This window comes from Drosophila ananassae, chromosome 2R (assembly GCF_017639315.1).
Source record: "Drosophila ananassae strain 14024-0371.13 chromosome 2R, ASM1763931v2, whole genome shotgun sequence".
Classification (NCBI taxonomy): Eukaryota; Metazoa; Arthropoda; class Insecta; order Diptera; family Drosophilidae; genus Drosophila; species Drosophila ananassae.
In genome coordinates, this window is record NC_057928.1 from 5,352,832 (window position 1) to 5,497,010 (window position 144,179).

General features: G+C 37.4%; 2 protein-coding genes, 2 long non-coding RNA genes and 1 pseudogene across 9 annotated transcripts; 2 read left to right on the forward strand and 3 right to left on the reverse strand.

Moving 5' to 3' along the window:
* Nucleotides 1-3,028: 3,028 nt before the first annotated feature.
* Nucleotides 3,029-114,389, reverse strand: LOC116655877. Its single transcript, XM_044715120.1, has 5 exons — nt 114,160-114,389; nt 74,375-74,475; nt 49,181-49,290; nt 3,216-3,285; nt 3,029-3,151 (listed from the first exon to the last, which is right to left on the reverse strand). The coding sequence occupies exons 2-5, from the start codon at nt 74,403-74,405 to the stop codon at nt 3,060-3,062; spliced, it is 303 nt and encodes a 100-aa protein (XP_044571055.1). The 5' UTR covers nt 74,406-74,475; nt 114,160-114,389; the 3' UTR covers nt 3,029-3,059.
* LOC116655878 lies at nt 44,751-45,019 on the forward strand. Its single transcript, XR_004310963.2, has 2 exons — nt 44,751-44,839; nt 44,903-45,019. It is a non-coding gene; the product is annotated as an uncharacterized LOC116655878 (long non-coding RNA).
* On the reverse strand, nt 68,903-72,111 carry LOC6493829 (mucin-2). Of its 6 annotated transcripts, none has more exons than XM_032454024.2 (3): nt 71,990-72,111; nt 70,032-71,927; nt 68,903-69,593 (listed from the first exon to the last, which is right to left on the reverse strand). In XM_032454024.2, exons 1-3 carry the CDS (start codon nt 71,997-71,999, stop codon nt 69,013-69,015), a joined length of 2,487 nt encoding a protein of 828 aa, XP_032309915.1. In that variant the 5' UTR covers nt 72,000-72,111; the 3' UTR covers nt 68,903-69,012. The 6 variants fall into 6 exon arrangements, with proteins under 6 accessions (XP_032309915.1, XP_032309916.1, XP_032309914.1 ...); XM_032454025.2 differs by having other exon boundaries at nt 68,903-69,567; nt 70,027-71,927; XM_032454023.2 differs by having other exon boundaries at nt 68,903-69,597; nt 70,027-71,927.
* Nucleotides 96,287-96,813, forward strand: LOC116655826. The gene is made up of 2 exons (XR_004310902.1): nt 96,287-96,623; nt 96,674-96,813. It is a non-coding gene; the product is annotated as an uncharacterized LOC116655826 (long non-coding RNA).
* A 22,933-nt stretch (nt 114,390-137,322) lies between the features above and the next one.
* On the reverse strand, nt 137,323-138,705 carry LOC26515205 (annotated as a pseudogene).
* Between the last annotated feature and the right edge of the window lie 5,474 nt (nt 138,706-144,179).

The following is a 144,179-nucleotide window of genomic DNA, read 5'->3' on the forward strand; positions in this document are numbered from 1 at the left end:
CATAATTATTTATTTGTCCCAGCCACCCGCCTCTCCACCATTCTCTTGTCTCTGTGGCCCCGAGTACACAATGCAGCTCATACACAGGATAAAACAAACAAACAACAAAATGGCGTCGCTGGCAGACGCCACAAGTAACAATAACAAACGCGGGTGGCCGATGCGGAGGCGGGCCGGGGCAGGGGCGCTGGGGTCGAATCCTGGAACAGCCTTCTTCCCGACTCGTCGACGTCGTTGTCTTGTTGATCAAGCGAAAATTTTAATAGAGTCGACGTCAACATTCATGTTGTTTACGTCTCGTCAACATCGTGATTGCTGTTTTGCTCGCTCTCCCACAGGCGTGGTCATTGTTGTGGTTCCTGCAGCTGCCTTAATTAAATTTTTAAATAATTTTCCCCTTTCGTTGTATCTGCCTTTTCTTGACCGACAATGGACACGCAAATTACAAACGCATAAAAATCGGGTTGAATTGCAAGCGATTCAATGGTATTTAATTGCGATTCAGGACAACAAATTGTTGATCAACAAAATATTATTTTGTGGGATAATAAGACTCTAGTATCCAAAATATAAGTCTCCTATAGTTTTATGGTAAATATTCGGGTAGGTACCTGCGGAACATCAACAAATTTTGATTGATAAATTTTTGGTTGTAGACCACACACTCTAGGTCGTATAAGGTTTGCGCTGTTCAACGGATACAGTCGACTCTCGATAATTAAAAGCTCGAGGGGACCTTTAAAATACTTTGAATTATCGAAAGTTTGAATTATAAAATGGTTATGCAACCTTTAAACATTTATAATTTCCAGGCCTCATAACTAACAAACATTTTGCAACTGCATACCGACGAAAGACCAATGGGCCAATTGATGAACTTGTAGAAAAATTTACTTATAATCATACACGTGTCTCCTTCACTGCGTTGCACACTTTTGACCAAAATTATAATACCCTCTGCAAGGGTATAAAAATGGTGTCTAGCAGTTACCATATCTTCGGAATACTCATCCAAAGTTGAAATCTCCTATTTTCTATATACATTTTTGGTCTTCTATGATTTTTCCCTAAACATTTTCCTATGGAAGATTGCACACTTTTAACCAAAATTATAATACCCTCTGCAAGGGTATAAAAACATGAGTTGTGTAAGTTGTTATATAAATCTTTATACTCTTGCAGAGGGTATTATAATTTTGGTCAAAAGTGTGCAACGCAGTGAAGGAGACATCTCCGACCCTATAAAGTATATATATTCTTGATCAGGATCACCTCCTGAGTCGATATGAGCATGTCCGTCTGTCTGTCTGTCGGTTTCTACGCAAACTAGTCTCTCAGTTTTAGAGCTATCGAGTTGAAACTTTGCACACATCCTTCTTTTCCTTGCAGGCCGGGATCGGTCGACTATATCCTATAGCTGCCATAGAACGATCGGAATTGGCATAAATTGGTGTTTTTTTAATTAGAAAGATGGGACCTGGTACAGATTACTCTTTGGGCAAAATAATTCAATATGCCAAATTTCATAAGGATAGGCCGACTATATACGCCCGAAGTTAGCTTTCCTTTTTTATTTTATTTAATATATTTATTTTTCATTCATATTTAAAAAGATAGTATGTGCCTAAACTGTTTCAAGTAGTTATTGGATTAAGTAAAATATTCGCATTGATGTTAAAAATGTGACATCTCCAGAATTTTGAGATTTTTGCACGTATATCCTAAAAGCACGAAATGTCAATTACTGAAGGGTTTACGTTAGGTTTGTGCACTTTAAAGGATATATGTTTGTATGTACCTTTTCATGTAAATTCATTAAAAATGATTGGAGGGGTACTCAAATTGGTTTCCTTTCGAAAAATGCTTTTATTGACGCCTACATGAGGCACACAGCTTCCATGAAGGACAGTGGCGGACAGTGTCTGCGACGCCTCTTTATTTATGTGGCCATATAGTATGGGCTGTGAGAAACGACATATTGGTCGGTCGACATAATTATGGGAATTTTTCGTAATTAAATATTCCTTGTAATTTGCATTCGCGGCCCTTGCGTTTTTATTATCCTCGACTCTTTCTGCTGCCTTCTCCCTCCCTTTCAGGCATCCACAAGGGCCTTTTGTTGTCAATTTTTAAAGGTAATTGAATAATTCAATAAAGTGGTTTCATAATTATATAGCAGAACGTTGCCCCTACGAAAAAAGTTCAACTTCAGCAGAAAACTTTCAGCCAAAGCAAGGCAAAAACATCCCAAAATTGTGCATTTTTTTCAATTTCCGGCTTAAGACAAACAAATGTACTCCGAAAGTGCGAGCGGAGCATCTCCGCCAACGGAAGTTGCTGATGCTGTTTAAAAAGCAAGGGAAGTGGAAGGGGCAGGACTAAAATTTATTTTTTATTTACACCGGATATTAATTTTATAGCAGGCAGGAGGCAGTAGGAGCTTGACAAAAGCGTCAAGTCAAGGACTTTAACTTTTGATCTCCAAAGCATACACACCCCTCACTATGGTAGGAGTGCGTTCTTCTTCAATAATTTTAGCCTGTCGCTTCCGGCTGTCCAGCTGTCACGGGGCAAGCCCGGCTCGTCGCTTGGCTAATAACATATACAACTTCCGATGGCGGAAGTGTGCAAGTGAGGCGGCCATTTTCAATATGTGGGTGCTGGTGTGAGACGAGTATAATGTCTGCGATAAAACGAAGCACGCTTTTCTGGAAGTAAAAACCTGTCCGAGACATAAGTTGAGCTTTGCTCCGTGGATTGTGGATTGTGTCACCACAGCAACAGGCAGTGAGGTGGAAGGCTTCAGTAAACAGCTCCTTCGACTTTTTTCCCAATACCGTAGGGCATTCAATTTTTTCACAGTAAAAGACGTCTCAAACCCTTTAAGATATCATCAGCTGCATTTTAATGTCACCTGGGCTTTCGTTGGCATAGCGCCAAGTTATTTTCTTTATCAGAGAAAACTAATAAAAATAATTTTCCAACCATTCCAATAATCAAAAAATATAGCATACACGGCATTCTTTGTATAGAAATTCTTTATTTTAAGAATACGTTTTTTATAAATAAGCTTTATTGAAAAAAATATTTTTGTAACAATGGAGGTCGAGAACTTTAGTAAAAATTTGAGAATTTTTTCGTCTGAGCGTATCTGCAAATACAAAACAAAAAGTGTTGAATATTTGTTAAAATTAATAATCTATGGTCTTAATTACTTAAAATTGAATTTTTAGAAGCAGTTTCCATTTTAAAACAACCAGCATCTGCCTTCTCTGACCATGAATGCTGAAAATAAGGAAAAATCGAAAACGTTAAACACTTTCGTTCAAATAAATGAGTCGTTAAACACATTTTATATCTTAAAACTTGTAAGTTAAAAGTATAATTTTAAAATTGGTTTACTTTTGACCCTCTATTACATAAATAAATAAAAATAAGACAAATTTGTAATATATAATTTTTTTTTTAACGGATAAGAATGAATTAATTTAAGGTATTAAATAATAAATATTTTCTTTCGCATATTTTGAGGAAGGAAAAAATCGAAAAGTTGGTATTTTTTAGTTAATCACGCGTGAAAGTTATACAGCGTTATCGGAATACCAAAAGTAAAGAATCATAAAGAACGCAAATGCGTTGATACGAATCTATTTTATGCGAAAGGTCGTTATTGCTTACGAATTGAAAATGGTCCAATAACAATTTCTTAAATTAAGTGTAAAGTACAAATAATTTGAATAAACTGTGATACGGGTAAAACAAAATTAATTTACATTTTTGAAAATCAATTTTCTTACCTTTTTTCCGCAAAATTGTAACAAATTTCACTATGAACGACTTTACATACACACCGTAGAAAAGTGGCGTTTCGAAGAAAAGAGTTTTGTTTTAGTTTGAGCTTACTAATATATGCAAAAAAAATTTACATAAATTTTGTTTCAAATAAGAGTGGAACAAATTATAGAAATATCTCAAATAAAAATGGTTTCTTATGCATTAGAGGGTTCAAAGCACAGTAGAGGGCAGCCTACAAATCTCTCCGTTTCATTTTCATTCTTGGTCAAAATTGTGCAAGGCAGTTAAAGAGACATTTCCGACCCTTTAAAGTAGTATATATTTTTGATCAGGATCACCTCCGGAGTCGATAATAGCAGCTTCGTCTGTTTGTTTCTTTGCACCAGTCGTTCTTTCGCAGTTTATAGCCGGGATCGGTCGACTATATCGTATATCTGTCGTATAATTGATTGAGAAATGGTATAACTTTAGTATTAGAAGATTGGGCCTTATCCAATTTACCAAACTTTTTCTACTTTTCCAAGATTTTTTTTGTAAAAAATTGATTTTATCGTAAAATTCTCATAAAGATCGTGTCACTATATCCGATCTTATAACGTTAAACTTAGCTGCAAGGGTATACCAACTTCGGCACCGCTCGAAGTTAGCTTTCCGTTCTTGATTCTATATCAAATATTAATTTATTTGCAATGGGCTGCTAATTTGAGGGACTCAGTTTTACCTAAAACTTAGCTTTTCTTCTGAGATCTGTTGTGAGTTAAGGTTTCACGTTATCTTTTCAATTTTCACCATGTTATAACGGTCGTCCGGATCAAAAGTGAACAATCGTAAGTGCTGGCGACCTAGCATCCATGTTTTTACAACATGGTTTATCCTAAGCCCAGGATTAAAATGAAAACTTTATAATTTATTCGGTAACATGATATTTTCAATGTCATAAATAATGTGGAAAATACCTTGACGCAACCGAGTCCCAGGCTGAGTATTTGTCGACATCAGCTGTTTATTCTTATTTGCCGCTGATGTCGCTTCATTAAATGGTAGAGTTATTAAATTACCGCAGCCATCGAACCAGCCAACAGTTGGCTGCAATTTGTACAATGTGAAATATGTAATTGTCGAAGCGTCGTCCCGGTCTAACCGTCTGTCCAGCCGTCCATCTGTCCGGCTGCTCGTCCCTTGGGCATCATGTTTAATCACACAAACCAACAACAGAGCAGCAGCGCGAAAAGAGGGCCGAGGAAGAAGCAACCCAAAAACCACATTCGGCAAAAGCCAGCAATGAAAATCGATGCCCGAAATGACAGTGACAATTTCATTTAATTGGTTTTAATTAAATTAATGAGTGAATTTTACAAATTGCAGCAAAATGATAAATAAGTAATTTAATATGTATTCTGAATGCCCACCCTTCTTTATTTTAATTTAATTTAATATTCGTCGAAACTGTCGCTAAAGCCTATATTTTGTTCTGAAATTTCATTACGTAAGCGCCATAAAATGTAGTTTATTTAAATGCATTATTCAGTGTAAAAAAAGTGATTTTAACTCGATGCTATTCTTCAGGGGATGTATTCGTTAAAACTCAACTCTCCGTGGTGAGCTAAAGCCAACCGGATTGCAGCTTGAACAGCTTCAGCCCGGAGACAACAAATTATTGACGGCTGAAAAATTGGATTCTAGTGCTGGCAGGAAAAATATGCTGATCTACTTTCCGCAAATAAGGGACTAGTTTAATCTACCTAAACAGCAAATCAGAGATGAAAGCAAAAAATATGAGCGGATGAAGTCCAAGAATTTGAAAGAAGCTACGGCAAAGTACATTTCCATTTGAACACATAAATTTTCACAACAAATTCAATTTCCTCTTTGATTTTTAGCAAACGAGCAGTGGGAAGGCTGTCGGAGCCAATGGTTGCGGCAAAGGCAGTGGCAGTGGCAGTGGCAATGCCAGTGGCAGCAGGGCAGGGAAAATAAAATAAATAACTTCCCCGAGAGCGCAACAGTTGCCAATAAAGCGAAACGAACGAGGGATGAGGCTCGTCTAACAAAACGGAAGCGGAAATGCAGCGTGTGTTTGTATACGTGCCAGTGGGTGAGGGTATGGGTATGGGTGTGTGCTAGAACAAATAGCAAATAAGTGCAAAGCAACCAATTGATAAAGTAAAAAACACTTCAAACTGCACCAGCCCCAAGCATCGCTCTTGTAACAAAAGCCCACCAACTGCGGCGATTCGGTTGCGAGTCGAGCCGAGTTGATTCGAGGTGTAGAGTGGGTGTAGAGCGGGCGTAGAGTGCTAAGTGTTCCACAACAACAACGGCAAAGGCAGTGGGACTACGTATCGCAGGCACCCGCAGTTGCCAGTTGGAGGAGAGAAAATCCAGAGCAAGGCAACCACTTCATAAATAATTCATTTCCCGCCTGCTAACTTAACTTGAACAGCCTTTTTTGAACGGGATATCCATTGCGCTAAAAATTGCTGAGGTGTGCTCGACGGCTAAGATAGGATAGGACAAAAGGCATGAGAATTGTACGATGACCGTGCATGGTATATTTTGAATTATTGTCCTCTATCGTCAATTTTATCCTATTAATCTATTTATTTATTTATGATGTTGATGAAAAATTAGTAACAGCTAACCTTCGTTTTCGTTGCAGGCTTTCTGTCGTCAAAAAACTACGATCTTGTATTGGCCAACCTATTGAAATTGAAATGGGTAGCTCCATGTCCAAAGAAGTAGACCTTGCCTGTTTTTTCATATGCACAGCATATGCAACAGTCAGGAGCATCCAGTGCCAGCGGGAATGAAAGAAGGGAGGAGAGTCGCCGCCGTAGACGCCAAACTAACGTGAAATAGACACGAACAAAGGCTTTTCATGCCTTTGCAAGCATAAAATTGCTTTTTTGCAACAAATATCCTGACAGGCGGAGGCAGGACGGCCAAGAGTCTCGGCATGTTTGTCTAGCATCCGACTCGCCCGTCCTCCAAGGCGAGTCCTCGCGGTCGGCTTCCCTGCGGCCCCCATTTGTTTGCAATTGCATGCGTATTTGATTCAATTTCTGCAATTTATTTGCAATTTGGCAGACGCCGGCGTCTTCTGCTTTTTATCTCTTTGATGATTGAAAGCACACGTACCAGGATCAGATGCCTGCACTCCCCTTCACCTATACCGCCAGTTGATTAAATGCTTCAAATGACAATGCCAGTTCCCACGAAACAAAAAGGCAATTCAGGTGCGACCCATGGTATCTGCGCCAATTCATAACCCGCACATATGAATATATGTACATTGTTTAAATTGTTGTATTGTCATCCATCCGAAATGCATAAATTTAACACCTAGTAAGCAATTCAGACCGCAACACTGACGGAACCTAAGCGCCACGCACACATGAACACATGGACGCTCACGGAACTCACCGCTGCCACAGCCACAGCCAACAATGTGCAACACCCACACTTCCGCTTCCCGAGCATCCGCCGTCGCCTCCCGCGCTGCTCCGGCCACCTACTTTAAGTTGCAGTTGCCTTTGCCGTCGGTGCGTCATGTGCATATATTAAGTGCACCTAAAGCAACACAAAGCCGCATTATAATTAAATGCAAGGGGGTTGGCACTTCCCATTAAATTCGAAGCGCTGCCTCCCAACCCAGAATGAGAGGACAACGCAAGATGGACTCGTCCGCCACCCGGACGAGCGCCATATACAAGCATACAAGTAAGATCCCAACCACTGAAATCGCAATCATTATAATACGCTCCGAGTTGCACATACAAATGAATGGAGCTTAAAAAAATATGGTTGTTTTCTGGCAGTGCAACCATTTTTCAGGCGCCACCGAAGAGGACAAGTTATTCGTTGACCGGAACTTCGACGACCTTAAGCCCCACAGCACCCTCTCCCCACCCACTCGCTCCGAGTGCGCCGGGGGCAAGTGCAGACCAGACGAGGCCAGAAGCCAGAAGCGTCGCCACCGAAGGGAGTAAACAAACCCAAAACCCAAAAGCAGCAGCATGGACTGCAAAAACAACAAAGGCTATGATAATGAAGGCATTCATTATTATTCCAATTGCTATCTCCACTCGCAGAGTCCCACACCCCTGCCCATGCTCCATGCTCCATCCTGCAGCATCCCTCCGGCCGGTTAAATCGCTGCCTGGCGCCAAAGAAGCGATTAAATGGAATTGTGTCACAAACAAAAATCGCTTAAAGACGACGCAAATAGAACCGAAATCTGGGAGTTACAAGATGGAAAGTGTTGGAATTTTAGTGCTACTCCATATTTTGTGAGACATAGAGCTAACGAGGAAAAGTTTCATGATACTGTTTAGGTTTCCCCGCGTTGCCTAAGTCTGTCAACCAAATTCAGCTGGCAATCAATTTTCGAGATATTAAGGTAACTAATGTTGCATGCGGCACCTCTGATAGTCTTGTGCGCCGCACGTGGAAAGCGGAATTGTAATTCTTGTTGTCTCATTCCAGATCCTGTGACACAACCGTCGCATAAATTGCTGCTACCCAATTACGAACAGCAACAATGAAGGTGGGCCAGCCATTCTCATATCGCCGCGCACCCGCACCCATTCCCTTGGTCAACACACCCAGGGCATTGTCTGAGCCGGGCGCGTTGTAGTTGCCAATTTTAGGCCAAAATGTTATCATGTCACTCGCAGTCGTCGTCATTGTGCCACTCCACTGGCATTAGCCACTCCTGGGCCACCCTCCTTCACCCTACAACCTGCAACTGCAAATGCAACTGGCAAGGCTCCAGGTCCAGTTGCGAGGCCCCCCGTTTTTGGAGTGCGAATTTGCGTAAATATAATTTATTTACGCAATGGCCAACGAGCCATGGCAGCCCTGGAAGGCTCACCCGGACGGAGGCAGTCATGATTATATAAGCTGGGATTGCAATTCAGTTGCAGTCTGTGGCCATTGTCTGTTTGGTGTAGGCGTGACGTTTAAGACTCTGTCACATTGGTCACACATCCTGCGACGTGTCTAGGCCCTAAGCCAGGGCGTTTAATTACAATGAGATTGGGACTTGGGTCCCGGACCTCCGGGTCTCGGGAGCGGGGAGGGACTTCCGTTTTGATCCTCCTGCGGGCTGCGTCAACTGCAGCATGTAGACTCATGAATTTCCTAAAGCATTTTATATTTTCACTGGCAACAAGCAATTGTTGTGTGGATCTCTCGATTGGATTTTGCTCCGCTAACTTCAATCAAAATCACAAAATTGAAGCGCACCTCATGTCTGGGGAATCCGCTCTGCTTACAAACAGCATGTCAACTGCGCTAATAGCAATTGCAATTGCAAAAGCATTTTCCTTTTCCACGTGTATTAACATAATCAAATTGGATTTGTGCACAGGATAATGATGAGCTTCATTATTGGTTGTATTCCTGTATCTGTATTCCTGTGGACGTTGTTATTGCCGCCGCTCTCATCCATGTGTCTGCTGGTGTATACATTTTGTCATTTCTGTCGTCCCTGTCATCGTCGTCGCTTATTATAAATTATAATGAATTTTCTCCTTCTTTCACCAGCCACTTGTTGTCAGTGGCAACTCCACTCCGGAGCAGCTTCCCCACCCAGTCCCCACCCCGGCGCAGTCCGCTGGAAAATGAAGCCACATGGGGACACAGTTAGTCAGCCATAATCGAAGAACTCGCCTGGCTTTGCCAGACTTCTTGCGAAAACCTGTACTGCTGCATGTGTCGCTATTGAGGAAATATTTTAGGTCGTTCGCTGCCTTCGCTGCCGTCGCATGCCTGATGCCTGGCAGCCAAATTTTCGGTGCCTGTGCTTATTATGCAAATTTCAGCAGCGCTTCAGCAGAAAAATACAAAACTGGCGATGATAGCCGAGGGACAATTTGCATCGTCTACAATTAAAATTTAAATCGCAAGTAATTTAATTGAGATAAACTCCTCCGGCCACTTCAATTTTGTAATGATTTCAGGGGGCTGGGCTGGCGGAGCGCAATTAACCAGCAATTTTCGCATAAACGTCTCTTTCATAATTGAGATCCCGCCCAACAAAGCCAAGCCGGGAGACTGCCCTTAAAAAGGCTAAGGATAAAGAAAAATATACAGAAGGAGACTTTTCAATTGGCAGCGTCCTAGTCGTCTGCTCCAGCTAAGAGCAGCATTATCTCCACCATCATTATCCTCATGATTGCCTTCATCAGCTGCCGCATTACCGTCGGTTCCACATTTTTTGTTCGCTTTTGTTGGCAGTCATTGCAATCATTGCAATTGTTACCGCCGGGTTGAAGACCCAGACCCAGTCAAATGTCAAGGTGGGTGGCAAACCACACAGGAATCCCAGAACATTCGAAGAAATTGTTGCCGTTTTGGCCTCCTCGGGAGTATCCAAAACTGTTTTTGACAGCCGGAACGGTCCTTAGGCCGTTTTCTAAAGCCCTTAAATGCACCAATTCTGGTAGGTAGCCAGTCGGAGAAGTAATAAAAGGGGCAATGCCTTCGAACACGCCACCACAGAACGAAGCATTCACAGTTATAAGTCCCGCGGGAAGGGAAAGGACCGTTGCCACGAAAAACAATGTCAGGGAGGTGGCCGAATTCGAATCCTTGGTGTAGCATTCCTAACGCCTTAAGGGCAATAAGCGTCGGGCGAATAAAAGGACCTCCACCCACTTTTTGGGACTTCTGAGGAAGACACTTGAGGTGGGATATTAAAAATACATGAGCATAGGATGCATGCCGGCCTTGAGCACCGTTTTGGGGTCAGGGGATGTGGTCGTTCGGGTTCGCCCAACATCTACTTGAGTTACAAGTGGCTCATATACCTTTCGATAAGTGCAGTCTGGAGTGCCATGTCTTGAGAACTCATCCTTATTTAATCTGCCTTCTTAAACAGCTACCTTCCTAAAATACCAATGAGATTTTTTCCCCGTTCACAATTTTGTTAATAGCAACACAATGCGTAAACTAAGAATACCATTTTTTAAGTTTTAATTGAGATATAATTAATAACGCCCAAAAACTGTCACTGAAGATGATAGACCAAACCTTTCCTCCTATATTTGATGCTACATTGACGATGAAATGCATTATCCCGAAACCAAGAATACCTTGAATACGATTCCTTTCCTATCCACCCACAGTAATGGGCCATCATCATTGATGATTTATGCCCTGAGTGCAGTGATAACTCAACCACAAGGCCCTGATAAAATGACAAAATGATGAAATGAAACAGCAAGGCTGCAACACTGAGGCAACATGGCGCCCGACTCAAATTAATGGACGTGGCTTGGCCACAGGATGTTTTTTGGAAAGCCAATTTGAGTATGGTTTTCAATTAAAACGTCACTCGAGCTGTAAAACAGGTTGACGTGGCTACATTCGAGGTCCATTTGAGACAGTAAAATGAGATATTGACGAAGAGGTCATCGATAAAATCTTATTTGTGCACTGTTACAAACTAGTCTTTTTAAAAATTAATTGTACAATTATATTACTTTATTTTAACAGCCAATGAGATCAATATCCACATTTTATATTCGCAGCCACTTAAGTTAAATATTAAAAATAAATCAATTTAATTTGGAAACCATGATTCTTAATATTAAACAAGAAAGGAAAGCTAACTTCGGGCGGAGCCGAAGTTTATATACCCTTGCAGTTCAGTCGCAGTCCGATAGGTGGCGCCACGCATCTATATTATTAGATATACAGCGGATCGTATATAGTCGGCCGATCCTTATGAAATTTGGCATATCGAATTATTTTGACCAAAGAAGCATACATTGAAAATCCCATCCTTCTAACTTGAAAAACAACGAAGTTATGCCATTTCCGATCAATCAGTTATATGGCAGCTATAGGATATAGTCAACCGATCTTTATGAAATTTGGCAGATCGTATAAGTTGGACCAAATAAGAATCCATAGAAAGTCCCAACCTTCTAACTTGAAAAACAACGAAGTTATGCCATTTCCGATCAATCAGTTATATGGCAGCTATAGGATATAGTCGACCGATCCCGGCCGTTCCGACTTATGTACTACCTGCAAAGGAAAGAAGGGTGTGTGCAAAGTTTCAACTCGATAGCTTTAAAACTGAGAGACTAGTTTGCGTAGAAACAGACAGACGGACAGACGGACAGACGGACAGACGGACCGACGGACAGACGGACAGACGGACAGACGGACAGACGGACATGCTTATATCGACTCAGGAGGTGATCCTGATCAAGAATATATATACTTTATAGGGTCGGAGATGTCTCCTTCACTGCGTTGCACACTTTTGACCAAAATTATAATACCCTCTGCAAGGGTATAAAAAAGGTCCTTTTAAATATTGGCACAAAACGGAATAATAATTGCTGCACTATTAACAGCATCTTATAAATTCAAATTAGGTCCTTTAAGATAAAATCTTAAATAAAAAAATATTAAAGATTTGAAATGAAGAATTTTTTAGAGTTGGTGAGCCACTGTGACGTACACGAATCTTAACTCTGGTATTTCGAGGCGAGTGTGTGCTACAAATGATCGATGGACACAATTTGAAAATTTATGCATTTTTATTTCAAAATTATTTAAAATTTTCTAAGGCACTTGTTTAACCTAGCGAGTTATTTTCTAGTAAGCCAATTAAAAAGGATTGTGTTCCAAATCTGTACATCGTACATACACTTACATATTCGGTGGACATGCATATCCACATATCTTCCTGATTGTCGACCAAAGGAAATCCGAATTCGAAGTCTTCGCTTGCAGGTTGGGTGGATGGCAGCTCTACAGGCTCCGCCAGGATCACATGCACACATATTATCCTCAATTAGCGCGCTCATTGTTGGCTCAATCCTCTCCGCCCGCTTCACAATACGATGCCATCCTGCTTTTAATTGAGAGGAGGCTTTGGTTTAAGCACCTAAAGTTGAGCTCTTGCCATGAAATACAAACTTTACATTTCGACTGCCACTATCCACAAGTTCATTAGGGCGGTCCCCATTTTCGACAACATTTTGGGGTCCTTTTAGTATTCAGTTTAGAAGTGCAGTTAAATCGAATGTTATGTATTAGATGGGATTCGGCTGCAATGTATCACTGACACGGAATGTTGCCACCACTTGTGTAGTGTATTTTCAAAAACTTTTGTTCGAAAAAAGATTTTAGCCAAATTGCTAGATTCCCAAAAGTTGAACTAAAAATGTAATCATTGTTTAGCTCAAAAATATTAGGTTCACCCTATGTTTTTATACATATATCATAATACTCCCGCTTATCTCCTACTCCCATTCTGCACACCCCATTCCCGGTCTCTCTGCGGTGGCTTGCGTGTTGTTGTTTTTATTTGTTATGCATTTTGCCCGGAAATTGGAGATAATAAGCATATTGTTGTGCGAAAACAATGGCAACGCTAATGATGTACATCTGTGTGGGTAGGCACATGCACACTCGCTTCGCCATGTTTGGGCATCTATGTATGTACGTTAATAACCCTGCACATGGGAAAATCATGGAGTTCAGCACAAAATCTGGAACCTCTGACTTCCATCTTCAAAAGAAACTTTAAAAACTGCATACATAAAACTTTAATAAATCATATTGCTAATAATCTTAAAAGTATTTAGTATTTTTTAAATTTTCATTCAACATTTGAACAGATACCTCTTCATCTCATAAGGTATGATGAAAAGCTTTACCTTACCACCTGACTTTTGAAGGCTAAAATGGACGGTTTATGAGAAACTATTGTTCAGTTTCCTTGGATTATAAGAACGAATTTATAAGATTTTATACTTATTTAGTTTGCATAGGGCTTCAAGCGTTTTGCATTTCCGTAGAGGCCTTTACATTGAGCAAACCTTTGTCCTTAAGGAAAAATACAACCGTACTAATTGAATTAAAACTAAATGCAACTTTTATCCATAGCAATTATGGAAGTGGAAGTGAATCGGTTTCTGATTTGGAATGCGAGAGTAGAAGCATCAAAACATTTATACGTACGTACATTTTCATTCCTATTTCATTACAATTTCATTTAAGTGAAGCTTAAAAGCTCAACAAATGGCAAATGGCTGCCACCCGCGCAATTATTTTTGTAGATTGTGCCCATTCCCAAGAAGTTTGCCACAATTTGTAAACAATGGGTAAAAGTACAAGGTAAAAGCACCTTAAAACAATAGGCAGAGAAGATTTTCAAGGATAAAAGAAAGTTGAATTTAAGAAATTCCACGGTAATGAAAAAACAAGTCAAGTGCAATAGAAAAGGCTGGATAGTGTCCACAGACATAATCTGTTAGGAGTTAAAACATGTATACTCCTGTAAAGGTTATTATGGTTTTAATCGATACGGTGCGATGCAGTAACGGTGACATCTCCGACCCCATAAAGTATATATAATATATGTATTCTTGATCATTCTGCCCTGATTGTTCCTACGCAAACTAGTCTCTCAGTTTTGAAGCTATCAACTTAAACCTTTGCACACATAATAAGGATTTCCGTTGCACGCAGTATATAAGTCGGAATGGAATTGGACCACTATATAACATACTATAGCTACTATACTATATAACTGAGCAATCAGCAATGACCCAACCTTGGGTATATAGAAAATTGGAACTTTGTACAATTTCTATTTTTAGTTAATTAATCCATTCTACATAACTAAAAAATTTATCATGAAGCTGCCTTATCGGAACGATCGGCAACGACACACAATTGGTGTTTTTGAAGACTATTTTCAAAATTCACGATATACTAAATTGATTTGATATGGAAATCCTTGAACAGATCGGCCACCTATATATAATATAAATCTTATAATATAAATATAAATGGCACTTATAAAGTGCCACTGAACAGCTAAGATATATTAACTTCGGCTCCGCCCGAAGTTAGCATTCCTTTCTTGTTAAACATAGTTTAAAATTTTTCTGCAGTTTCAAGTTTAAATAAAATTTTATAAAGAAGACCAATATTACTTATAATACAAATTAATTAAAAATATAGTCACTATTTTATATATAAGTTAAAATTCACGTTGACATATCCATTTTATTCCACTGTCAAACAAGAATTTTCAAAAAGTTTCACTCAAATCGGTTAAGGTTCCCCCTAACAAAAATATAATTTTCAATTAATTTAGCGATTTAATAATAATTTTTCCTTCGATTTTCTCCAAAATCTCTTTTTTTATTATTATTTCCTTGGTGAGAACAATAGACTTTTCGTATACGGCCATGAACAAATACGCAGTGTTGCACTGTTCTCTTGAAAATGCCAGTATGAATTGGACAGAAACTCAATGCACAAGATAAACAACTGCGGCAGAGGATGGGTCCATGGAAATTAAGCCAATGCCAGTGACTGGACTGCGGTTCCTGCTCGAATGAGCTCTGGAAACGTTAATTGCAACGCTTTGTGAAGTCATGTACTTCCTTCCATCAGTGGATTCATATGCACAAGCATAACATGCATACACATTTATCGGAATGCGGCTCTTACAGTCCGCTGTCATCCCGTTCTTTAGCTTTTGTATAGTAACCGAAAAGTGGCGAAATTAAGAGTTCATAAAGGCTCAACGTTTTCGTCCATTATCGAACAGTTGGGAAGGGATAATACACGTTTAAAATAAACATCAAATAAAAAAGCCACTTGACGAGGTAAAATACCGGTGACAGATCCGCATGCCACGCCGAATGCATCGACTATCAATTTTTTTTTGTCTACATACATACATAGGTCGATAATGATACAAGGACATTATTAAAAGAAAGTCTTACATATAATAAGAAAGGAAAGCTAACTTCGGGCGGAGCCGAAGTCGATATACCCTTGCAGTTGAGTCGCAGTCCGCTAGGTGGCGCCACGCATCTTATATTATTAGATATATAGCGGATCGTGTATAGTCGTCCCATCCTTATGCCATTTTCAAAGTTCCAACTCGATAGCTCTAAAACTGAGAGACTAGTTGGCGTAGAAACCGACAGACAGACGGACAGACGGACATGGTTATATCGACTCAGGAGGTGATCCTGATCAAGATCATATATAATCAACTTTGATTCGACAATTTGATTTTTTTTTTCAATTTTTTCCCAAATTTTGAATTTTTTCCAGAGATTGGAAATATACTATGTCAACTTTACGTGTGGACTGTAAGTTCTTATCTCCAAACTAGAGGTGGGCATGGGCTGAATTTTTCGACACGGCCCAACACGACACGACACGACAGCTTAGTTTTTTAGCACGCACGCACACGCACGGCCAAAAATTTTGCCAACACGGCCCAACACGAAAAATAATATTTACATAACAAAAAATTTTTTTTTCTCGAAATTTCTAGAAAATACAAAATTGTTAATGCTTTGTGTTTTGTCGTGTTTTGGAAGGTCGGCACGAAAACGCACGTACGCGTGTTAAATTTTAATTTTCAACACGAACACGCGTGGCCACGCGTGCGTACGCGTGCCACGACGAAAACACGAGCCCATGCCCACCTCTACTCCAAACACAAAATACAAAAATCGTTGGAGCCAATAATACAAAAAACAAGAAAGGAAAGCTAACTTCGGGCGGAGCCGAAGTTGATATACCCTTGCAGTTCAGTCGCAGTCCGCTAGGTGGCGCCACGCATCTTATATTATTAGATATGTAGCGGATCGTATATAGTTGGCCGATCCTTATGAAATTTGGCATATCGAATTATTTTGCCAAAAGAGTAATCTTTACCAAATCCCATCTTTCTAACTTAAAAAACACCAAAGTTATGCCAATTTCGATCGTTCTATGACAGCTATAGGATATAGTCGGCCGATCCTTATGAAATTTTGTACACAAGATATTTTGGTCAAATATAACATGTGTGGAAAGTCCCAACCCTCTAACTTAACCAAAGTTATGGCATTTCCGATCAATCAGTTATATGGCAGCTATAGGATATAGTCGACCGATCCCGGCCGTTCCGACTTATATACTACCTGCAAAGGCAAGAAGGGTGTGTGCAAAGTTTCAACTCGATAGCTCCAAAACTGAGAGACTAGTTTGCGTAGAAACCGACAGACAGACAGACGGACAGACGGACATGCTCATATCAACTCAGGAGGTGATCCTGATCAAGAATATATGTATATACTTTATAGGGTCGGAGATGTCTCCTTCACTGCGTTGCACACTTTTGACCAAAATTATAATACCCTCTGCAAGGGTATAAAAATTGTTGTTGAAAAACAAAATAAACCAAAACCCACAAAGCCCCAAACAGTTGGACAAACTAGACGATTGTAATACCCGGTACTCGTAGAGCTCAAAGGTACATACATATATGGTTTTCAAATGAATGTATATTTAAGGGAGAAGGAAACTCGCTTACTTCAATCTACCAAATTTAGTAAGGATAGGCCGACTATATCCTATAGCTCCCATATAACTGAACGGTCGGAAATGGCACAACCTTGCTATTTTTATACCCTTGCAGAGGGTATTATAATTTTGGTCAAAAGTGTGCAAAGCAGTGAAGGAGACATCTCCGACCCTATAAAGTATATATATTCTTGATCAGGATCACCTCCTGAGTCGATATGAGCATGTCCGTCTGTCCGTCTGTCCGTCGGTCCGTCTGTCCGTCTGTCCGTTTCTACGCAAACTAGTCTCTCAGTTTTAAAGCTATCGAGTTGAAACTTTGCACACACCCTTCTTTCCTTTGCAGGCAGTATATAAGTCGGAACGGCCGGGATCGGTCGACTATATCCTATAGCTGCCATATAACTGATTGATCGGAAATGCCATAACTTTGGTGTTTTTTAAGTTAGAGGGTTTGGACTTTCCACACATGTTATATTAGACCAAAATATCTTGTGTGCAAAATTTCATAAGGATCGGCCGACTATATCCTATAGCTGTCATAGAACGATCGAAATTGGCATAACTTTGGTGTTTTTTAAGTTAGAAAGATGGGATTTGGTACAGATTACTCTTTTGGCAAAATAATTCGATATGCCAAATTTCATAAGGATCGGCCAACTATATACGATCCGCTACATATCTAATAATATAAGATTCGTGGCGCCACCTAGCGGACTGCGACTGAACTGCAAGGGTATATAAACTTCGGCTCCGCTCGAAGTTAGCTTTCCTTTCTTGTTAAATATGATTGGGACTGTTTCCAACATTTTTATTAGAAAATTGATTTGATGGTAGAATTCTCCGATATATATAAAATAAAATATTTTGCAAGGGTATATCGCCTTCGGCTCCATCCAAAGTTAGCTTTACTTTAATTTCATGCAACTACTATAAAACTTTTTGAGAAACGAACTAAAAATTACTGATTACATTTTTTTCAACCCGCTCAGTAACAAGTAAGAAAGCCAGTACATTTTGGTTGGGCGTCAATTTATAAATTGTAGACTTCAGTCTTCTACAAACAAAGATAGAAATAAAGAGGCTGGGGAGATACAATTACATATCTTACATACTGGTGCTTATGTACATAAGTTTATCAAGGACATCAGTTTTAGACATAGCTAAAGATTATGACCAAATATAGATTTGATTCTGACACATCTTGAAAATTCTCAACAAAAAACCGTTTACATTGTTATTATCCATACTGATAATATGTACTCTTTATGTGCAGTATTCTATCCAGTCATCTTGGAAAAAATTGTAGAATCAATTAGGGAAGGAATCACTTCAGCCCGAATTATATGCCCACCTCTGCAGCAGTATTTCAGCTTTTAAACCACAAAAAGTCAGAGTGCTACAGAGCAGGGAAAACTTTGCCAATGCAAAACTGGACAAATATTTGCCATTCGACTTTGGCAAGAGAAACAGAAGTACGTGAAAGTCCAAAACTGAGCTCTATCTCCTCGCAGATCACAACCGCATTTACTTCAAGGTGCGCCAAGGCTGGTTCATGCAACCAGGAGGATGAAGGAGAAATCCGGGCACCAAACAAAAGGTAAAATTTCACTTGGCTTTTGTTATTAAAAAATACCTAAAATTACCAAAGATAAATATTAATAACAAGCCGCAGCTAACAGTTGCTACTTCATCCTGGAAATGGTCCTTGGTCTGGAGTTGTTGTTTTTACCAGCTATTTTTTAATTTGAATTGTGCGGCTAGAGGTACAACACGGGGAGTGGGCGTGCCGGGAAAGCAAACTCAAACAATTTGCGGTTTTCATTAAGTCATCTTTCGCCCTTCCCCCTCGGCCTCTCTCCTGGCCCTCCTCCCACAGACAACCCGGGAGTTTATTATACGAAATAAATTATCCGAGTCGAATGCCAGGGGCCCCGACCAAAGCAAGGCGAGCGACATGCAGGGACAGCTGTCATTAGGTGCAGGAGCAAGCATTTGAATAAACTTACTATATTCACGCTCTGGCCCGGAAGCGCCTTCATTTTAATGCTGCGATTCGCCCACGGATAATTGGAAGGCATTCCGCAGGAAGCAGTCTCTAAGGCGTCTGTTGTTTATGGAATTAAATAATTTTGGCAAGCCAAGTCCCAGGGAGGGTATTCTCAGTTCGTTGTCAGCGCATTCCTTCGCCATTTGGGCTGATGCATTAGGACGGGGTGACCCTACCTAGGGAGAATACCTGTCCAAAGGCGTAGTTGCGGGACTGTCTTTCAGGCCAGCTGAAAATCTGAACTCCAGTGCATTTAATAGTTTCCATTTTGTAGAAATTGTGCTACCTGCGGCTTTGACGTTGCCACATCCGTTTCCGCTTGAATTATCGCGCACAGCAGGCGATGGCAAAGTCGAGGGTTTGGGGCAACGGGAAATTGCATTAACTGTGGCAAAAGTCGCTGGCAGCCATTGGGCTGCTGTCTGCATTTAATATGCAACTTTTCACTCCACATACACACCACCAAGACACCTACACCTACACCCACCCTGACACCCCCGGCTGTCTTGAGTCATTTTAAAATATTCGTGGCATCAAATGCAGTCGTCAACTTGATTAAATGTCATACATAAAGCAGCAGCCAGCTGCAGTTGAAAATGGAGATGGCGATGGAATCTGCGGATGGGGCAGCTGCCTGGAGGAAAGAAGTCGCAAGGCGTTTGAGGCAAAAGGCAAGCAACGGTTAGAAGACTGTATAGTCATCTAAAAGCCACCGCCACATGATTTGAAATAAAGTATAACATGGGGTGTCCCCAACATGACACACATATTTCTGAGCCGTAAATGTTTTGTATTACCAGGGACTTCATAAAACACATTCTATTCAGTCAAAATTTAATTATACCGCAGCGGAAGGTCTGATGCATTAGGCACGTTTTTTTGTCATTTGATTTTCGGTCTTTAAATGGCATTAAATTTATTTATATTTTGTTCTGTTAAACCGGAATTGAAGCATATAAACAATAATATTATATTTATTATGGCAAAAACAAATATTTGAAACTGAATATTTTTATTCATTAATATTATAATCAAAATGATTAAAGCAGCGATGCAAATAATTTAGCGAATTATAGAAAAAAAACGAAAATAAAAAGATACGTGGGGGATGCAAACTTTTTTATGATTTCAATAAACTTTTTAACTTTATTAAAATTTTTGCTCAGCATGAGAAAAGTTGTCTAAAAGCCAGCCGACCATAGAATTACTGAGAGAAAATACTTTCGCCGACAAAGTCCATAAATTGACAATTTAAGTTCGAACGCAGACGAGGGTACACACAATCTGTGAGAAAGCAAGAGTAACTGGAGAAAAAGTTGCAGGGAAAGTGCGCATCAATGGAGCATTAATGCATAATGCCAAAGGCAAGTCGAACTAATAAATGTTCAACAATAAAAGGGCCAGAATTCAGCGGCAGGACAATCGCCTCCGCTCAAGCGCCATGGCCATCTTTACATGCTGAATTACACGCCAAATTGCGCACAACCAGCCAGCTTATTGGCTTATTGATTTCTAGTAAAATTCTGGCTGGCTCCGTCGCAAATCTAAATCGAAATGAGAACCCAAACGAAATCCAAGGCACTTGTGCCGTAAACAAATCATAACATACATATATGTATATATACATATTTCTAAGATTTTCACGCATAGTTGCATCAGCAAAGGATTGCGAGCCGTTTTTCGTTACTCCATTTGGTAGTTTCTGAGGGGTGGAGTTCACCTGAGCGGGGCCGGTCCTTTTTTCGAGTGAAAGTCGAACAAAATGCATAGTTAAAGTTTCTTTTCCCATGTCTTTGTTGCAAGTATTTTGGGCTGTACTCATAAATTTATCATTTAATCAGCCGAGGAGTGGGGAAAAGTCATCGAGCATCGAGAATCGTTTTACGGCTCACTAGCCAGCAGATTTATTGAGAGCGCTACTCTCGTTCCTCCTGTATCCTGAATTTGGCGCAAGGATTTTTTTGCCTCCACCAAAATGTGCTGATGTAAATTGAAAGCACTAGTAAGTGCAATGAACTAAGGAGTAGTGCCAGTGCCAGGGATATTACCTGCTCAACGAGAAAATAATTTTCTTTCGAATCCTTACTTGATTAGGGGAAGCCGTGTTTCCGTCTTAATTAGCAGGTAACTTGAATGCACACGGAGTTGCAATCCACTCGTCCATAAATTTAAGGCAAGTACCAGTACAATATTAAAATAAAAATGTATTAAAACTAATTTTTCCTCTATATTCACAATCACAGCATCCGATTGTTTTGGTTTTTACAAAAAGTCGAACCGAAATCGAGGCCCTGAGTTTGAGCAATCAACACAAAACGACCTCGTCAACAACTCTGGCTGAAAAGCAAAAACATCAAAAGTGGGTGGATAAATGGGTCTAGCAGCGGCGGCGTGGAGGCGGTGGCGGCGGGGGCGTGGCCAGCCTCACCATCAGCCGCATCGCCCATGGCAACTTTGTTGCCGCCAGCACAGTTGGCAGCATAAAAAGTTCTTTTCGGATAACTTTGCAGGAGTGGTGAACTGTGAATGAGGTGGAGGGGGCTTTTTTCCGATTGCTAAGCAACGCAACAGTTTGCCATGGCTATAATACGTTATAATTTGTTATTGAGTTCTGCTCAGAGCAACTACAAAAATGCAGCGATAGGGATGGAAAAGAGGAGCTGCCCGTGAAGAGCTGGGCCAGAAAAAGTAATCAGCCATTAGAAGACAAGTGTTTGCGGCCCTTTCTGAAGAACACTTACACTCCTAGATTTAGTTTTAAAAAGTATATACGAATTTTTATATCCAGCAACTGAGTTTTCCAACTGAATGGAAAATGCGATTTGCATTTTTATACCCTTGCAGAGGGTATTATAATTTTCGTCAAAAGTGTGCAATGCAATGAAGGAGACATCTCCGACCCTATAAAGTATATATATTCTTGATCAGGATCACCTCCTGAGTCGATATGAGCATGTCCGTCTGTTCGTTTCTACGCAAACTAGTCTCTCATTTTTAAAGCTATCGAGTTGAAACTTTGCACACACCCTTCTTTCCTTTGCAGGCAGTATATAAGTCGGAACGGGATCGGTCGACTATATCCTATAGCGTCCATATAACTGATTGATCGGAAATGCCATAACTTCGTTGTTTTTCAAGTAAGAAGGATGGGAGTTTCAATGGATTCCTCTTTGTGCAAACTAATTCGATATGAAAAATTTTTTAAGGATCGGCCAACTTTATACGATCCGCTATATATCTAATAATATATCTTTCTTTTTCTTACTTAAAAAACACCAAAGTTATGCCATTTCCGATCAATCAGTTATGGCAGCTATAGAATATAGTCGACCGATCCTGGACATTCCGACTTATATACTGCCTGCAAACAAAAGAAGGATGTGGGCAAAGTTTCAACTCGATAGCTCTAAAACCGAGAGACTAGTTTGCGTAGAAACCGACAGACAGACGGACAGACAAACATGCTTATATCGACTCAGGAGGTGATCCTGATCAAGAATATATATACTTTATAGGGTCGGAGATGTCTCCTTCACTGCGTTGCACACTTTTGACAAAAATTATAATACCCTATACAAGGGTATAACAAAGTAGTTATGCCAATTCCGATCGCTCAGTTATATGACAGCCATAGGATATAGGGCTGAATCGTAAGGGCGTTGTGTTCCTTCAGGACGACGCCCCATACATCTTTGGTGACGCGTCGCAAGCTACGGGAGCTTGGTTGGGAATGTTAATGCATTCACCTTATAGTCCAGACATTGCCCCAAGCAATGCCCCAAGCAAAATTTTTTCGATGGGAAAAAATTTAGTTCAAGAGAAGATTGTGAAAATCGAATCGCCAATTTTTTTGACAGTAGGGACTTAGACTTCTTTAGGAGAGGCATATACAAGTTACCATCAAAATGGCATAAAATCATCGAAGACAACGGTACATATAGCACTTAAATCGGAAAATGCTAACTATGTTAAAATCGTCGTCAAAAATCAATAAAGAAACCGGTATGTCATTACCAAACAACCTAATATAATATTATAATAGAAAAAACATTTTGTGATTTTATTATAGTAAGTGAAATTAAACTCTAAGCAACGTCTATGGCTGACAACATGCTTGTAAGTTAACCTGTTTTACTGTATATGTCACAATATGTCATTTTAAAGGACTACATTTACATTTTGGCTGGCGTAATATCGCCCTTTTTTTATATGCATTTTTTATGTAAAACCGAAAAACCAAAATTTTAAATGTGTCCTCTGTGAGCCTTGTGCCTGGTTCGCCTCTCTAAAGCAATTCAATTGCGGAAAAACTTCAGAAATTTGCACAAGTATTCGAAAAAAAATTTTTTAATTTAATAAAAGCTTATTTGATTCACCTATGCATATATTCAACATAGTTACAAAAGAATTCATAATTTGTCTTTAAGACTCAACTTAATTAACAATACAGAGTCCATATCGTGTGATTATTTGGCTCTGCTTGTCTGCACTTGACGCACTGAGTGTTTTTGATTGTTGGTCCAAGCGATAATTTAGTCTTAAATATAGGGATCTATTTTTAATTTCGACTTTATTTTGTTCAGACCACAGAACAAGCGCAAATTTGAATAGCGATTTTTTAATTTTAGCCGTATGAGACGCCAAAATTTATGGCGTGTATCTATCGAAGAAGAGTGGTTGCAATCTATTGTGCCTCGATAGTAATTAATGATCGATAGTGCTTCTCCATCTTCACTCTGTTCCGATTCCGGTTGAAATATATTATAAGAGTAATTTACAATCAAGTACTACTGAACAAATCAGCCGTAATAAAACGGTAATTTTTCCGTATAGTTGGTTCTTAGACTGGATATGTTATTAAGTCGATACCCTGTAGATACCCAAATTTGGCTAAAAGCTCTAGGTGAAGGGTGCATAAGCTTCTGAACTAAATAAGGGGTGTGCGCCTAGGATAAGGGTAGTCCTTGTAGAAAGCTCTCAAAAATGTATTGGGTAAAAGCTTCAGTCCTGCACACAAAATCTAAATTTTATTGTAAAGCTTAAATTATAAATGAGCTTTCACTGCACTAGTTTTTAAAATAGGAATAAGCTTTCCATTGTTCTAAAAACTCACTGTTATAGGTTATTTATTTAGTAAATATTTAAATACCTTCCGTGAAAAAATGTAATATATTTCAAATTTTTAATATATACATATAGCGTTTTAAATTATTTGTATTTAAAAAATTGTTTAAATTAATATAAAAAATTAATTTGTTTAATTTGGATGGTAGGTATTGTCTTTCTTTGAGTTTAATTAGTATTGACTTTGTATTTGGGTGCGTAAATTTATTTCTTTATTGCCGTATTTTTATTTCAATATTATGTATTTCACGAAAACCATGCGAGAAAATACATATTTAAGTATGTGTACAGCCGCACGAATGTACCATTTTTAAATTTTCAGCACGTTAGATAGTGAATTTGGTTTCATTAAACTATACAGGGTATACCACAGACAGCTCTTGTTGCAATTTGGAATTTGTTCAGCTCGCCATGAGCAGACGACGTCATCATCCACAAGAACCAATGTGCGTGGGTGTTTCCCTTCCAACTAAAGCGGATTTTTCCTAGCCTCCTAGACCCAATAGTGCAGGGGTGTCTGGGTACCTATGAAAACTGGCCTAGACGGCGGCAATTTGGCTAAAACGGTGAGTACACGCCTACCTGTGCCCGCAAAAACGCACTACCCAAATTGCTATTTATGTGAGTGTCCGACAGGATCCTTTCACTGCTACTCCCCCACCAGCCAAGCGGCCTTCAATTTAGACCACGTCGAAATGAGCAATTTGTATACGATTGCGGCAACCGCAAAAAGAGGCCAGAACATCACAGCCACCTAGTTTATAATTTGGGAATGGTAGTACATAATCAAATTTGGACTGCGTTGATGGCCTTGCAACTTGCCATAAATAAGTTGATAATTTAGTTGAACAAAAAATAGCACGAATAATTTAACTTACAAATAAGCAATTTCGAAAAATTATTAACACTGCATAATTTATTTATTTTTATTCTTTTAAAAAGGAATGAAAACTAAGTATACCTATGAAGTTTAAAATATTTGAAGCTATTGCTTAGGGAAATATGAATTCCAATCAATCAATATTAATTAAAAAACGGCACTAAAGGGTAAATAAAATATAGCTCATGTCGTAACAAAAACCTAAAAACTCCTGAAAAGCGCTCACACAATGGCAAACAAGTTAAAATGTTCGGATACAGCTCAGCAATTCCAAACCAATGTGTTGGATGCACAAATCCCTCAACTGAAATAGATTTACGTCACTGGCAGACATTGGAGCTTTCAGAGGGGAAGATTTTCAAGGGACGATATCCATACATATATGCAATTTGGGTTGGCTGACCATTTTCGGATGTTCCATTTCTCTTTCCCAGTTGACCTTTAAGGCTATATCTTTTCATATCTTTTAACATTTTCGAAATATGAATGTAAATATTTATGTGTTGCAATAAAGAATTTTGCAAACACAAATAATTTATAAATATAATAATAAATTTTTATTTTATAAAAAATTCGCCTATCCGGAACAGTTATTAATTTTCCAACAGGACAATGAGCCCAAACATTCCGCCAAAATAGTAAACGATTGGCTGAAAAATCAAAATTGTACACTTATGGATTGGCGTGCTCACAGTCCAGAACTTCATTCAATAGAAAACTTAGGGGCAATGGTGAAGCGACGGCTAGGGCGTTTCAAAAGAAATTTTTAAAAAATTAATAGAGAGAAATGGGGTCTTTGGATCAAATTTGGTTAAAAGTATGGAACGCATTAAACGCTTATAAATAATATATTCTTGTTCAGTATCTTGATGGATATAAACCTGCCCGTCTGCCTATTTCTACGCCAACTATGCTCTTAGTTTTAAATCTATCAGCTGAAAAATTTTCACACATCTATGGCTATGGGAGCAATAAACCTAAATTTTATGATTATGAAAATAAAAGCTTCGGCCTTCAAAATTCATATTACGAATTTGGTTAAAATTTCCATATTTGGCAAACTGTACCCGATATTTGCGATAAATATCCGACCGCTAAATTATAATTTTGTAAAATTATCCTACAACATACAAATTATTATTTTAATTAGGCATGTTTCAATATTTTTTGACGGTCCCGCCAAATGATGGGCACATACTAAAGTCAGGTGATTGTGCACATTGCAACTAGTTTGAAAACTGTGTAAAAAAAATTTAATGTTTAGAAATAGGAAGCAAAATCCTTTAAACTAATTTAGAAAGTTTTATTACATGTATCTTAGGTCAAAAGTGTGCAACGCAGTGAAGGAGACATCTCCGACCCTATAAAGTATTTTTGATCAGAATCACCTCCTGAGTCGATATAAGCCCACAAATTATTAATTAAATTATTTTAATTTAATTAAATTATTTTTAGCCAAAATATCTTATGTACAAAGTTTCATATGGATCGGCCGACTATATCCTATAGCTGTCATAGAACATAGAACGAACGGAAATGGCTTAACTTTGATGTTTTTTAGGTTACAAAGATGGGACTTGGTACAGATTCTATTTTGGGCAATATAATCCGATATAATTCAAAATAATCCGGCTTGCCAAATTTCATAAGGATCGGCCGCCTATATCATATAGCTGCCATATAACTAAACGATTAGCATAACTTTGGAATTAGCATAACTTTGGTGTTTTTTAAGCTAGAATGATGGGACTCTACGGATTCCATTTTGGGCAATATAATCCGATATGCCAAATTTCATAAGGATCGGCCGACTATATCCTATAGACGTCATATATCTGCACGATCGGAAATGGAACAACCTTAACTGCAAGGGTATATCAACTTCGGCTCTTCGGCAAGGGTATATCAACTTCGGCTCTGCCCGAAGTTAGCTTTCTTTTCTTGTTTTTTCTCTTATAATTCAAACCAATTAAAATCCTACAATATAATATCCAAAGTGTAACTTCACAAAACAACAAACAACTCCTGGAACTTTTTTTAATTAATAACAACATAGATATTGCCATTTTATCAGAAATTTTGGTGATTATTAATTACATGTGTAACCTAACTAATTATAACTTTGTTTGCAAACCTCGCTGTGACGGTTATGGTGGCGTAGGCATTTATAGGAAAAGTATTAAATACAAAATCCTAACCTTCGGTACCAACAACGATAGCTATTAGCCCATAGACCATAGCTATTACTACTAAAAACTTAAAGCGTAATTTTAATATTTTTAGCGTTTACTGCCCTCCCAATACGAATTTAAACGATTTTAAAGCAGGCTGCAAGGACATTCTGTCTACTCCCGCCAGACTCAAGGATCCCTCACTTGTAGGGGGCGATCTTAACGCCAAGTCCCCCATCTGGGGCAGTTCTACACAGGACAGTAAAGGACAAGCATTAGAGCAAATTCTTTTATCAACTGGTTTCTGCTGCATCAATAATGGATCCCACACATATTCCCCTAATCCTGCATGTAGCTCCGTACCCGAAGTAACTTTTATAAACAGAAATACCCTCTCCGCTAACTGGTCCGCGTCCAACTCCAAAATATCGAATAGCAACCACTTCCCCATAAAAATTGAGATTTCAAACTGGTCCGCTTCCACAAATGTCCTCAAAATCATACAACCCAAAGTTCTTGACGATTTCTCAAAAATTAATATTACCTCTATTGACAACCTTTGTAGCATAACTAAGGACATAATTAATAAAAATACAATACTTGACGAACGTAATAAATATATACCAAAAAAAAATTGGGACGAAACCTGTGAGAAACTTTTCAGACTGAGAAATGCCAGTAGGCAAAAATATAAAACAAAGCTAACTTCAGACGCTGAATCATTTCGAAAATATAACAAAAAACTAAACAATTATTTTTAGAAAGTACGCAAAATTAACATGAACATGTTAGCTGACTCATTATCTAACCCCCACTCCTCAAAGGAGCTCTGGCAAAAAATTAATTGTGATCTTGGATTTAACCATCGATACATCAATTTTATCATTGAATTCTTAAAGAAAAGGATACTTGTCATGGGTAAAACCGAAGTAACGGTTAGCAAAGGAGTCAGTCAATGAAGCTGTCTAAGTCCCATCCTCTTTAATCTCTACACTACTGTTCTTCATTCTATTAACGACCACCAAAGCCTCATTTTTCAGTACGCGGACGATTTTTTCCTTATCCCCATAGCAAAAACTTCTCAGACGCAAGGGACATCCTTGAACAAAAGGTCAATAACTTTAAAAATATCTGTGATACTATCAACCTTACTTTTAACCCGTTGAAATCGTCTGTGATACATTTTAACAATAAAAGACGTACACTAGGTATAATGTGTAATAATTTATTAATTAAGGAAGTTTGCTATTTAGGAAGGACTCTCTGTACAAATAACTCATCCATCAGACATATTAGACACACGCTTTCAAAAGCCAATCAAACTAACATGTTTTTAAATATGTTAAGTGGTTGCCGATTTGGCATTCATGCCGGCAAAGCCATTAACCTTTTCAAAGCTTTTGTTAGACCAAGATCCTGCTTATCTTTTGCTAATATTTCTAAGACTGTTGCATCTGCTGTTCAGGTACATGCAAATGTATATCTTAGAAAATCTCTTGGACTTATGAAATCAACTCCGGTTAACATTATTTATCACACCAACTCGAGCATACAGGATGAAGTTTGCGACAGCTAAAGAGCTAGAACAAATTTTTGCTTTTAACCTCACGGCTGCCTCCCTTCTACAAAACAATTTTTCCGCTGAGAACACTAGCTATATAAAGACCTACCTAGAATTTAAAGATATGATTCCCTAACACATGTTGACTCCTTCACTCATAAACCTAGGATGCTAACATTTGACATTGATTTTTTCAAAGGTGTATGTAGTAACAAGAATTTTTCTAACCCTGACTTGGTGAACAATTTAATGAAAGAAAAACTTCGAATTCTCTCTGACAAAAGTTATGACGTTATTTTTACCGACGTTTCTGTTAAAGATAATTTCACAGGTAGTGCTTTTTACCATATAAATACCAACACAAGGAAGAGTTATTATATGAATAAAAAATTATACCCACTCACTGCAGAGCTTACAGCCCTAGAGAAAGCCATTGAGTTTGCAACTGAACAACAACTTGTCAAGGTAGCTATCCTGACTGATAGCTTGGGTGCTTTACAAACCCTTAAGAATGGCCATTTTTCTAATCGCATAGGGTCTGAAATCTTAAAAAAAGTAAACTCCAATCAAAGTATGCTGTACCTTCAACTCCATCACGTTCCTAGTCATGTTAATATTAAGGGAAATGAAATAGCTGACAATGCTGCGAAAATCGCCAACAGCTCAGGCACATATATCAATTTTAAATATGAGATCAACGATGCAATTAACCATATTTATAATATAATTAAAATTGAATGGGAACGCGAATATAATGCCATCTGTTTAGAAAAGAATAGGGGTTATTGCATTCTATTTCCTTATGTCACACATAAGCCATGGTGTAGCTCCAAACACTGCAATCCCAATAGATTACAAGTTAAACAAATTAACAGGATCCTCAGTGGCCATTCTTTTGATAGATACACTCTACACAAACTAAAAGTGTATGACAGCGCCAACTGTGATTGCAATCTCAACACCATAGAAAACATCTCTCACATTCTCAGAAAAACTTCTGATAGAAATGTCGGATCGGGTCGGTTGAGGTACATTTATTTAATTAATTTTAATAATTTTATTGAATTTAATATAGGTGGTTAAACAATATTTTCTCCAATTAAATTGGAGTTTTTAATCTCATATTTCCAAAAAGTCATGGCTACCTAAAATTGTTTTTATGTTCAAAACGTATCTATTGCAGATTCAGCTAGTTTAGTAAAGCTTTACAGAAATTGTAGATAGCCATGACTTTTTGAAAATATGAGAGTAAAAACTCCAATTTAATTGTCGAAAATATTGTTTAACCACCTATAATAAATTCAATAAAATTATTTCAAGTTTTCCCTTAAATCCAAAATTAAAACATGGTATGATCTACTGATTTGAATAAGAAAATAAAAATCTTCCATAGAAAAATGTTTGGAGAAAAATCATAGAAGGCCAAAAATTCATAAAGAAAATCAGAGATTTCAACTTTTGGATGAGTATTTCAAAGATATGGTAACTGCTAGATGCCATTTTTAAATTTTAGTTGGTATACATACATTTCAAAAATGATATGTACTAAAAACAATGATGGTCATCGCCATTACACGGCCTACATAATTCAATATATGGTAAAATTTGATCAATTTCTTCTCTTAGGTGTACCGCGTAAACTGTGGGTGATAGAATCTACATATGTTTGTTCTGGACTTTGGTTCAGGGGCGCCTAAAGGTTATGGAGCAGGTAAAATTATGCGTGGAGATTTTTTGCTGTTGGCCTGTGTTATCTAATTAAAACAATAATTTTCGATTAGTGTAAATTTCATTCAGATCGGATGCCTACACAACATTTTTAATTCTTCGGCTATATATGGTCTACTATAGTCTACTCGCGCACGCAAAGGCATGCAGGTCGTCACCTCGTGGACTGCCGTTCACAGTGATTTGTAACGCCTGCAGCTTTTTGATTAAAAAACCAAACGGCCCATTTAAACAATTGAAGTCAATTTCAATTTCTTATTAAAGACTAAACTCAAATGCAATAAACAGGAGGTTGGGCGCAGAAGCTCTACCAAAGCTCCGAAAAGCGCATGCGGATCAAATAACAACAAAGTGCATGCGAAACTCTATGTATCACTATTTTAATCATTTCCCATTTTGCTGAAGGCCCCATGTCGATGTTATCTTTTATGGGAAACACTTCACAATATTGACACAAATTGACTTACCACCATTTTCTGGCTATAAATTGTTTATTTTGTAGGAGAATTCACTTTTACTTTATTCTTTGATGATGATACGGACACAATATATCGATGATGGAAAAAACAAACGATAGTCACCTAGAGCTCACATCATCGATAGTACCACTGCTGATAGCAACTATCATCAACAGTTTTTTAGCTCCATTCATTCAGACTCTGAATTTCAGAGTCAGAACATCGCTGCTCAAACGTGTTCTACGTAACGAATATAAAAAATTAAAAATTTTGACTCTGATACGATTCTGTGATTACGATTACGATTTACATAAAATATTTATATATATATATTTTTTGTTTTGATACAGAGGAGAAGAAAGACAGGAGAAATCAAATAATTTACTCGAATATTTTAATATGCATTGATCAAATAAACACAATTTAAAAACTATAAAACACAATTAATGAAAAACAAGAAAGGAAAGCTAACTTCGGGCGGAGCCGAAGTTTATATACCCTTGCAGTTTAGTCTCAGTCCGCAAGGTGGCGACACGCATCTTATATTATAAGATATATAGTGGATCGTATATAGTCGGCCGATCCTTATGAAATTTGGCATATCGAATTATTTTGCCCAAAGAGGAACAGGACTCCCATCCTTCTAACTTGAAAAACAACGAAGTAATGGCATTTCCGATCAATCAGTTATATGGCAGCTATAGGATGTAGTCGACCAATCCCGGCCGTTCCGACTTATGTACTGCCTGCAACAGAAAGTGCAAAGTTTCAACTCGATAGCTTTAAAACTGAGAAACTAGTTTGCGTAGAAACAGACAGACGGACAGACGGACATGCTCATATCGACTCAGGAGGTGATCCTGATCAAGAATATATATGGGTAATTTTCCTGAAAGGTCAACCGCGACCAAAAAATTCAAAGTCAATAAAAGAATGTTTTTTTCACTCATTTTTATAGGGAACATATTAAATTTAACTAATTTAATAATATTTAACATTTACTTATAACACATTTCGAAATATTTTAATCCAAAGTCTTAAATGTGCGAAAGTTTAGTTTTTAGCATTTCAGCGGCTCGATTTGTTTTAAATAATTTTCGCAAAGAGAGTTAAATTGCATTAATATTTACTATTTGTAATATTGGCTTATAACCAAAGATTACAACAATAATGTAAAAGAAACGATGCGATTGCTAATTACTGTCGATTTCTTATCAGATTATCAGTTTATTTCATTGTTGCGTGCGACATTGAAAAAGAACATTTGTTATCAGTGCGTCGAAGAAATTTGTCGAATGACCATCAAAACTTGGGTCCAAACATAAAATTGGATCTTTAAGTATTAAACAAAACAAGAAAGGAAAGCTAACTTCGGGCGGAGCCGAAGTTGATATACCCTTGCAGTTCAGTCGCAGTCCGCTAGGTGGCGCCACGCATTTTATATTATTAGATATATAGCGGATCGTATATAGTCGGCCGATCCTTACGAAAATTGGCAGATCAGAATGTTTTTCACAAAAAAAAATCTGTACCAAATCCCATCTTTTGAACTTAAAAAACACCAAAGTTATGCCAATTTCGATCGTTCTATGACAGCTATAGGATATAGTCGGCCGATCCTTATGAAATTGTACATAAGATATTTAGGTCAAATATAACATGTGTGGTAAGTCCCAACCCTCTAACTTAAAAAACACCAAAGTTATGGCATTTCCGATCAATCAGTTATATGGCAGCTATAGGATATAGTCGAAAAAAATATCTTATGTACAAAATTTCATAAGGATCGGCCGACTATATCCTATAGCTGTCATAGAACGATCGGAATTTGCATAACTTTGGTGTTTTTTAAGTTAGAAAGATGGGACTTGGTACAGATTACTCTTTGGAAAAAATAATTCAATATGCCAAATTTCATAAGGATCGGCCGACTATATACGATCCGCTATATATTTAATAATATAAGATGCGTGGCGCCACCTAGCGGACTCCGACTGAACTGCAAGGGTATATCAACTTCGGCTCCGCCCGAAGTTAGCTTTCCTTTCTTGTTTTTTATTTGCTTTTTATTAATGTAGATGAATGAAGAAAATAATAGGAAAAAACAAGTAGAGAATGCAGATTAATAGACAGAAGTGGAGAAGACAAGCTGACGGAAATAGGAAAATTATGGAGGAAAAACAAATATATATTCGGATTCGACAAAGGAAGAGACGCCAACATATTTTGGACATTTCACTTGAACGCCACAACCAAACCAAGCCTTACCGAACTAAGCAAACCTTGGCGAAAGCCGTTAAAAAGGTAGAGAGTGCGTTACCCAAAGATCTTGCCAAAAAGCTAAAAGTATTGGAAGTCCTAATAAAAAAATATACAAAAATTTAAGATGAGGTCCAACAAAAACCTAACAGAAAAATTTCTAAAACTTCAATTCAGACCATGATTGATTTTTATCAAAATGATAATATCAGTGTGCAAGCTGCAGGGAAAAAGGACACCCTGGTAATTGATGGTAAAGTTGTGGCAAAGCGCTTTATGTTGTTGACGGTCTCCGAAGCCTATGAGACATACAAAAATTATTTTCCAAGCGAGAAGATTGGATTATCCACATTTTTTAAAATGAAAATAGCCAATAAAATGCCGCACAACATGTGTGTTTGCATGTACCACGCCAATTTTGGATACATGTTGCAGAGTTGTGCAAAAATTATCCCATCCATTCCCAAAAATTTTGAAAAATTTCTTAAAGCTGTTTGCTGCGATATTCAAAATGAATATTGCATGACAAGCAGTTGCAAGAACTGCCTTAATGACATTAAGAATGATTTAATTCCTCTTGCATATTTTCCTAATATGGAAGAGGAAGTAAACTGGCAACAATGGCGAAAAATTGATAACCACTTAGTCCTCACAAATACGACTGCTACAGTAAATGATTCGCTACAAGATATGCAAGCAAAGCTTTCCTCCTTTAAAACACATTTTTTTGTTAAGCGTGCCCAACAAGGGTATTTCGAAGAAACTAAGATGAATTTAAAGCCATTTGAGCTCGTGTTACAAATTGATTTTGCAGAAATCTATAGATTAACCCACCAAAATGAGATCCAAAGTGCTCATTTTGGATACCAACAGGTAACTATTTTCACCTGTGTAGCTTGGATGGCTGGCACTTCAAAGTCGTTTGCGGTAATAAGTGATATACTTACGCATAATAAGCACGACGTATATATATTTTTATTACACATACTAAATGAGATCAAAAAAATTTATGGACTTTTTTGGAAAATAATTATATTTTCTGATGGCAGCTGCGCCCAATATAAAAATAAATATATTTTAACCAGTTTGGCAGATATTTTAGAATATTTATTGGATGTTTAAATGTCGAATGGAATTTTTTTGCTAGTTCTCATGGAAAGGGAGCTGTTGACGGAGTTGGCGCCGTAATAAAGAGAAAGGTGTGGCAAATTACAAAGTCACAAAACCTTACATTATCCGACGCAATTTCCTTTTATCGCTGCGCCGTAAATAACTTAAATGGAATTAAAATATATTATATTTTATCTGCACAAATTAATAATTTGTCATTGAATTATAATTTGGACAAAAAATGGAAGGATGCCCCAAGTTTTCCTGGTATATGCCAGATGCATTGGTTTAGTTGCAGTGGCCAACTGACAGAATTTGCTAGGACAGCATACTCAATTAAAACAAAAGTTTATGTCAATAATAAGATTATTTAAGTTATTTTGTTAAAGTTATTATATAAGATGAATATTTAAATTAATAATTATATTAGCGAATAATTTTCCCCCTTGTTTGTTAAGTTTGAAAACTACATTTATTTTGTTTAACTCTAAATTAATTCTTAATAAACTTAGAATCTTCAAATTCACGTTTTATTATTTTAAAAGTACAAAAAACTCTTAAAAAATATGATGGAAGGAAATGTCGCGTGCGACATTGAATAAAATTGAATTTAAGAAAAAACTTCCAAATAATTTTAAGTGAACCAAAAAGAATTATTAAGATCAAATAATAAATAACGTTTTGAAATTGATTGCAGACAAATTTTCCATCAGGTTTCGCTAATATCAGCGTTTGAAATGGATTTTGAAAAAGTAACTTCTGTTTTTTGTCGCGTGCGACAGACCTAGTTTTTTCTGAATATTCTAAAAACAAAAAGTCTTCCAAAATTAATATTTACACCAATTATACAACTTATCAAGACCTATTAGATTCACTTTTGTCAAAATTGCACATTGTTTTTTTCCAGTTGGAATGCGTACGAATGTCGCGTTCGACATTAGAGCATTACCCATATACTTTATAGGGTTGGAGATGTCTCATAAATGTCTTATGACATCTTAATTTTGTGCAACAGGGTAAGAGTTACTACTGTTGATTGTTAAAAAAAAACACAGGCCGATAAATTCCCATTTTAAATTACTAATTTCTTTAAATATTAAAAAACAACATTTTACTTAATTTCTTGTGTTTTGTTAGATATTAGAGTTCTTCCTAATAAGATTAGCCATTGCTTTCTCAGACGATATTATACGACATTTCCTTCTTACGCAGATCGACCATTGCTCAAAAAAGAACCCAATTTCTTTTTTTTTTGCTTCTTCCTACTGAGATCGGCCATTGCTTTCTCGGTGAACCTTGATTCTTCTTTTTTGGTTTCTTCCTTCTTAGATCGGCCGTTGCTTTCTTGTATGGTTTCTTCCTTCTTAGATCGGCCATTGCTTTCTCAAAAGAACCCCGTTTGTCGCACGTGTTTTTTTTAAAACATTAATTGGTAAATATTATACTGAGATCGGCCATTGCTTTGTCGGAATATCCCGAATTTTTCAGTTTGGTTTCTTCCTTCTTAGATCTTGTATGGATCATTGCTCCATTGCAATATGGGGAATTTAACCACTTTTTCTGGCCAAAACCCACTTTTTAAAAGCTAAAAATATTCCTTTTTTTTTAATTGGAACGTATAAAGAAATTACCAATCTTTAATGTTTCATAAATATAAATGTAATAGATGGCGCCACTAATTGACAATCAGCTGTTGAAGTCAGCTGTTTACCCTAATAAAAAAGCGAGTTGGAAAAATTTTCTTTCAGGTTCAAAGTGAAAAAGTTTGAAAATTAAAAGTTTAAGTGCTGTTTTTGGAATGGAGTCCAATAGTCGTGGCTTGTAATATGTGTTTCTGAGCGTTAACTGTGTAAATTGATTGTGATGTCCAAATAATCTTGTGTAAGTTGTAACCTAAAAAAACTAAAATCCGGTAGTGAAATGTAATTTTTAAATAGAGCAACAAAGTGATTGCAGCACTTTGCACCTCTAGAATTTGTTACATGTCGTAGAGCATTGTATTCTTCTTATACTCAGCTAAAATAAAAGTGCACTTTTGCGCACTTTCTCTGAAATTTAACTTTTTAGGTCTTAACTCATATTTGCAAACAGCAAGTTGTTTGAAATATGGATGTCGGAGACCAGAAAGAACGCCAAAGAGAGCGCGATATTTAATTGCTTTAGAGAGTCAGTGCCTGGATCTTGTTCTGAGCAAGATGAAAAAATTCTTCTTGAAAAAAGTAAATTTTTTTGTTACCGACTATCCAAGAACTGGAATAAATCCAATAGAAACTTGGTGCAATTCCAAAGGAATCACTCGCTTTGGCTCAGCAAAAATACTATTATAAGTCTGACGAAACGTTTAAGAGCAGTTGGGAGGCCGGCACTGTCAGATCTGTTCAAAAAATATGGAACCCAAAGAAAGGAAGCGGCAGATTTGTCATTACACATGGGAGGCAATGTGAAACTATTAATACAAGCTGCTAGCTCAGCTGCCCGAAAGCGCGCACAACCTGACCTTGCTTACGTTTTAAAATGTTAGTCTTGTGTCCAGAAAACGCTAAATTCAGTCGAAGGCTTTTAATTGAAACAGTTGCAAAGCCAACAAAGGTGTCTGCTGATGAGGCTTTAGCTCTCCTTTTGGACCAAGGATTAACAAAGCAGCCATATTGTGCCATCAGGAATTTAACCAAAAACGCAGCATATCCGTCATACAAGGAGGTAGCCGAACAAAAGAAAAATTCCCGACCGAAGTATTGTTGGACAGAAAAGATACAAGCAAGGATTTTTATCGGAACAGCAACAGAATAGTGATGCCATTTTCGCTACAACCGCTTAGACTCCTTGATGCTTCCAGCAATATTCTATGGAACAATAGGACATTCACAATAGGAGATCATAAAGGAATCTAAGGAGTATAATTAAAGAAAATGAGTACTTAAAAGATCAGATAAAGAACTTAAAACCATGTAAAATATTTTGAATCATGGAAAAATTATTAACGTTAGGTTTAAGTTATGTCTGACGGTTATCGATGGCAAGGTTATAAAGCATTTGGAGAAGAGGGTGCCGAATCGAGAAATAAATTATACAAGTCCGATCGCCTTCATCATGCAAGGAAGTGTAACCGGAAGGCAAATTTTACTGATGTCTTTCAAAGAGCTCTGGATACGTCAGATCAAGTAATTTCTTCTCTCAACCTAAAGAAGCGCATGACAAAAAGGCAAAATCTCCCAAAAGAGGTAATTCAATTATTATCTTGTGAATTTGACAGCACGGCTGATGTAGAGGATGAAGGAAATTATAATGACTTAATCGGACATTCGAGGAATGGCGTTGGAAAACGAAGACGAAGAACAATAGCTGGAAAATATTATTTTAGAAGTTATCCAGCGAACAAAAATGGTGGTACCACACCCATTTCTTTTGAATTATATTATTTTTCAGTAAAATTTATGATAAAAAAAAAATATTTTATTAAAAAAAAAAAAAAAAAATTTTAATTTATTAAAAAAAAGGCGAGACCACTCCTCTTTTTTTTAATATCTTCCTTTTATTATCATAAATTTAATTCCAAAAACAAAATTTTAAAATGTTGGTTACTTTTTATGTTATTAATTAATGCCACAAAAAGTGGTCAAATAGTGCATTGCTTTCTTGTATGGTTTCTTCCTCCTTAGATCGGCCATTGCTTTCTGGGAAGAATGCCGTTTGTCGAATGTATTTTTATTTTAAAATTTTTTTGTTAAATATTATACTGAGATCGGTCATTGCTTTCTTTATTTCCATTTGCCAGATCGGCTTCTACGTAGCTCAAATGAGCGATGACTAAAGAATGAGCGCATAAGCTCAGTAAACCAAAGAAATAGTTTTTACTCTTATTTCTCAACCCGCGTTACTGAAGTGGAAAAATCGTCGCTAAGGAGCACGACGGATCTACTGACCGCTGACAGCTTAAAGGCACGGACTTGCTCTTTCGGAAAGAGTCTTTCCGACTTTTGCGGAAAGACTCTTGCAAGTGTCTACAGCGCACCTAAAACTAATATCTAGTAGCCTAAACTGGATTATCAATTCTTGATCGCCTCTATGCTTGGACTTTCTAAAAAACAAAACAAGTGATCCAGTACAGTAAATATTGTTAAATATTACGAAATTAACTCAACATCTTGATTCAATTCGAAAACGCAGTTTATTTCAAGAATTCCTAATTGTTCTTTTTCAAACTTTTTAGAGTTTTAATAAAAATATTAAAAATGTTTTTTACATTTTTATAAAATAAATAACGTAAATAATGAATAAAATCAACAATGAATTGCCTTAAATTATTATTATTATTATTGCCCTTATTAAATTTTTTAAAACACTCATTTTCATATATTTTTCATAAATCTTATATTAAATGGTTTATTTTAGGTGACAATACTAAACAAACAATTACTTATATATTGCAGCAGTTTAATCATGAAATGAATGAAGAAAATCGTCATTGGCAGATTAGACAAGGACCAACAACACCTTTTCATATAACATATTCACCTTTTAAATAAAGATGAAAAGGCTTCCCAGAATTATGCATATTTTTAAGCAATTGCAATAAGTTGGTTAAAAATTAAAAAAAATCTTATAAAAAATCTAAACTTTACGTGACACTGAAAAAATTTTCCCAGACCATGTATCTTCAATAGCTAAACATGAATAGAAAAAAACATGGAATGTTATTACAAATATCTTAATGGAAAAAATCGAAGTTTTTTACTGAATAATCTTATTGTAGTCATTATTTGAATTGCAACAAATCACCAAGCCGTCTTTAGCGGCTGGATTCACGAGCTATGCTTGCTAGAGATCTGGCTCAACGGCAGTTGGATGCAATTCAAGCCTGTTTATCAAGCCTATGAAGGTTTATCAAGCCTGTCTGTGGCAACTGTGCTGGAGACCATGCCACAGATTCTAAATCATGCGAAGTTGTGCGTAAAAACCAACTTATGATATGTGTGCAAAATGTGGGGAAAATCATCCTGCCTGCTTTAAAGTATGCAAAGTAAGATTGGAGCTAAGTAGAAAACTGAAGCCCAGTGCGAGAATGTGTAACTGTACCAACAATAGATTGACCAGTCAAAGTCAACTTTTTTCTTCCATGTCAGCTATCAGAGATGGGGTTTCTTATGCTGATATGGAACTCTAGAGTCAGTTAAAGTGCTGAAACTATGCAGACCTTCATACATGTACCGCGGGAACAGTAGAACCCAAACGGAAATTGGTCTGCTCTTAAAAAAGCTATCTTCGATATCAATACTAGACTAGATAAACTGTTTAAACTAGTCATGGCTACAATTGAATCGAACAAGGCGTTTCGAGATCTGCTACAGATTCTAATCTGCCACAAATGACAGTCTCAAACATAAAAATCAGATTATGGAAAGTCAAAGGGCTAGTGAGAAAAAATGAAGAGCTCCGTCTCTTTCTTGGGGGTAACACAGTAGATATCATGCTCATTACCTAGACTCATATGCGCCCTGGCCTAAGATTTTACCTTCCTGGCTATGACCAATAAAACTAGTAGGACTACTAAAGGTGGTTTTGCAATTTTTATTAATACCACCACTCTTATGGTCCTCTTCACCACGAGTCTACGGTTGTAAGGGTAGGATTTTAAGCTAAGTAAAATAAATTCCGATAATGTAAACAAACATTATTCGATAAGTTAAGTTGCCAGACAGTTGCTGTAACAGCCCATTTAAAGCTGTTAAGACGAATTGTCTGGCAACCCCAAATCAACTGTCAAGGACTGGCGCGCCAAAAGCTCTTATGCGATCGAACTGTAATAGTGATCAGACATAAAGCCCAGATCCCCACAGCCAAATTCCACACGTGGAAAAACGGAATTTTATACAAACCCAGTGGGCAAAAACAAAATAGTGTAGTAGCGGAAAATATTGGCCGTGAGTGTGCGCAGCATTTCATCTGCACGTGTGTGTGAACTGCCTAAAATATTTACGCATTAGGTTAATAATACCAGTGTTTTTTGAGTGATTTAAACCCCTGAAATCATTGGCGGAGCGCCAACAAAAGCCTCCGACGAGAAAGTTGTGCCGTTCGACCCAGAAGTCCCCGGCGAAGCCACTTCGTGTCTTATAGGGCAACCGTGCAGGGAAAGCTTTCCTCGATCAGCACCTAAACGTGCGCGAAACTTGCCCATACTCAACCCTCCCTAGGCGACGAGTTGTGGGGTCACCGGAAACGTGTGCGTGATTGGGGCAGCATAGGATCAGAAGTGGAACCTCGCCAAATAGAAATCTAGAGGAAAACATAACCTCACTTTCTGCACCAAGCCACACGGTCTATCTTGACTATCTCTAAGAAACCGACCTCAGAAAACAACTACTATGAAATAAACGCAGCAAGCTGTACCAGTATCCACGTGTATACTTAAGTAGAAGTTAATACCTTTTGTTTGATTGTTTAACCCTCTAAGACTTAAGCATGCCTGAAGGCACGTATTTTTTTTGAGGTTAAAAAATAAAATTACAGCTTTTCAATTGTTTAAGAGCTTCGGAGCTCTTCAAAGATGAGACTAATAATTTTATGTGACTTTTACCAACCGCCAAAAATTATTTAAACGATTGAAAAGTTCTTAATTTATTTGTTACGGCCAAAAACGTGATACGTGCCTTCAGGCAACTTTGGCTTAGAGGGTTAAACCAATTTGGATCGAACCAATACTCATACTCTTTTTCTATAGAGCATTTATCATTTTTCGGCATCGAATCGACGTAATTAAATCTGAATTTACTCCCATTCCCCAAATCAAACAGCACTCCAGTCTACAGACCTGAGGACTTCCAGGGATTGGCTTCGTAACTAAACAAAAGTCTCGATCCTTTAAATTATACCGTTCAAACAAATCTTATGAATATTCGGTACATGACACAATGCATTCAATTTAGTTTACATTTCTTATTTAATTCTTAGTAACCCTTTATTTTCTTATATATATATGAATTTATTTTGATAAATTTTGTGACTAGACTTCTGCATGAATGTAGTATAACCGATCTTTACAGTAGTGTAGTGTAACAACTAATGATGGAGTTGTTAGATTTGCTGCAATGTATCGTCCTCCCAGCAAACCATGGCACGGTGGGGAAAAAAATCAATTTTTTTGGCATTAAATCAAATTATTTTTAAAAATAAAATATATTTTTTAATTTACATACCCTAATCAGCCAAGAACCGTTATCTAAGATTTTTTATTAACAACACTATAGAGTTGATAAACGAACAAAGTCAGCTGTTCGATTGATTTTGTTGTGTGCTTAAAATAGTGAAAAATCTTTGCAAACTTTCACTGTTTATTTTGTGGAGCAACAAATTGATTTATTATTTCTGATTATGGCAAATCGTAGCAAAGGTATTTATAAATGTAAATTAGATTACATGTTTTGATTATTATGTCTTCTTGTCCAACTGTGAACTGTTTTATATGTGTATCAGAGAACTGCAACGAGTATGATTGAGTATGATTTAATCACCTTTTGACAAAATCGGATCAAATCATATCATCATTTACAATATTTCAAAATAATTCATGTAAAACCCAACGGAGGCCGATTAAATAATCTTTGCTCTGTATGAATATTGCTAATTAGGCTGTGGGCAAGTGTCCCGGAAGCCTCCTCGTTTGCTTTTCTTGCTTTTCCTTGCTTTTCTTTGGATTTTCTAAATCCTTGATGAGATCAGAGTCCCCCGTTTCCTGCGATGTGTGCCACCGGAAGCTTGAAAAAAAGACCCCATAGTCGGCATTGATGTTACGTTGACAACTCCTGGCAGATAAGACACTTCAGTAGAAGTAATTTGAAAATCACTAGAGGATGTTGCAACAGAGTATGTTGTCATTATGGAATTATGAAATTTAGGACAAATATAACATGAGTGGAAATTCCCAACCCAATTTTTGAAGTAGATAAAAAATAAAAGAAAAATACAAACAAAAATTTTTATAATATATGTGTGCGTTTTAATAACATGACATTATAAATCATTTCTTTTTATGAAATTTAAAAAAATGATGCTGTCAACACCGACTGGCGCAATTCTATTACTTTTCTCTGAAATTATTTTCCCAGCTAATGAGCATGATCTCTCTGCTGCTGCACTGCTTGCTGGTATTGAATGTATTTGAAGTGCAACATTTTACAAATTTGTAAATACTTTTTTGTCTAGAATAGCGCATGACATCTTCGTTTGGATTTTCAATTTTTTTACGCTCAGTCTCTCAATTAAATCGGGAAAAAAAGGCATCACTTGATGAACTCGGTTCTGGATCGATATTATTGTCAACTTCGCTAAATATAATGTTGTACGAATCAAATGAAACTGTACTAGATGTAGGACTTTCTTACATAGTAATGTTCGTTTTCAATACGTTGGATTCGATTAACAGTACAATAAAATTAGTTATTTCATCCATATCTGATAGTTGCAAATTATTGGCTGGTGGGTACAAAAAAAAAAGCAACTTTATGGTGTATGGATAAATTTGCCAGCCAAATTGTGTCAAGATTTTTCGTTTCTTGTAATTTTTTTAAAACAATTTCCACATTTTCGCATATTTTCACCAAGGACTTGACAGTGGTCAAATTAATTTCGAGATTTTAGCCATTTCCTCATGGCTAAAATTTGGTTTATATCACCCCAATTTTCTAAAATGGATTTTAGCATTCTGTAATTTGAGTTCCATCTTGTCTGGCATTGGTTTTTCAATGTTGTGTTTAATAAATGCTGAAGATTTGCTTTTTTAAAAAAATTTTTGAGTTTTCTGCACGTTTCTAAATTTTCGGATAGATCGACAGCTTCTGAAAATGACCTTTCCAGTGCATTGGACAGTAGGTGGCTGTTACAATTTATTCTGGTGTTGTTTTCCAGAGCCTTTATAACATTCGCGCCTGGATCGGTGAAAAATTTAAATGGCTCAATGTTGTCGACCCCAAACTGGTCGAAAACCGATTTCACTTTAGTATAAACGTTTTGGCTAGTAGTTTTTTGGAAATCCATGGACTACATTATCCAAGATAATGTAGGGTTACGCCCAAAAAATTTCGGTGGACGTAGTTATCTGTCCATAAGTATATTGTCGCTGAAGCACCTCCACTGCGCACAATTTCTCCGATCTCCTCTCCAGCTCCATTTTTTTCTCTTGTGCTGCCTTCGTTACATTTCTTGATATTATCGTTGGGTCTGGAATCAGGTCATCCACGCCAATTTTCTCACCGTAAGTTGCTCCTATCTTTATAAAAAATTGAACCATCTTTAGAAATCCTCCTCCATTGACTGCAGAAAATGGCCGACAGTCTTCTGCCACCCAATTGGCACAGATTTTTGTAGTGCTTTATCTTCCGCAGATATTTGTGCAAATGTTGCAGTTTTTTTAAATCCTTGCAACACTTATGCCTGTTCAAATTTGATGTTTGACCGTTTTTATATTTAAGTACAGCTGCACAAGTACGGCAATATACAAACCCAGGCACAATTTCGTCGACTTCATTTACAGTTTCCGATAAAATGTTCCATAGGGAACTTCGTCCTTTTCTTTGCCCAAAAAGGGTACAGGTTCCGTTTGAAATTTTTTTCTCAATTATTTGGTTAGTTTCTTCCATTTTTATTTCGAGAATAATATTTGAAAGTAATGAGTGACAAGTAGTGATGGCACAAATTGTTATATGGTACAAAAAAATCGATTACTGTGTTTCAATTAATATATGTGTATCTAAATATGGTTTTAAATTAATTGAATAATAATGAAATAAGGAGGAATTAAAAATCAGCCCAACATACTGACGACATTTTCAAACTCGCATAGCTATGCATCAGGTTGCTTAAAACAGAGAAAGCTTAAAATCCAATTGTTGAAATTATTTTATCAATTATTATTTATTATTCTATTTAATTTATGACGCTGTTTTAAAACAAATTTCCACGTCACCTTATATATAAAGTCATATGGCTCCCGATACAGCTTCAAAAAGCACCCGATTCAAGCTCGTTAAGCTCAGCAGGCGGATCAGAATCAATCATATATGTATAATTTTGCATCATTTTCGGGTATTGCTTTGCTTCTAAAAAAATCAAAACAAATCATTCCCAATTGATGCGATAGTGATTCAAAATTGTTCCAAATCATTGACAAGAAGCGTACGGATCACTCTGTTCACATGAATCAAATTTTAGAATCAAACAGAGTAACCTATCATTACTCGAGTATGAACAAAAAAAAGTGATACGTGCAGTTCTCTGATGTGTATCTTTCTAGCTTAAAACTAACAAGTTTGTTTGTGTTCCGTGGTGTATAAGTTATAAATGGCACAAAGTCGAAAAACGGTAAGAACGCAAAGTTATTACCAAATGTATCCTTAATATCGCAAAACTAATCATTTTTGCAAGTTTGGGAGAAAAACAGCCGCTCGGAAGATGTTCTAAGAAGCTACATACAAACACAACTTTACGGCGAGCAATTTGATGAAACTTTAAATCAGCAAATATCAATCAAAATTAAATGTTTCATTGGTTATATTAAAAGTCATTTGCCAAAATGCTAACGTATAATGGACCAATTTAAGAAAAAACACTCTTTGTGGGTAGCCGGCAATATGGAATAAACGAGGTCACCCAAAAATGAATTATTGAGGATGCTGGCGTAAGGTTAAAAAGAAAATTAGCATCTGAACTTGCAGAAGAAAATAACAATTTAAGTTCTCTTTTACTCTTTTACTCCACTCCAGTTTAACTAAACATCAATATCAAAATATTATAAAACTAAATAAACAATAGGGCTGCGATATCTACCCACCATATTCGAAAATTCTGGAGGAGAAATTAAAATGTAGGCCTGATGGAATAGTTTGCAGCGAAAATTAAGCTCAAGACTCCTTACAAAACTTGTTGAACCATACCGCTTCCCGAATACTAATCATGCAAGAGGAAGTCTGTGAAACGCTTACAGATATAACTTAGTGCTTACTTATTTTCAGCTACGGTTTTGATGCATAACTGAATCTCCAACTTTAGATGACTCTCTTTTTGTAAAATAATAATACCTATTATTAATACTAATTCTTTATAACCTTAAATAATACCTATTAAAATTGTAGATCAAGCAGAAAAAGTTATTTGGCTGAATAAATCGCCGCAATCCACAAGATTGTTCCGTCCTCTGAAAATTTCGTATATTAAAGAATCAACATCTCTCATAATAAACGAAAAAGAAAACTCAGACACTCTAATTAAAAATCTGAATGTCTACATGCACTCTTATAAGAAAGCGAAATATCAGTGAAATTTGATGGTCACCTATTATATATATTATATTAACAATTATATTATCAGGAACGAAATCTTATCAGTCATATCGAATGTGTGGAGCAAAACCAACTAAAATTCTTGAAATAAAGAATTTCTATTCCAAAACATTTGATATGAAGCCAAATACGGATCAATATGGAATAAGCCCCCTTCATGCGTGGATTCGTTGCTTTAAATTTGTACTTAAATTATCATATAGAATCGAGCTAAAAAAGTGGCATGTCAAAGGTATAGACAAATACAAACTGGCGGCTCGGAAAGAGCAAATTCTAAATTCGTTTTGGAAAGATATGGGACTTCATGTAGACATCCGAAACAAAATGGTATGGGCAACAGTAATGAAGGAAACACGACGAGAAGAGCATTCTCTAATTCAAAACAATTGTCTTCGATTTTAGGAGTAGACCACCATTTGATTCATCGCCTTTACATTATTCTGATTGCTATAAATTGTAAAATCCTATAAATTCTGAAAAATTCAAATTATTTTGTTTTGAAACTTTCACCACATACATTATATGTCGAGCTATCCTTGGAACCCCATGTCTCCGACTGTACCCAAAACCCCCACACAGCGTTGGGGTGGACGGAGGCAATGGTCCGAAAAGTAACAAAAACCGAAATAACACATTAATCTTAATAGTGTATATAAAAAATTTCAAGTTTTTATTTTTAAAACTAGAGTTTATGCAAAAAAAAATATTTTTTCCCACAGTAAATGGTCTAAAAACGATTTTGATTAATTAATTCATTAAAATAGTTCACTGAACGGGAGCTACATAAATATGTCATTTTAGGAGGCGCTTGGCCAAAAATTTGATATTAAATTGATCTACGTGAATATCAAAAGTCTATTTGGCAAATCTGATAGTCCTATCTATAGTTCCTAAGATCCAGTGGTACAAAAAGCGGATAGAACAAGCCAGTATGTGAATCAGAATCAGAAGTGTCAATATCTCCTCTAAACTGCGGCTTATTGGCTAAAACGGTCGGAAAACAAAGGGGTTTTCTAGATAAAATTTAGTAATTTATCGTTTTGATCAATTAGTATATAGGATCAATTAGTATATTAAGTGGAGTCAATCGCGGAACTATGGACATAGTAAGGCCTAGAGGCACTCAAACAATATGTATACATAGTTCAAAATAAAAATATAGGGATACGTCTCCTTCATTGCGTTTTTAAATAGTCTAGCCCAAAAAAAATGTCCAAATAAGTCTCAACATATACAAATACAAGGCTTTATATGTACATACGTACGACCTCAGTTCAAAACAAGAAAGGAAAGCCAACTTCGGGCGGAGCCAAAGTTTATATACCCTTGCAGTTGAGTCGCAGTCCGCTAGGTGGCGGCACATATCTTATATTAGATATATAGCGGATCGTATATAGTTGGCCGATCCTTAAAAAGTTTGGCAATTGGAATTATTTTGCCAAAAGAGGAATCCATTGAAACTCCCATCCTTTTAACTTAAAAAACAACGAAGTTATAGCATTTCCGATCAATCAGTTATAAGGCAGCTATAGGATATAGTCGACCGATCTTGGCCGTTCCGTGAGACTGACAAACTGAGATACTAGTTTGCCTAGAAACAGACAGACGGACAGACGGACATGCTCATATCGACTCAGAAGGTGATCCTGATCAAGAATATATATACTATATAGGGTCGGAGATGTCTCCTTCACTGCGTTGCACACTTTTGACCAAAATTATAATACCCTCTGCAAGGGTAATATGTAAATTCATTCTGGTTTCTTTTTTTGTATTCGGGAAACGAAAAAAATTACGAGTTCCCACGGTTTTCTTCCTATAAATTGGCTAGGGCAACAAGAGTTGAGCCTAGTATTCATGCGAAGGTGGCTAAAAAAGTAATCATCCGTTCCCGAAACATTTGAATTTGAAAGTATACTGCAGAACACTATAATAGAATTGGGAATAAATAATAGTTTCTGGGACCAAAACATTCCAGTTTGGAGTTTAAACTTTGAATTGGGTGTTACATCTTTACAAAATGTTAAAACTTTTGGTCATTATTTTTGGTACCACTCAAATTTGTTTTCGACCATCCCTCGCTGGTGGAATGAATTCGTACCCGCTTTTGTGGCTTGATTGATATACCAATGAGGCAAGCGGCATGCTAAACTATACATGAAAAAATTCAAAAAAAACGTTCGTTAACTGATATGCAAAACGGTCCTAGGTACACTGCAGAGAGTAACCGGCCAAGTAAACAAATGCAGATGGAGGCCAGATAAATTGGCAAAGAGAAGCCAACCCTCAAAGCTGCTTTGCCCTCTTTTTTGTACTTCAGGGAATAATTAGGAACTTTTGGCTTAGTTAACCTTTACATGAAAAAAAATGTTTTACACCAAAGTTATTTTGAATTTTGGATTAAATCATGGAAGTCGTTTTTTCTGCAGGGGTATAAAAATAAATACAACATATTGGCATACGAACAATTTATCTAATTATACTTGAATACTCGTAGACTATAAGGATATGAGCAAAATAACAAGCCGAGTAGTTTTGAAAAGCGTTTTTCGTAGAGATTGGATTATATTATTATAAAACCTATATATTTGATATGTAATTTGTAAAGTTGGATATTATTCCTTCAGCCACTGGGTTGAATATGCACTGGCATATCTGGACAAAATTATCATACCCTGCAGGAGAATTAAATTATCTGTCGACCAATTTTGTCAAACCCTTCTATATTGTTTGACCTGCGCTTCATTTACAGAAGTTCTATTGTAAAATCTTGTAGATTTTTTTTCTTATAGTCTCCACGATCAACAAGTTCAAACGGACACACGGGCATGGCTATATCAACTCAGCTGTTGATCAAGAATATACAAGATAAGATTATAGTGGCAGCGTGTCTGCCTCCTATAATAAACTGGTAGCCGGGTCGTGGCTTCAGTTATTACTTTACGGTGATTGACGAAATAATACAATCGATTAGAAGAGGTGCCTTTATTCCTTGGCTGTCAGCTCAAAACTACTTAACATAAGAGAGGGGGAGCTTAATCATAACCCTAAGTCCTCGCACAGATCACGGACGTCGACCACACCCGTCGTAAGACTTCGTGCGCTGACCGTCGTAGTGCTCTTAGCTCAGATCACCGTTGCGTCAACTTACATAAATACTCTATATAAACTTTATGGGTTCGGAGATGATTCCTTCTCCCTATTACATACATACATTCAGAGGAATAAAATATACCCTTGTACTCTAAGAGTACCGGGTATAAAAACAAGACCGGGTACCGGGTATATAAGAATCAAAGAAAATAAAATTAAACTTTCTAAGATTTTCCAAAACGGAAAATTTAGGAACAAAATTTTGACTTACCCCAGATAAAAATTGCTTATCATCATAGAGGAATGTATGAGATGTTAACGTGGGAGACATTGCAGGAGTAACAGAACTTTCTGTACTAAAATAAGCAAGAAATGAATTACCTGAAAATATAAAATTTATTCCCTTATTAAAGTTATCAATCGCAATAATCGTATTGATAAAGTGCATTATATATACATAGTAATAGAAAGGGTTTATCTTTTTACTTTTTCTTTTTAATTTGTGGGTTTTTTTTTAAGCTTCTGCATGTATCTGTGCAATATACTTGGAAGTATGGAGTAAATCCTTTCAATTTTTACTTCATTTAAATAAATAAATTCGAATGTTTGGCGTAGGAATTTTTAGAAAGTTTATTTATATTTTTCCTCTGATTCCCATATTGACTTTTAGTATTTTTGAGATTTTGACATAGAGCTATCCGATTTGACACTTAGACTCCCATGTCATGTCCCATGTCCCATATCAAGGGCGTGGCAACAATTTTCCACAATTTATACTAGATTTTTTTTAAAGCATAAAAAAGCTTAAAATCTCTATATATATAAAAATGGTTTGCTGTTCGTTAGACTCGCTAAAACTCGAGAACGGCTGAACGGATTTATCTTCTCTTGGTCTTGAATTATTCGTGGAGGTCTAGGAAAGGTTTAAAAGGCGAGAAAAATTCGAATAATTGCCGGGAAAATCCTTAAACCGCATTTTTCTATTTCGCATACAAATGTTTTCTAAATAAAATGGAGACTACAATAATAGTAGGCGCCGGTACGTGATACATTGTTTGACAGCTACTCATTGTTCTCTGCTCAGTTAATTTTATGTGACAAACCGATATTGTGTTTACCGAAAAATTGTGAAAAAAGTTGGAAAACGATGCCGAGGAGAAGACGGCCTGACTTAGGTCGTCATAGTCAATTAAATGTGCGAAGAGCTACCTCACATGCTAACCGCACTGATGATCAGAGACAGACAGATCAAGAAAATAGTCTTATTGCTATGTCAGAATTTCGATCTTTAGTGAGTGACAATGTAGGAGATAGGCTTAGAATGATTTTTATTCACACTGTTAAAATACAGTCTATTAATTAATTTAAAGCTTTCTGATAAACTATATTTTTTGTTTTGTTTTGGGGTGCGTTAATAAACAAAGAATACGGTTTTCCGACGCGCGAAAACGCGACGTGTAATTGTCCATGCGCGAAACAGGGAAACTCCAAGTTGATTCCACAAACTTCTAACGATTTTCCTTGCGATTTATTTATGATCATCGCAAAGGCCAGACATACTGGAAATTGTAAGCGTTTAAAATCGAATGGTAAGTCCGTTGGAGTCATCGGAATCCGCGGGATCAAGACATCCTCTCCTTTGTATTTTCCTTTTATGATTGTCGCCTCAATGACGTTATTCATCAGTCTTTTCACAGGCAGTCTTGTTCTATGGCATAGTCGAGGTAGATTAATGTTACGCAGCATGATGACAACTGATCTTACTTTTAACTGAAAATTGTGAGGTGGTAATCCAGGCCATTCCAGTGAATTTAAAAACTCAGTGGGATAGTTGACTACGTTATCCTGGTTCATTACGGTGTCGACTGATTCGAAGGAAACCAATTGTCCTGAAAGAAAATTCTGAATGGTCGCATTAAGATCCTCGACATCTTTACTTTTCGCTGCTAATATTGCTCGTTCACCCAGCCAATTATGGTTATTGAACTTTTTCGCTATATCTGGGAAAACTCACTGAAAAAGCTCCACTTTTGAGTCTGTGATGTAATCCTGTCACATACTGTAGGTAATGTGATGAATCCGGTCGAGGTGTCCACTGCAACTTTATTATTTCCAATGTCTCACAACTGCTTCCGTTTCATCTTGTTGCAAAAATACCCGCATGTTAGTTTTTAAGTGGAGTGCCTTTACGTACTGCCACAAATTTGATGATTTTAGGCATGCATTTAGTTCATCAACAACAGTTGATCGGGGAATAACTGGAAGAGTCCGACGAAAATCACCTGACAACAGAATCATGGCCCCACCAAAAATATTTTGGTTGTCACGAAGATCTTTCTGTCCAGTGCCTCCAGTGACCTCTTATGGGCCATTGTGCATTATTTATATTTATTTTTGGCGATGTTGCAAATTGGTTTTTTGGTGATTTGCATGTTTAGTGGTAATTTCAAGGCAGAATGTGCAGTTCGCCCACCTTCTAGCAGAGTCGCAGCTATTCCAGATGAAGCCAACGCTAGAGCAACCGTCTTCTCCTCGGCATCGTAAATTGTAATTAATCAAAGTGAGAAAATTTCCCGCTCATAAAGTGTCACTATCACAATACACTTGTTGCTGGCTTACATGTCTTGTGCAGCGGCCGATGTTCACACGTCGTCCTTTAAGCATTTTGGACTATGGATAGAGTGGTGAACAGTTCAACCACCTTAAAACCACCTTACCACCTTAAAAACAAATCCTGCGGTTGAAATTGAAAAATAATTTCCACAATTCACGTGATTGATTTGATGGTTTCCAATTAAAATTTTTCCAATTTTTTTCACAATTTTTCAGTGAACACAATATCGGTTTGTCACTTAAAATTAACTGAGCAGAGAACAATGAGTAGCTGTCAAACAATGTATTACGTACCGGCGCCTACTATTATTGTAGTCTCCATTTTATTTAGAAAACTTTTGTATGGGAAATAGAAAAATGCTGTTTGAGGACTTTCCCGGCAATTATTCGAATTTTTCTCACCTTTTAAACCTTTCCTAGACCTCCACGAATAATTCAAGACCAAAAAAAGATAAATCCGTTCAGCCGTTTTCGAGTTTTAGCGAGACTAACGAACAGAAATTCATTTTTATATATATAGAGATATTTTATTAAATTATATATATATATATTTATAATTATTATATTTTTATATTATATTTATATTTTTTTATATTTATATTTTTATATTATATTTGTTATTATTTCAAAAAATGATTATTAAACAAGAAAGGAAAGCTAACTTCGGGCGGAGCCGAAGTTGATATACCCTTGCAGTTCAGTCGCAGTCCGCTAGGTGGCGCCACGCATCTTATATTATTAGATATGTAGCGGATCGTATATAGTCGGCCGATCCTTATGAAATTTGGCATATCGAATTATTTTGCCAAAAGAGTAATCTGTACCAAATCCCATCTTTCTAACTTAAAAAACACCAAAGTTATGCCAATTTCGATCGCTCTATGACAGCTATAGGATATAGTCGGCCGATCCTTATGAAATTTTGCACACAAGATATTTTGGTCAAATATAATATGTGTGGAAAGTCCCAACCCTCTAACTTAAAAAACACCAAAGTTATGGCATTTCCGATCAATCAGTTATATGGCAGCTATAGGATATAGTCGGCCGATCCCGGCCGTTCCGACTTATATACTGCCTGCAAAGGAAAGAAGGGTGTGTGCAAAGTTTCAACTCGATAGCTTTAAAACTGAGAGACTAGTTTGCGTAGAAACGGACAGACGGACATGCTCATATCGACTCAGGAGGTGATCCTGATCAAGAATATATATACTTTATAGGGTCGGAGATGTCTCCTTCACTGCGTTGCACACTTTTGACCAAAATTATACCCTCTGCAAGGGTATAAAAAAACATCATAAGGCGCGCGGTCCCTCAAAGGCGGCCAGTGGCCACCGTCAAAAAAGGCAAAACGCGCCTACCGTTTCCAGTACGATTTTAAATGGAAGGAGGTAGGCCACATTGATGCTAAAGGAAAGAAATGGGTGAACTGTATATTGCAGTGCCCTCTATGCTATTTACTATGTGTGTCCCACTGGCAGTATTCTGCACATTTTTCAAAATGTGCAGATATTCCAAAAATACATAATTGCCCAAACTGCCCATTCGCTAAGATGCTCCCCAACTTCGCACAACACAAAAAATTTCGGTGCAAGGGGAGCAGTGGCGTCATTTATGAGCAAGTTGGGGAGATGCTGCGGTTACGGCAGCGGTGGAATAAAATTAAAAATCCACCGACTCCCCAACCGGCCCAAAAAGAGGAATTACCAGCGCCCACGGAGGCTACGCAGAATATTTTTCAATTATCAGAGGAGATATTTGAGTATATTTCATTTCTATTTCTCTAATGAGACACATAAAATGAATGAAATTTATGTTAATATGAAATTTTTCTCAACAGAACACCGTGATTCAAATAAATATAGTGATATATAATCTGACCGATGATAATTAATTAATTATTTCGAAAAATTTGCAGAAACTGCCAAAACACACAATTGTCTTAACTGCTCATTTGGAAGATGCTGCGAAATTTTGCCCACCATAAAAATTTCGGTGCAAGGGGAGCAGTGATGTTATACATAAGCCAGTTGGAGAGATGCTGCAGTTACGGCAATGTAACTGCGGCAATGTAACTGGGAATGTTAGAAAAAAAAGTTGTATGGTTAGTGCTGACGCTAAGCGAGTTATTTATGAAAAATTGCTCAAAATATTGTAAAAATCTATCTTTTGTTTATATTTATAAACAATTCAACTATTTAAAAACTTTAAGAAAGGTAAATGAAAAAACGAATTAATATTAATTACACGGTGCGACAGTGAAAAAACACTTGTGAAACGAGATAGTGTAGGTTGTAAATCTGGTCGAAGAGAACTCAAAAATATTTTTTTTATATTTTTGGAACCCTCCAATTTTTATTTATTAAAAAAAAAACCGTTTTTTCGGGACTTTTTTGCGCTTAAAAATTCCTGAACGCGTTTTTTTCAACCGATTTCAAAATTTTCGGTGTTTTTCAATAGTTAAATGTTGTAGCTTTTGAAAAAAAACTATATATTCGATTTTGTTGAACAAAAAGGACAAAATTTTTACACCTGAAACTGAAGTTTTCGACTTTTATTCGTGTTTTTCGGATTTTGATGCCAGTTTTTCGGTACAACTTACAAAAATTCGGCCATTTTTGATACATATCAATGTTGGCTCATTCATTCAGAATAAAACGAGACAAATTTCATCAAAAAATTATGAAAATTGGTGAAGTTATAACGCTTTTCCCAAAAAAAGTCAACTCAACCTAGCGAGTTGACCATTACCATTACCTCCTTGTTACCATTATGAACAGAAAGTCCAACAAGAATTCGAGCGTTTGTCTTAGAATTTGAAAGACGCCATGGCCTTTGTGTTAACTTTTTACTTATATTTTTATTTTAATTAATTTCTTTTATTTATATTAACTTTCAGAGTATCGAATCAGAGTATATCGTCGCTTGCAGCATTATAAATCGTCGAGGCTAATATGAAAGTAAAAATTTTTTTTTATAAAAATTCAATTATTACGTGCTTTTTTTCAGCGTTTGGTCAAGCAATACGTGCCACAACGTGGATACGCAGGGGAGTTCTCCACTTTGCCGGCAACAGAAGAGCAGAAAACTGCCAATGTTATTGCCACATTCAAATTAGGCAATGCTGCATGGGAGGCGCCATGTGCCACGTTGGTATAAGCGAGCCGAGTCCACGTAACATTCGTCCAACAAGGTCCAATGCTCCAAATGCAGAACCCTTTATTGTTGCGCAGACGTCGCAGCAATATACTTAACGGCACCGCAGCCTAATCAGCCAGCAAATGCAGCACCTTCAGGAGCACCTTCAGGAACTTCGGGGGGTGCTTTAAATGATGTACAAATGGAGTGGGTGTTAGTGCCAAGGAATATTCTACCCGGTATTTCCCAAGAAGCACCTCAGAGAGCCCCGGATGCTGGAGAACCCGTCGAGGATACCCGTTCTCTGCTTCTGAATTGGTATCTATGCTATCTATGCTTCTATGCTATTGGTATGGTAAAAATTATAATAAGAATGTGAATAAAAACTTTGTAATTATAAACATGAATTAATGTAAATAAAATGGGATTCAATAAAAAATGGTGCGTTTTTATTTAAAGAATATGTTGTATTTGTTATGGGAACTTTAAGTTCTTGCACTAATATTTTCAAATTCTTCAGAAACAAACTGTACAATGGAATCATGGTAATTAAAAAAGACATGGCCGATCTCAGAAGAAAGAAACAAAAAAAAGGCCGAGCTGGCAAATGGAAATAAAGAAAGCTATGGCCGCTCTAAGGAGGAAGAAACCAAAAAAAAAATCTGGATATTCCAAGAGAGCAACCGACCGCTGTGGCTAGTTACACTGAGACAATTAATTAGTAATAATTACGACATTCGATGCTGGCACAAGTCCCAACATCCTCCCCCCGTTGAATTTCATCTTTCAACAAAATATCCTTAGGGGCATGGGGCAGCTTCATTATATAATATTGCTGATGATCGCAAGGTCTATAATTTTCGGTTGCAGGCTGCCGTGTCCATCCAGACCCAGAGAACGCGAGCCAGGCGTCAATAGAGTGGCGAGAAATTTCTTTCCGAGATTGCGCGGAGACAACTTTCGATTGCAGGATCGGGAGCCTTAACGGAGCGGGTGACCTCCCTTCATTGGAAAGGTGCGGGTTAAGGTCCAGAATGGAGTCAGACCTGGGCGCTGACTTAATCGGCAGCGGTGACAATAAAAAAAATCCCTGGCCCGATGAGGTATTAAGAACAGCAGCTTCCAAAAATCCATCTAAGGAGGAAGAAACCAATACGAAAAACCGGGCTATTCCGAGACGGCCGATCTGGTAAATGAAACTACAAAAGCAATTGCCGATCTCAGGAGATCTAATCTAATCTGAGAAAGCAATGGCCGATCTAAGAAGAAAGAAACCAAACAGAAAAATCGGGATGTTCCGAGAGAGCAATGACCGATCTCAGTATAATATTTAGCAAATAATATTTTAAATAAAAACACGTTCAAATACGAGAAAGCAATGGCCGATCTAAGAAGGAAGAAACCAAAAAAGACGAATCAAGGTTCACCGAGAAAGCAATGGCCGATCTCAGTAGAAAGAAACCAAAAAAAAAAGAAATCAGATTCTTTTTTGAGCAATGGTCGATCTGCGTAAGAAGAAAATGTATAATGTCGTCTGAGAAAGCCATAGATGATCTTATTAGGTTGTTTTTTAATATTTAAAGAAATTAGTAATTTAAACAGGGAATTTATCGGTCTGTGCTTTTTTTCCTTAATCAACAGTAGCAACTCTAACTCTTATCCTGTTGCACAAAATTATAAAGTCATGATCGCAAAACAGTTTTCTTCAGAGTCTGAATGAATGGACCTAAAAAACTGCTGATGATAGTTGGTGGTAGTTGCTATCAAAAGTGCTACTATCGATGATGTGGGCTCTGGGTGACTATCGTTTGTTTTTTCAATCATCGATATATCGTGTCCGTATCATCGTCAAAGAACAGAGTAAAAGGCAATTTACAGCCAGAAAATGGGGTAAGTCAGATAACTTCGACATGGGGTCTTCAGGAAAATGGGAAATGATTGAAATAGTGATAGAGAGGGTTGCGCATTCGCTTTTCGGAGCTTTGGTTGAGCTTCTACACTCAAGCTCATGTTTATTGCAATTGAGTTTTGACCGGCCGCTACGTTTATTTGGTAGTTAAGCTGAACCCATTAATTAGAAATTGAAATTGAGTTCAAATTGTTTAAATGGGTTGTTTGGTTTTTTAACCAAGGCTGCAGGCGTTGCAAATCACTGTGGGGGCAGTCCACAAGGTGAGGACCTGCATGCCTTTGCGTGCGCGAGGAGACTCCATCCATATATAGCCGAAGAATTAAAAATGTTCTGTAGGCATCCGATCTGAATAAAATTTACACCAATCGAAAATTATTGTTTTAATTAGATAATTTTTGTCAAAACATTTTCCAAAAGTCGTTTGGATTGGGAGAAATTAGTGTGAGAGTAAACAAATTTGGAATCACTAATTTGGAGCTGGTGGAGAAATTGTATTCCCCAGATAGAATATTTTTATATATTCGCAATTTACTTCTAATTACGCGATTGGTACCTCAACTGACCCAATCCAAGATTTCTTTCAGAAGTTTTTCAAGAAATTCGATTTTTACAGCTTTTTCCAAATGAAGGCAGTTTGTCCCTCTTTTTGTATAAGCAATTTTAGCATTTTTTGTCACCAAAATTAATATCTGATATTTTGGATATGCATATTTTGGACTGAGCATGTAGGTTCGTCACCAGTATATTACCTCAAGAGGTTTTTTTTTAAGATTTAAAAAAAATATATATGTATATATTTTTATCACCCATTTTTATATAAAAATATATATATATGAAAAAATATATATTAATAACTTTTTTGGTTTTGGAATTTTTTTGTTTTTTGATCATTTCAAGTGCCATGGAAAATTATTGGATCTCGTGGAGTCTATTTGTTTTTGTGTTCCATCGACTAGCACTTCCATAAATTACGAAGTAAAGCCTGTAGCCTAACTAGTGAATCTGAAGGTGGTTCAAGGGTAATCAGCGGTGCTCACCTGTGATTCATGAGTGAATCAAGGGTGCTTGTTGCTGTGGGGGAATTTCAGGATGACAGTTAAATAAAGAAAAAAAGAACAATATAAACTAATTTTCACTTTATGAACTGAAAATCTTTAATAAGGAATTTTGAATTGAGTAAAAATTTATTTTATGTATATCAGTAAATAATATGAAAAAATTAAATTTTTCCGACCCATATACTGCGTGCAATATAAGGAAGGATGCGTGCAAAGTTTGAATTCGATAGATTTAAAACTGAGGACTAGTTTTATTAGAAACAGGCACTCGGACACGCTTACATCGAATCAGGAAGCGATCCTGATCAAGATTATATATAATTTATAGAGTGTTCATATGTGTTAGATGTGTTCTTCACTGCGTGGCACACTTTGGCCAAAATTATAATACCCTCCGGCCGGGATCAGTCGATTATATCCTATAGCTGCTATAGAACTGATTGATCAGATATGCTATAACTTTTGTGATTTTTAAGCTAGATGGATGGAACTTTCTTCAGATTCCATTTTGGGCAACCTGATCTTCCAAATTTCAGAAGGATCGGCCGACTATATCCCATGGCTGCCATGATTGTGAAACTGTTGCTTCCTAACTGCAAGGGTTGAATACTTCGGGTATAAAACTCCGGCTCCGCTTTAAGATAGCTTTCCTTTCTTGTTCAACCAATTATTTGCCAAAAAAACATTCAATATGTACTTTAATGTATAACTTTATAATTCTATTCGAATACACAATTTATTAATATATTTTATTTTATCAGAAGCAAATGTTTTCGTTCAGGAAACTGCGAACAACTTTTTGTGCATGTTTTGTTTAAATGTGTTTCTACATGTTCAGCCTCAAGGCAACTTTGAACACCCCTGATTTATGTCTATTTATTTTACCAACACTTTCAAACTAAAATTCTCGGAGTCGCTTAACGAATCGATCTCAATGTAATGAAGGCAAAAAAGCATCATTTAACATTTAGCGACAAAGAATACATTCCTGAATAAGTTTGAAGGAACATTACTCGAACCCATTCTTTTCTGCGGCCCTTGGTTTGCCTCTTAAAATCCAGCAACACGTCATGTATCCAGCCAGTAACACGTCAAATGTAAAGGACAGGCGGGCTATGACAAGTGCAAAAGTACAAAAAACCGAACAACATGTTATGAGTCGACGTCAAACCCGTCTAGTTGCAAAGTGGGCAGACCACTGTTGAAATTTGGGAAATTATGTGGAGCCCCAGGGAGTAGAAAACAAAATGTGGCGGTGTGTCGACATAAAAGGTATTAGACGAATATACTTCTAAGCTAAAGTAAATAGGGTCAACTCTAGCTGTCCTGCTGGAGCTAGTATAGTTACCATTTTGCATGAGTACTGTTTTCCTTATGCATTGGAAGATAAAAATAAGATAAAATTGGATTGAACCAGAATGTCTTCGGACATACCCTGGCAGCTAAGTGGCAGTTTACATTATAGCATGTATATCGTAAGCGTGTTAAATAATTTCTTATAATGAAAATTTTCAAAAAAGTCTCGAGCTTCAATGAAAAAATGTTATGGCCTTCTCCATCATTTAGTTATGTGGCAACGCTACATATAAACAAGAAAGGAAAGGTAACTGTGGGCGAGTTTTATAAATGCAAGCCTAACAGCAATAATTAAATTTTAGTTAGGGTATAGATTTAAGATTTGTTAATCTATTTAAGTCCCCAAAGGAGAAAATTTATTTAGTTTTTCGTTTATATGATACCCAGTATTAATCTTTTCTACCCAAACTTTTAACTTTCAAAATATGGAACAGGGATGCCCAGTCCCATTGCACTCATTCCTCCTTTGTTGTTGGATTGCTTTGTCACATGGGAAGAGTCATATCATACGTGTGTAGCTCCCAGCTCAGGCAAGGCAAATTACAATTACAATTTTCATAGCTTAACAACACTTAATTTCAACACTTTTCGGCCTAGTGCGAAGGCATTTTTGTTGTTGGATTTGAAAATCTTAGCAAACCAGCGAACGTTGGGTGAAGAGTTGCGCAAATGATTCGCTTGCGAATACGAAAACGCAGCTCCGATGGAAACAAGTGAGTTAGCACGAAACTATTGTAAAAGATTCCCCTATAACATATTTCGCTAGTGAATTAAAAAACGGATCCATACTAGTAGAGATGTGAACTTGTGCGATGCTATGCAAAATCTTCACTTATGATTCCTTCACTTACGCAAATTCGAAAGCGACGCACAAATAAGGGAAAAGTGAACTCTCACGAAGGATACTTCGTAAAATGTTCACCTACATTTCAAAAATGGATCTCGGAGTAGTAGGCGGAAACAAGAAAAAAAAACGTGTTTGACACGTGCCGATTATTTGTAAAATACGATAGTTAGAAGTCGTGTAAAGTTCTTGTCGCTTCAACTTTCACTTTACTTTTTTTGTCACTTCTGTACCAAGCATCAATCAGAGTGGTCGCAAAGTTGTTAAATTAGGTTGAATTATTTAAGTAAAAAAATATTGAAGGTTCAGTGTTTAAATGAAGAAATGAAGAACACGACAGACACCCTTTCTTGTGTGCCGTGGTACATTCGTCCAAACAATGAATTTACATGCTCTAAGTACTTCTCCCATACCTGATGCTGAAGTACATTTGAAGAAATTTATGTTCACTGTCTGGGATCAGAGCGCAAGCTTTGTGATAGATTTGCCCTTTGATTTTGAAAATTGGCATGAATTGGTCAATTACAATTTAAGCACCAAATTACGTCATTTAGAAGCAAAAATTATATTTCCTAATGTTTGATATTCTGATGGCTACGATTCAGCAGTGGTTCCAGCAAGCAGAGTTCGCAGTGGCTCTGGTGGTGCTTCAAGGTTCCGCCAGAGGCCAAAAATCAAAAAACCAATCAGAAAATATTTAAACTCAATTTACACAGTTTGTCTCTAATATGTCCAAATTTTCAATTTGCAAACTGGTTTTCGCAGGAAACCTAACGGTACTTTCCAAAAATTAGAATCAAAAGCATGAACACGTGTTCATTTCAACAGCGGATCGCAGCTCTAATGCAATATTTCGGAGCAAAAGCGCACTTCAAATTGGGCTGGTAACTAATCAAGTTTATAAATTTATATTATTTAAAATGGATTTTGAAGCCCAGGGTATTTATTTTAATTTATGAAATTAATTTATACTAATTTGATATGAAATTAAAAAAACTTGATATGTGAAACCCAATTTGTTTTTACCTTTTTTGAGTGTCTTAAATGTGTTTACCTAAAGTTTTAGTTGTGTTCCCACACGATTCCACATTAGAATTATTATTTTTTTATCTTTTTCATAGTTTTAAGATTTTAAAATCGTTAAAGTTAGGTGCGGACAGTTGCGGATGTATTTGTAATTTCTAATATAATAATGGTAGACAAGCCCAGAGACGGAGGTAGAGGATCGTCGAACGATGGAAATGTGGCTGGGAAATTTTTCCCAAATCCCGAATTGGCTTCTGAAATTACAAGGCTTAATGAAAATCTTATCCATCGCTGTGCAACTACACTCCTAGCTATTGCTTCGGGGTACAAAATAAATTTGGACGAATTTAATGATTATGCCATCGATACTGCTATTTGCCAGCTACAGTCCACAAGGTGTTAGTTTATGGATCTTCAGTGATTGAGCGTGCACTCGTATCAATCGGAGAGCTTTCCGAGGAAGCACCTGAATCAAATAATAAAGAGCTAAAAATTGTAGACTGTATCACAGCCGAAAATGTCTCGGATAGCAACAAACACAGACATATTCAACACACTCATTTTACGGTCGGACCCATTTATAACTGGACAAAGAAAACATGAAAAGAAGGATAAATCAATGTTACTTGAATCTGTGTTCAACTTATTAGAAGAAACATAAAAACATAAGTATAATAAAACACAAAATAGTTAAATTTTCCTATGACAGCCATATGATTTAGTTATCCGATTCTAATAAAATTTTCTAAGCATGTGTAAAACTACACCTATCTTATAGTCTGAGAGTTTAGATAACATATCTTTAAAAATAAAAATTTTTTATACTCAATTTGTATTTTTAACCGATCATTTCTATAGCAGCTATATCATATAGACGGAAATATATTTGTAATATATTTGTATGGAGCCGCGGGTCCTCGGTTAGAGCCACTCTTTCTCGGCATTACCTTTCTAGTTCTTCTAATGGCGTTTCGGATGTATAGTTATTAGGGTGGACTAAATTTGAAAAAAATTTAGCTTAGAAGCAACTTAGGGGGGTGTAAGTCTCATTGGGTTATTGTTATTCAAAATGAAGCTTAAATTGGAATCCTGATCGTTTTCGGCGGTATTCATTTCCATTTGGTAAACGCTAAAAGATTTTATCTCAAGTAAATCTTGTTGTTGGATTATAGTAGCTTACTCGGATATCCAACAATGAATGATTGAAGTAAGAAAGTGTTACAAAATATGCGGATAATATTTTTGACAACCAATTTCGTCCCCAAAGTGAAACCATGGCAACAGATCAATCTGAAAACACCTAGGTGTTTCTGAAAACACTCAAGACTTTCATGTGTGTTTTTACTACTCATGTTTTTTGACACAATCATGATTTTTACTAATCTCTCATTTCAACACTTTTTTGTGTGGCAAGTATGATTAATACTTACGAGCGTAAAATACCTGAGTGTCTGAGTGTTTAAAGCACACATACACAAAGTGAACAAGTGCTAGAAAGGCAATACACTCATTACACTTATTGGAATTTGTGTGTGTCGCATCATGTAATTTTTCTGGTGAGTGGAGAGTGCCATCCATATACGAATTTTTATGAGTATGCATAGGGTGTCGAAAAGTGCCACCCGTGCCTTTCTCTATTAGAGATACCCTTGCAGAGGGTATTATAATTTTGGTCAAAAGTGTGCAACGCAGAAAAGGAGACATCTCCGACCCTATAAAGTATATATATTCTTGATCAGGATCACCTCTGTCCGTTTCTACCCAAACTAGTCTCTCAGTTTTAAAGCTATCGAGTTGAAACTTTGCACACCCACTTCTTTGCTTTGCAGGCAGTATATAAGTACATATATAAATAAGTCGGAACGGCCGGGATCGGTCGACTATATCCTATAGCTGCCTTATAACTGATTGATCGGAAATGCCATAACTTGGTTGTTTTTCAAGTTAGGAGGATGGGAGTTTCCATGTATTCCTCTTTGGGCAAAATAATTCGATATGCCAAATTTCATAAGGATCGGCCGACCATATACGATCCGCTATATATTTAATAATATAAGATGCGGGGCGCCACCTAGCGGACTGCGACTCAACTGCAAGGGTATATCAACTTCGGCTCCGCCCGAAGTTAGCTTTCCTTTCTTGTTTTATATATATTTTGCATATATGATGTTAAAAATGACTATTGACCACAAAAGTGTTCGTCTGGTGCCGTCAAGGACCCTAGTGCCGTCTAGGACCCTAGTGCCCTGGTATAGATTCTCAAGCGAAACTTTTTGTTGAAAACTATTGGAATATAAAACTCAAACAATCCAGTTTTTTTAATTTTTAAATTTTATTCTTAAGCAGTGCGCTACCCAATAGGCAGCTTAATCTTATCGGTTTTTACAATTAAATACAATACTTAGTCTAAACGCTACTTAGGGCCAGAAGTGATTTCGTGATATTGATTGAGGACGGTAATTGGATAAGGTTGGTAAATTTACTAGGTCAAGATCCCGTGCAAAGCGCGGTGAGTATCAAAGAAAAGCTGCAAAGTGGAATGTACACCTTAATAAAAAAGAGAGGCAGAAGCGACGTCTGGAGATTTTTCTGCAAAATTAAAAATGAAAATGGAGAACAAATTGACGACTTCGTAGCTTGTAAGATGTGCTATACTGTTTTAAAGTTTACAGGAAGCACATCTAACCTAGTCAAACATCGTAAATGCCAGCAAATTCCGCAACGCTGCTCTTATTGAAGTGAACAAAGCTACAAAAGACCAGGGCTTATCTGTTGTAACCAAATGGATTCTTAAGAACTACCGTCCTCTTAAAATTATTGACGACTCTGGCATTAAACAGTTTGCATCATTTTTAATTAATGTCGGAGCTAAATATGGTGCAAATGTCGACGTAAATAAGCTGTTACCACATCCAACAACCGTATCCCGAAACATAAAATCATATATTTGACCCACTTTGGCCCAATAAAAACGGAAATAGAAAAGTACAAAGCCCTTGGATATGCTATTACCAGTGACATATGGACTGATAACTTCCTAAAAACAGCATATTTGTCGTGCACTGTCCATTACATAAGGGAGGGAGTTTGGGTCGATCGCCTTATGGCCATGAAGTCAATGAAGAGCTCGCCCAGCACATGTTTGTTAACCCTCTCTTTATGTTACAAGTATAATTACAATTTTTTCTTTATAGAGGCGATTTTGAAGGACTTTGGATGTGACCTTGAAGTAGACAAACCTGTAATCGTAACTGATCGTGGGTCGAACAATTGCTTGAAACACTTGCTTAACAACTCTGTTGAAAAAGCTATTAACGCTATTCCCGAGGTGGAAAATATTGTCACAAGTTGCAGCAAGCTAGTCAGATATTTTAAAAAGTCAGGAAATAATTCATCGTTAGGGGTGTCTTTAAAAAGTTTTTTTCAGTGGAATACCGTCTACTATTTGCTTAAGTCCATTGAAATAAATTCGATAGAGCTAACAGCTATTTTAAAAGAAAAAAATCAGATCTGCAGAGTGGATAACATCAATATAAATCATTTAGGTGCAATTGTACGATTGCTTGAAGTTATTGAGAATGTGTCCAAAAAACTTTACGCTTCTGAACGCCCAACGATACATTTAATTTTGCCAAATTTAAACAAGCTAAAGAAAACCTATCGATTACTATGACACAAACATAATTAAAGCCGTATCGATTACTATGACACAAACATAATTAAAAGCCTTAAATTCCAACTCAATAGCCAAATTTTATCAACAGTTACTCCGAATTTGACAAAATACCATAACATAGCTTTGTTCCTTCTTCCCCCAACTAACAAACTAATTCAATTCACACAAACTGAGAAAGAGATTAGAGGTGGGCATGGGCTGAATTTTTCGACACGGCCCAACACGACACGACAGCGAAGTTTTTTTAGCACGCACGCACACGCACGGCCAAAAATTTTGGCAACACGGCCCAACACGGCCCAACACGAAATAAATTATTTACATTATTTATTTAAATAGGAATAGGTACATATATTTTTTTTATCAAATTAAAGTATCTTAATATATAATAGTATAATTGTATATGTAGGAAAATCTTATTAATATTTTACATATTTTTATTTAAAAACAATATTTTATCCAAGTTAGAGCTTGTAAGTCTAGTACGACGATCGTTTAAAATTTGCCCTGAACATGAAAAAACTCGCTCACTTGTAGCAGAGCTAACTGGAATATTCAGAATTTGTTTTGCCAACATTCGCAAAAGTTTTAAATGATGTGCATTTTCCCAAAATGTTAATATAGGTGTATCTGCACTGTATTCAATAGTCAAATAGTTGTCAATTTCTATATCTGTATCAGATTTCATTAATTTAATTTTTTTAGTCTGTCGATTATCAAAAAACTCTGCGAAGTTGTGATTGGTATTTTTTGGTGGGCTGTTTTCAGATTCAGATTCAAAATTAAAATCAAGATTTTTTTTTAATTCATCTATCATATTTTTTACTGTTAGAATTACATGGTTTTTTTTCTCTTCCCCTAAAAATTTTAATTCTTTAAATGGCGGATTTAAAAAGAGGCCAACAAAATTTATTGTTGCTGGCTGAAAGCGTTTTTGCAATGAATTTAACGTCATAGATCTTAGTTGACTTATAATATCTGCATCTACAAACTCATTAAGTGAATTGCAATGTTTTTTTAACTTTTCAAACCAGAGTACGTAAATATGCATCGTTGGTTGTTTCTCTGAACTCAGCTGCTCGGAGCATTCTTTAAAGGCTGCAAGAAAATTAATAAGATGTTTCATGAAAACAAAATCTATATTGGCTATTCGTTTAATTTCGTTTTTTTGCAAAAGTAGTTTTTCAATTTCCTCTTGCCCTTCAAGAATGCTCGAGAGCATGATATAAATGGAATTCCATCGAGTTCTTACATCTTGTTTCAGACTCTTAGTTAATTTATTGTTCAATTCGGAATGCTTAAAATATCCAACCAATTTTTTACAGTTATCCAAAAGAATTTCAAGTTCTTGATTACGATTCCTTTCTAAAACGTCCTCCATAACTAAATTTAAGTTATGGCAGGCGCATGAAATTCGTTTGTACTTGTTAAAAGCTGCGACAACATTTGCGCCATTGTCGGTTACAATTACAGATTTATGCAAACTTGATTTTAAATCGTACTCCTCTAAGATATTTTGAACGTGGGCTAAAATGTTAACGCCCGTTTTCTTTTCCGAGGTAAATTCTTTGATACCTAATATAGAAACTTTAAGCTCAAATGAGTTTGTTATATAATGAGCGCTTAATGATATAAAACTTCTTTGGGTGTAGGTATCTGTCCACATATCCGTAGTAAATGCTAGCTCATACAAATGTAGAGTTTTTTGTAGCTCCGACTTGATTCTGGTATACTCCGTCACCATAATATCTCGGGTTAAAGTTCTCCTCGACACTACCAAGTCCTTAAAATTTTGTTTGCCATAGGTAGAAACAACATTGATGACCTCTTGGACGTATTCTTGGAATCCTTCACCTACAAGTATTAGGTAATGTAATTGTAAGTTAAATATTTGTAAAGATACTAGTTGTGTATATTGAGAAAAAAAGGTAATTGAAAAAAAACTAATTTGTGTATGAATTGTTGTACCTTCAGTAGCATTCAGAGGCTGCAAGTCTTTGGCAACTAGTTTCAGCTGCTTGCATGCCAAATTGCGAAGCACGCTCCTGGGAACATCATGTTTCACAAATTCCTTCATTGATGGCTGATTGTTAAGTTGTGCTTTTACTACATCACATTTGTGTCGCAATAAAGTTCCAGTGCCTGTCTTGGCTGTATAGGCGAACACTATCTTGCATTTTGTGCAGCAAACAAAATTAATTTTTTCACCGCACTTCTCAATCAACGAAAATAATTGCCACACATCACTTTTAGAATTTTCCGGTTTCACAAGCTTGTAATCCGGATCATTTTCTTTTAAAGCCCGTTGAACTTTTGCTTTATCCATTTTTTCGCACATTCTATTGGTTTTACACAAAATATAGAGGTGGTCAACTATGTCATTGAGAAGCTTAAGCTGAAAATTATCGAAAGTCGCCACTATCGAATGAAAAAGTTGTAAAAAATATTTTTTTTTTGCCAATATCGAGTGGCATCACGGCACTTGGCATTTTGGCATTTTGGCACTTTGTCAAATGACAAAATCGAAATACAACGTTGCAAAAATTTTTTTTTCTCGAAATTTCCAGAAAATACAATTTTTAATGCTTCGTGTTTTGTCGTGTTTTGGAGGGTCGGCACGAAAACGCACGCACGCGTGTTAAATTTTTATTTTTGTTACGAACACGCGTGGCCACGCGTGCGCACGCGTGCCACGACGAAAACACGAGCCCATGCCCACCTCTAAAAGAGATCATAATTAAAGATTGCAAAATTATTATGAGTCAATTTCTTCAAGACAATTCTGACCTTACCAATAATGAATCCCAGTTAGTAGACGATGAATATTTCGATGTCCCCCAAATTGGGACAATACAGGACAAGGTGGAACAAGAAATTTCTGAATATTCTAATATTAATGTTGTATACTCTACTGATTTTAATGCTTTAGCTTGGTGGCATTTAAATAAGCAATATAATATAATAAATAAGCTGCAAAATAATTTGGCTTTCCAGCGAGCAGCGCTGCTTCGGAACCGACCATTTCAAACGCAAAAAATTTAATAACAGAGAAGCGTTGTCAAATAGCCACTAACTCAGAAAATATCAACAAAATAATTTTTTTGCATTCCAATTTAAATTAGAAATAAATAAAATAAAAAACCATAATTATAAAGCCTTTTCGGACTCGAAGAAAATGCATTGCATTTAATTTGTTTTTATTTCCTTTTATTTACATTTTCAACTCGAATCATTCGAATGAAACGTCTCTGTTTTCAACGTTCTCAATTCCCTCAATTCGTTACCTTCTACCTGCTCTTTGTGCAAATGAGTACGCATAAGAGGGCCAACCCTCTCACACCATGTTGGCCTTGCTCTCAAATTGACTCAACTCATTTTGAGCATTGTGCATTTGAATGTGTGTTTTTTGCCACTCATGCAGATGTCTACGGACTCCGTAGACTTGACGCTAATATGGACTTATATATTTGGACCTTACATCCAAGTACAAGCTTATTGCTTGGTGCGAGAAGCCAAGCCACATTTGTCTACATTTACTCGAATTTTTCGAAGTTCATGGCCCATTGATGAAATGCGTCCAGATACTCTTGCAATGCAAATGTGGCAGACAAAATACTACTGCTTTTGGTCAGGACAGCAGTGTCATTAGCGAAGGTCGCAATTAGAACGTCTTTCTCATTCACTTCAGTGATTGGAGTTTGTGTAGGCATATCTGAGATAGAGTATAGAGTAGGGCCGAGGACGCTACCTTGGGGAACTCCGGCAGAGATCGGTTTGGTGGACGACTTGTATCCATCAGCATATACGTGGAAAGTGGTTCTTCCAGGAAGCTTTTCACGAGCTGGAACAGTTGTGGCGTAAGTTGTGGCCACTCTGTCAAAAGCCTACTAGATATCAACAAAAGGCAGCAACTGCATACTCCTTCTTCTCTAAGGCTTCTAAAGCAAAGTTGACAACTCTGTGCAATTTCTCAGGAGTTACAAAACAATCCAGTAGGGAAGCAGAATCAATACTCGAAAAGTTACCGATTTTGGTAAAATATGTTTTTCAGATTTAAATTGGATATATGTATAAATAGTTCGGCACCAAGGTTTTTCAACAAAACCTTGTTTGGGAGCGTGGCTATAATTTGAAATAACCTGACCTGCGATTCCTCCAGCCTCTGAGATCCACGCGTTCATACGGACATACATGGCTATATCGACTCGACTGTTGATGCTATTCAAGAATGTAAGTACTTTATGGGATTGGAGATGAATCATCCTCCCAGTTATATACATTCGCACGAATAAAAAATACCCTTCTACTCTACGATTACCGGGGTATAATATATAATAGAATGCCAAAGCAATGTTTTATAAACAAATAAGTACTGCTGCGATTAATATGCTATTTATTGAGTGGTGGTTACTGTTGGTTAGGAATACAAGTTGCAGCGCAAGCTCTATCGTCAATCCAGGGGGTGGAGTTCGCTGGGGGTTTAGTTTCGCTGGGCCGGGCAGTTTAGTACAAGGCTGCGAGCACGGCACTCACCGGCCTCGGAGTCGAACCACAGACCGGCACGACACTTTCGGAGCAAGCGGCGACCCTCACGACACTCGTAGAACCGTCTGCAGTGATTTGGGTCCCGAACCAGACTGCCCTCAGCACGACCGGCGCACATGGCACTGCTGCCTACCGGACTGTTGCTGGCAAAGAGATTCCTCAACGGTTTGGGAATCAAATCAATTAGCCCCTCACTCGTTGACTTCTGGAATCGAGATGTCTCAGCGGTGCAAGGTGGTGTTGTGGGCTGACGACAGGCGGTAGTGGTGGTCTCGGTACAGGGAGGTGGTGGTGGTGGCGTTGGTGGAGCGGGGGTTGTGCCTTTGCATGGTGGACGAGGAGTTGTTTCATCATTTGGACCAGGTGTCGTAGACTTTGATTGACCATTGCAAGGAGGACGCGGAGTTGTTACATCATCACTACGGGGTGTAGAAGGCTTGGCTTCGGTTGATGGAATTAGAGGACCGCATGGTGTAGTTGTTGTCGTTGTGGTAGTTGTTGTTGTCGTTGTAGTTGTTGTGGTGGTCGTGGTGGTTGTGGTGGTTGTGGTGGTCGTAGTAGTGGTTGTTGTAGTCGTGGTTGTCGTTGTAGTGGTTGTTGATGTAGATGTTGGAGCGCAAGGTGTTGTTATTACATCATCAATAGAAGTAGTTGGTTTGTTTGACTCCGTGGATAATTCACCATTGCATGGAGGACGTGGAGTTGTTACATCATTTGGACCAGGTGTCGTAGACTTTGATTGACCATTGCATGGAGGACGTGGAGTTGGTACATCATTTGGACCAGGTGTCGTAGACTTTGATGGAGAAGGGGGAGTTGTTACATCATTTGGACCAGGTGTCGAGGACTTTGATTCCCCATTGCATGGAGGACGTGGAGTTGTTACATCACCACTGCGAGGTGTAGATGTCGTAGCTTCGGTTGATGCAATTATAGGACCACATGGTGTAGTTGTTGTGGTGGTCGTGGTAGTGGTGGTCGTGGTTGTGGTGGTCGTGGTTGTGGTGGTTGTGGTTGTGGTGGTTGTGGTGGTCGTGGTTGTGGTTGTTGTTGTAGTGGTTGTTGATGTAGTTGTGGGAGCGCAAGTTGTCGTTGTCGTGGTTGTGGTTGATGTAGTCGTGGTTGTTGTTGTAGTGGTTGTCGTTGTGGTGGTTGTCGTTGTAGTGGTTGTCGTTGTAGTGGTTGTCGTTGTAGTGGTTGTTGATGTTGTTGTTGGAGCGCATGGTGTTGTTAGTACATCATCAATAGAAGTAGTTGGTTTGTTTGACTCCGTGGATAATGATTGGTCTGGACCAGGTGTCGTAGACTTTGGTTCACCATTGCATGGAGGACGTGGAGTTGTTACATCATTTGGACCAGGTGTCGTAGACTTTGATTCACCATTGCATGGAGGGCGTGGAGTTGTTTCATCATTTGGACCAGGTGTCGTAGACTTTGATGGAGAAGGGAAAGTTGTTACATCATTTGGACCAGGTGTGGAGGACTTTGATTCCCCATTGCATGGAGGACGTGGAGTTGTTACATCATCACTGCGAGGTGTAGATGTAGCTTCGGTTGATGGAATTATAGGACCACATGGTGTAGTTGTTGTCGTTGTGGTAGTTGTTGTCGTTGTGGTTGTTGTGGTGGTCGTGGTTGTGGTTGTGGTGGTTGTGGTAGTCGTGGTTGTGGTGGTCGTGGTTGTGGTGGTTGTGGTGGTTGTGGTGGTCGTGGTTGTTGATGAAGTTGTGGGAGCGCAAGTTGTCGTTGTAGTGGTTGTGGTTGTTGTAGTCGTGGTTGTTGTTGTAGTGGTTGTCGTTGTAGTGGTTGTCGTTGTAGTGGTTGTCGTTGTAGTGGTTGTTGATGTTGTTGTTGGAGCGCATGGTGTTGTTAGTACATCATCAATAGAGGTAGTTGGTTTGTTTGACTCCGTGGATAATGATTGGTTTGGACCAGGTGTCGTAGACTTTGATTCCCCATTGCATGGAGGCCGTGGAGTTGTTTCATCATTTGGGCCAGGTGTCGTAGACTTTGATGGAGAAGGGGGAGTTGTTACATCATTTGTACCAGGTGTGGAGGACTTTGATTCCCCATTGCATGGAGGACGTGGAGTTGGTACATCATTTGGACCAGGTGTCGTAGACTTTGATGGAGAAGGTGGAGTTGTTACATCATTTGGACCAGGTGTCGTAGACTTTGATTCACCATTGCAAGGTGGACGTGGAGTTGTTAAATCATCACTACGAGGTGTAGATGTTGTGGATTCGGTTGATGGAATTATAGGACCGCATGGTGTAGTTGTTGTCGTGGTTGTCGTTGTGGTAGTTGTTGTTGTCGTTGTAGTGGTAGTTGTGGTTGTTGATGTTGTTGTGGGAGCGCAAGTTGTCGTTGTGGTTGTTGTGGTAGTGGTTGTGGTTGTCGTGGTTGTTGTGGTAGTGGTTGTGGTTGTCGTGGTTGTTGTGGTAGTGGTTGTTGTAGTGGTTGTTGTTGTAGTGGTTGTTGATGTAGTCGTAGGAGCGCAAGTTGTCGTTGTGGTAGTGGTTGTTGTAGTCGTGGTTGTTGTAGTCGTGGTTGTTGTAGTGGTTGTTGTTGTAGTGGTTGTTGATGTAGTTGTAGGAGCGCAAGTTGTAGTCGTAGTGGTTGGGGCACAAGGTGTTTCAATTGTTGTTGTAGTAACGATAACACAAGGTGGTTTAGTGGTAGTTTCACATGGTGGTGGTGGTGGTGGAGTGGTTGTCAGTTTACAGAGAGGTGACGGGGTTGTGGTGATACCTTTGCAGGACTCCTGTGGAAGCTTGGGCCTGGTGATTCTGTGGCCCGATCCGACGCATATAGCAGCAGAAGCCACAAGGGCCAGCAGAAGGAAATTTGCTGTAAGGAAATCTGTTAACCAAAGCCCACACTTATGGTACTTGCTATTTCACGGTACTTACACAGATTCATCGAAAACTTCGGGCGGCGCAAAAGGATAACTAACTGCAGTTGGTTACTTTACCGCTTTCGCTTCGGTGCTCTAAGATCTGACATTTGCACTTCACTTTTATAGTCGCGTGGTAGAAAATATTCCATGTTTTGGGCTACAAAGTTACAAGCAAGTTACGACTTTTTACCTGATAACTAAGGGCCAATTTACAAAGTGCAGAAGTCTGATAACGTGTTCCGTTTTTGCGAAACTTTTTTACTTCCTATTATATTAGTCCAATGCAAATTTCTTTATTAACAAATAAATTTTTAGCTAATAATGGAAAGTACCCAGCAAATTGCCAGTGCTTATATTGCTCAATCTTGGTGAATTTTGTCATTATTAAGTCATTACATCTATTTGTAGTCATTATTACATTTTCTGAAGTGCGGTCGGTTTGTTATCTGCAATCTACAAAATTATTGAAATCTGCAATTCTCGACTTTTAGGGAAAAACTTTAATTTGGTATTTTGAGTCTATTGATAGGTATGGCTTTATTCTTCAACCAAAGAAAAATGAAGCCTAAAATTAAATTATTGTCTGTGCAATAAATTTAATAAAATATAAAAATTTAATAATCATATAAATAAAACTTAATAATAAGTGTCATAATGAGATTTGTAAGTAAACAAATAAAACAACCTGTTGATGATGTTAAATACCGGTAGCAAACACGCATGCCACGCCCAAAATATATGGTATTTATTTTGTTGACGAAGCTATAAAAAAATTATTTAAGTAAGATTATTTTAATATCCTTGCAGAGGGTATATAATTTTGGAAGGAGGAATACATCTCTGACACTTTATATACAGTATAGGGAGGAAAATTTAGTACATGTTGAAAATTTTATGTTTAACTGCTCATAACATATAAACGCGAAAGTAAATGGTAACTCCTTTTTTTTCTAAGATTTTATATCTTATTCGTAACAAAATGGCATATTTATTTTGGCCATTAATGAAGCCGTTTACTAGATATAAATTGAAATCAGTAGCAACATGCATATACTCAGTCTAAGATGATATGACACAAAAAGGAAACAAGAAATTTTTAATACTTGGTCCAAAGACCCTTGATTTTTTAGCCAACCTTTAACGATTTTGGCAGTATGTTTCGGGTCATTGTCATGTTGAAAAATTAATTCCTGTTCGGGATAGGCGCATTTTTCTATAAAATGGGGTAGATTGTTTTTCAGGATTTGTAGGTAGTCTTCTTTATGCATTATGCCATCGATCTTGATAAGATTTCCTATGTTCCACCATGTAAAACACCCCTAAACAATAACATTTCCCCCACCAAGCTTCACACTTTCCCTGATATGGGATCTATTTAGCTTTTCCCCAGGTTTGCGCCAGCAATAGTGCTTTCCATCCGATTGCATTCGATTGAATTTTGATTCGTCGGACCATATCACACGTTTCCACTCTTCTGCAAATTTGAGGCGAGCCCTAGCATTTTTTTTGGAAATAGATGGTTTTTTTTTTTCTCACGGCTGCCTTATACCCTATTTGTTTTAAAGCCCTTCTGGTTGTCCATCGGCTGACATTTTGTTGGATTTCCGTCGAAGCCTCTTTCGGGGTTAAATTTCTATTTTTCCTCATTCTTTGCATCATGAGCCTAGGATCAGAGTCCTTTAAAAGGCGAGGGCGACCACTTAAATTTTTTGACTTAACATTTTTCCTTTTTTGGACTCTAACCACCACTGATTGGCTTATGTTAATTTTTTTTCCAATGGCACGCGTCGAGAAACCTCGATTTGTTAAAAACACAATGCTGTTCTCTTGATCTGCCGATGTTTTTTTCATTTTATCACCAAAACAAAACAAAATTTAAGATCAATGAAGAAACTTTCTTTGACGTGTCGCTCTCTGAGTTATGATGGTGAAAGGTGACTTATTATTACAGGGGTTTCTTTAATAAAAGCAACAATACAGTTCGAATCACGTAAGGTTCTAAACGGAGTATATGCATGTTGCTACTGATTTTAATTTATATCAAGTAAACGGCTTCTTTAATGGTTAAAATAAATATGCCATTTTGTTATGAATAAGATATATAATCTTAGAAATTATATCGGTCTGCCAATTTTAAAGCTATCGACATCAAACATTTTAATTTCCTATTATTCACACATTATTCTGTTTTTTGCCTGCAATATAATCCGGAAGGGTCTGTCGAATATATCCTGTCTTAGTAGTCATATAACTGATGGATCGGAAACGCCATAACATGGTATTTAAGCTAGAAGGATAGAAATTTTTATCTAGGAAGGGTATAATAATCCGCCTTTGGATCTGCCCGTCTTGCGATCCGCCCGAAATTAACATTGCTTTCTTTCTACTTTATACTTACTGCCAATATGTTCATTGTGAAAGGCCAACATTTTCGTAGTTGTTCTTTTTATTTCAACTTTTTAAGATACAACAATATTGGATTCTGTTTTTTTATATTGCCTGAAAGTATATAAATAGATCATTTTATTAATTATATTTTATTAATTTACTCAATCAATATAAAACGAAAAAGAAAAGGTAACTTAGACGCTTTTATACCATTCATTATACACTGCTGGTCTTGGGTTAGACGCACTCAGTTTTCCACACAAATTTAATTTATATATTTTATTTTAATTATTATTGAAAAAAAGTTAATGTGCAAAAATCTTGGTTATTTAATAATACTTCAATTATAATATTCAAATTTATATAAAACAAGAAAGGAAAGCTAACTTCGAGCGGAGCCAAAGTTTATATACCCTTGCAGTTCAGTCGCAGTCCGCTAGGTGGCGCCACGCATCTTATATTATTAGATATGTAGCGGATCGTATATAGTTGGCCGATCCTTATGAAATTTGGCATATCGCATTATTTTGCCAAAAGAGTAATCTGTACCAAATCCCATCTTTCTAACTTAAAAAACACCAAAGTTATGCCAATTTCGATCGTTCAATGACAGCTATAGGATATAGTCGGCCGATCCTTATGAAATTTTGCACACAAGATTTTTTGGTCAAATATAACATGTGTAGAAGGTCCCAACCCTCTAACTTAAAAAACACCAAAGTTATTGCATTTCCGATCAATCAGTTATATGGCAGCTATAGGATATAGTCGACCGATCCCGGCCGTTCCGACTTATATACTGCCTGCAAAGGAAAGAAGGGTGTGTGCAAAGTTTCAACTCGATAGCTTTAAAACTGAGAGACTAGTTTGCGTAGAAACGGACAGACGGACAGACGGACATGCTCATATCGACTCAGGAGGTGATCCTGATCAAGAATATACATATATACTTTATAGGGTCGGAGATGTCTCCTTCACTGCGTTGCACACTTTTGACCAAAATTATAATACCCTCTGCAAGGGTATAACAAGAAAGGAAAGCTAACTTCGGGCGGAGCCGAAGTCAATATACCCTTGCAGTTCAGTCGCATTCCGCTCGGTGGCGCCACGCATCTTATATTATTAGATATATAGCGGATCGTATATAGTCGGCCGATCCTTATGAAATTTGGCATATTGATTTATTTTGCCCAAAGAGTAATCTGTACCAAGTTCCATCTTTCTAATTAAAAAAAACACCAAAGTTATGCCAATTTCGATCGTTCTATGACAGCTATAGGATATAGTCGCCCGATCCTTATGAAATTTTGAACATAAGATATTTTGGTCAAATATAACATGTGTGGAAAGTCCCAACCCTCTAACTTAAAAAACACCAAAGTTATGGCATTTCCGATCAATCAGTTATATGGCAGCTATAGGATATAGTCGACCGATCCCGGCCGTTCCGACTTATTTATATAAAAAGTTTCAACTCGATAGCTTTAAAACTGAGAGACTAGTCTGGGTAGAAACGGACAGAGGTGATCCTGATCAAGAATATATATACTTTATAGGGTCGGAGATGTCTCCTTTACTGCGTTGCACACTTTTGACCAAAATTATAATAAATAATATAACAAAATTAAATAACGAAATCTCGCTCCAAGCACGTTTAATAGCTGCTGTTTCCTTATCTTCGTATTGCTTTCCTCCTTCGTATATCTTCCGTGTTAGCCAGCCCCAAACATTTTCAATTATGTTAAGATCTGGAGAATATGGTGGCCAGGTCATGATATTAACATTTTGATTTTCGAAATAAACGACTTTACTATTCGAGCGTTATGAATAGGAGCATTGTCTTGTTGAAAAATCTAAGGAATTGGTCCAAAGAGAGTATTTAATTTTGGAAATACGGACTCCAACAATGTTTTGAAGCGATCGCCGTTCATCTTCTGATCGATAAAAATCAAGTCAATTGTTCCATAAAACGTGAACGAAAACGGGGCACCCCACACCATTACAGTGGCGGCGCTAGCCTCGTTGGCGCTCGGGGAGAAAGACTCTTTTGCCGAATGGGGAAAAATCATAGAAGACCAAAAATTAATGTAGAAAATCTGAGATTTCAACTTTGGATGATTATTCCAAAGATATGGTAACTGCTAGATACCATTTTTTAATTTTAGTTGGTATACATACTTTTCAAAAATGATATGTACTAGAAACAATGATGGTCGTCGCAATTATACGGCCTACATAATTCAATATATGGTAAAATTTGATCGATTTCTTCTCTTAGGTGTACCGCGGAAACTGTAGGTGATAGAACCTATGTTTGTTCTGGACTTTGGTTCAGGGGAGCCTAAAGGTTATGGAGCAGGTAAAATTATGCGTGGAGGGAAAAAAAAGTTGGAAATTGTCGGCCTGTGTTATCTGTTCCAGTAGTGATTTGGTTCGACGTTCCTTCTATTGGAGTAGGTTTATTAGTAATAATATAGAGGGAGTCATCGAAGTTCGGGTACAAGTTTTTGAGTGCAAATATTAATTACTTGTTCATCTCTCAACAAATGCTTGATCTAAAGCAATGAGTGTTGCTTTTTTTAGTTCGTATCCTTATCAACAAAAATTGGAAGTCTGGAAATGTAACGTTTAAGTTTAACATAATTTTCTTTTCAACTTGCTTTAATAACTGACACCTTTTTTGTTTCACTTGAATAGCACATTTTAGATTTAGTGTCATGTCCGCAGCCAAGGAGATTGAATCATAAACGTTTTTGATTAATTTGGGAATTTTAAACATAGTTTTATCATTTTGTGCAGTTAGGAGTCGTAGAACTTAACTAAGTCACAAAGAACGGATCCAAATACAAAGCTACATATATTGATTGTGACCTTTCTTTAGCTAATATAGCTAAAAAATCTAGAAGAAGCAGAAAAGTCGTATACAATTCTATCAAGAACATATAAAATTATGAAAAAACAAGAAAGGAAAGCTAACTTCGGGCGGAGCCGAAGTTAATATACCCTTGCAGTTCAGTCGCAGTCCGCTAGGTGGCGCCACGCATCTTATATTATTAGATACATATATAGCGGATCGTACATAGTCGGCCGATCCTTATGAAAATTGGCAGATCAGATTGTTTTTCCCAAAATAGAATCTGTACCAAATCCCATCTTTCTAACTTAAAAAACACCAAAGTTATGTCAATTTCGATCGTTCTATGACAGCTATAGGATATAGTCGGCCGATCCTTATGAAATTTTGTACACAAGATATTTTGGTCAAATATAACACGTGTGGAAAGTCTCAACTCTCTAACTTAAAAAACACCAAAGTTATGGCATTTCCGATCAATCAGTTATATGGCAGCTATAGGATATAGTCGACCGATCCCGGCCGTTCCGACTTATATACTACCTGCAAGGAAAAGAAGTACTCGATAGCTCTAAAACTGAGAGACTAGTTTGCGTAGAAACCGACAGACAGACGGACAGACGGACATGCTTATATCGACTCAGGAGGTGATCCTGATCAAGAATATATACACTTTATAGGGTCGGAGATGTCTCCTTCACTGCGTTGCACACTTTTGACCAAAATTATAATACCCTCTGCAAGGGTATAAATATAAAAGTTCCCAAAAGTAGTGTTCTTAGCGACACAGATAAAAGTGCGATTCTGCAGGAAGCCTCAAATTCTCATGACTCTGTGAGCAAGATAAGGGCAAAAGCAGGTGTTGACCCGAGCAAAACTACTGTTTGGCGAGTTATTTCGAAAGCTTTCGATCTTAAGCGTTTAGAACTTAAAAAAAAAACCACCGCTTAACCCCAAACAAAAGGAAGCACGGTTGACCTTTTGCCGCGTCAATATGTCATGGTGTAACGAGTGGAAGCGCGTAGTTTTTTCTGATGAATTTGGAGGGGCCAGATGGCCACAATTATTATTTTCATGATCTGAGGAAAGGGACGCATCAATTGTAACTTTTACATAGTCGAGTAGGCGGAGTTTTGGTTTGGGGAGCCATATCTTACTATGGGACTTGTGAACTCCAATCCTTATCCTCAAACATCAACGCAAAAGCGTACCTAAACGTCCTGGGAAAAGCTTTTCCACCATTTGAAATTTTGTTTAATAATTTTCCTTAGACATTCCAGCAAAACAATGCCCCAATACATACTGCACGTGTTGTAAAATCTTTTTTAAAAGATAAAAATTTTAATACTCTGAATTGGCCACCATACTCGCCGGATCCGAATATATTTGAAAATGTTTGGGGATGGCTGGCCAGAAAAGTTTATGAGTCTGGCAAACAATTTTCAACCAAAGAAGATCTTATTGACGCCATTCAGATGGTCTGGGCTACAATATCCCTAGACTATATTAAAAAACCATATGATTCTCTGCCCAACCGGATCTACGACGTTATATTGAATAAGGGGGCTCAACCCATTATTAAATTAACAAATATATATATTATAATACTCACTATTAAATAAAAACACATTTCCTAATATTTAAGTTCGTTAAATATACTTTAAAAAAAAAATGTGCTATTCATGTGAAACAAAATTATTGTGAACTTTTTTAAGTTTTTAAGTTTTTTTTGGTAACATATATTAATAGTTTATTTAATTTATGTTTTGTTACTTTTCTTATATTTAAAATTGATTAAACTATAAGTTGAAACTTAAACACCAGTGAGTTTTCTTTTTGGTTAAAAGATTTAAAAGATTTGAAATTGCATATAAAAGTGTGCTATTCAAGTGAAACGCAGTGTATATGCGTGGAAGAAAAAAAAAGTTGGAAATTTTCGGCCTGTGATATTTGGAGTTTTAAATATGACACATTTGTACGCTGAGTTCATTCGGGAAAACCCTTTTTAAATTAACTATTGGTCACAAACAGCACACCCTCCGATGAATCCCATTGCAAACGCATCCACTTTGAGTATTTTTTTATTTCAACCAGCAGGACTGTTTTGGTTGAATGGCCCTGAAAGTTTTAGGCAACACAAACAGAAGCTGAAAAACAAAAAGCGTATAAAAGAAATTTACTGAGTTAAAAAAGTGAAGAGTAGAAACTTTTTTAAAGCAAACGTGCCTACCTTTTCTCTTTGAACGAGCCGTAATAGCAATATATAAAAATAAAAGTCTCGACCTTTTTATACCCTTGCAAAGGGAATTTTAATTTTGGTCAAATGTGTGCAACTAATAAAGTAAATATGTTTATTATTGATCAGTATCAAATCCTTACTCAATCTCTGCACGTTCGTTTGTTTCTACGCAAACCTGTCCGTTTTAAAGCTTTTAACTCCAAACTTTCTACCCCGTCCTTCTTTAGTTTTTTTCGCTGTATACAAGTCGGAACGATCGGGAACGGTCAATTATGTATATCTTATAGCTGTCATATAACTGAATAATCAAGAATGTCATACCTTTGGTGTTTTTTAGGATATATCAAAAAGACGCCAAATTTTAACTTTTGTCTTTTAAAATAGAAGCTTGGACTTTTATGGTCTTTTTTTATGCCTTTTGTTATGGAACCCTTACAAGGATGATTGTCAATATATATCCGGTATTTAACGAATATATAGGTTATCATATAAATGTACCTTTAAGTGTAAAAGTTAGCATACCTTTTCTGTTATATTAAAACTTATTCTGTTATAACCCATTCTGATGTCTACCCAAATTTAAAAGAAATAAGTATACTAGTTGCACATCCTAACCATAGGAAAACAATAAAATAATTTTAGTAATAATTTGAGTAAATATCAAAATAAAAAGGGCAAGATTTTATAAAGATTTTTTTAAGTGCTTCCACTTTTGCGCATACCGAAAGTTCTAACCCATATTCGTCCTCGTAGATGGGTCGAGTTGCTGTGGCGTTCTACTTGTGTGGGAATGTTTGTGCGAGTTCTGCAACTTAGCCTTTAGTTTCAAGAGCACGGCCTCATAGCTTGTCGCATCTCCTAGGTTCCCATCATCCACTTAACAGCCCCATAAGGCAGGTGCTCAAGTGAAGCCACCCACATAAATATATTTATTAATGTTTCTGTGTGAGAGTTCTCTGGCTTTTTTTTTGTTTGTTGCGTATCCTTCTCATACCCATTAGCCAGGCACCCATTGCATCGACATACTGGATCCCTGTCCGCAAACGTCCGCGAGGCGTAACTGACTTTCCATGCGTATTCCCCCCAAACTTGTTTCTTTGACTTAAAAAGTTGTTAAAAAGCGAGTAATTATGAAAATACTCAAAATGAGCTCTGGTACCGCAGGTGCGCGAGTAATTAAGGCTAGCACTACTCAATAGAGTAGAGTCTACTGCATTTCCAAGTCTATACCTGACCCTTATTTGACTAAAGTATCTGAATGAATCGGTCGGTCAATTTCGGAAATTCTTTCGATTGCTCTACTACTATGTACATATGTATGTACATATTTACACATGCCAGGTTTCCTTATTTGAGCTTCTTTGAAGCAGTCCCATTTGAATTCGACCTCATTAAATATTAAATAATGTTTCTATAAATAGTTTTATTGCTTATTTAATATTATAGTCTTTATATTATAGTTTATACTGTAAGATGTATGACGGATCGGATATACATGTATTGGAAATATCCGTACTATCCAACGAATCCATCTTGGGATGTATGAAACCAAGTAAATTAAAAGAATATTAAATCTATGTTCTTAATCGTCCTACCAATATTCTTATTATAAAAAAATTATAAAATATATTTTTAATTACACTAATATTTCCATGTTTAGATTACCAAATCAAATTATTTTTCATACTTTTGCATGTTTCAGGACTAACATTTTTTTATCTCGTATAAAAGTCATCCGTTTTGGCTGAAGTTTATGTTCTTTTTATCTGTTCATCCTCTGTAATACAGACTTCTGAAGGTGGAAGGCGGCATAGCGAAATTTTTAAACAAAGTTAAGGTATAATAGTATTTTTAAATGCCAAATCTCATAGCTCTATCTCTTATCGTCTACGATTTCGACGCATTCTTCCCCCTTATTTGGAAGAATTCTTTCATAATTCCCTTCTCTTTATTTAATTATTTTGCCCAAAGAGTAATCTGTATTAAGTCCCATCTTTCTAACTTAAAAAACACCAAAGTTATGCCAATTCCGATCGTTCTATGACAGCTATAGTCGGACATAGTCGGCCGATCTTTATGAAATTTTGTACATAAGACATTTTTTCAAATTTAACATGTGTGGAAAGTCCCAACCCTCTAACTTCCGATCAATCAGTTATATGGCAGCTATAGGATATAGTCGACCGATCCCGGCTGTTCCGACTTATGTACTGCCTGCAACAGAAAGAAGGGTGTGTGCAAAGTTTCAACTCGATAGCTTTAAAACTGAGAGACTAGTTTTCATAGAAACTGACAGAAAGACAGACAGACGGACAGACGGACATGCTCACATCGACTCAGTTTATCCTGAGTCGCCTGGCCTGAGGTGATCCTGATCAAGAATATATATACTTTATAGGGTCGGAGATGTCTCCTTCACTGCGTTGCACACTTTTGACCAAAATTATAATACCCTCTGCAAGGGTATAAAAAGTTCCTTTTCAATAGTATCGAGATTTTGAACCTCGATAGTATCCATTTTCACTCATCTTTGTAAGTGCGAGATTTTTTGGCAACAAACGACAAAATTTGCGCATATAACTTTTTCTGTTTTCAAAACTAGATAACTGTGAATGGACGGAGATTTGTAAGGAATCACTATTTAAAGACTGAACGAAGAGCTCAAGGACTGTTTTCTTAAGTTTTCTAAAGTACTTATGAAATTGGCAAAGAAAACAGTTGGCGTAAGTGTTTTGTATCTTTACCGGATAACATTGACGCGGCAACATAAATATTTATAAATAAATAAATATTTTTCTAAAATATACAAAGTCACCGGCAGAGGGTATTATAATTTTGGTCATAAGTGTACAACGCAGTGAAGGAGACATCTTCGACCCCATAAAGGATAAATATTCTTAATCAGGATCACCTCCTGAGTCGATATGAGCATGTCCGTCTGTCTGTCTGTTGCAGAAAGTCTTTCTCTTTGGTTTAAAGCTATCGACTTGAAACTTTGCACACATTCTGCTATTTGCAGGCAGTATATAAGTGGGACCGACTCCATTTTGGACCTAATCCGATATGCCAAATTTCATAAGAATCGGCAAACTATATCCTATTGCTGTCATGTAACCACAACATTTCCTACATTTCCTACAGTTTCCAACATTTTTATTAGAAAATTGAATTGATAGTGAAATTCTCAGGAAAGGATCGCCAACTATATACGGCAAAGGTGTATCAAGTTCGGCTCTGCCCGAAGTTAGCTCTCCTTTCTTATTTAATTTTAAACTCAAACGAAATACGTATTATATGGAAGGATCTTATAAGAGGTGCATTTTTTACTTTTTAATAGCCCATTTGCTTTCCAAAAATAGGAAAATCAAAACACATTTTTGGTTTCTCAATGACCTAAACAATTTAACAAATAAAAGTAGAAAGTAATTAGTTCAACTAGTGCTAACGGTGGAAGCTTATTTAAACTGTGTATGGACATCGAAAAGCGTTCAAAAACTGATAACTAATTGGTCATAGATACAAGTAAAAGATAAAACTAAGTTAGTGCAGCCACAATTGAAATAAACGTTAAGTGGCTGCAACCCTGACTGAACAAACATTTAAAATGTTACGAGAATCTGAAGATAACATTGCCCATCCAATCAAACATATGACGACCTGCATGCCTAGGCGTGCGTAACGACATTATATTAACTCACTCACTTTTTCACCCATCATGATTAGAAATCTAACTTAAATAAAATTTTAAAATTATGAAATACTGTACTTTTTTTAAGTTCATCCAAAATTATTAAGTTTGTTTAGATAAATCATCTATATGAATGATATAAATCTAGATTTTAATTGCAAGATATGACAGAAACCCTGTTATGGCTGCTGCTTATTCTTTTCGCCTACTATAATAGCGTGCATGATCTGGGGGTTACTTTTCATTTTACTTTAAAACGTGTGAATATAATGCCTAGAGTCATAACAAACATATTTATTGCTGAGAAGGTTTTCTGTTCTAAGTCTACATGTATAATGCATTAGGTAAAATGTCCTGCTAGAAAGAAATTAGGACCACAATTTATGTTTATTACATACCTATTACTTATGTCCATACGCCCACAGCCGGAATTTTTGGTTTTCATACTCGAAGGGTTCGTTTCATTGTTTGCAAGTATGTTTTATAAATTTATGCATTAATATAATTCAAATGGCTTCCACTACCTTCTTTCTTTATAAAATTATAATTCTAAATTCCGCAATTCGGGTAAGGTATATTTGTTCTGTTTTATTGAAGTTGGGGTATTTTCATTGGGGTTATCTTGAAACTAGCCAAGATGGGGAGAGTGGAAGTGCATGTTTGGATAAATCCTGCATTTGTCACGCCTTGGCCGCCCCATTCCCCATGCTCCCACTCGTTCGCGATATTATTTGCATGTAAAATGCGTGTGTGCGGTTTGGCCTCGTTGCAAATGCAAAACAAAAACTGAAAATGAGCAAGCGGCATAAATAAAAGGACAAAAAATTATCCTTGGGAGTAGGTGAATATGCAATACCCTTTAAAATTTAATCAAAAATGTTGACTTGAACTATAGGCTACCCAAAAATGTGTGTCCATTGAATGGTAAGTATAGGAAGACCAGAGAAAGTGAAGTATAAACTAGATTTTTTCTTACATGATAGAGTAAGACCATACAACTTCATAAAATGCGCACCGCTGAATAAAGCCAGTAAGCTTAACCTGTTAAAGTTTTGTCTCTCCGGAGAAACATCATACAAAACTACCAAGAAATAATAAATCTAAAGCTGCCATCAGCTATTGCAAAAATCAATAAATATACGAATCGAGTTTCCATTACTCAGATGTAAAAGGCAGTGTTTTCATGAACACAACATTCACGTCTGAATGCAACAGGTGGTGGAGTTGGAGACAAAGGATTCTCTTTTTGCTTCGCTTAAATATTACCAGGGCGTTTATTTGACATATATGTATTTGTCTGTACCAATGAAAACTACTGCATAAATCCCATCCCATCAATATTGGGATTACAGCTGCATAGTAGCTTAAGTATGAGAAAATGTGTGCAACAGTTGAATAATGAAACCCAATGACTTGGCTGAAAACTTGATATTTCCACTGCTTTAAGATTAAATTTTTCCTTGTATGGCTGGGCCGTCCCGTTCCATTTAGCGCTCCTCACATATACAGGATATTGAACTCTATGCCAGCTATGTGCCCGGAGACTGAGAAGGAGTGGGAGAAGGAAGAAGCTAAGAAAATATTCCTGTGGCTTTTCACACTTCCATAATGCCAGTGGGCAGTGGGTTGCGGGGGAGCGAACAATTACGACACATACATATCACACGATTCAGGGAAAGGTTTGAGGTACATGGGAGAGGTACCATATTTAGTGCACACCAGAATTGTGTGGGTGCACTTATAGGATGTCCTATTGCGACCTCCTGATTAACAGGTGGCATTTCCATCGCTACGAAAAGGTAACTGATTTTGACACAGTTTTCGGATAAAATTCCCTATAGAGCTATGCTTATTAAATCAATATTAACAGTAAGGACTTACAATTCTTATCATTAATTTAATATTTATCATATCAGATACAAATGGTGTCAAAATTTTCTTCATAAATATACATGTTTTCACAAATTCACGTTTCGGTGGTTACAATTAAATTTCAAAATACTTTTGCTTTCAAAAATATATTTGAGGCTTTTCGGGGCGCAACTTTCACTGAATTCACATGCACCTAGGGCCAATTCACTTCTCTTCGACTATCGTCAAAGTTGTGGGCCAAATATATCAACACTTCACTCTCCGGATGAGTGACGGGCGATGCCAAACTGGCGGACGCGTCGACGGCAGCGGTGGGCAGGAGTACGCAGGAGTACGCGGGCGATAAAAAATTCGTAATACCGACACCGGGTGAATAGAGAACGGCGCGCGTTGTGAAGAACAGGAATGTTCGCCAAGCGGCTACTGCCACACAACTGAAGGACCAGGATGCACTCGCTCGCAGTAGCGGACGACTAGGGAACGAATGGAAATGAAGCAGTCAAAACACGACTTCGGTTCCGAGCGACTGCTCTAGGGCAGGAGCAGGGTCTTGGGGGCCGGAGCCACTCGGCAGAAATCGAAAATACACGGCCGGGAATACGGAACGGGTTAGGCTATGGGCATGAGTGGGGGCGTGAATGTGGGTTCTGGTTCAGGAGAGGGGAAGCGAATTCGCCGTCAGAGCGATGGTGCTCGGGATTAGATTATCGCCATCAGAGGTCGGGGAGGTTGGATGGGGGGAGAGTATGGCTTGGGGGCCAATCTGCCCACCTCAAAATAGAACCTGCAACCTGACAGCTTTACGATGGCAAAATAGTCAAATAAACTATTCAAATCTACACGAAAATAGGCGCTTGCTGCTGACGCCTGCGCCCCACCCCGTTGCCGCTGAGCTGCCTTTTAGCGAGAGGCCCGGACTGGAAAACAGGCCTAAGCGAATGCGACTGCACATTAGGCCACACGGCCGAAAGCAGCCCTCACACACCGTTCGAGCCGTTGACAAAAAGACGAGAAGCGGCGAAACAAACGACTGGGCCGGGGCGGGATGTGTGGGCGGCCGCTGATGGGGCGAATGCGAAAATTCAAAGCATTGCACTGAATATGTAAAAACATCAGATGCAACCCAAGGAAAAAGCACAGTCACCGCTAAAACAAAATGACGCCTACCCTTTCGCCCTCCTTTATTGGCTTGCTCGGATATGTAAGTATACATGTTAACTTGCACGGAACCCAAACAATTGAACAATTTTATATTGTGTGAAATGGGAAAACTTATTCTTTAATAACCTCTAATGAGTGGCTGTATGATATAAGTTATGAGCTTTGTAGAAGGTTCGAGGATCCAAAAACAATTGAAAACATGCTATTTTTGTCACTCTGACTTATTAAAGCTAAATCAGGAGCTCCTTTTAAAAACTCATTGTTGACTTTGGTCGGACTAAAGGTTCCATATTCAGTTAGAATATTTCTTTTAGAATCGGCAAAGATTATATTATTCTTAAAAAGTTCTTGGAGATTATTTTTCAATGAATTTTTTAGGAAAACCATAAATTCCTTTGATAAATTAACTTGTTAAAAACTATTTGGCGTTCAAGCATTGAACACACGAAATAAATATAGTTTTAAAGATAGATTTTTAAATGATCGGACTCATGTAAAGAAGCAATTAAGAATAATGTTTATGACCCATCCGTTGAAGTCTAACATAAACATGCATAAGTGATGCACTTGGCGCACTCACGAAAGGGTAATTTAACATGTCACGTGCAATGCGTTGATAAGCAGTTTTAAATAGATTTAAAATGTTCATGTAACTTTCTTATAAGAGTTTTGTTTTAAATAAAATCAGTTTGGAAAAGGAATTTATTGGGGTAGCATTACTTTCAGTGGAGCTCCTCTTAAACACATCGATTTCTTTATTTGTTATTCTTTTTTTTTCATATCTATCAAGCCTTATTTATTTATTATCTTAAAAGATTGGGCCCCTGAAACTACGCAACTCTCATTGTTGTATTGTACACAATGACTTAGATTAAATTGTAAATAAACAATAGAACAGAAATCAAATGAATTACATTTTTTTATAACAATTTCGCTTTAAAATCTCCATTTTGGTAAAATTAAATAATCCTCGTTTACAGGCGAGCTATAGTATATACAGGTCCGTTCTGGATTCAGTTGTTGAAAAAAAGAATTTCAAAAAAGTTTACACTAGTATTATGAAAAATCCATTTGGATTTGGTATGAAATTATAGTTGGTATGACTTCATAATACCCGTATACCCTTTTACCTATAATAGCTTTCCTACAATCTTAAATTATAAACGGTGGGTAATCAAAGGTTTTGATTTGTGTAGATAGCAGTGGATTCTGGACCTAAATAGATATGTCACTGCTCCCAAAAATATAAGTCAACTACAGCTGTAGGCTCCTAAATCTGACCAGTTCGCTTCCGCTTTGATGGTTTCTGTATTTGACAGAAATGCTAACCCATAACTTTTGTCGAGTGCAGCGAAACTATCCAACCCTTTCCATCGCCTTTAAGCGTTTCCAGCATTTTGGCCAACCAACCACGAGTATTTTCTGTGCGGAACATTTAAATTTTCTTGTGACTGGCTCTTGTGCAACTCGTAGCCGGGGCTCCGGATTGCGGACAGCGGACTCCGGAGTGGCAGGGTTAAGAGTGCAAGAATGAAGAGACTCAGGACTGGAGGCGGCTTAACGTGTTGCAGCCACCACACGAAGCAGCCATGTTAGATGGCGGAGTAACGAAATTAAGAATTAGTATTCATGCTTCGCAGTGTCATTTCCGCGGATGCGTGCAAGCGCTGAAACCAAAAAAAAACTTTTGCACAACATTTTCCCAAGTTGCCTGCAGGGATCTGACAGTGAGGCAACGATTGATATGCATACCACCAATGAAATGAAAAAGATAGGGAAGCTGGAAGGAAAGTTCAAGCTGTGTGAACAGAATACCCCTTTATATAGAGCTTATTGCTCAACTTATCACATAAATTCATAATTATTGCTTCTTTGCATTATTCAAAGTTCTTACACGTTCTTAAGGGTCCTTCCATCGGGCAGATGAGAGGGTATTAATTGGCGCATGGGACGAACCTCCTTTCAAGCCGCCCCTGCCTTCTCAATCAGCCCGAAATATGGGCAATAAAGTCGGATGCCACATCGAATTTCGCACACCAGTTCTTCTGCTCGTGTTGCGAGTGTCAAGCGGACAGAATTAAGCCTCAAATGGAGGCAATCTGGGAACTGGGGGACGCAGGACTTTAGCACCAGCAGGGGAAACAGGTCGCCAATAGTCAGGCACTTTGAAATATTTTGTACATTATGCCACAAAAATTGTGTTCTGGCCAAGTGCCAAGTTTGCCACCAACGCTGCTACCAGCCTTCTGTGCACCAGCCCAGCTTCCAGCCTATTGGCGGCGGGGAAGGGATTTCCGATTTTGGGCTTAACATGGCCGAGCGCAGAGCTCAGTTTGCTGAACTACCAGCCTGAGTACTATCCTCGTCCTGGCTGACATTTAAACTGATGCAAATGTACGCTGCAGGACACCGCCGAGAGTGCTTGCTTTTGTTTCTCTGGCAGAGTTTATTTCGATGCTAGGTGTCGCAAATTTTACTCAACCAGTAGCTAAAAGCGATGTCGCCACAATGATTTTGAAACTAAAAACATTACTTAGTGATTAACAGTTATAAGACTAACGGATGAGTCGAAGAAATTTCTCCACTACATTCAGTCCTTTGGCTGCCATATAACTGAACGTTCGGACATGACACAAATTTTACGTGGGTTTATTTAAAAGCTTGGAACTTATTCCAAAACTCATATTATAAGTAATTCTTTTTATAATGAAATCGTCATATGGATGGGCCAACTGTATCCGATATTTCCATTAATTGCAGATCGAAGATAGGTGGATCTTTAATCATTATACTATATATAAAATTTAGAGCAAATTAATACGATTTACCGAATTTCATAAATTTGACATGGGATGACGAGGTATTTTAAATCTTTTAATGTCTTGGGACTTTTTCTACATTTTTTAGATAGTTGAGCAAGTTGATAAAATTACAATACTTAATTATCAATTTAATGTGTTGGCATACGTGTTTAGACAGGTATAATTTACTTGGAAATAAAGTTTAAAATGAAAGGAAGCTAATAAATCAAGCTTCATTTCAAGCTTTCATGTCATATGAACAAAAAAAGTCAATGAAAGTGATCTTTAAAACTGTGTCCTTCTGTTTCAACATGTAATTATTTTACATGTCTATTTTATTTGTATATAAATTAGAAACACATATTCGGTAGAATTTATGTTGCAAGTACCCCAAAACTAATTAACATTTTTTATAGAAAATTGTAGACTGGTATAGAAAAAATCATATTGGTTAGTAGGATCATATTGGTTTTTTTATATCTGAGGGAATTATAATTTTGGTTGTAACGCAGTGAGCTCTTTAAGGCACAAATCTTCTTGATCAGCATCACCTCCTAGGTTGATATAAGCATTTCTGTCGTTTTGTACGCGAATCAGTCTTTCAGATTTAAAGCTATCGATTTCACTACATTTGGATAATAGTTTTCGTTTACCAGGCCAAATAAATGGGTATATATGGGTCATATATATCCCTTGTCCACCGCTGAACAAGAGACAATTCTTTTAATCTCTTTTATTTAGCGAGCTCTTAATTCTTTTTTTCAGCTTTGCGGGCAATTTCAATCATGTATTTATAGCTTTAACGTAACGAAATAGAGAACCTTAAAAAAATTCTGCGGAAACGCTGGCAAAGCAATTGCACGGAGTTTATTGTTGCGCATTTGTAAGCGCAGCTGTTGCAGCAAAATTTCTCCACAGGCACCCGGTGGAGCTGGGTTTGTGGAGCAGCTGTTTCTGGAGGCGAAGACTTAAGGGGACGCTTTACATAAATCCATCTGGAACCTGGGTACCCTGGAGGAACTTTTAGCCCACTCCGAAGCGCATTTGTATTAAATCGAACGTTTCCTGCAGCCACCCGTTTCCATTTCTGCTCCAAGCATGGCTTTTTGAGGAAAAACTGCACAACTGTTTTATTTATTGACTGCACGTTTCACATATCCTTATAATTTTTGTATGTGAGCTCTACATATGTTTGTCTGGGAGAATGTCTTGAAAAGATAGGCGGTGGGTTTGTGTTCTTTTTTGCGCTCCACTGCACGTCCAAATATCACCAACAACTTCTTCATCTTCGGCCCGTGCCCCTCAAGCCCATCTACGTAAGCAATCTACTGAAATTGGACCTGCAACAAATGGCTATGTTTGCGTTGGCCGAGTCAGGCTGTTTCTACATCATTTGATTCCCCTTGCGTCCCATCCGCGCGGCGAATACCGTTTCGACATTTTAACGGCTTTTAAGCAAATAAACGATTTTTGCATTTTAAAATTTGAAGTCTCACTACTTTGCTAATGTCTGATACTCAACCAATTGGGTATCGATCGAAACGTATGTATACATATATCAAATCCATACAATCATGGTTGGATGTATCATAATATAATATAAGCGCTTGTTAAGAAGGGTATAGGTAATTTTCGGGTTCTTAATAAGAGTGTGTTCTAGTGTGTTTAGTTACAAATACATGAAAACAAGACAGGACGGCTATAGTCGAGTTCCCGACTTTATGATACTTTAATAAACCTTTTAAAGTATGGACTTCCAAAAAACCAAATTTTGTTGCACACACATATGTATATTTTGGAAAAAAAACTGGAACAACTTAGAGGGCATGCAGAATTACAAGTATTTTATGAATTACTCGTTTAAAATCCGCCGATTTGACTGAATTTTATATATTAGATATAAATTAGAAAAAAACATTTTATTGTTTTATTTATATTTCATTTATTTTTTTTATTTATTTTTTTTTCAAATACATTCCTTTGAGTTTTTGCACTAGAAAAAACTAAGTGAATAAATAGCAGCACGGAATCTGTATGAAGTCACGATCTTTTAACTTCAAAACCACCGAAGGTATGCTATTTCCGATCAATTAGTTATATGGCAGGTTTAAGAAATAGTCGACCGATCCGACTTACATATTACGTGCATGCTGCGTGCAGGTATAGTGAGAAAATAAGTGAGCTTTAAAACTGAGATACTGGGTCACGTAGATGGTGAACTGGCAAAAAATGAATTGGAGCAGGCTAATGCTTTTGGCCAGCATCTAGAGGATCGCTTCACTCCCTTTATCTTTGCATCGGTAGAACAGTCTAGAGAGACCCATCAGAGTTTGGAGACTCAATTGCAGATGTCAATGCCTTTAAAGTTTATAAGAGTTGAGGAAATATGTAATGTCATACAATCTTTTCCCAAAAACAAAGCTCCGGGTATTGATCGAATTTGTCACGCTACGATAAAGGCCTTGCCTACAAGAGCGATTCTTTTCTTAGCATTAATTTATAATGCAATTATTAGGATCCAAGTGTTCCCAAAACAGTGGAAATAGGCTGCGATTATGATGATCCACAAGCCAGGAAAACCAGAGGTTTATCCTGAGTCATATCGTTCAATTAGTCTCTTACCCTCTTTGTCTAAATTGTGGGAGAGACTTATTGCAAATCGAGTTAAAAGGATTATGACTGAAAACAATATCTTGCCAGATCATCAAATTGTCGTTCGAGGAGGACATGGCACCGTGGAACAGGTCCACAGACTGGTGCAAAATATCTTGCAGGCCTTTGAGGATCAGGAGTATCCCAACGTAGTTTTTTTTTATATGCAGCAATCCTTTATGCAAGATAAGGTGTGGCATGATGGGTTATTGCTCAAAATTAAAAATCTTTTACCTGCTTTGTACCATGAACTATTTAGATCATATTTGGAAGGACGAGAGTTCAAAGTAAAAGTAAAAAAATACGTACTCGGACAACTTCTTAATGAGAGCAGGAGTTCCACTGGGTAGTGTGCTTGGACCGTTGCTATATTCACTGTATACGGCAGATATATCTATCCCGAACAGCCAACATATAGTAGCTCCCTATAAAGCACTTATTGCGACCTATTCAGATGACATTGCAGTCATTTACAACTACAGATGTCACAGAGAAGCTTCCAATGGATTACAGGAGTATCTAGTCACTCTTGCAGCTTGGTGCACAAGATGGAACCTAAAGATTAATCCGCAGAAAACAACGAACGTCTGCTTTACACTGAAAACGCTCATAATTAATACCCCTCAAATCCAACTAGAGGGAGTTACCCTAGACCAGCAAAACGAAGCAAAATATCTTGGTATTACTCTGGATAAGCGACTTACTTTTGGGCCACATCTGAAGGCAACGACTGAAAAATGTAATATGAGAGTTCAGCAGCTGTGTTGGCTGATGAGTAAAAAAAGCAACATGCCGCTTAGATGCAAAAGGGCAGTATACATATGTTTATTGCACCCTGCCAATATGGCTTTATGGTATACAAATTTGGGGGATCGCAGCCAAATCGAACTATAAGCGCATCCAGGTGTTGCAGAACCGAATGCTAAGAACCATAACAGGCTGTCCCTGGTACGTGCGCGGCTCCACTCTTCATAGAGACCTTAATGTACATACTGTGGAAGAACAGATAAAAAGACACATAAGCCGTTACAGCGACAAACTTGTAAGACATCGCAGCCTACTAGCTAGAAATTTACTTTCAGCTAGACCACTTAATTAGAACATAAATTAGAAATTCATACTCCTTATATTATATTTTGGTTATTCTTACATTGTATATACATTTCAGGTGATGTTAAGCTACTTATTTGATGTACAGATTCTTCACTTAATAAAATAATACAAAAAAAAAATAACTGCGTTGCACAATTTTGACCAAAATTATAATACCCTCTGCAAGGGTATTCAAATTATGAAAATACAAATATGAAAACCATACCGTTAATTTGGTCAAATGACCACTCATCGTAGGTGACAAACTATAGCGCCACTATAAATCAAATTAGTCAGACTTTAAATAGGATACAAAGTTTTCAGGAAATATTCCTTCTGCCGGTAGAGAATTTAAGTTGGCCGGTAGTGGCCGCGTAATGTCATGGATGAAAATCTAACATACATGGGATTTTGACCGCACAGTTCATCGTAAATAATTAAAAATAATTATCCCAATGTATGCCACTCATATTTAAATAATACTATTTCTGAACTCGTTTACTTAACTTTTCTAATCTAGGTTATTGCCATAACCGGACTATGGGGCCAACGGAAACTTTTTGTGTCACAAATTTTAAATTTTATAAGTCCCTAAACTAATGATCTTATCAAAAAAAACCTCGTGACAAGGTAAAATACCGGTGACGAACGAAACTCAAAATATCTAATATCAATTTTTGTGACGAAAATATGCTATATAGGTTACAAAATTGCATAAAAAAATATTCTTATTCGGCACGTGCCTGATTTTTTGTTTGTTTTTCTTGCACGTGCTGAACAAGAATATTTTTTATAAATTAAAAAACTTTAACCAAATTCCAAAGAAATGTCGGATCGGATCGGTTGAGGTACCAATCGCGTATTTAGGAGTATAATGCGAATATATAAAAATATTCTATCTGTCGACTAAAATGTCTCCACCAGCCCCAATTTAGTGGTTCAAAATTTTTTTAGTTTTATCCTAATTTCTCCCAAACCAAACGACTTTTGGAAAATGTTTGGACAAAAATTATGTAATTAAAACAATAATTTTCGATTGGTGTAAATTTTATTCAGATCGGATGCCTACAGAACATTTTTAATTCTTCGGCTATATATGGAGTCTCCTCGCGCACGCAAAGGCATGCAGGTCGTCACCTCGTGGACTGCCGTTCACAGTGATTTGTAACGCCTGCAGCTTTTTGATTAGAAAACCATACGGCCCATTTAAACAATTTGAAGTCAATTTCAATTTCTTATTAAAGCCTAAACTCAATTGCAATAAACAGGAGCTTGGGCGCAGAAGCTCTACCAAAGCTTCGAAAAGCGCATGCGGAACAAATAACAACAAAGTGCATTCGAAACTGTATGTATCACTATTTCAATCATTTCCCATTTTGCTGAAGACCCCATGTCGATGATATCTTTTATGGGAAACACTTCACAATATTGACACAAATTGACTTACCACCATTTTCTGGCTATAAATTGATTATTTTGTAGGAGAATTCACTTTTACTTTATTCTTTGATGATGATACGGACACAATATATCGATGATGGAAACGATAGTCACCCAGAGCCCACATCATCGATAGTACCACTTTTGATAGCAACTACCACCAACTATCATCAGCAGTTGTTTAGGTCCATTCATTCAGACTCTGAATTTCAGAGTCAGAACATCGCTGCACAAACGTGTTCTACGTAGCGAATGTAAAAAATTAAAAAATTTTCACTTTGATACGATTCAGTTCCACACGAGTCAGAGCACGTTGACATGGCTTCAAGAAATTGGTTTCATACCAAAGCGTTTTTGGGAGACGCATATTTTATATTGTTATGTTATATGTATATTGTTTTTTTTGATAAAGAGGCTAATTTAGGAGAAGAAAGAAAGGAGAAAACAAATAAGACAATCGAATTTTTTAATATGCATTGATCAAATAAACAAAATTTGAAAACTATAAAACAAAATTAATTAAAAAACAATAATTTATTAAAAAAAAATTTATTGTTTATTGCATTGCATTTCCGGATCCGGAATTGTTTATTGCATTTCAATGCAGCCGATAAAGATTGATTCTGATCAAAAAAGTTCAACGGTGGTCGTATTACTAGTGTAATTGTCGGCTTCTGCTTGACTACTTTAATTCAGCAAAATATAGTATTTTGTCCAGTACATTTTTAAAGTTTCTATCCAAAAATGGCCCTCTGCTAGAGTATGCAAATGACCGAAAAAATAAGAATCGAAAAAATAACTTTCAATGCTGATATTTAAAAAAAAAGTAAATATTAAAATTTGAGTAACAGAATTGTAAACCTTGGAAATTTGTTGTGGGATGGGAATGTGAAAACTGTTTTGCGATCATGACTTTATAATTTTGTGCAACAGGATAAGAGATAGAGTTGCTACTGTTGATTAAGAAAAAAAAACACTTTCTTTCTACTGAGATCGGCCATTGCTTTCTCGGTGAACCTTGATTCTTCTTTTTTGGTTTCTTCCTTCTTAGATCGGCCATTGCTTTCTCGGAAGACCCCGTTTGTCGAACGGGGTTTTTATTTAAAACTTAATTTGTTAAATATACTGAGATCGGCCATTGCTTTCTTTATTTCCATTTGCCAGAACGGCAACTGTGGAAGGCCATGACTCTTCATTTTGGTTTCTTCCTCCTTAGATCAGCCATTGCTTTCTCGGAAGAATTTCGTTTTGAACGTGTTTTTATTTAAAACATTATTTGTTAAATATACTGAGATCGGCCATTCCTCTCTCGGAATATCCCGATTTTTTCTGTTTGGTTTCTTCCTTTTTAGATCGGCCATTGCTTTCTGGTATCAGATTAAATCTCTTGAGATCGGCAATTGCTTTTGTAGTTTCATTTACCAGATCGGCCGTCTCGGAATAGCCCGGTTTCTGAGTTGGTTTCTTCCTCATTAGATGGATTTTCGGAAGCTGCTGTTCTTAATACCTCATCGGGAAAGGGTTTTGTTTATTGTGACTGCTGCCATTTAAGTCAGCGCCCAGGTCTGACTCCATTCTGGTCCTTAACCCGCACCTTTCCAATGGAGGGAGGTCACCCGCTTCGTTGCTGCCGCCGTCTGTAGCTGCCAAGGTGGCTGCTGCTCCAGACGTTAAGGCTCCCGATCCTGCAATTGAAAGTTGTGCCTCCGCGCAATCTCGGAAAGAAATTTCCCTCCACTCTTGCCACTCTAATAACGCCTGGCTCGAGCGCTCTCTGGGTCTGGATGGACACGGCAGCCTGCAACCGAAAATTATAGACCTTACGATCATCAGCAATATTATATAATATTATTATTTATATCAAAAAATTTAATGAAATCTATTCAAGGAGAGTAATTGGTAAATATTTGAATGATTATTATTAATAGTTCTTTTTATTTAAAATAATTTGTGTTGCAGTAGATAATCATAATTTTTTTTAGAGAGCTACTTGAAAAGCTTTGGCGTTTATCACCAAAAACCATTTTATTCGCTGAAAAGCTTCTTTCAACATTGTGAGAGTACGAATATGATTTTTTTTATGAAAATAAACATAAGACAAACTCTAAAGGTAAGCAAACAGTAGTCGATAGTTAGTAGTCGAATAAAAATAAGTCGATAACAGATCGCTGTTACAGCCCTTTTAAAGCTGTTAAGGCAAACAATCTGGCAACCCCGCCTATCTGGCAATTTTGACAACCGAACTTCCGCTTGATTGGCTTGTTTTTTTCCGATCAAAATGCCAAAGTGAAAAGTTGTCTATAACGCAAAATAAATAGTGAATATCACCAACGTCGAAATTGGGATAGTACCGAACACGGTACACCCGTGAGACTGAGAGCAGCAGCCGAGCGTTGGCTGTGGATGAGCCCAGCCGTTCGCCGCTGCACGTGGGTTGTGGTTGTGGCGAAAAGACTCCAGGTGAGCCGAATAATATGTCGCTAAGTAGAGTAATAATAAAAGTGTTGTAGGAAGTGTTAGAAAACCCCCCCCACTCACTTTCCGGAGCAGAACCGCATGTTCGTTTGAGCCGACCGCATTTAACCTGATGGGCTCGCCGACGATCGCTGAGGCAGACATCTCGTCCATAGTGACGAATCAACAATAACAACAACATCCAGGAGAGAAACGCGACAAGCTGTGTGATTAGTGTATTATTAAGAAGAATTTAATTTTTATTATTTGTTTTGTAAATCATTTTGGATTGTACCTAGACTCATCTTCTTTTCCTGTAGAGCATTGATAAGATTTTGGCAACATGCATCAAAACTCCATAATTTAATTCGCATTTAACCTGATCACCCCAAAACATCCAGCGTTCTCGTCTACAGGCCTGCGGACTTCGAGGGATGGTTGCGTGAGTAAACATTGTGACTTGATCTAGAGGAAAACATATGAATAGTCAGTCCATATCCAAATGATTGGTTAGACGTTCTACCCACGGTTGCCATTCCAAAAAAATTTTTTGTACCAAAATTTTGAAAAAATGTACCAATTTGAGCAAAAATGTACCACAAATTTTTCTCGGTATTTTTTAAAACTAAAATTTCTTAAAGTTTTTTTTAAAATGATCTTTTATTATTTCACGTTTCATTTTTTACTTCAAATTATAGTAGTAGTATAGTATATAGCGTATAAAAAAAAACCTATCCATCACTATGTATAATCTTCAAAAACGGTTTAAACAATATATTTTTCAAATTCAAGTTCTCGAAAGATTTTATGTATTTCAAAATTTATAACTGTTTACGTAGTCATGGACCTTACTGATACAAAATTTGTGCTTGGTGGAACAGAGCCATTTGTTAAAATAATATGTGTGAACATAAAATTTTTTGAAAAAAAAACTAGACCAGGCATATTGAAAATGTACCAAAATGAAAAAAAGTGATCCAATGTACCAACGCATAAAAAATGTACCAGTTTTGGTACATTTGTACCAAAAATGGCAACCGTGGTTCTACCTTAACTCCTACTTTACATACGTACATATAATTCTTTATCTACACATTTTACATTACATTCCAATTTTTTAATTAAGCTATATTAAACTTATTTTGTAGGATTAGGACCAATTAGGAGTAAGGGTTTATGTTAAGCATGAGTCTGAAGAAGAAGCAATTATATTTTTGGTATTGAAGTTTGATTTTGAAATGAAGTAAATTTATAATTTTATGGGCACCTGAGCTGATCGATTTCAATGTAGATGGGTAAGGGCAGCAGCAATTCGATGTTGATTCTTTACAGGTAGGGCGGGCAAAGCAGAAGAACCTCACCACCGTAGTTCTTCCAACAGCAAGGTTTCCTGTCTCGACTTCGTATCCTTCCAGATGACTGTAGCCCCTTTCCTAACTGTGTCTACAAATTTTTATTGTGTGGCGGTGATGCTGATTAGGAAGTAACCGACCCCCTTGCCTCTTCCCTGAGCTAGGCCGTTCCCGTAGGCAGAGTATGCAACCAGTCGGTATCCACTACACCGTGTTCGTCACAACATCACAATATGTAGTTGGAGCATATTTATATTTAATTATATTTATACCCTTGCAGAGGGTATTATAATTTTGGTCAAAAGTATACAACGCAATGAAGAGGACATCTCCGACCCTATAAAGTGTATATATTCTTGATCAGGATCACCTCCTGAATTATGCATGTCCGTCTGTCCCGTCCGAACATTTTTTGTAAAAAACTGATTTGATGGTGAAACTTTCATAAGGATCAACTATATACGGTATATCAACTTCGGCTCCGCCCGAAGTTAGCTTTCTTTTCTTGTTTTATTTTGCACATTCCCAAGCTCAGAGAAATCAGCTATAAAATTTAAAATGCCGTTGATTTTTGAAATTATCTGAAAGTCTGGACTTCTGTTTAAAACAGCATCCAATTTTTTATTCAGCTCCTTTCCGAAATCGCCAGAAACGCTCTTTATAATAATATATATTGCTCTCGACAACGAAAGGCCCGTCGCTTTCAAGAAAGTTATTATTTCGGCAATTCTATTAAAATTCGATTTTATAAATATAAAATCCCGATGTAGTTGAAGATTTTTCATGAGCTCTTTTGCCTGCTCTATGGATTCAGCGTCTTCTGTGTTCAGTGTTAAGAACCTCTGCAATTAATTCCGCTTTCAACCACCTACCTCATCTGGTTATTATGGGTTCAGGGGGTAATTCTACGTCTAATTGAATTCGAAAAGGAGCTTTTTTGAATATTTTTTTAACGCAGCTAATAAACGCGTTTGCTTTAGGAAACGATATTCGAACTTTACATGATAATACAAATGAGTTTGAGTGACAAGTTCGCGACATAACGGCCTTGCTTATCGGTTGTTTCGTCGACCGATATCCAAACGTTTTCGACCTTAACCCAGATAAACCTATATCTCGCTCAGCGGAAAAATAATTTTAATTTTTGGACTATTTAGCTTTAAATGAAGTAAGAAAAACATCCATAAACTTAACTTTTACACTTTTTTGTTTTTTTCAGAATCATTTTGGCTATGACTCGCCTAAAACCTATCTGGTCGAGATTACCTCCTCGTTGCCCATGTAAATGCCAACTGTTTTGAAGGGCCATGTCAATACAATGTACCAAAAGCGGGCAGTACCATTTCTTTCCTCTGACTGACGATCTGTAGAAGCTTATATTTTGGTCCGATCTATCCACGCCTCCCATATACAGGTTAATAAGGTGTGGTTGCTCAACTTGCACGATCTTCATTTCTTTTCGAGAATAGCGTTGAACTGTGTGAACAGGCAAAACCCCTGCAGTGTTCGAAATAATGCAGGCCCCATTATTATCGTGCCATTTTACAAAGATAATATTATCATTGCTAATCTTGGCATAATCATAGCTTCCCCGAATTTTCTTTTTTATGACTTTTGAATTTATTAGAGGGGGTCCTTTCAACCGATTTTCTCTGATTTTTCCCGAGTTATCAGATGAACTATATTCTCAAGCTTCAAATCTTATTTCCGATAAAGTTTGTAACTGTTTCTTCGGTAAATTATTGATGTTAAGAACCGTTCATATCAGAGAACGGCTTCGGGTGAATGAAAAACTCAACAGCCGAATAATCGCACTGTTTGGATCATCCCATCAAACTTGCATGCGCTCACATTTTCGTTGTAGATTTTAATTCCACTCGAGTCCGATCAATTTTTTGTTTCACTCAACTCACAAAAATCAGCTCGTATGATTTTAGTCAAGCTCGCAGCAAGCGGTACTTTTTCTGCACAGATGAAATGTGCGAAAATGAAGGTGAAACACAACACAATAAAAATGATTTCATAACAAAGCGTTTATTTTCATTTTTCAATTTAATTTTAAAAGAAATTAAGAACATTTTCATTGGTTCGTCTGTAGCATCGCAGTTTGGTGTGTTTGGGCTAATTTGAGCAGAACAAATATTTGGAATTACCGTCTTATTACCGTCTTTTTTCAATTGACGGTATAACAAAACAAAGGCAGGAAGAACTACAGAATTGAAGCTTCTTAAAAATTGAATTGAAAATCACTACATAAGTCTACCAATTGTTTTAGCGTTGATATGTTTATTAGCAACAATCGTTGGCTTCCCTGTTTTTCTATCAGAATTTCATTAATGCTGAACCAATTTTCCTCAATAGACTGAAATTTGAATTCCATCTTGTAGGGCATTGGTTTTTTCGAGAGGTTTGTAGATGATGCTGTGAGTTAGCTTTCTTAAAACGAACTTCAACGAACTTCATTTGGTCCAAATTATATATGGGTAATTATCCCGAAAGGTCAACCGCGACAAAAAAAATTCAAAGTCAATAAAAGAATGTTTTTTTCACACATTTTTATAGGGAACATATAACATAACATACATTAAATTTACATTTTAATAAATTTGGTATAAGAGTATAATGTATCTTATATGTATGTAATGTAATAATTTGAAGTAATGTATTATTAATATTCATTTGGATATTATATTTCGCATATACCGAATTTATGCGGTATTTTATATTTGATTCAGTATATTTCAGTATATTTTGTGGGTTTTGTAAAATATATGAAACCTGGCCACACTTTTTTATTGGTAACAATTGGCGGTTCTTACGCTAAGAAAGTTTTTTAGAAAAAAAAGCTTCAAGTAGTGTTATAATCTTGTGATTGTGTTCTTGACGTTCTTCTTATTTAGTATTGGAAGAAAGATAAGTGAAAAAAGCGAAAAGAATATGAAAGTCAATCATATGAAAGTGTTTCCCCGAAATCCCCGAAATAATGTTGGATCGCAGTGTGCAACGCAGGGAAGGAGACATCTCCAACCCTGATCAGGATCACCTCCTGACTCATGAAAAGGTATATAAACTTCGGTTCCGCCCGAAGTTAGCTTTCCTTTCTTGTTTTAATAGTAACAAATAGTAAAACAGAAAGACAAACAAGAATTTGAGCGTTTTTTTTTAGAATTTAAGGGACGTCATGGTCTTTTTGTTAACTTTTTACTTATATTTTTATTCTAATTCATTTCTTTTATTTTTATTAACTTTCAGATTATCGAATCATAGTAAAAAATCATCGCTTCAGTATTATGAATCGACGAGGCCACTATACTACTATCCCCACAGGGGAGGGGCACCAATTAGTCGGAAACAGAAGAGCAGAAAACTGCCAATGTTACTGCCATATTCAGAATCGACAATGCTGCATGGGAGGGGCCATGGACTATGTTGGCATAAGTGAGCCGAATCCGCGTAGAAGTCGGCCAACAGGGTTTAATGTGCCAAATCTAATGTGCACAACCCTTTGTTGCGGAAACGTCGCAGCAAAATCCCCCGAGGAATGCACCGCCGCCAAATCCGCTCCCAAATGTAGCACCTTCAGGAGCACCCTTAGCAGCACCTTCAGGAGGTGCCCCTAATAATGTTCAAATGGAATGGGTCTTAGTGCCTCGGAACATTCTACCTGGCATTTCGCAAGCAGCACCTCCGAGAGCCCCGCATGTTGCAGAGCCCGTCGAAGATGACCCGTTTTATATTCCACCTGCTCAGCAGCCGCGTCAATAAATTATTAAAATTAAGTCTTGTCAATGAAGAATATGCTGTTATTCTTAATTACTATACATATAAAAAAACCTCTTGACGAGGTAAAGTACCGGTGACGAACCTGCATGCGAAACCCAAAATATCTGATTTCATTTTTAGTGACGAACAAGAATATTTTTTATATGCAATTTTGTAGTTTTTCTTTGTCTATACCTTTGACATGCCACTTTTTTAGCTCGATTCTATATGATAATTTAAGTACAAATTCAAAGCAACGTATCCACGCATAAAGGGGGCTTATTCCTTATTGATCCGTATTTGGCTTCATATCAAATGTTTTGGAATAGAAATCCTTTATTTCAAGAATTTGAGTTAGTTTTGCTCCACACATTTGATTATTCCATCAGGCCTACATTTTAATGTCTCCTCCAGTATTTTCGAATATGGTGGGTAGATATCGCAGCCCTGTTGTTTATTTAGTTTTTTAATATTTTGATATTGCTGTTTAGTTAAACTATTTTCCATAAAAAAGGATAGGGCTTTTTCAGAAGATATGGGACTGAAATCAGTTTTGCTAATTTTCTCTTTTAACTGACCAACAGATTCTGTTGAAGCCGCTTTTTTTAGAACAAAATGCATGTTATTTTCATTAGATTTTCTTGCCGAAATGGTGGCAGCATTATTTTTTTTGTTTCTTTCTACTGAGATCGGCCATTGCTTTCTTAATTTCCATTTGCCAGAGCGGCAATTACTCTCTTGGAAGACCCTGATTCTTCATTTTGGTTTCTTCCTTCTTAGATCAGTTATTGCTTTCTCGGAAGAACCCCGTTTGTCGAATGTGTTTTTGTTTATATGTTTATTTGTTAAATATTATACTGAGATCGGCCATTTCTCTCTCGGAACATCTATTTCTCTTTGGTTTCTTGGAGCAGAGAACGGGTGTCCTCGACGGATTCTCCAGCATCCGGGGCTCTCTGAGGTTCTCCTTGGGAAATACCAGGTAGAATATTCCTTGGCACTCACACCCACATCATTTGAAGCCCCTCCTGAAGGTGCTGCATTTGCTGGCTGATTAGGCTGCGGTGCATTCCGTTAAGGATTTTGCTACGACGTCTGCGCAACAATTAAGGGTTCTGCATTTTGCGCATTGGACCCTGTTGCCCGAATGTTACGTGGATTCGGCTCGCATTGCCTAATTTGAATGTGGCAATAACATTGGCAGTTTTCTGCTCTTCTGATGCCGGCGAATTGGAGCCCTTCCTGCGTAACCACGTTGTGGCACAAATTGCCTGACCAAACGCTGAAAAAAGAGCACGTAAAAAAATGCATTTTTATAAAATAAAAAAAAATTTCACTTTCATATTGGCCTCGACGATTTATAATGCTGCAAACGACGATTGCGACGATTCTATACTCTGGTTCAATACTCTGAGAGGCCATGGCGTTCCTCAAAATCTAAAACAAACGCTCGAATTCTTGTTTGACTTTCTGTTTATAATGGTAAAAAGAAAGGAAAGCTAACTTCGGGCGAAGCCGAAGCTTTAAAACATATGTTATGACTCCTTCAGGAGGTGTCCTGATCAAGAATATATACTTTATAGAGTTGGGGATGTTTCCTCTGACCCAACATTTTTTTGGGGAAACACAGGCTGGGAATTCATGGAAACACTTTCATATGATTTTACACCCAAAACTAATATTAATTCGCTTTTTCACTTACCTTTCTTCTTACCAAGTTTTTAAATAGTTAAAGTGTTTGTGAATATAACAAGAGAAACTCCACAATGAAAAGATTTGTAGAATATTTTGAGCTTTTTTTTTCTAAATAACTTGCTTAGCGTAAAAACAGCCAAATAACTCTGTTTGTTACCAATTGTTACCAATAAAAAGTTTGACCTGGTTTCATATATTTTATAAAACCCACAAATATATATATATACTGGATCAAATATAAAATACCGCATGAATTCGGTATAAGCGAATCGCATATGGGCTGTTATGGCCTCAAAACGGTGGTGGCTGTAACTTAAAAAAACAGTGTATTATTTATATGCATTATATTATATGCATTATAAGCATTATATGCTCAGTGGGGGCATATGCATATAAAGCGTTTTACTTGTTAAATTGTGCATATGTGAGTCTTCTCATTAAGACATGAGACACTAAAACACAAATATGAATGACATCAAAATTTGCCATCAAGGAGGTTAGCCGAATGGAGAGCCAATGTTTCTGTTTTACTTTTTAAGCCTTTTTTTTATTTGGATTTTATTTTTAAATAAATAAACTAAAAGCTAAAAAGATATACTCGACATTTTCTACTCCAAAAAGCAAAGTTACCAATCAAATACACACACATGTGTAAGTAACTGCAAGCTTCACAGGTGGCTACACAAAATTGGTAGCTGCACTTATAGGACTATGTCGTGAGGTAACGAATTTTGCCAGATATAAGCGATACATATATAAAAAGTTGCGTCATCTCAAAAGCTATCTCCACGTGCAATATAAATAAGATCAAGTGAGCAAATTTTAAAAAAATAATTTTTTTCTTTAAACAAAAAATTTGTTTTCAGGGTTTTTTTTATACCCTTGCAGAGGGTATTTTAATTTTGGTCAAAAGTGTGCAACGCAGTGAAGGAGACATCTCCGACCCTATAAATTATATATATTCTTGATCAGGATCACCTCCTGAGTCGGTATGAGCATGTCCGTCTGTCTGTCGGTTTCTACGCAAACTAGTCTCTCAGTTTTAGAGCTATCGAGTTGAAACTTTGCACACATCCTTCTTTTCTTTGCAGGTAGTACATAGGTCGGAACGGCCGGGATCTGTCGACTATATCCTATAGCTGCCATATAACTGATTGATCGGAAATGCCATAACTTTGGTGTTTTTTTAAGTTAGAGGGGCTTTCCAAACACGCTATTTTTAGCCAAAATATCTTATGTACAAAATTTCATGTGGATCGGCCGACTATATCCTATGGACGCCATATATCTGATCGATCGGAAATGGAACTGCAAGGGTGTATCAACTTCGGTTCCGCCCGAAGTTAGCTTTCCTTTCTTTTTTTGTCTACTATAAGGACATTTGCTCTTAAAGAAAGTGAAATAGATATTTCAAAAACCTTTTCAACGGTGTAAAGCACGTTTTAATATATTTAAATAAAAATATATGATTAGGTACCAATCGACGCGTATTTAAGAGTAGAATGTGAATATTCTGGGGACCAAAATGTCTTCACCAGCGCACTATGGGAAAAAAGCATAGCTTGCAAATAACTGTCGACCGTTTTTTTCCTGTGCTCTCGTTGCGAGCACAACCGAAAAAGTTCATACTCTATCGCTCTCGCTCTGACCAAGAGACTTTTGCTATCTTTGTTTCTGTTTCCTGTTGAGCGTTTTCGTTGAGCTCTTTTTATTTCGGTCGTTCAATGAGCAGTGCGTAAAGAGCGGAACGAGAAACGCTCGCACAAAGAGGTCAGCAAAAGACCGATTGACCGAAAAACAACGCAAACGGTCTTCACATTTACTTTCGTTGTTGTTGCAATTAATGTATTTCGTGTGCAAAACGAACGCTTGTGAATGTATACCAATACATATGCAAAGAAATTAATAGAACAATTTAATTTTATTTTCAAATATTTTTGTAACAAGTTTCGTTTAGATTCCATATTCCATATACAATAATGCAACCAAAAAGAAAACAAAAATTTCAGACAATGTTTTTAAATGTTTTTTTTTGTATTTTTATATAAATTATATATAAATTTTTTGTAACATTTTTTTACCTATTATGTGTTAAGCTTTATAACTAGTAAGGAGTTTAAAATTTCAGCACTAATCGAACTTCTTCGTTCACTTAATATAAAGTGTGGGGCTGAGAATGCCCGTTTGACGGACACTTGCGTTGCAGGTGTAGCCAGCACAACCTGCGCTAGTGCACTTATATGCGGAATCTTAAGTTGCAAATCATTAAAAAAATTCCAATATATTTGAATTTAATGGCAAGCGACCAAATGTTACGTCGAAGTTTTCGATGTCAGCGTAAATTTTGCCAAGTTTTGAAGAAACAGGATCTTTTTTGCTTTCTGAAACTGTCTGCAAATCGTCCAAAAAAGCCGAGAACAGCGTCTTCCCTTCAGATGAGGATGCGGTTGAAAGGAGGAGGAGGAGTCTCGAGCGCTGGAACATTTCGTGTTTGTGCCTTAAGGGGGCATGTGCACTTGGAGGGCCAAAAAATAGGCATTTTTTCCGAATTTTTTTCTCGTAAACTATTGATTTTTTTTGAAATGATTTTTTTTTTATCGTTTTATTATGTGAAAGTACATTATTTTAACTTAAATTTGAAAAAAAAAAAGTAGAAAATATTTAGGGGTTTCAAAGTTATGCCCCGTCGAAGTGAGGTCCATCCGAAAAAGGCGAGTTGCGGTGACCAACACTGTGAAAAACTGGATAGTCTGAAATCAAAAAATGAAACGGATTTACATTTATTAAAAGTAAATCTAGTACTTAATCGAAGGATATTAGTGACTTCCTCACTTTTTCTAAAGCGAACGGACGTGTTTTTTTTGTGCGCACTGCGTTTTGAAAAATCTTTATTTATTATAATAATTATAAACAATCCGGTGTTTATTTTTATTTATTTACATAAACCCGATTCTTTTCATCCCAAACATCCGATTCGCTTCGCGTGTGCAGTGATATATTTGGAGGTAAAATAATAAATTTATTAATATTCTTCCAAACATAGCACTGCTCTGCTTCTTCATCCTTTACGGTGTTGCTTCTTTTGTCTCACACTAGATTCTTATCTATATTCTTTGCTCTTATACTAACTCTCACTAATCGCCCTCTTTATTCTCCCTTTTTCGACTCTTTGGCACAGTGGTTCACGGTACGTCAATAATAAAAATAATATATTCATAATGGAATTTAAACTTGTCTGTGGTTTGAAGTCTTGTAATAAGACAATCTCTTCATCCCAGCCTACCATCCACTGCTGGCTATGTGAAAACGTTTTACACGCTAAGTGTGCCGGGTTCACGGCCTCAGTTTCGGATGCCATCTCACGTAGGTCTGGTCTCCACTTTTGCTGTGACGGTTGTCGTGCTGTTCAGGACGAAATGAGATCGTTCATGAGACAGACTAAAAGTGGATTTAAAGAGCTGGTTAGCGGTTTTCGTAAAATCAACGACCAACTCTGTGCGCTAGATACACAGTTTAGTAGTCTTCAACTACTAAATGAGTCTCCAAAGCGTAAGAAATCTGCTTTTAGTGATGTGCCCGTGGCGAAAAGTCTTCAGCCTATTCAGCCGACAACTATGCAGCCGCTCATATCTCTGGCCACCCCAAGGGCCGGACCTGGGAAAAATTCGGTTTCCGAATATCTCAGCATAAACGAGCAATTTTCCGATATGTCCTCTGTGGCATCGCTTCAAGTGATACCACCAGACCCAATAATTGAAACCCCCTTAAAAGTCACCGAACAGGGCAATCAAGCTTCCGGACCCCCGGTACGAACTGATGCTACCATACTCGTTACGGCGGCACCAAAACCCTTGCAGGTGATCCCACCATCGAAACACATATTTGTTTCCCGGCTTGCCCCTGATACTTCTGAGATTGATCTCTCGGCTTACATCAAAGCCAAATCAAAAGCCGACATAAAGGTGGCAGATATAACTAAATTTAAATATAACTACACCAGGCATACGTCATCTTTCAAAATACGTGTGCCCGCGCAGATGTTCAAGACGATTTGTTCCGCCAGTTTCTGGCCAGAGAACATTTTCGTCCAAGAACATCAGCCAAGTACGGTGAAGAAAAAAATGACCAAACCTGTGGGAGTGAAACTCCCACATGTTAGAGCCACTGACCAACCTTCCACGTCAGCTTCAAAAAACTAATGCCTTCACTAACACTTACCTATCAGAATACTAGAGGGTTACGAAGTAAGCTTCCCAAACTGTATTCTGATAGTTCTTTCTTTGCATCTCACATTATAGTCTTTACAGAAACTTGGTTAAAGCCGGAGATCTTAAGCTCCGAAGTTTTTCCAAGTAAGTACACCACTTTTAGACGTGATAGAACTCTGCGAAGGGGAGGAGGAGTGTTAATTTCTGTAGACTCCAATTTCGCTTCTGAAGAGATTAAATCACAAGAGTTTGGTGACATAGAATTTCTTTGCATTAAAATCATATTGTCCGATAAATCATTATACGTTACGTGCTCCTACGTACCCCCTTCGTCCGAACCGCCCACATACTGGCAACATTTAGACGCTATTAGGTTTGTTTTTGATCGTCTGTCTGATGGTGACCAGCTAGTAGCTCTGGGTGACTTCAATATCCCAGAACTCAGGTGGTCCAATGTTAAAAATTCACCGTCTTTATTGCTGAATTCGCACCATGACTTCCCGGCGGGCATGTTCGACATGTCACTCGGGCAAATTAACCACGTTAGAAATTCTTTAGGTCGGCTGCTGGACTTGTGTTTCGTTTCTGATCCTGATGGAATTACTCTTTCCAGAACTTTACCACTTTCCAACCCAGAGGATCCATATCATCCCACTCTTGAGGTTTTAATAGAAAACAATAACGTAATTGGCCTTAAGCCTACACTTAAATCTCATAAAGTTCGTTTCTTTCGTAAGGCTGACTTTATGAAATTAAATAAGTTAATTTTGGAATTTGATTGGTCCAATCTACTGGCATGTGAAGATGTAAACATTGCCTTAATTAAATTTTATTATACTTTGAATAAATTTTTCGACGTTTGCGTGCCATGGAAATATCCGTCCGTTTCAATTAATCCGCCTTGGTATACAAGGCACCTAGGAAATTTAAAGATCGTTATGAATAGACTTTTAAATAAACATAAAATATCTGGCTGTACAGTTAGTTATTCAAGATACTTAGTAGCTCGGTCCAATTTCACCGTGCATAACGCTGAATGTTATAGGAGTTATATACGCCGCTGCCGGATTCAGTTTACTCAGGATCCGAAGCAGTTTTATAACTTTGTAAACACTAAGCGCAAACATGTATCTTCTCCTCCTATGCTTATGTTTGAGAACTCATATGCGAACACTGATCAAGCAATGGCCGATCTCTTTGCACAGTTTTTTCAAACAACATACTCACCTAGCACCAGTACAGGTCAGCCTTACACTTATAATATCCAATCAGCCAACCTTATATTTTGGCCTTCTTTTGATCAAAGTGGTGTGTTATTGGGTCTTCTTAAAGTCAAGCCCGTGTATTCGCCAGGCCCCGATGGAGTACCAGGCTGTGTTCTGAAGAACTGCGCCGAGGCTCTGTGCAAACCGCTCCTTAAACTCTTTAATCTTTCGCTGGAGACTTCGATCTTTCCCCTTATGTGGAAGGAATCTTAGATTATTCATCTTCATAAAAAAGGGAAAAAATCCGACGCTGCCAATTATAGGGGCATTTCTAAATTGTCAGCAATTCCGAAGCTTTTTGAAAAACTTATCACTCCACATTTGCAACACCTATGTAGTTCAATAATATCTCCATGCCAGCATGGCTTCATGAAGCGCCGCTCCACCACTACCAACTTACTGGAGCTAACATCTTTTATCACGGATGGGTTCCGGAATGGCTTACAAACAGATGTCATTTACACTGACTTCAGTAAAGCATTTGACTCTGTCGACCATTCGCTTCTTATAAGTAAACTCAGTCTTTTGGGATTCCCAACTGACCTCCTTATCTGGATTTCGAGCTACTTATCTGGAAGAACCCAACGTGTCTTCTTTAAAGATGTTACCTCGCGTCTAGTCCGCGTCACATCTGGGGTGCCTCAAGGAAGCCATCTTGGACCCTTACTTTTTACACTTTTTATTAATGACTTGCCCCTTGCCTTAACTGATTCACTCGTACTTATGTACGCTGATGACGTTAAGCTTTGTCTTCAGTATAAATTCACTAGTGCCCAATCTAGACTTCAATCCGATTTGGATAAATTTCAAAATTGGTGTTTTGCAAATAACCTAAAGCTTAATGGATCGAAATGTAAACTCATGTCCTTTTATCGAACTAGTCCTCACCAGGCTATGTACTTTCTCTATGGGAACGCTTTAGAACGATTAACTCAGGTTAACGATCTGGGAGTCCTTTTAGATTTGAAACTTAAATTTACCGACCATATATCTACCATGGTTAATAAAGCTATGGGTGTGCTTGGCTTTATTAAAAGATGGTCAAAAGAATTTAATGACCCGTACATAACAAAAACGTTATATACATCATTGGTTCGTCCGATTCTTGAGTATGGATCGTGTGTCTGGAGTCCTCAATATGGAGTACACCGAGATCACATAGAATCTGTACAAAAAAACTTCCTGATTTTCGCCCTTAGGGGACTTAATTGGGATGCAAATCTTCACCTTCCCACTTATCATAGTAGACTTTTATTAATCAACTTACCATCATTAACAAATCGTAGAACGATGCTGGGTGTTATGTTTCTATATAATCTTATATATGGTAATGTAGACAGTCAGCATTTACTAGCACGCTTAAATTTTAACGTTCCTAGTAGAAGGACTAGAAACTTCCGTCCTCTACTCCTTAGCCATTGTAATTCGACATAAGCCCAACACGATCCGTTCAGGGTATTATGTTCGGACTACAATGGTCTCTACCACACCTTGCCACTTTGCTCCACTAACAATCTTAAATCCTTTATACTAAACGCCTTATCTATGCAACACTCTTCCTCGTAATATCTTACCCCTACTCTTCTCCTAAACGTTCTCGGATCTATCCCCGCGATTCGAGCCGTACGTTATGCGGCAGCGTCCCTCGGTCGGTTGGACGGGAGGTGGGCTGTACGTATGCAGTGGGAACCGCGCGATATTAAAAAAAAAAACATTTGACAAAATGGCGACCTTTCAAAGTTGAAAAATCGTTTTTCGTCAAAAAAATCGGTAGTTTTTCAGCTGTAAAAAAAAAAGTTTTGCATAAAAAAAAATCCTTCGATTAAGTACTAGCTTATTATGTAATAAAAGAGCATGCTAAATTTCAAGACAATCGGGTCACTAGTTTTCGAGTAAGAGTGGTCACCGACTTTGAAAACGTAGTTTTGAGAAAATCGTGTTTAAAGTTTCAACTCACCATTACGCTTACCGGACGCCCCTCCCTTTAAACATGTGTATCTCACTGAATTTTCACCGGATCATTTCAAAATTTTGTGGACACATTTCTAAATGTATATACTTTAAGAAAATGCAAAAAAAAAAATCGATTTTTTGAAATTTACAAGTGCGCATGCCCCCTTAAATAATAAAGCGATAATAAGTATGCAATGTTTTTTGGATTTTAGTTTAGTAAGTAAGTATTAGTTTTTGACGAAGACAATTTTTATTAGTTTCTGAAAACTACAACATAAACAAAACAGGACCCAAATTTCAAACATTCTACGACATACAGCTTTCTTCTTTCAACTCATATAAATGAAATGCTTTTTTTTTTAAATTAGCTTTTGCTAACGATTTCTGATTGTTCTTCAACATACATTTTAGCCGAGGATCCATGTAAATTCCAGATCCATTGCTGCCAACAATGCATCATTTTCTAACAATTTTGTCTCTCTTATTTTTATCTGAGCCGCTAGTTTTTTTTTAAATTAAATTGTAGCTATTCTCGCATTTTAATGTTAGTTCCATCCATTCTATGAAGAACTCACTATAAACTAAATCTTTATCTTGTAGCTTTAGGGTTGCCTGATATGTTTCACTAAAAGCGTCAATGTACGTCTCGATCCAATCCCAATCGGCCTCTACACAAATATTAGACTGCGTTGCCAAAAAATCCTTTAAGTCCAATAATTTCTTTAGCATTAAATACGTTGAATTCCACCTTGTAGCAATGTCGAATGATGGTATGTTTTTTTCATTCTCAAAAAAATCAACTATTTTAAAAATTGTATGTAATTCAATTCTCATAATAATTCATAATCATCTAAGATTTCTAGAATTTTGCTCTTTATATATATATATTCCAGTGTGAGATTGCACGATTTCAATCATGCCCATGGTCTTCACAACTATCTCGGTTTTTGCCAGGCTTGCGTGTATCATTTGCAAATTGATTCCTAAGATGGCTTTATCCATTCTGGTGGCAATATCGATTTTTAGCGACATTAGTTTTCCCTTCGCAAGTGCCCTTACATTTTCTTTAACAAACTGCTCTTTGACTGACACAAAATTCATAATATTTCTAGACGTTACAGGGTTCATGCCCAGTGCATTATATATTGGATCCATTATTTCCCTGAACCCTTCACTGTCTATAAACTTGAATGGTTTTCCGTCTGTGGTTACCATTTTGATCGTTTTCACTCGTTTCTTCGCATTGTGTTAACTTTGTATATTCAACATTATTCCACTCATAGAAAATGTCCTTATGCTTGGTTAAGTGCCGTCTTAAATTTGTGGAATGATTACCGGACAATTTCATACCGCAAACATTACAAATTGATTTGTTCTCGTCCAAATTAAACTTAAAGAATTGGTGCACATTTTTATTCATTTCTCTTCCCATTTTACAATACCAATTATTTTGCACCTTCACACACTCAATTCACGATTGCAATTAAACGTTTAACGATTTGCTTACCTATGCGTGTGAATGTAAACCAATACATACGCAAAAGACTTTTTGCTGCACCGAACACGACAAAACGGTCTTGGAACAACCGAAACAAAACAGAATAGAAAAAAAGGGTTTCGCTCTGACCGCGAGCGAGCTAGTTCAAGAACCCATGAAACTGTTGCACTCTGAGTCTTTTCGTAAAGAGCCAGAGAAAGACATTTATTTGCAGACAACGAGAAACGGTTGACAGTTATTTGCAAGCTCAGGAAAAAAGTCAATTTTTTTGGCATGAAATTAAATTATTTTGAAAAACAAGAAAGGAAAGCTAACTTCGGGCGGAGCCGAAGTTGATATACCCTTGCAGTTGTGCCGTTTCCGATCGTTCAGTTATATGGCGGCTATTGGATATAGTTGGCCGATCCCTATGAAATTTGGAAAATAAGATTATTTTGCCTATAATAGCATCTGTACCAAGTCCCATCTTTCTAACCCTAAAAAACACCAAAGTTATGCCAATTCCGATCGTTCTATGACAGCGAAAGGATAGCTATAGCTATAGGTCGCCCGATCCTTATGAAATTTTGTACATAAGATATTTTGGTCAAATATAACATGAGTGGAAAGTCCCAACCCTCTAACTTAAAACCATAACACCGAAGTTATGGCATTTCCGATCAATCAGTTATATGACAGCTATAGGATATAGTCAACCGATCCCGGCCTTTCCGACTTATATACTGCCTGCAAAGGAAAGAAGGGTGTGTGCAAAGTTTCAACTCGATAGCTCCAAAACTGAGAGACTAGTTTGCGTAGAAACCGACAGACAGACGGACATGCTTATATCGACTTAGAAGGTGATCCTGATCGAGAATATATATACTTTATAGGGTCGGAGATTTCCTTTTCACCCTCTGCAAGGGTATAATAAAATATTTTTTTTGAATTTACATGCCCTAATTAGCCAAAAACCGTTATCTAAGATTTTTCACTAACATTATAGAGTTGATAAACGAACAAAGTCAGCTGTTCGATTGACGTTGTTGTGTGCTTAAGTTAGTAAAAAATCTTTGCAAACTCTCACTGTTTATTTTGTGGAGCAACAAATTGATTTATTATTTCTGATTATGGCAAATCGTAGGAAAGGTATTTATAAATGTATTTTAGATTACATGTTTTGATTATTATGACTTGTCCAACTGTGAACTGTTTTATGTGTATCTATTTAGCTTAAAACTAACAGGTTTGTTTGTGTTCCGTGGTGTATAACTTATAAATGGCACAAAGTTGCAAAAAGGTAAAAACGCAAAGTTATTTCCAAATGTATCCTTAATATAGCAAAACTAATCATTTTTGCAACTTTTTGTACGTTTCTTAAAAAAATGACTTCTGTCCAGCAACTTATGAGCTTGCCCACGCGGCACTTCTCGAAGACCAATAATGGACCAATTTAAGAAAAACCTCTCTTTGTGGCTAGCCGGCAATATGAGTTTAAGCGAGGCCACCCAAAAATGATTTATGAGGATGCTGGCGTAAGGTTTCAAAGAAAATTAGCATCTGAACTTGCAGAAGAAAATAACAATTCAAGTTCTCTTTTACTCTACGCTGCCTCCATTTCGGGAAGAAAATTTAATTAAATTAACATGCATTTTGTTCTAAAAAAAGCTGCTTAAATAGAATCTGTTCGTCAGTTAAAAGAGAAAATTAGCAAAACTTATTTCAGTCCCATATCTTCTAAAAAAGCCCTATCCTTTTTAATGGAAAATAGTTTAACTAAACAGAAATATCAAAATATTGAACAGAATATATCAAAATAAATCTACCCACCATATTCGAAAATAGTAGAGGAGAAATTAAAATGTAGGCCTCATGGAATAGTTTGCAACAAAAATTAAGCTCAAGTCTCCTTACAAAACTTGTTGGACCATACTTCCTCACTTTTTCTTAAAGCGAACGGACGTGTTTTTTTTGTGCGCACTGTGTTTTGAAAAATCTTTATTTATTATAATAATTATAAACAATCCGGTGTTTATTTTTATTTATTTACATAAACCCGATTCTTTTCATCCCAAACATCCGATTCGCTTCGCGTGTGCAGTGATATATTTGGAGGTAAAATAATAAATTTATTAATATTCTTCCAAACATAGCACTGCTCTGCTTCTTCATCCTTTACGGTGTTGCTTCTTTTGTCTCACACTAGATTCTTATCTATATTCTTTGCTCTTATACTAACTCTCACTAATCGCCCTCTTTATTCTCCCTTTTTCGACTCTTTGGCACAGTGGTTCACGGTACGTCAATAATAAAAATAATATATTCATAATGGAATTTAAACTTGTCTGTGGTTTGAAGTCTTGTAATAAGACAATCTCTTCATCCCAGCCTACCATCCACTGCTGGCTATGTGAAAACGTTTTACACGCTAAGTGTGCCGGGTTCACGGCCTCAGTTTCGGATGCCATCTCACGTAGGTCTGGTCTCCACTTTTGCTGTGACGGTTGTCGTGCTGTTCAGGACGAAATGAGATCGTTCATGAGACAGACTAAAAGTGGATTTAAAGAGCTGGTTAGCGGTTTTCGTAAAATCAACGACCAACTCTGTGCGCTAGATACACAGTTTAGTAGTCTTCAACTACTAAATGAGTCTCCAAAGCGTAAGAAATCTGCTTTTAGTGATGTGCCCGTGGCGAAAAGTCTTCAGCCTATTCAGCCGACAACTATGCAGCCGCTCATATCTCTGGCCACCCCAAGGGCCGGACCTGGGAAAAATTCGGTTTCCGAATATCTCAGCATAAACGAGGAATTTTCCGATATGTCCTCTGTGGCATCGCTTCAAGTGATACCACCAGACCCAATAATTGAAACCCCCTTAAAAGTCACCGAACAGGGCAATCAAGCTTCCGGACCCCCGGTACGAACTGATGCTGCCATACTCGTTACGGCGGCACCAAAACCCTTGCAGGTGATCCCACCATCGAAACACATATTTGTTTCCCGGCTTGCCCCTGATACTTCTGAGATTGATCTCTCGGCTTACATCAAAGCCAAATCAAAAGCCGACATAAAGGTGGCAGATATAACTAAATTTAAATATAACTACACCAGGCATACGTCATCTTTCAAAATACGTGTGCCCGCGCAGATGTTCAAGACGATTTGTTCCGCCAGTTTCTGGCCAGAGAACATTTTCGTCCAAGAACATCAGCCAAGTACGGTGAAGAAAAAAATGACCAAACCTGTGGGAGTGAAACTCCCACATGTTAGAGCCACTGACCAACCTTCCACGTCAGCTTCAAAAAACTAATGCCTTCACTAACACTTACCTATCAGAATACTAGAGGGTTACGAAGTAAGCTTCCCAAACTGTATTCTGATAGTTCTTTCTTTGCATCTCACATTATAGTCTTTACAGAAACTTGGTTAAAGCCGGAGATCTTAAGCTCCGAAGTTTTTCCAAGTAAGTACACCACTTTTAGACGTGATAGAACTCTGCGAAGGGGAGGAGGAGTGTTAATTTCTGTAGACTCCAATTTCGCTTCTGAAGAGATTAAATCACAAGAGTTTGGTGACATAGAATTTCTTTGCATTAAAATCATATTGTCCGATAAATCATTATACGTTACGTGCTCCTACGTACCCCCTTCGTCCGAACCGCCCACATACTGGCAACATTTAGACGCTATTAGGTTTGTTTTTGATCGTTTGTCTGATGGTGACCAGCTAGTAGCTCGGGGTGACTTCAATATCCCAGAACTCAGGTGGTCCAATGTTAAAAATTCACCGTCTTTATTGCTGAATTCGCACCATGACTTCCCGGCGGGCATGTTCGACATGTCACTCGGGCAAATTAACCACGTTAGAAATTCTTTAGGTCGGCTGCTGGACTTGTGTTTCGTTTCTGATCCTGATGGAATTACTCTTTCCAGAACTTTACCACTTTCCAACCCAGAGGATCCATATCATCCCACTCTTGAGGTTTTAATAGAAAACAATAACGTAATTGGCCTTAAGCCTACACTTAAATCTCATAAAGTTCGTTTCTTTCGTAAGGCTGACTTTATGAAATTAAATAAGTTAATTTTGGAATTTGATTGGTCCAATCTACTGGCATGTGAAGATGTAAACATTGCCTTAATTAAATTTTATTATACTTTGAATAAATTTTTCGACGTTTGCGTGCCATGGAAATATCCGTCCGTTTCAATTAATCCGCCTTGGTATACAAGGCACCTAGGAAATTTAAAGATCGTTATGAATAGACTTTTAAATAAACATAAAATATCTGGCTGTACAGTTAGTTATTCAAGATACTTAGTAGCTCGGTCCAATTTCACCGTGCATAACGCTGAATGTTATAGGAGTTATATACGCCGCTGCCGGATTCAGTTTACTCAGGATCCGAAGCAGTTTTATAACTTTGTAAACACTAAGCGCAAACATGTATCTTCTCCTCCTATGCTTATGTTTGAGAACTCATATGCGAACACTGATCAAGCAATGGCCGATCTCTTTGCACAGTTTTTTCAAACAACATACTCACCTAGCACCAGTACAGGTCAGCCTTACACTTATAATATCCAATCAGCCAACCTTATATTTTGCCCTTCTTTTGATCAAAGTGGTGTGTTATTGGGTCTTCTTAAAGTCAAGCCCGTGTATTCGCCAGGCCCCGATGGAGTACCAGGCTGTGTTCTGAAGAACTGCGCCGAGGCTCTGTGCAAACCGCTCCTTAAACTCTTTAATCTTTCGCTGGAGACTTCGATCTTTCCCCTTATGTGGAAGGAATCTTAGATTATTCATCTTCATAAAAAAGGGAAAAAATCCGACGCTGCCAATTATAGGGGCATTTCTAAATTGTCAGCAATTCCGAAGCTTTTTGAAAAACTTATCACTCCACATTTGCAACACCTATGTAGTTCAATAATATCTCCATGCCAGCATGGCTTCATGAAGCGCCGCTCCACCACTACCAACTTACTGGAGCTAACATCTTTTATCACGGATGGGTTCCGGAATGGCTTACAAACAGATGTCATTTACACTGACTTCAGTAAAGCATTTGACTCTGTCGACCATTCGCTTCTTATAAGTAAACTCAGTCTTTTGGGATTCCCAACTGACCTCCTTATCTGGATTTCGAGCTACTTATCTGGAAGAACCCAACGTGTCTTCTTTAAAGATGTTACCTCGCGTCTAGTCCGCGTCACATCTGGGGTGCCTCAAGGAAGCCATCTTGGACCCTTACTTTTTACACTTTTTATTAATGACTTGCCCCTTGCCTTAACTGATTCACTCGTACTTATGTACGCTGATGACGTTAAGCTTTGTCTTCAGTATAAATTCACTAGTGCCCAATCTAGACTTCAATCCGATTTGGATAAATTTCAAAATTGGTGTTTTGCAAATAACCTAAAGCTTAATGGATCGAAATGTAAACTCATGTCCTTTTATCGAACTAGTCCTCACCAGGCTATGTACTTTCTCTATGGGAACGCTTTAGAACGATTAACTCAGGTTAACGATCTGGGAGTCCTTTTAGATTTGAAACTTAAATTTACCGACCATATATCTACCATGGTTAATAAAGCTATGGGTGTGCTTGGCTTTATTAAAAGATGGTCAAAAGAATTTAATGACCCGTACATAACAAAAACGTTATATACATCATTGGTTCGTCCGATTCTTGAGTATGGATCGTGTGTCTGGAGTCCTCAATATGGAGTACACCGAGATCACATAGAATCTGTACAAAAAAACTTCCTGATTTTCGCCCTTAGGGGACTTAATTGGGATGCAAATCTTCACCTTCCCACTTATCATAGTAGACTTTTATTAATCAACTTACCATCATTAACAAATCGTAGAACGATGCTGGGTGTTATGTTTCTATATAATCTTATATATGGTAATGTAGACAGTCAGCATTTACTAGCACGCTTAAATTTTAACGTTCCTAGTAGAAGGACTAGAAACTTCCGTCCTCTACTCCTTAGCCATTGTAATTCGACATAAGCCCAACACGATCCGTTCAGGGTATTATGTTCGGACTACAATGGTCTCTACCACACCTTGCCACTTTGCTCCACTAACAATCTTAAATCCTTTATACTAAACGCCTTATCTATGCAACACTCTTCCTCGTAATATCTTACCCCTACTCTTCTCCTAAACGTTCTCGGATCTATCCCCGCGATTCGAGCCGTACGTTATGCGGCAGCGTCCCTCGGTCGGTTGGACGGGAGGTGGGCTGTACGTATGCAGTGGGAACCGCGCGATATTAAAAAAAAAAACATTTGACAAAATGGCGACCTTTCAAAGTTGAAAAATCGTTTTTCGTCAAAAAAATCGGTAGTTTTTCAGCTGTAAAAAAAAAAGTTTTGCATAAAAAAAAATCCTTCGATTAAGTACTAGCTTATTATGTAATAAAAGAGCATGCTAAATTTCAAGACAATCGGGTCACTAGTTTTCGAGTAAGAGTGGTCACCGACTTTGAAAACGTAGTTTTGAGAAAATCGTGTTTAAAGTTTCAACTCACCATTACGCTTACCGGACGCCCCTCCCTTTAAACATGTGTATCTCACTGAATTTTCACCGGATCATTTCAAAATTTTGTGGACACATTTCTAAATGTATATACTTTAAGAAAATGCAAAAAAAAAAATCGATTTTTTGAAATTTACAAGTGCGCATGCCCCCTTAAATAATAAAGCGATAATAAGTATGCAATGTTTTTTGGATTTTAGTTTAGTAAGTAAGTATTAGTTTTTGACGAAGACAATTTTTATTAGTTTCTGAAAACTACAACATAAACAAAACAGGACCCAAATTTCAAACATTCTACGACATACAGCTTTCTTCTTTCAACTCATATAAATGAAATGCTTTTTTTTTTAAATTAGCTTTTGCTAACGATTTCTGATTGTTCTTCAACATACATTTTAGCCGAGGATCCATGTAAATTCCAGATCCATTGCTGCCAACAATGCATCATTTTCTAACAATTTTGTCTCTCTTATTTTTATCTGAGCCGCTAGTTTTTTTTTAAATTAAATTGTAGCTATTCTCGCATTTTAATGTTAGTTCCATCCATTCTATGAAGAACTCACTATAAACTAAATCTTTATCTTGTAGCTTTAGGGTTGCCTGATATGTTTCACTAAAAGCGTCAATGTACGTCTCGATCCAATCCCAATCGGCCTCTACACAAATATTAGACTGCGTTGCCAAAAAATCCTTTAAGTCCAATAATTTCTTTAGCATTAAATACGTTGAATTCCACCTTGTAGCAATGTCGAATGATGGTATGTTTTTTTCATTCTCAAAAAAATCAACTATTTTAAAAATTGTATGTAATTCAATTCTCATAATAATTCATAATCATCTAAGATTTCTAGAATTTTGCTCTTTATATATATATATTCCAGTGTGAGATTGCACGATTTCAATCATGCCCATGGTCTTCACAACTATCTCGGTTTTTGCCAGGCTTGCGTGTATCATTTGCAAATTGATTCCTAAGATGGCTTTATCCATTCTGGTGGCAATATCGATTTTTAGCGACATTAGTTTTCCCTTCGCAAGTGCCCTTACATTTTCTTTAACAAACTGCTCTTTGACTGACACAAAATTCATAATATTTCTAGACGTTACAGGGTTCATGCCCAGTGCATTATATATTGGATCCATTATTTCCCTGAACCCTTCACTGTCTATAAACTTGAATGGTTTTCCGTCTGTGGTTACCATTTTGATCGTTTTCACTCGTTTCTTCGCATTGTGTTAACTTTGTATATTCAACATTATTCCACTCATAGAAAATGTCCTTATGCTTGGTTAAGTGCCGTCTTAAATTTGTGGAATGATTACCGGACAATTTCATACCGCAAACATTACAAATTGATTTGTTCTCGTCCAAATTAAACTTAAAGAATTGGTGCACATTTTTATTCATTTCTCTTCCCATTTTACAATACCAATTATTTTGCACCTTCACACACTCAATTCACGATTGCAATTAAACGTTTAACGATTTGCTTACCTATGCGTGTGAATGTAAACCAATACATACGCAAAAGACTTTTTGCTGCACCGAACACGACAAAACGGTCTTGGAACAACCGAAACAAAACAGAATAGAAAAAAAGGGTTTCGCTCTGACCGCGAGCGAGCTAGTTCAAGAACCCATGAAACTGTTGCACTCTGAGTCTTTTCGTAAAGAGCCAGAGAAAGACATTTATTTGCAGACAACGAGAAACGGTTGACAGTTATTTGCAAGCTCAGGAAAAAAGTCAATTTTTTTGGCATGAAATTAAATTATTTTGAAAAACAAGAAAGGAAAGCTAACTTCGGGCGGAGCCGAAGTTGATATACCCTTGCAGTTGTGCCGTTTCCGATCGTTCAGTTATATGGCGGCTATTGGATATAGTTGGCCGATCCCTATGAAATTTGGAAAATAAGATTATTTTGCCTATAATAGCATCTGTACCAAGTCCCATCTTTCTAACCCTAAAAAACACCAAAGTTATGCCAATTCCGATCGTTCTATGACAGCGAAAGGATAGCTATAGCTATAGGTCGCCCGATCCTTATGAAATTTTGTACATAAGATATTTTGGTCAAATATAACATGAGTGGAAAGTCCCAACCCTCTAACTTAAAACCATAACACCGAAGTTATGGCATTTCCGATCAATCAGTTATATGACAGCTATAGGATATAGTCAACCGATCCCGGCCTTTCCGACTTATATACTGCCTGCAAAGGAAAGAAGGGTGTGTGCAAAGTTTCAACTCGATAGCTCCAAAACTGAGAGACTAGTTTGCGTAGAAACCGACAGACAGACGGACATGCTTATATCGACTTAGAAGGTGATCCTGATCGAGAATATATATACTTTATAGGGTCGGAGATTTCCTTTTCACCCTCTGCAAGGGTATAATAAAATATATTTTTTGAATTTACATGCCCTAATTAGCCAAAAACCGTTATCTAAGATTTTTCACTAACATTATAGAGTTGATAAACGAACAAAGTCAGCTGTTCGATTGACGTTGTTGTGTGCTTAAGTTAGTAAAAAATCTTTGCAAACTCTCACTGTTTATTTTGTGGAGCAACAAATTGATTTATTATTTCTGATTATGGCAAATCGTAGGAAAGGTATTTATAAATGTATTTTAGATTACATGTTTTGATTATTATGACTTCCCAGTCGGACTTTTCGGTGCTAGCAGCGTTTCGGTGCATTCCGGCAGGCATCTTTCGTACCTTGTTCTCACCCACCCCGAGTTGAGAGAGGGAATTTGTTCTCTCAACATAGATTTCGCTCTCAAAAAACTGGACTTAGAAAATTTTTGTCTCGCTTGGGACTTAGAAAAATTTATGCGTGGGACTTTTAACTTAGAAAAAATTATTTCATGAACAATTCAACGCATATTATTTAAGTTTACCAATTTATGTTCTATAATAATTTTATTGAAGTACAAAATTTAAACATAGCTCAATATTTAATGAAATGATGATTATTTATATAAGGAATTTTTTCTTACATTAACTGAGGGCAGCAAAAAAATAATCCCGCGTAATTAGTGTGCGTTTTGTGCAGCGTTTTTAAGCTAAATCAACCCAAATCGAAACGGTCACATAGGGTTGTTCGTAGTGCGTCGCATTGGTTTATTATTGTGAAATGGTAAGTTTACTGCTCCGTTCATTCAATTATTTATATTTTATTGTGTTGATAATGATAAATAAACGTTATTTCTTTAAACAATTATTTTCAGTTCTGGCTGTACTAGAAATTTGGACGTCTCAATATCTTTATTTGTAAGAATCTTAAACAATTTGTTTTTCTTTTTAATTTATTTTCAGCTTTTTGTTATTTCTTTTTTTATCTTTTCAGTTTTATTTTTTAAGATCAATAAATAATATCCTATTATATATTTATCCTATAATTATTAATAAATAAATATGACAAACAACGCACTTCGAATTTAGTAAAAATCAATGGGCATGGTTGGGAAAAACAAAAACAAAAACCAAAAGCAAAGCAAAAAGCAAGGGAAATTTTTTTTCAACCAGAATTTCCCTGGGTGAGATTTCGCGCCGATCTCCCCTAGCCGGTAAGCTTGCGGGTAGGGGAGACCTGCCTTCTTTTTACGATCGCCAAGCATATTGATACTCGCTCCGCTGGGTGAGAAAAGCGGCCACGCCAATGTAAATCGGAATGATGGTTTTCCGCAGATGGGAGTGCGCCGCGCACTCCCATTTCCTACCGCGGGATGCGCGTTTGGCAAGAGCCAGGCACGACTGGGTTGTCCAACTGTGAACTGTTTTATGTGTATCTATTTAGCTTAAAACTAACAGGTTTGTTTGTGTTCCGTGGTGTATAACTTATAAATGGCACAAAGTTGCAAAAAGGTAAAAACGCAAAGTTATTTCCAAATGTATCCTTAATATAGCAAAACTAATCATTTTTGCAACTTTTTGTACGTTTCTTAAAAAAATGACTTCTGTCCAGCAACTTATGAGCTTGCCCACGCGGCACTTCTCGAGGACCAATAATGGACCAATTTAAGAAAAACCTCTCTTTGTGGCTAGCCGGCAATATGAGTTTAAGCGAGGCCACCCAAAAATGATTTATGAGGATGCTGGCGTAAGGTTTCAAAGAAAATTAGCATCTGAACTTGCAGAAGAAAATAACAATTCAAGTTCTCTTTTACTCTACGCTGCCTCCATTTCGGGAAGAAAATTTAATTAAATTAACATGCATTTTGTTCTAAAAAAAGCTGCTTAAATAGAATCTGTTCGTCAGTTAAAAGAGAAAATTAGCAAAACTTATTTCAGTCCCATATCTTCTAAAAAAGCCCTATCCTTTTTAATGGAAAATAGTTTAACTAAACAGAAATATCAAAATATTGAACAGAATATATCAAAATAAATCTACCCACCATATTCGAAAATAGTAGAGGAGAAATTAAAATGTAGGCCTCATGGAATAGTTTGCAACAAAAATTAAGCTCAAGTCTCCTTACAAAACTTGTTGGACCATACTTCCTCACTTTTTCTTAAAGCGAACGGACGTGTTTTTTTTGTGCGCACTGTGTTTTGAAAAATCTTTATTTATTATAATAATTATAAACAATCCGGTGTTTATTTTTATTTATTTACATAAACCCGATTCTTTTCATCCCAAACATCCGATTCGCTTCGCGTGTGCAGTGATATATTTGGAGGTAAAATAATAAATTTATTAATATTCTTCCAAACATAGCACTGCTCTGCTTCTTCATCCTTTACGGTGTTGCTTCTTTTGTCTCACACTAGATTCTTATCTATATTCTTTGCTCTTATACTAACTCTCACTAATCGCCCTCTTTATTCTCCCTTTTTCGACTCTTTGGCACAGTGGTTCACGGTACGTCAATAATAAAAATAATATATTCATAATGGAATTTAAACTTGTCTGTGGTTTGAAGTCTTGTAATAAGACAATCTCTTCATCCCAGCCTACCATCCACTGCTGGCTATGTGAAAACGTTTTACACGCTAAGTGTGCCGGGTTCACGGCCTCAGTTTCGGATGCCATCTCACGTAGGTCTGGTCTCCACTTTTGCTGTGACGGTTGTCGTGCTGTTCAGGACGAAATGAGATCGTTCATGAGACAGACTAAAAGTGGATTTAAAGAGCTGGTTAGCGGTTTTCGTAAAATCAACGACCAACTCTGTGCGCTAGATACACAGTTTAGTAGTCTTCAACTACTAAATGAGTCTCCAAAGCGTAAGAAATCTGCTTTTAGTGATGTGCCCGTGGCGAAAAGTCTTCAGCCTATTCAGCCGACAACTATGCAGCCGCTCATATCTCTGGCCACCCCAAGGGCCGGACCTGGGAAAAATTCGGTTTCCGAATATCTCAGCATAAACGAGGAATTTTCCGATATGTCCTCTGTGGCATCGCTTCAAGTGATACCACCAGACCCAATAATTGAAACCCCCTTAAAAGTCACCGAACAGGGCAATCAAGCTTCCGGACCCCCGGTACGAACTGATGCTGCCATACTCGTTACGGCGGCACCAAAACCCTTGCAGGTGATCCCACCATCGAAACACATATTTGTTTCCCGGCTTGCCCCTGATACTTCTGAGATTGATCTCTCGGCTTACATCAAAGCCAAATCAAAAGCCGACATAAAGGTGGCAGATATAACTAAATTTAAATATAACTACACCAGGCATACGTCATCTTTCAAAATACGTGTGCCCGCGCAGATGTTCAAGACGATTTGTTCCGCCAGTTTCTGGCCAGAGAACATTTTCGTCCAAGAACATCAGCCAAGTACGGTGAAGAAAAAAATGACCAAACCTGTGGGAGTGAAACTCCCACATGTTAGAGCCACTGACCAACCTTCCACGTCAGCTTCAAAAAACTAATGCCTTCACTAACACTTACCTATCAGAATACTAGAGGGTTACGAAGTAAGCTTCCCAAACTGTATTCTGATAGTTCTTTCTTTGCATCTCACATTATAGTCTTTACAGAAACTTGGTTAAAGCCGGAGATCTTAAGCTCCGAAGTTTTTCCAAGTAAGTACACCACTTTTAGACGTGATAGAACTCTGCGAAGGGGAGGAGGAGTGTTAATTTCTGTAGACTCCAATTTCGCTTCTGAAGAGATTAAATCACAAGAGTTTGGTGACATAGAATTTCTTTGCATTAAAATCATATTGTCCGATAAATCATTATACGTTACGTGCTCCTACGTACCCCCTTCGTCCGAACCGCCCACATACTGGCAACATTTAGACGCTATTAGGTTTGTTTTTGATCGTTTGTCTGATGGTGACCAGCTAGTAGCTCTGGGTGACTTCAATATCCCAGAACTCAGGTGGTCCAATGTTAAAAATTCACCGTCTTTATTGCTGAATTCGCACCATGACTTCCCGGCGGGCATGTTCGACATGTCACTCGGGCAAATTAACCACGTTAGAAATTCTTTAGGTCGGCTGCTGGACTTGTGTTTCGTTTCTGATCCTGATGGAATTACTCTTTCCAGAACTTTACCACTTTCCAACCCAGAGGATCCATATCATCCCACTCTTGAGGTTTTAATAGAAAACAATAACGTAATTGGCCTTAAGCCTACACTTAAATCTCATAAAGTTCGTTTCTTTCGTAAGGCTGACTTTATGAAATTAAATAAGTTAATTTTGGAATTTGATTGGTCCAATCTACTGGCATGTGAAGATGTAAACATTGCCTTAATTAAATTTTATTATACTTTGAATAAATTTTTCGACGTTTGCGTGCCATGGAAATATCCGTCCGTTTCAATTAATCCGCCTTGGTATACAAGGCACCTAGGAAATTTAAAGATCGTTATGAATAGACTTTTAAATAAACATAAAATATCTGGCTGTACAGTTAGTTATTCAAGATACTTAGTAGCTCGGTCCAATTTCACCGTGCATAACGCTGAATGTTATAGGAGTTATATACGCCGCTGCCGGATTCAGTTTACTCAGGATCCGAAGCAGTTTTATAACTTTGTAAACACTAAGCGCAAACATGTATCTTCTCCTCCTATGCTTATGTTTGAGAACTCATATGCGAACACTGATCAAGCAATGGCCGATCTCTTTGCACAGTTTTTTCAAACAACATACTCACCTAGCACCAGTACAGGTCAGCCTTACACTTATAATATCCAATCAGCCAACCTTATATTTTGCCCTTCTTTTGATCAAAGTGGTGTGTTATTGGGTCTTCTTAAAGTAAAGCCCGTGTATTCGCCAGGCCCCGATGGAGTACCAGGCTGTGTTCTGAAGAACTGCGCCGAGGCTCTGTGCAAACCGCTCCTTAAACTCTTTAATCTTTCGCTGGAGACTTCGATCTTTCCCCTTATGTGGAAGGAATCTTAGATTATTCATCTTCATAAAAAAGGGAAAAAATCCGACGCTGCCAATTATAGGGGCATTTCTAAATTGTCAGCAATTCCGAAGCTTTTTGAAAAACTTATCACTCCACATTTGCAACACCTATGTAGTTCAATAATATCTCCATGCCAGCATGGCTTCATGAAGCGCCGCTCCACCACTACCAACTTACTGGAGCTAACATCTTTTATCACGGATGGGTTCCGGAATGGCTTACAAACAGATGTCATTTACACTGACTTCAGTAAAGCATTTGACTCTGTCGACCATTCGCTTCTTATAAGTAAACTCAGTCTTTTGGGATTCCCAACTGACCTCCTTATCTGGATTTCGAGCTACTTATCTGGAAGAACCCAACGTGTCTTCTTTAAAGATGTTACCTCGCGTCTAGTCCGCGTCACATCTGGGGTGCCTCAAGGAAGCCATCTTGGACCCTTACTTTTTACACTTTTTATTAATGACTTGCTCCTTGCCTTAACTGATTCACTCGTACTTATGTACGCTGATGACGTTAAGCTTTGTCTTCAGTATAAATTCACTAGTGCCCAATCTAGACTTCAATCCGATTTGGATAAATTTCAAAATTGGTGTTTTGCAAATAACCTAAAGCTTAATGGATCGAAATGTAAACTCATGTCCTTTTATCGAACTAGTCCTCACCAGGCTATGTACTTTCTCTATGGGAACGCTTTAGAACGATTAACTCAGGTTAACGATCTGGGAGTCCTTTTAGATTTGAAACTTAAATTTACCGACCATATATCTACCATGGTTAATAAAGCTATGGGTGTGCTTGGCTTTATTAAAAGATGGTCAAAAGAATTTAATGACCCGTACATAACAAAAACGTTATATACATCATTGGTTCGTCCGATTCTTGAGTATGGATCGTGTGTCTGGAGTCCTCAATATGGAGTACACCGAGATCACATAGAATCTGTACAAAAAAACTTCCTGATTTTCGCCCTTAGGGGACTTAATTGGGATGCAAATCTTCACCTTCCCACTTATCATAGTAGACTTTTATTAATCAACTTACCATCATTAACAAATCGTAGAACGATGCTGGGTGTTATGTTTCTATATAATCTTATATATGGTAATGTAGACAGTCAGCAATTACTAACACGCTTAGATTTTAACGTTCCTAGTAGAAGGACTAGAAACTTCCGTCCTCTACTCCTTAGCCATTGTAATTCGACATATGCCCAACACGATCCGTTCAGGGTATTATGTTCGGACTACAATGGTCTCTACCACACCTTGCCACTTTGCTCCACTAACAATCTTAAATCCTTTATACTAAACGCCTTATCTATTCAACACTCTTCCTCGTAATAGCTTACCCCTACTCTTCTCCTAAACGTTCTCGGATCTATCCCCGCGATTCGAGCCGTACGTTATGCGGCAGCGTCCCTCGGTCGGTTGGACGGGAGGTGGGCTGTACGTATGCAGTGGGAACCGCGCGATACCGCTTCCCGAATACTAATCATGCAAGAGGAAGTCTGTGAAACACTTACAGATACACATAACTCAGTGCTTACTTATTAAGCAAAGGTATAGACAAAGAAAAACTACAAAATTGCATATAAAAACGATTCTTGTTCGGCACGTGCAAGAAAAACAACAACAAAAATCAGTCACGTGCCGAACAAGAATATTTTTTATATGCAATTTTGTACACCTATATAGCATATTTTCGTCACTAAAATTGACATCAGATATTTTGGGTTTCGCATGCAGGTTCGTCACCGGTACTTTACCTCGTCAAGAAGTTTTTTTATATGTATAGTAATTAAGAATTATAGCATATTCTTCATTGACAAGACTTAATTTTAATAATTTATTGACGCGGCTGCTGAGCAGGTGGAATATAAAACGGGTCATCTTCGACGGGCTCTGCAACATCCGGGGCTCTCGGAGGTGCTGCTTGCGAAATGCCAGGTAGAATGTTCCGAGGCACTAAAACCCATTCCATTTGAACATTATTAGAGGCACCTCCTGAAGGTGCTGCTAAGGGTGCTCCTGAAGGTGCTAAATTTGGGAGCGGATTTTGGCGGCGGTGCATTCCTCGGGGGATTTTGCTGCGACGTTTCCGCAACAAAGGGTTATGCACATTAGATTTGGCACATTGGAACTTATGCCAACATAGTCCATGGCCCCTCCCATGCATTGTCGATTCTGAATATGGCAGTAACATTGGCAGTTTTCTGCTCTTCTGTTTCCGACTAATTGGTGCCCGTCCCCTGCGGGGATAGTAGTATAGTGGCCTCGTCGATTCATAATACTGAAGCGATGATTTTTTACTATGATTCGATAATCTGAAAATTAATAAAAATAAAAGAAATGAATTAGAATAAAAATATAAGTAAAAAGTTAACAAAAAGACCATGGCGTCCCTTAAATTCTAAAGAAAACGCTCAAATTCTTGTTTGACTTTCTGTTTTACTATTTGTTCTGTTTACTATTTACTATATTAACAAGAAAGGAAAGCTAACTTCGGGCGGAGCCGATGTTTATATACCTCTCAATGAGTCAGGAGGTGATCCTGATCAAGAATGTATGTATGTATATACTTTTTTGGGTTGGAGATGTCTCCTTCACTGCGTTGCACACTGCGATCAAACATTATTTCGGGGAATTCGGGGAAACACTGATTGACTTTCATATTCTTTTCGCTTTTTTCACTTACCTTTCTTCCAATACTAAATAAGAAGAACATCAAGAACACAATCACAAGATTATAACACTACTTGAAGCTTTTTTTCTAAAAAACTTTCTTAGCGTAAGAACCGCCAATTGTTACCAATAAAAAAGTGTGGCCAGGTTTCATATATTTTATAAAACCCACAAAATATATATACTGAATCAAATATAAAATACCGCATAAATTCGGTATATGCGAAATATAATATCCAAATGAATATTAATAATACATTACTTCAAATTATTACACTCTTACTCTCTTACTCTTATACCAAATTTATTAAAATGTAAATTTAATGTATGTTATATTATTATAAATTTGATATAAGAGTATAATGAGTTGCCTATCAAATACGCACACATGTACATATAGTAAATGCAAGCTTCACAGGGGGCTGCACAAAATGGGTAGCTGCGCTTACCATTCCATTTCCGATCGATCAGATATATGGCATCCATAGGATATAGACGGCCGATCCTTATGAAATTTAGCAGATCGGATTGTATTGCCCAAAATGGAATCCGAAGAAAGTCCCATCTTTGTAACCTAAAAAACATCAAAGTTATGCCAATTCCGATCGTTCTATGACAGCTATAGGATATAGTCGGCCGATCCATATGAAATTTTGTACATAAGATATTTTGGCTAAAAATATCGTATGTGGAAAGTCCCTCTAACTTAAAAAACACCAAAGTTATGGCATTTCCGATCAATCAGTTATATGGCAGCTATAGGACATAGTCGACCGATCCCGGCCGTTCTGACTTATGTACTACCTGCAAGGAAAAGAAGGATGTGTGCAAAGTTTCAACTTGATAGCTCTAAAACTGAGAGACTAGTTTGCGTAGGCAGACAGACAGACGGACAGACGGACATGCTTATATCGACTCAGGAGGTGATCCTGATCAAGAATATATATACTTTATAGGGTCGGAGATGTCTCCTTCACTGCGTTGCACACTTTTGACCAAAATTATAATACCGTCTGCAAGGGTATAAAAATACCCTGAAAACAAATTTTTTGTTTAAAGAAAAAAATTATTTTTTTAAAATTTGCTCACTTGATCTTATTTATATTGCACGTGGAGATAGCTTTTGAGATGACGCAACTTTTTATATATCGCTTATATCTGGCAAAATTCGTTACCTCAAGACATAGTCCTATAAGTGCAGCTACCAATTTTGTGTAGCCACCTGTGAAGCTTGCAGTTACTTACACATGTGTGTGTATTTGATTGGTAACTTTGCTTTTTGGAGTCTGCATATATTTGGGCAATACCCTAGAAAATATCGAGTATATCTTTTCAGCTTTTAGTTTATTTATTTAAAAATAAAATCCAAATAAAAAAAGGCTTAAAAAGTAAAACAGAAACATTTGCTCTCCATTCGGCTAACCTCCTTGATGGCAAATTTTGATGTCATTCATCTTTGTGTTTTAGTGTCTCATGTCTTAATGAGAAGACTCACATATGCACAATTTAACAAGTAAAACGCTTTATATTCATATGCCCCCAATGAGCATATAATGCTTATAATGCATATAAATAAAACACTGTTTTTTTAAGTTACAGCCACCACCGTTTTGAGGCCATAACAGCCCATATGCGATTCGCTTATACCGAATTCAAGCGGTATTTTATATTTGATCCAGTATATATATATATTTGTGGGTTTTATAAAATATATGAAACCAGGTCACACTTTTTTATTGGTAAAAATTGGTAACAAACAGAGTTATTTGGCTGTTTTTACGCTTAGCAAGTTATTTAGAAAAAAAAAGCTCAAAATATTCTACAAATCTTTTCATTGTGGAGTTTCTCTTGTTATATTCACAAACACTTTAACTATTTAAAAACTTGGTAAGAAGAAAGGTAAGTGAAAAAGCGAATTAATATTAGTTTTGGGTGTAAAATCATATGAAAGTGTTTCCATGAATTCCCAGCCTGTGTTTCCCCGAAAAAATGTTGGGTCAGAGGAAACACCTCCAACTCTATAAAGTATATATTCTTGATCAGGACACCTCCTGACTCGACTATGTCCTTCATAACATATGCTTTAAAGGTTCGGCTCCGCCCGAAGTTAGCTTTCCTTTCTTGTTACCATTATAAACAGAAAGTCAAACAAGATTCGTGCGTTTGTTTTAGAATTTGAGGGACGCCATGGCCTCTCAGGTTCGTCACCGGTACTTTACCTCGTCAAGAGGTTTTTTTATATGTATAGTATTTAAGAATTATAGCATATTCTTCATTGACAAGACTTAATTTTAATAATTTATTGACGCGGCTGCTGAGCAGGTGGAATATAAAACGGGTCATCTTCGATGGCTCTAAAACGGGCTCTGCAAGATCCGGGGCTCTCGGAGGTGCTGCTTGCGAAATGCCAGGTAGAATGTTCCGAGGCACTAAAATCCATTCCATTTGAACATTATTAGAGGCACCTCCTGAAGGTGCTGCTAAGGGTGCTCCTGAAGGTGCTACATTTGGGAGCGGATTTGGCGGCGGTGCATTCCTCGGGGGATTTTGCTGCGACGTTTCCGCAACAAAGGGTTGTGCATTTGGCACATTAAACCCTGTTGGCCGACTTCTACGCGGATTCGGCTCACTTATGCCAACATGGCACATGGCCCCTCCCATGCAGCATTGTCGAATCTGAATATGGCAGTAACATTGGCAGTTTTCTGCTCTTCTGTTTCCCACTAATTGGTGCCCTCCCCTGCGGGGATAGTAGTATAGTGGCCTCGTCGATTCATAATACTGAAGCGATGATTTTTTACTATGATTCGATAATCTGAAAATTAATAAAAATAAAAGAAATGAATTAGAATAAAAATATAAGTAAAAAGTTAACAAAAAGACCATGGCGTCCCTTAAATTCTAAAAAAAAACGCTCAAATTCTTGTTTGACTTTCTGTTTTACTATTTGTTACTATTAAAACAAGAAAGGAAAGCTAACTTCGGGCGGAGCCGATGTTTATATACCTCTCAATGAGTCAGGAGGTGATCCTGATCAAGAATGTATGTATTTATCAGAGAACTGCAACGAGTATGATTGAGTATGATAAAATCATCTTTAACAAAAACAGATCAAATCAAATCACATCATATGTCACAACATTTCAAATCGATTCAAGTACAAGTCAACTTTAAATCAGTTGATGTGATTTGTATCGTATAGTTTAGCTCGGTTTGAATCAAATCGCTTCAAAAAAATCGTCAGGTATAATTGACTGACTTTGATACAAAATGATTGTTGAAGTAGGCTACGATCCAGGCAGATGATTTAAATCATTGAGGTATACTCGAGTAAAAATGTATGATTGAAACCAGAGACTTGTAGTAATGTTTATTTTAATTTTTTTAATATACAAATAGAATAGACAGAATTTCAGCTTCTCTATCAACTAAGGGGACAGGGATTCAGCGAAATAATGACGTTTCATATTATCATAATATTTCTTCACAATGCTTCACAATAAAATGCATGAAGGGGTCAAAAATCACCAAAATGCTGATAACGTAATAAATAGGCAGACCCTAGCCTTGAGGCTCCCATAAACCATAGTCCAGATCTGTCATACGACCTTTCACCCTCAGTTTCCGCAGTACACCCAAGAAAAAATTGATCAAATTGGAGGATCAAGTGAAGGAGACATCTCCGACCCTATAAAGTATATATATTCTTAATCAGGATCACCTCCTGAGTCAATATAGGAATTTCCGTTTGCCGTCTGGCAGCCTGTTTCTACGCAAACTAGTTTCTCAGTTTTAAAGCTATCGTCTTCAAACTTTGCACTCATGCTTCTTTCGGAATCGGTCAACTATATCCTATAGCTGCCATATAACTGATTGATCGAAAATTCAATAACTTTGTTGATTTTTAAGTTAGAACGATGGGACACTCTATAGAATCTGGCAAAATAATCCGATCTGCCCAATTTCATAAGGATCGGCCGACTATATCCTTTAGCTATCATATAACTGATTGATCGGATAATATAATAGATAATAATAATAGATAATATAATAGATACAAATAATGAAATAATAACACAAAAAAATCATTTTTAAAATATATGTGTGCGTTTTAATAACAAGACATTATAAATCATTTCTTTGAATGGAATTTAAAAAAATGATGCTGTCAACACCGCCTGGCGCAATTCTGTTACGTTTCTCTGTAACTATATTCCCTGCTAATGAGAATGATCTTTCTGCTGCTGCACTGCTTGCTGGTATAGAGTGAACTTGAAGCGCAACTTTGTACAAGTTGGGAAATATTTTTTTATTGTTTTCCCACCACTCCAATAAATTAAAATTATGCGACATATCAATTAATTCTCTTGAATATCGAAGTACCTCTTCATAGGGAGTTTCTATCTTTTTACGAGTTGTCTTCTCCAATAAGTCTTGAAAAAAAAAAGCATCACTTGAGGAACTGGGCTGAGGATCGACAACATTGTCAAATTCGTTGAATATTATATTAAATGAATCAAATGAAACTGTGGATGAAGGACTTCCCACTCCGTTAAGGTTCGTTTGAACTGAGTTTGATCCGATTAATGATACAACAAAATTAATAATTTCAATTGTATCCGAAGGTTGTAAATTATTAGCTGGTGGGTACAAAAAAAAAGCTACTCTATGGTAAATTGATAAATTTTCCATCCAAATGTTTTCAATATTTTTTACCAAGTATTTTTTTAAGCTTTCTATGTTCTCAGCTTCATCATCATTTGGGCGTAAAATTTGTTTTAATTTTGTAATAGACGGTATTACATAGCAAAGTGACGGGGATTGTGTTTCTTGCAGCTTTTTAAAAACAATTTCAATGTTTTCGCAAAGATCTACCAAGGACTTGACAGTGGTCAAATTAATCTTAAGCAGTCTGCTCGACTCATTTTTCGCTGCCAAAATTTGGTTAATATCAGCCCAATTTTCCAAAATAGATTTTACCATTCTATAGTTAGAGTTCCACCTTGTCTGGCAGTGGCTTTTTAAGGTGGTTTTCAATAAATGTTGCATGTTTGCTTTTTTAAAAAATTTTGTCAGTTTTCTGCATGCTTCTAAATTTTCGGATAGATCCACAGCTTCCGAAAATGACTTTTCTAGTGCATTAGACAACAGGTGACAATTAATTCTTGTATTATTTTCGAGAGCCTTTATAATATTTGCCCCTCGATCGGTTACAAATTTGATGCGCTCTATGTTGTCGACCCCGAACTGGTCGAAACCGATTTAAGTTTTGTGTACACATTTTGGCTTGTGGTTTTTTGGAAATCCATTGACTTCATACCAATGACAACATCATGGAATTTTTGGTTGTAAATGTAATGGAAGGTAACTCCCAAAAAATTTCGTTGGACGTAGTTGTCAGTCCACAAGTCAATAGTCGCGGATGCTCCTCCACTGCGCACAACTTCTTCAATTTCCTCTGAAAGCTCCTTTTTTTTCTCGTGTGCTGCCTTCGTTACATTTCGTGACACTGTTGTTGGGTCGGGAATAAGATCGTCCACATCAATATTCTCCCCGTATCTCGCTCCAATCTGTATGAAGAATTTAACCATCTTCTTAAACCCTCCTCCTTTGACTGCAGTAAATGGCCGACAGTCTTCTGCCACCCAATTTGCACAGATTTTTGTGGCCAAAGTCTTATCTTCAGCTGATATTTGTGCAAAAGTTACTTTTTTTTTTTAAATTCTTGCAGCACTTATGCCTGTGCAAATTAGATGTTTGCCCGTTTTTGTACTTAAGCACAGCTGCACAGGTACGGCAAAAAACAAATCCTGGCACAATTTCGTCTGCTTCATTTACTATTTCGGATAATATGTTCCACAGGGAACTACGTCCTTTTCGTTGGCCACTGAGGGTATAAGCTCCGCTCGCAATTTTTCTTTCAATTATTTCGTTAGTTTCTTCCATTTTTATTAGAGAATACTATTTGAAAGTAATGAGTGACAAGTAGTGATGGCACAAATTTGTATATGGTACAAAAAAATCGATTATTTTGTTTCAATTAAAGATTTGGTAGTCTCGAAACATGGTTTTAAATTAATTGATTAATAATGAAATAAGGTGGAATTAAAAATCAGCCCAACATACTGGCGACATTTTCAAACGCGCATAGCTATAAGTCAGGTTGCTCCACACCGAGAAAGATTATGTTACAAAGCCAATTGTTTAATATTTATTTATTATTTTATTATCCTCTTGACCAAATTTTGATTACCCTATTTATGGCGTTGCTTTTAACCAAATTTCCACGTAACCTTATAAATATATTAAGCCTCATATAGGCTCCAGATACAGCCTCAAAAGGCTCCAGATTAAAGCTCATTAAGCTCAGCAGGCGAATCAGAATCAATCATATGTGTATGATTTTACATCATTTTCGGGTATTGCTTTGCTTCTGAACAAATCAAAACAAATCATTCCCAATTGATGCGATAGTGATTCAAAATTGTTCCAAATCATTGACACGAAGCATTCGGATCGCTCTGTTCACATGAATCAAATTTTAAAATCAATCAGAGTAACCTATCATTACTCGAGTATGAACAAAAAAAATGTGATTCGTGCAGTTCTCTGGTATGTATATACAGTGGGTCGCAGCTTATTTCGTGCAGGGGAATAAAAAATGTTTAAGTCGCTATTGCCGCTAAACGAAAAGGGATATTTCAAAAATTTAAACGCAATATTTTCGTTAGGGATATTAACATATTTAATAACTAAAAAATAAGTTCATAAACATAAAAACAAAAAAGTTACATACCAAAAACCAAATTAACAGTCATTTTCGAGGCCGCAGCTTATTTCGTGCACTTAATTAGGCTTAACATAAAACTCTTATTTTATAACTTAATATTTAGTATGTCCTCCCTTCTGGTTCTGGACAGCAGTCAGTCGGGTTCGCAATGAAAAAAAACAATTTTTTTGCCATTTCCACGGGAAATTTTCCCCATTCTTCCAACAGCGCCGTTTTTAAGTCATTTTTATTGGAAATCTTCCTTTTACGGATATCCTGGTCCAATATTTCCCACAAATTTTCTATAACGTTTAAGTCTGGGGATTGGGCTGGTGTTATAACCCCTTGGGAACAATTCCAGACGAGCCAAGTCTTCACAATGCTGTCTGAATACTTCGGATCATTGTCCTGGTACTATCTAAATCTGTCCAGTATGCCCAAATTATCAGCAATTTGAAGCAGATTTTCCTTCAGGAGGTTTAAATACATTTTGGCATCCATAATGCCGTCGATGAAAACTAAGTTTCAGACTCCTGAGGCTGCCATACAGGCCCAAACCTTAACATAACCTCCGCCATGCTTCGTCGTAGCTTTTAGGTGCTTATTATCGAGCTCCGTTTTCGGTCGCCGCCAAACGAATTGTCTCCCATCCGATCCAAACAGATTGAATTTGGATTCGTCCGCGAATAAACCGTCATCCCAAAAGGAAATGGGATGAAGGAGATGCTCCTTCGAACATTTTGACCGAGCCGCTATATTCTTCTTACTAATTAAGGGCTTCTTCCGTGCTACACGACCATTAAAGTTGTGATCGTGTACCACGCGGCGCACCGTATCAGCCCTGAACTTTTTCCCCATTTCTTGGGCAACTTCAGCCACAATTTTTGAGGCGGATAACTTCGGGATTTCCTTAATTTTTAGAACTATCCGGCGCTCCTCGTGTTCGTAAAAAATTTTGTTTGGCGCATTTCGGCCCTTGTCCTCTATCCTATCCTTCCGAACAAATCGCTGGATGATATACTGTACAGTACTAGGACTTAAGGATACGATCTCATCAATGGCACGCCACTTTTGCCACTTTTGAAGTGGTGCAGGACGAGTTCTCGCTGCTCTATTGTTGTACCTGGTGCCATTTCAGTTTTTCCCCTTAATCTTCTGCATTTAGAGTGATCAATCCCCGAGATGTATATTATATAAATAGTTAAAGTTGTATAATACCAAATAGCCAAAAAAAAATTGAGAGTTTGGCTTAAAATTTAATATTTTTGGTATATAAATATAATGCACGAAATAAGCTGCGGCCTCGAAAATGACTGTTAATTTGGTTTTTGGTATGTAACTTTTTTGTTTTTATGTTTATGAACTTATTTTTTAGTTATTAAATATGTTAATATCCCTAACGAAAATATTGCGTTTAAATTTTTGAAATATCCCTTTTCGTTTAGCGGCAATAGCGACTTAAACATTTTTTATTCCCCTGCACGAAATAAGCTGCGACCCACTGTACTTTGTTGGGTTGGAGATGTCTCCTTCACAGCGTTGCACACTGCGTTCAAACATTATTTCGGGGAATTCGGGGAAACACTGTCTTTCATATTCTTTTTGCTTTTTTCACTTACCTTTCTTCCAATACTAAATAAGAAGAACATCAAGAACACAATCACAAGATTATAACACTACTTGAAGCTTTTTTTCTAAAAACTTTCTTGGCGTAAGAACCGCCAATTGTTACCAATAAAAAAGTGTGGCCAGGTTTTATAAATTTTATAAAACCCACAAAATATATATACTGAATCAAATATAAAATACCGCATAAATTCGGTATATGCTGTAACGAACTGTTTTGCTATGTTTTGCTCGCAACAAACGCCGCGGCTAGCTCACAGAGGTTGAGGGTACGTTCCACAGAATTTATAGATTCGACGTGATTGCCCGAGCCCAGAAATAACACGTTATTGCTTCTTTTCAAATAAATCCCCTTTATTGTAATTAATTTACAAAGGAATAAAGAGAATCTCACCGGACTTTCGCCGTGGCCGGCACCTAATCCGTGTTAACAGACAGAATGGCTCACCTCCCAGGCATACGCCGGGCAGGATATGCTCCTCGCTGCTTAGCGGCCGGATCAGGGCACGAAGGGCCTTCCTACCGTACAGGACACGCCCCCGGTCGCGTTCGCCACTCGCCTCCAAACACCTGCGTGCCTACGCCCCGCAGGATCTTGCGGCAGTCCAGGATTGGGTGGCGTAGTGGGAGCAGTCATGTTAGCTAACGGTCCCGTCACTTTTTTAATGGTAATGCGGCAGGGTGGCGGCTGGGGAGTGGCGTTGGAAGTGGAAGTGGGAAGCGAAGATCCTGATATTGTTCCGGCTCCTGCCGGCAATTCATTAATGGTCACCTGAAGAGGCAGGTAATCCAGCATGCCAGATTGCTGGGAATCTGTTTCAGATATGCGAGCGCTGCTGTTTGGAGACTGGCTTTGCCTCGAAATCATTTTGGGGCTCCGGACCCGCCTCCGGTTCGCCCTCGTCCTCGTCACCCTCATCGCACTCTGCATCCGAGTCGACGTCCTGGTCGCCCTCATCCTCCTCGTCATCCGGATGATTGGCTCTCGAACCATAGGCAAGCTGGCACTCCTCCTCGTCGTTGTACTTCATAACGCCATTTCCATCAGTTCCAGGCACTTGTTTGGGAGCCAAGGACTTTCGCTGTGCATTTTTCGTGTGTTTGATGCTGCCCTCGTGTTTTCCGAGATCGGATCGCTTGCAGCTTAGCCGACATTCACACACAGCGCAGAAGACGAAGTAGGGGATCAGTTTTGTCAGGCAGAAGCCACGGATATATCGCCTGGTACTCTGGTTTCGTTATGGCCCGCGGATATTTGAGCGAAGCGCACGGTCGACGGGTCCGGTATTCCAATCGGAGGGCATCAAGTTTTTCCTGAGTTAACTGAACATTTGCCATTTGGACAACCTTTTTGCAGAATAATGTCCCTGTCCCGGCGTCTCTGCCCACTGCATGTACGGCTGCCTTTGGCTCTGGTTTGCAGCCCATCGTTGATTCGGCTGCTGTTGCCTTGGGCCTGTCCATTGCTGGCTCGGCTGTTGTTGCGGTGGCATTTGGCGATGCTCCTCAGGCTGCCATCTCTGCCCCCATCCCTGTCCTGGATGGCTCTGTTGCTCCGTTGGTTTATGGTGCGGTTCCTCTTTTGGCCATCTTCTGTCTACCGCTGAGGTTTGTATATTGAAGACCTCCTCTTCCAAAGCCAGTTCCTCGAACTCCTCGGCTAGACCCATGACCTCCTCGAGTGATGCACATGCGTATGGTCTCATGAACATTTTCATGCGCGGCATGCAGTTTTCCACTAGCCTATCAATGACCTCTTTTGTGGACTTTCCTAACGGCTTCATTAGCGCCTGAAGGTCCACCTGTCCGTTGCTGCTGCTCCCTCGCCGTCGCTGCTCTACTGTTGCCGCTGCTCCCTCGTCGTCGCTGCTCTACTGTTGCCGCTGCTCCTGTTGCCGCTGCTCCCTCGTCGTTGCTGTTTCTCCGTTTGGGGTGCCGTGGACCTTGGAACCTTTGGCTCGCCTGGATTTGCCCTTTCGCCGTGGCCGGCACCTAATCCGTGTTAACAGACCGAGTGGCTCACCTCCCAGGCATACGCCGGGCAGGATATGCTCCTCGCTGCTTAGCGGCCGGATCAGGGCACGAAGGGCCTTCCTACCGTACAGGACACGCCCCCGGTCGCGTTCGCCACTCGCCTCCAAACACCTGCGTGCCTACGTACCGCAGGATCTATGGTAGGCCAGAGGTTTGGGCGTCGCGTCTCCTTTGACTCCAGGTGATACGGTGTGCATACGCTCCAGCGCCTGGATCAGGATTCTCTTGACTTCCCGGGGTGTCCCTGCCTGGTTTCACTGTTGGGCTTGAGTTCCCGGGTTGGCTCGCGTTACAGGATCACACCTGGATCGAACGGTCAGGAGCAGACAAGGCGTACGCCAGGCTGATCCGTCGATGGCGCCACTACACCAGGATACCTGTCGTGTCCGGGAATAACTCCACCCGACTCTTTTACCCTTGGGCCTTAGCTTTGCCGCGGATCCTTGATCCCCTTGCTCCTTGCTCGATTCGCGTACCGCCGCCGGACTTACCCACAGGGGGTCCTTAAGCTATTTTTCGTAGATCCTTGCTTACTCGCTTTAATAGCCCGCACTTAGGACTGTCGGACTTACCCATGGGGGGTCCTTCAGCCTGTACTCCTAACTCTTCCAAGGAAACTTCCCAACTTGAATGGCAGACTTACCCAGTCGGACTTTTCGGTGCTAGCAGCGTTTCGGTGCATTCCGGCAGGCATCTTTCGTACCTTGTTCTCACCCACCCCGAGTTGAGAGAGGGAATTTGTTCTCTCAACATAGGTTTTGATCTCAAAAAACTGGACTTAGAAAATTTTCATATCGCTTGGGACTTAGAAAAATTTATGCGTGGGACTTTTAACTTAAAAAAAATTATTTCATGAACAATTCAACGTATATTATTTAAGTTTACCAATTTATGTTCTATAATAATTTTATTGAAGTACAAAATTTAAACATAGCTCAATATTTAATGAAATGATGATTATTTATATAAGGAATTTTTTTTTACATTAACTGAGGGCAGCAAAAAAATAATCCCGCGTAATTAGTGTGCGTTTTGTGCAGCGTTTTTGAGCTAAATCAACCCAAATCGAAACGGTCACATAGGGTTGTTCGTAGTGCGTCGCATTGGTTTATTATTGTGAAATGGTAAGTTTACTGCTCCGTTCATTCAATTATTTATATTTTATTGTGTTGATAATGATGAATAAACGTTATTTCATTAAACAAATATTTTCAGTTCTGGCTGTACTAGAAATTTGGACTTCTCAATATCTTTATTTGTAAGAATCTTAAATAATTTGTTTTTCTTTTTAATTTATTTTCAGCTTTTTGTTATTTCTTTTTTATCTTTTCAGTTTTATTTATTAAGATTAATAAATAATAAATATAATTAATAATAAATAAATAATAAATATAATTAATAATAAATAAATATGACAAACAACGCATTTCAAATTTAGTAAAAATCAATGGGCATGGTTGTGAAAAACAAAAACAAAAACCAAAAGCAAAGCAAAAAGCAAGGGAAATTTTTTTCAACCAGAATTTCCCTGGGTGAGATCTCCCCTAGCCGGTAAGCTTGCGGGTAGGGGAGAACCGCCTTCTTTTTCCGATCGCCAAGCATATTGATACTCGCTCCGCTGGGTGAGAAAAGCGGCCACGCCAATGTAAATCGGAATGATGGTTTTCCGCAGATGGGAGTGCGCCGCGCACTCCTATTTGCTACCGCGGGATGCGCGTTTGGCGAGCGCCAGGCACGACTGGGGACGCACTATGAACAACCCTATGTGACCGTTTCGATTTCGGTTGATTTAGCTTAAAAACGCTGCACAAAACGCACACTAATTACGCGGGATTATTTTTTTGCTGCCCTCAGTTAATGTAAAAAAAAAAATTCCTTTTATAAATAATATTTTTCATTCAATATTGAGCTATGTTTAAATTTTGTACTTCAATAAAATTTTTATAGAACATAAATTGGTAAACTTAAATAATATACGTTGAATTGTTCATGAAATAATTTTTTCTAAGTTAAAAGTCCCACGCAAAAATTTTTCTAAGTCCCTAGAGAGCTGAAATTTTTTCTAAGTCAAGTTTTTTGAGAGGAAAATCTTTGTTGAGAGAACAAATTTCCTCTCTCTACTCGGGGTAGCTGCGATCACGCTGCGAAAGATGCCAGCCACGCATGCTGCGGAACGAAGGTAGCACCAAAAAGTCCGACTGGGTCGCATTGGTTTATTATTGTGAAATGGTAAGTTTACTGCTCCGTTAATTCAATTCTTTATATTTTATTGTGTTAATAATGATGAATAAACGTTATTTCATTAAACAAATATTTTCAGTTCTGGCTGTACTAGAAATTTGGACGTCTCAATATCTTTATTTGTAAGAATCTTAAATAATTTGTTTTCTTTTTAATTTATTTTCAGCTTTTTGTTATTTCTTTTTTTATCTTTTCAGTTTTATTTTTTAAGATCAATAAATAATATTCTATTATATATTTATCCTATAATTATTAATAAATAAATATGACAAACAACGCATTTCGAATTTAGTAAATATCAATGGGCATGGTTGGGAAAAACAAAAACAAAAACCAAAAGCAAAGCAAATAGCAGGGGAAATTTTTTTTGAAGCAGAATTTCCCTAGTGGAAGGTTCATACCGTTTTCCCATAGCCGGGAAGCGTGGGCCTAATGGAACTCAAGCTGCGATCCGCGTGCATTACGCGCTTGCGGAACGAAGGCATACATGAAAAAAGCGGCCACGCCAATGTAAATTGGAATGATGGTTTTCCGCAGATGGATGTGCGCCGCGAGCATCATTTGCTATCGCGGGATGTTCATTTGGCAGTTGCAAGGCCCGACTGGGTTGGCGATCGGAAAAAGAAGGCGGTTCTCCCCTACCCGCAAGCTTACCGGCTAGGGGAGATCTCACCCAGGGAAATTCTGGTTGAAAAAAATTTCCCTTGCTTTTTGCTTTGCTTTTGGTTTTTTTTTTTGTTTTTCACAACCATGCCCATTGATTTTTACTAAATTTGAAATGCGTTGTTTGTCATATTTATTTATTAATAATTATAGGATAAATATATAATAGAATATTATATATTTCATATATATATTATATATTCTCACGCTGCGAAAGATGCCAGCCACGCATGCTGCGGAACGAAGGTAGCACCAAAAAGTCCGACTGGGTCGCATTGGTTTATTATTGTGAAATGGTAAGTTTACTGCTCCGTTAATTCAATTCTTTATATTTTATTGTGTTAATAATGATGAATAAACGTTATTTCATTAAACAAATATTTTCAGTTCTGGCTGTACTAGAAATTTGGACGTCTCAATATCTTTATTTGTAAGAATCTTAAATAATTTGTTTTCTTTTTAATTTATTTTCAGCTTTTTGTTATTTCTTTTTTTATCTTTTCAGTTTTATTTTTTAAGATCAATAAATAATATTCTATTATATATTTATCCTATAATTATTAATAAATAAATATGACAAACAACGCATTTCGAATTTAGTAAATATCAATGGGCATGGTTGGGAAAAACAAAAACAAAAACCAAAAGCAAAGCAAATAGCAGGGGAAATTTTTTTTGAAGCAGAATTTCCCTAGTGGAAGGTTCATACCGTTTTCCCATAGCCGGGAAGCGTGGGCCTAATGGAACTCAAGCTGCGATCCGCGTGCATTACGCGCTTGCGGAACGAAGGCATACATGAAAAAAGCGGCCACGCCAATGTAAATTGGAATGATGGTTTTCCGCAGATGGATGTGCGCCGCGAGCATCATTTGCTATCGCGGGATGTTCATTTGGCAGTTGCAAGGCCCGACTGGGTTGGCGATCGGAAAAAGAAGGCGGTTCTCCCCTACCCGCAAGCTTACCGGCTAGGGGAGATCTCACCCAGGGAAATTCTGGTTGAAAAAAATTTCCCTTGCTTTTTGCTTTGCTTTTGGTTTTTTTTTTTGTTTTTCACAACCATGCCCATTGATTTTTACTAAATTTGAAATGCGTTGTTTGTCATATTTATTTATTAATAATTATAGGATAAATATATAATAGAATATTATATATTTCATATATATATTATATATTCTCACGCTGCGAAAGATGCCAGCCACGCATGCTGCGGAACGAAGGTAGCACCAAAAAGTCCGACTGGGTCGCATTGGTTTATTATTGTGAAATGGTAAGTTTACTGCTCCGTTAATTCAATTCTTTATATTTTATTGTGTTAATAATGATGAATAAACGTTATTTCATTAAACAAATATTTTCAGTTCTGGCTGTACTAGAAATTTGGACGTCTCAATATCTTTATTTGTAAGAATCTTAAATAATTTGTTTTCTTTTTAATTTATTTTCAGCTTTTTGTTATTTCTTTTTTTATCTTTTCAGTTTTATTTTTTAAGATCAATAAATAATATTCTATTATATATTTATCCTATAATTATTAATAAATAAATATGACAAACAACGCATTTCGAATTTAGTAAATATCAATGGGCATGGTTGGGAAAAACAAAAACAAAAACCAAAAGCAAAGCAAATAGCAGGGGAAATTTTTTTTGAAGCAGAATTTCCCTAGTGGAAGGTTCATACCGTTTTCCCATAGCCGGGAAGCGTGGGCCTAATGGAACTCAAGCTGCGATCCGCGTGCATTACGCGCTTGCGGAACGAAGGCATACATGAAAAAAGCGGCCACGCCAATGTAAATTGGAATGATGGTTTTCCGCAGATGGATGTGCGCCGCGAGCATCATTTGCTATCGCGGGATGTTCATTTGGCAGTTGCAAGGCCCGACTGGGTTGGCGATCGGAAAAAGAAGGC

Coding starts and splice junctions, on each gene's coding strand:
- LOC116655877 (XM_044715120.1), bottom strand. CDS start 74,405: ATGTTGGCCTTTCACAATGAACATATTGGCA. Junction 49,291..74,374: donor TCACAATGAACATATTGGCA/GTAAGTATAAAG, acceptor TTATATTTTCAG/GTAATTCATTTCTTGCTTAT. Junction 3,152..3,215: donor TTCTAAAAATTCAATTTTAA/GTAATTAAGACC, acceptor TTGTATTTGCAG/ATACGCTCAGACGAAAAAAT.